This window comes from Bos indicus, chromosome 17 (assembly GCF_029378745.1).
Source record: "Bos indicus isolate NIAB-ARS_2022 breed Sahiwal x Tharparkar chromosome 17, NIAB-ARS_B.indTharparkar_mat_pri_1.0, whole genome shotgun sequence".
NCBI classification, from domain to species: domain Eukaryota; kingdom Metazoa; phylum Chordata; class Mammalia; order Artiodactyla; family Bovidae; genus Bos; species Bos indicus.
Window position 1 is genome coordinate 69,172,948 of NC_091776.1, and position 131,280 is coordinate 69,304,227.

At 57.6% G+C, this 131,280-nt stretch overlaps 7 protein-coding genes and 1 long non-coding RNA gene across 16 annotated transcripts; 2 read left to right on the top strand and 6 right to left on the bottom strand.

The window, feature by feature from the left end:
- Positions 1-1,234: 1,234 nt before the first annotated feature.
- On the bottom strand, positions 1,235-6,271 carry LIF (LIF interleukin 6 family cytokine). Its single transcript, XM_019978081.2, has 3 exons — positions 6,139-6,271; positions 4,249-4,427; positions 1,235-3,467 (listed from the first exon to the last, which is right to left on the bottom strand). Exons 1-3 carry the CDS (start codon positions 6,155-6,157, stop codon positions 3,057-3,059), a joined length of 609 nt encoding a protein of 202 aa, XP_019833640.1. The 5' UTR covers positions 6,158-6,271; the 3' UTR covers positions 1,235-3,056.
- Positions 6,272-21,454: 15,183 nt separating this feature from the next.
- OSM (oncostatin M) lies at positions 21,455-25,456 on the bottom strand. Of its 2 annotated transcripts, none has more exons than XM_019976992.2 (3): positions 25,346-25,456; positions 23,621-23,754; positions 21,455-23,046 (listed from the first exon to the last, which is right to left on the bottom strand). In XM_019976992.2, the coding sequence occupies exons 1-3, from the start codon at positions 25,377-25,379 to the stop codon at positions 22,501-22,503; spliced, it is 714 nt and encodes a 237-aa protein (XP_019832551.2). In that variant the 5' UTR covers positions 25,380-25,456; the 3' UTR covers positions 21,455-22,500. The 2 variants fall into 2 exon arrangements, with proteins under 2 accessions (XP_019832551.2, XP_070625916.1); XM_070769815.1 differs by lacking the exon at positions 25,346-25,456 and adding an exon at positions 24,628-25,336.
- Positions 25,457-39,985: 14,529 nt separating this feature from the next.
- CASTOR1 (cytosolic arginine sensor for mTORC1 subunit 1) lies at positions 39,986-44,419 on the bottom strand. Of its 3 annotated transcripts, none has more exons than XM_019977744.2 (9): positions 44,264-44,419; positions 43,624-43,694; positions 42,224-42,411; positions 41,984-42,116; positions 41,583-41,706; positions 41,026-41,139; positions 40,778-40,860; positions 40,579-40,673; positions 39,986-40,490 (listed from the first exon to the last, which is right to left on the bottom strand). In XM_019977744.2, the coding sequence occupies exons 1-9, from the start codon at positions 44,374-44,376 to the stop codon at positions 40,422-40,424; spliced, it is 990 nt and encodes a 329-aa protein (XP_019833303.2). In that variant the 5' UTR covers positions 44,377-44,419; the 3' UTR covers positions 39,986-40,421. The 3 variants fall into 3 exon arrangements, with proteins under 3 accessions (XP_019833303.2, XP_019833302.2, XP_070625927.1); XM_019977743.2 differs by having other exon boundaries at positions 41,583-41,709; XM_070769826.1 differs by having other exon boundaries at positions 41,583-41,709; positions 43,624-43,722; positions 44,264-44,402.
- A 696-nt stretch (positions 44,420-45,115) lies between these two features.
- On the bottom strand, positions 45,116-75,597 carry TBC1D10A (TBC1 domain family member 10A). Its single transcript, XM_070769821.1, is given in 11 exon segments — positions 45,116-45,538; positions 46,166-47,393; positions 47,395-47,639; positions 48,084-48,238; positions 48,362-48,551; positions 49,118-49,183; positions 49,267-49,381; positions 49,979-50,085; positions 53,377-53,484; positions 57,483-57,582; positions 75,306-75,597. Coding segments are annotated over 10 exon segments (1,518 nt in total). The 5' UTR covers positions 75,515-75,597; the 3' UTR covers positions 45,116-45,538; positions 46,166-47,170.
- On the top strand, positions 75,597-83,844 carry LOC139176776 (uncharacterized). The gene is made up of 2 exons (XR_011561229.1): positions 75,597-75,936; positions 79,190-83,844. It is a non-coding gene; the product is annotated as an uncharacterized lncRNA (long non-coding RNA).
- A 401-nt stretch (positions 83,845-84,245) lies between these two features.
- Positions 84,246-103,568, bottom strand: SF3A1 (splicing factor 3a subunit 1). Of its 2 annotated transcripts, XM_070769816.1 has the most exons (17): positions 103,375-103,568; positions 99,157-99,278; positions 94,690-94,897; positions 93,337-93,594; positions 92,291-92,365; positions 91,135-91,285; positions 90,574-90,767; positions 89,616-89,733; positions 89,175-89,360; positions 88,371-88,492; positions 88,027-88,272; positions 87,294-87,501; positions 86,647-86,801; positions 85,590-85,691; positions 85,405-85,476; positions 84,632-84,750; positions 84,246-84,394 (listed from the first exon to the last, which is right to left on the bottom strand). In XM_070769816.1, the coding sequence occupies exons 1-16, from the start codon at positions 103,435-103,437 to the stop codon at positions 84,649-84,651; spliced, it is 2,382 nt and encodes a 793-aa protein (XP_070625917.1). In that variant the 5' UTR covers positions 103,438-103,568; the 3' UTR covers positions 84,246-84,394; positions 84,632-84,648. The 2 variants fall into 2 exon arrangements, with proteins under 2 accessions (XP_070625917.1, XP_019833200.2); XM_019977641.2 differs by having other exon boundaries at positions 84,246-84,750.
- Positions 103,569-103,612: 44 nt separating this feature from the next.
- CCDC157 (coiled-coil domain containing 157) lies at positions 103,613-115,757 on the top strand. 3 transcript variants are annotated; one of them, XM_070769818.1, is made up of 11 exons: positions 103,613-103,768; positions 107,854-108,112; positions 109,830-110,001; positions 110,889-111,513; positions 112,168-112,245; positions 112,619-112,809; positions 113,165-113,341; positions 113,430-113,598; positions 114,670-114,809; positions 115,230-115,318; positions 115,418-115,757. In XM_070769818.1, exons 2-11 carry the CDS (start codon positions 107,865-107,867, stop codon positions 115,665-115,667), a joined length of 2,139 nt encoding a protein of 712 aa, XP_070625919.1. In that variant the 5' UTR covers positions 103,613-103,768; positions 107,854-107,864; the 3' UTR covers positions 115,668-115,757. The 3 variants fall into 3 exon arrangements, with proteins under 3 accessions (XP_070625919.1, XP_070625920.1, XP_070625921.1); XM_070769819.1 differs by lacking the exons at positions 103,613-103,768; positions 107,854-108,112 and adding an exon at positions 108,496-108,619; XM_070769820.1 differs by lacking the exons at positions 103,613-103,768; positions 107,854-108,112 and adding an exon at positions 108,609-108,721.
- A 1,814-nt stretch (positions 115,758-117,571) lies between these two features.
- Positions 117,572-121,698, bottom strand: RNF215 (ring finger protein 215). Of its 3 annotated transcripts, none has more exons than XM_070769823.1 (9): positions 121,349-121,698; positions 120,964-121,107; positions 120,386-120,457; positions 120,213-120,298; positions 119,618-119,846; positions 119,082-119,201; positions 118,850-118,993; positions 118,491-118,593; positions 117,572-118,401 (listed from the first exon to the last, which is right to left on the bottom strand). In XM_070769823.1, the coding sequence occupies exons 1-9, from the start codon at positions 121,640-121,642 to the stop codon at positions 118,379-118,381; spliced, it is 1,215 nt and encodes a 404-aa protein (XP_070625924.1). In that variant the 5' UTR covers positions 121,643-121,698; the 3' UTR covers positions 117,572-118,378. The 3 variants fall into 3 exon arrangements, with proteins under 3 accessions (XP_070625924.1, XP_070625923.1, XP_070625925.1); XM_070769822.1 differs by having other exon boundaries at positions 119,618-119,849; XM_070769824.1 differs by having other exon boundaries at positions 119,618-119,774; positions 121,349-121,695.
- Positions 121,699-131,280: the final 9,582 nt, after the last annotated feature.

A 131,280-nucleotide genomic window follows, 5' to 3' on the forward strand; every position in this document is an offset into this window, starting at 1 on the left:
CCGTCCAGCCCTGTCTCCCCACAAGAATACAATCCAGAAAGCTTGCCAAGAGCAGATTCTTTATTAATTTCTCTTTTTTTTTCTTAAAAAAAAAGTACTCCTTCAGTATAAAAAATAAATATTTTAAATATGGACATTGAATAAATAAAAATAATCTGTCAGTATGAAACATTCCCACAGGGTACATTCATCAAAGAGGAATTTGTCCCCCAAGGCCAAGTCCTCTCCAGTAGAAAGGAGGGAGGGAAGCAGGGAAGGATGCGCAGAGCTCGCCGTGTGGATGGGAGCGATGCCCAGGTACGGGCGGGGGGCGGTGGGGGAGGGGGTGGGGGAGGTGGGGGGAATCCAGAAGTGAAAGGCATCTGTACCATCTGAAGGGAAGCTAATTTCTCGCTTGGTTCTGGCCTCCAGCCCCACGCGCGATGTCTATTGTGGAGAGCCCCAAGGCAGAGCTGGACTTCTATCTGGGGGCACGTCCCCAGGGAGGGGACAAGACGAGGGGGACAAGGAGGAGGAGAGACAAATAAATAGTGGTGCTTTCTCATTTTAAATTTCTTTTTTAAATAAATAAGGTCCCCAATACCGCTCTTTCAATCAACTGCAAAAAAAAAAAAAAAAAAAAACGACAGTCCCACCTGCTGCCCTCTCCTCCGCGGGCTGGGGTCATGACCCAGGATACAGGTGCAGGTCAAAACCAGCAGATGAAACAAAGGAGGAAATGGACAGCTTCCTGCCCTGCCAAGCTTTTCCCACACAAAGGCTCCAAGATTCAGAGATGCTGTGCAAAGTGGGTGCCCATCTGCCAGACGGGGTCTGCTAAGAGCACTGAGGCTGGGGGAGCGGGTGAGAGGCAGAGCCGGGGCCGGGCCTGGGGAGGGGTGGGAGTGGGGTGAATTGCTGGAACCCCCCGAGCCTCGGAGGCTGCCCAGGTGGGCCCAGCGCCAGGAGTCTGTGTCCAGGGGTGATGAGATGATGGGAGGCCAGGCGGCCCCAGCCTTCCGAGCCACGTTCACGGGATGAGCAGAGTGATGGGGGGCACGGCAGGCTGAGATCCTGGACAAGGCTGGGGGTGAGCCTCGTTAAGACGGTGTCAGAAAGCACATAACCCATCGTGGTCTGCTCTGCCACCCGCCGCAAAAGTCTTGCCAATGGGACGGGCCGTCCCGATGGGCACTGGGCACAAGTAAAGTGCTTAGAGGTGACAGAGAGGTGCAAAGTGAGTGCAAAAGCTCAGGGTTTGAGAAGAAGCCAGAACCCTGATCTTAGCAGCTGCCCCAGCTCCCAGACCGGAGGGCGTTGCTCGGAGCGCCTGGCCCCGGCACAAAGGCACAGGATCGGGTTCCCTGCCTGGGAACCCAGACATGGGCGGGGGGTTTGGGGGAGGTGGGGCAGGAGGGACCACAGCTTCCTGATCCGCGTCCCGGGGCCTCCTCATCCTCCTCCCCGGAGCAGGGGCCTCCTCCCCAGGGCCGCCCTGGCTTCCCGAGACGCAGCCAGGCCCCCTCACCCTCTGCGGGTGTTCGGGCCACCGGAGAAGGCGCCTCCCACTGGGTGCTGGTCAGGATGGTTCCAGGGCCCCTCGACTGCTGGCCTAGAGGCGGCCGGGGCAAAAGAAACAGCGGCAGCTTGCCTTGCCCAGGGTTTTGTCTCCGCCGTGAAGGTCGCCTCCAGCAGCGCAGTCCCAGGGGCACCGAGAACGCAGCATTGAATGAGTCCCTTGGAGCCAAGGAACATGACGGCCCCCAGAGCCGGTCACAGTTGCAGTGGGGGTTGGCGTCAGGTCCCTGCCCCCACCCAGACTGACCAGTGCTCTCAGCTCCTAACCCTTCTCTGAGCTTCACCCGTAAGGCTCACCCTACCTTGTAACATCTTTGACTTCCAGACCAGGTCCTGCGAAGGCCTGGCCCCCAGCTCCCACAGGAGGAGCCATCACATTATTTCCGTTGGAGAAAGGGGAGCAGGGAAAGGGGGGTGAACTTTTGCCATTTGAAGCACCAATAAGTTAATATAAATAGGGCATCAAAATAAATAGACAATCATGCTGAGTCAGGCACACAGCACTCTTGGCTCTCAGGCTTCTGAGACCCTGACCTCAACTCCCACCGTCCCCCTGCTCCAGGAACCAGCGACAGATGGCCTCTGGTGCCCCCGGCGTACCTCTGTGTGACCTCACCGGGCCTCGGTGGGCCTCAGACGGGAGCTGCCACTCTGACCTACTCCATCCGCACACCCTCGCCCACAAGACTCTGGATCCCCTCAGAACCTCCTCACCTGACTTTGCAACCTGCCCGCCCCCACACACCCCGCCTCCAGGTCCAGTCCCTAGACCCCGCGGCCAGCAAGGATGGCAGGACAGACTTTGGGCTCAAGGAAGGGGAGCCCGTCAAGACTTTCAAGGGCCTCTCTTCCTTCCCCGGCCTACATGTGGCCTCTCTCTGCCTCCCCGAGAGCCTGGAGGGCCATGTGGCCTCCTTCTGGAACCTTCCACCTGAGAGCTATAGGCCTGAACTCCCCAGTCTTGCCCAAGCAAGGCAGCATCTCAAACCACAGCTCCCGTTCTAGACTTCCAACTCGCCATACCTGTAGGAGCCAAGGGTCCTTCCGGATCCCAGCCCCTCCAGGCTGCCTGAGCTCCAACCAGACCTTTCAAGGTCAGCCAAGGCACTGATGGTGGTCATTCTGCTGGGGGGTCGCGGGTTAGTGCCCCCGACCCCTGCTGTCTCACCCCGTGGTCAGGGTCGCCAGAGACAACTTTCAGGGTTTGCTCACAAAGACCCTGGCCGAGGGGATGAGTCAGGGGCCAAACTCCAGCCCGACACTGCGTGCCCGGCTGTAGTCTCCCAGAAGAAGGGGCGCCTTCCTTTCTAGTTGGCACCACGTATAGGTTCTGCCTCTGGGAGTTCTGGCTCTGCTCGGCTTCGTGGCGGCCCACCCTGGAGGGGAGTGGACCGGCCAGGAACCCCCTCAGGGGTCTGCCAGCGGCCCCTACTCGGGTCTGGCAGTGCTCTGGGCCACGGCTGCAGTTGGAGAGTCCCCTACTATCTAAGACCTCCCGTCTAGAAGGCCTGGGCCAGCACGGCGATGACCTGCTTGTACTTCCCCAGGAGCTGACAGCCCAGCTTCTTCTTCTGGAAGACGTCCTTGCCCGAGGTGTCGGGGCCGTAGGTCACGTCCACGTGGCTCACGTGGTACTTGCTGCACAAGCGGCAGAGCACGTTGCTGAGCAGACCCCGCAGGACGTCGGCCGTGGTGCTCAGCTTGCTGTGCAGGCCGTGGGCGTAGGGGTTGAGGACCTTCTGGTCTCTCGTGATGTTGCCCAGGGAGGCGCCCAGGTACGCGATGATGCGGTACAGCTCCACCAGCCGGGCCTTCTCTGTGCCGTTGGCGTGGAAGGGCGGGAAGTCAGTCACGTTGGGGCTGCACAGCTTGTCCAGGTTGTTGGGGAAGGGCTCCCCCTGGGCCGTGTACTGAGGAGCAGAGGGGCAGAGGGGTGGTGAAGTGGGAGGCAGGGACGGCTGCTCCAGCCCTGCTGCCCCGCCTGTGGTCAGCCCTTGGGCGTCAGTGCCGCCCCCCCACAATACACACACACACACACACACACACACACACACACACACACACACACACAGGGGCTTGAGAATCCAATCACTTGCCCTGCAGGCATCTCGGGACTGTCCCGAGAGCCAGAAGTAGCAGTGGGCGCGAATGCACTTGCTAAAGCATCCAGCCTCTATCCCACGCAAGGAGGTACCCTCCTCATCACCCGCATCAGGACCACAAGGGAGAGGGGGGGAAACACCCAGTCTCACCTCCAGCCTTGTACACCACACACACTTGCCCTTTCACCCACCGCATTCACCCTCTTCCTGGGCGGCTCCGCACCCCGTCACCCACAGCCCGCTGTCTCTTTCAACAGCACCTCCCCAGTCCCTTCCACCGCCTCCCTCTCTGTCATCTGCCTCCCTCCACCAGGTGGACAAATCCCAATGCTACAAGTGCCAGCCCTGCCTGCCACCTCTTCTCCAGGCGCCTCTGCCCGCCCCCCCCCCCCCGCCCCATCTACCTTGGCACCAAGGGAAAGAGGCCGGGCCTCGGCCGCGGGATGGGGAGGAAGCTGGGGGGATCTGGGTGCAGTGGGACAAAACCGCACACCATTCCCTCCTCTGACCAGCCGCACCAGCCCAGGTCCCTGCTTGCAGACCCCAGCCCTCCCTGCCTGTTCCTCGGCACCCTGAGGGGGAGGCTTACATAGAGGATAAAGAGGCTGTTGGCACTGCTGTTGAGTTGTCCCAGCTGGTTTCTGATCTGGTTCATGAGGTTGCTGGGACAGGGATGGCGGGTGGCACAGGTGGCGTTGACCGGGGTGATGGGAAGGGGGCTCCCGGCCCCGTGTTTCCAGTGGAGAACCAGCAGCAAGGGCACAACTCCTGCAGACAAGCGGTGGGGAGCCATGAGCAGGGGTGGCGGGGTGGGGGGCAGCGGGCAAGCAGCTTAGGGGAGAGGCTGCGACTCTGGTCCTGCAGGGACGTTCCCCTCTCAGGCTCCAGCTCTCTCTTCTCCAGACCTGGCGGTTTCTGATTTTCGCAATGTCCCTGCATCTACCTCCCCAGATGGCTAAATCTCCCTGTTTATCACTCCCTGCTGTCTCCTGGGGGGACCAAGGGGCACAGGACATGAGCTGTTCCTATCAGCTGAGAACCGGATTCAGAGTGATACCAACCCTCCAGGCCTCTGCCAGGAGGGGACGATGCCCCAGGTCTCAAGAAAAAGATCCTTAACTCCCCAGGAAGGTCCAGATTCCTAAGTGTTACTTCATGCTCCTGTCTCACAGAGCGGGCTCCCACCAGGCCCACGGGGAGCGGGGGTTTCTGCTGACCCTCATCTCCCAAACTTGTCTCGGTGATGTGGGCTCACTGGGCCTTTTTCCCCCTGATCCTGTCACCTTCCCCCAGCTTCTCTGTGCTCCTCCTCCTCCAGATGTGGCCAGTCCCCTATCTGGGACCCTGGACTCCACCCCAGGGCTGCAACTCTGCCCCCTTCTCCAGTGCCAGGGCATCCTTCAGAACCTCCCTTCCTGGCTCCTTGCTGCTCCTGGCCTCCGAGCTCCACCCCCCACCCCCCACACTCTTGTTCACTGGTCCTCGTCCCAGGTTGCGGGTTAGGACAAGGAGAATCCTGGGGTTCCACAGACGCCCTCAGAGCCTTCAAGAGGGAGAGGGAATGGTGCAACCAGGAAAGAAAAAAAGGGAAAAGGTTGCAGGCAGCCAGGTGGGCGGGGGAGGGAGGGAAGTGAAAGGTGAGAGGGAGAGGGGAGATCTGTCCAGGCCTGTCCAGGAGCGCCCCTCCCCGCAGGGAGGGCAGGGGGGCCCTGCTTGCCACCCACCCCTCTCTGTGTTCCAGATGACCCTGCAGCAAGGGCTGGGGTCGGGGGACCTGTGAGAGTTGGAGAAGCGAGGAGACTGGAGGAAGGGGAGGCGCTCTGGAGCCCGTTCCTCGGCTGGGACAGTGCAGCCTCGACTTCACTTCTGGGTCCCCTGTGCCTCCCAGCATCTCCAGGCAGGGCTCAGGCCCCAGGATGGCTGGCGGGGGGGCGGGGGGTGCCCCACACCCCGGGCTCACCTAGCACAGACCACAGCTTTCCGGGCTCTAGCAGATGGAGGCGGCACCTGCTCCCGTCCCGGGCCGGAGTTTGCGAGCTGCTCCGGCGGCCGGCGCCCCTCCCAGGGAGCAGCCGGGGACGCGGTTGGAAAAGAAAGCGGAAAGAAAGAAAAAGAAAGAAAAGAGGGAGGGTGAATCCCGGACAAAGCTGAGCGGGAAGAGCAGCGGCGAGAGTTCAGGAGCGAGGAGGAGGAGGAGGAAGGCAGCGGCGCCCCCTGCCTGGCCCGCCAACCTGCGGGGCCCCGGGCGGGCTGGGCGCGAGGTGCGGGGACCATGTGCCCGCGCTCGCCCCCGGCGGCGGCCGCCACCCGGCGCCTCCGGCGGCCCGGGCTCTCGGCTGCGCGGGCGCCCCAAGTGTCCGTGTGTCTGCGGCGGGTGGGTGTCCCGCTCGCGATCGCCAGGGGCCCCAAGTTTGCCGCGGCGCCCGCGGCCGGGGCTCCCGGCGGAAGCCAGCCCGGGGCAGGGGGCGGGTGGATTTACCTGCCGCCAAGACCTTCATTATGGGCTGCACTCCAGAGGGCCTTGAAGGAGACCTTAGATGCCGGCAGTTTTCAGAGGTTCATGCTCAAATGGGGAATTTGCCTGATTTATATACTGGAGCCTGTGTTGTAAGACAGAGAGAGAAACAGCTATATTTAGCAGGGATCCCCGGTCCAGGAAGTTGTTTGAGGTGCATCATAGGAAATTATGAATGGAAGAAAGTGAGAGTGGAGGGGGGGCAGTGAGGGGGGAGGGTGGGGAGAGCAGACTTTTTCCCTCTTCTAAGAATTTGATTGATAAAATTATAATGAACTCTTCAACAAAACACCCTGCGGTTTTCCTGAGCGGCTTGCCCTGGGAGTTGTTTGAAGATGGGGGGGAGGGAGGGTCCCCGAGTCATCAGGGTCCCCCCTCCCCCGGGGAAGTGGGCACCCCAGACAACCCTGACTCACCTGGGTTTGGGGAGGTGGCTTGAAACTAGGCAAGGAGATGGGAGCTGACACCTGCAGCCCCCTGGTCAAGGGGTTTGGAGGGGGGCAGTGGGGAGGAGGCAGGCTGGGGCTTGGCTGAGAAGGAGGTTCCAGGAAGAGGGGCTGGGGCCCTGGCGTGGACTTTAGACGGCAATAAAGCGAAACTGAACATGGGCCCTGGAAGCCACCACAGGGATGGCCTCCTCCATCCTGCCCGCTGCCACCGGGCAAAGCGGGGCTCCCAAGAGGACAGGTTGCCCAGGGTCCCACACGGTCAGGCCTCCTGAGCGCCATCAGCAAGCCGGCACTGCTGACCACCGGTGGGGCCCAGGAGGGGCTGGCAAGATGAAAGCTGAGGGGCTGCTGTGACTGCCTTCGCTGGGGAGGAGCTTCGGGGAAAGTGTGGTGCGTCTGGCGTTTGCCTGATCTCTCGGCTCCCTTCCAGGGAGGGTGGTCCTGCATTTCCATGTTGAAAGGACATTTGAAGCAGAGACTTAGCCAACTGAACCTGGGCTTGCTCCTTGGGATGCGGAGAGATGGTTGGGGAGAACAGAAGCGGCTTGGAGGGCCCTTGGGGCTCAGAGCAGGGTGATGGCCCCCTAAAGGCACTTCCGGAGCCTCTTAGGCAGAGTCACAGATTCTGGTGTCTTTGGCGGCAGGTAGGTTCAGAAATGAATGAGGGGCAGGAAGGAATGGTGAGGACTAGGGAGAATGAGCTTGGCATCCCCTCCCATTAAAAAGCATTCAAAAAAGAAAAAACAGAGGTGGGGGAGTGCCAGCCAGGCACATATCTGAGACCACACTGCCCCTAAAATTGCCAGGGGTACCCCCGTCCCAGGAGATTCTCCTGCCCCTGGGATCCACCACAGCCCTCCCACCTGACCCTGAGCAGCGAGCGAGCGGGGCAGGACAGTTGGTTCTCCAAGGCCGGGGAGCCCTGCAGCCTTTCCTTGGCTTCCAGTTCCCTCAGCCATCCCCCCCCAACCCCCGCCCGGTGCCCCCAGCTCCCGCCTCTTGCCACATCCCGGACCTGCCCAGCCACGCGTTCCTTCCTCCCGCTTCGTGCCAGGACGAGCCCTCCTGCGGCTGCCGTGCCCCCTCCCCTCACACACGCCCTGCCCTCTCCAGGCTGCTTCCTCCCTCTCCCTCTCCCTCTCCCAGCGCAGGGCCTGGATGTGGGGCTGATAAAACTGCCCATCCCAGCGGGCACTTCCCAGCGGGGGAGGAGCCGGCAGGGCCCACACTGGCCTTCCTCCCCTCCCTGTCCTCTCTGCACCTTGCGGCTTCCCTGGGGGCCGCGGGAGGCCCCACCTGGAATTCAACCCCCCTCCAACACCTGCTTTGGGGTGTGTGTACACCCCAGGACATCCCAGGTCACCTCCCTCTCATCAGCCCCCCACCCCAAGTCTCTCCTGCACAGGGGCCTGACCACTCAGGGTCACGTGCACCCCCTACATCTCCCAGACCCGTCGTATGACTCCGCCTGACTCTTTGGATGGGCACCCCCAAATGCATTTGAGGCCCCCATCTCTGGATCCTCTGGTTCCCCGAGTCTCTCACTAGGTGCCCTGAATCTCCCTCCCGCCCCGCTGCCTTCCGGGCCCAGTCCCTCCAATCTCCTTCCCAGCGGACTCTGGCTGCCCAGACCACCCCCCCTCAGCCCTATAAAACACCCCCCCCGAGCGCCATGTCATCTCAGCCCCACCCCGCAGGAAACAGGAAGTGGGGCCGAGTCTGCAAGACACTTCACCACCACCCCCTGCGCCCTGACGGGCCCCCTCCCCTGCCTCAGTTTCCCCTCACACGGTACCTGACTTGGTCCGTGCTCCCCAAGTGTTCCGGGCCCCTCGGCACCCCAGGCCCAGCCTCCCTCTCCTGTCCATGTCCGGCCACCACCTGCACCGGGCCTCTCGGAGACAAAGGCCGAGCGGGGTCTCAGAGCCGCCTGCAACGTGGCCGTGGTCCCTGGGAATCGGCAGCCCAGGCCGCGCTCCAGGCCGGCTTCGGTCTCCTGGAGTTTGTTTTCTTCCCTCCCTCTCCACGCTGCTGTGTGTGTGTGTGCTTCCCCCCCACCCCAACTTCCTCACGGAAGGCAGCCTCCCTTCTTGGCCGCCTGCTCCCAGGGTCGTGACCCCAGGCCCCACCCTGGAGTGGCAGCCCCAGCCAGGCCCCTTCCAGCTGTGACTTCATCCCCAGCCAGTCCTGCTCCTGCACCACTGGGCCTGCTGGGGATCTGACCGGCCTCGGGTGAGGGGGACACTCGGGCCCACGCGGCCGGGGCCAGGGGGTGCTCCTCTGGGCAGCTGTGCCATCCACCTGCTCATCTCCTTTCTCCAGGAACCAAGTCCAGGGCTGGCCTGGGGCCTCCCCGGGCCCCTCAGAGCGATTTCTCTCCCACTTGCTTTAGCCACCAGCCCCTCCTTTTCTGTTGATTCTCACTCACCAGCCACAAGCCTTAGAATGTCACATGTCTTATTTTTCCGACGGGGAAACTGAGGCTCAGAGAGGTGAAGGCACTTGCCCGGAGCAGCACAGAGAGTTAACAATAGAACCGGGCCTGGGCCCCCAGCCTCTGGCCTGAAAGAGGGCCACATGGATGCCGGCAGCCCCTCACATTGAGAGGGGAATGACGAGTGGTGGGCTGCACTCGGGCCACTTCTTCCAGGAAGCCTCCCCTGGCCTCTCACAGCCCAGACCGGCTGAATCTGCTTCATCCTGCCCATTCTCCTTTCAAGTGGGAACAAGACTCATTCCTTGCTGTTTGAGTGCTTGGATAGGGTCTGATCCTCCATGTGGACTCTCGAAGGCACCTGGCTCGGGGTTACATCAGAGTAGATGCTAAGTATTTTTAAAAGCATTTTAGTTTCCAAAAGCTGTCTGTGCCAAGTCTCTTGTGCTGAAAAGAAACGTGAAGTCTGTGGGTTGGAAGCATGGACTTCAGCCTCAGTCACACTCGGGTTAGAGGTTTGGCTCTGCCAGTGTTGAGTTTAGAGACCTTGAGGAAGTGACCACCTCCTGGCCTCAGTTGATTCATCTGTAAAATGGGTACAATGGCATCTATGCTGTGGGTTTGCTCTGTAGGCTCAGGCTGTTCGCAGGTCTGGCCACCCAGCAAGCCCCTTTACCTGTCAGCATCATTCCTCCTTATTGCCTCCCTGTTCTTGTCCCCATTTTACAGATGAGGAAACTCAGGCTTGCTCCAGGGCTAAAGGGGGAATGGGGGACAGGAGAGGAGTCTGTTCATTCTCTCCTGATGGATAACAGAAGCAAAACAACCTTGAGCCTCCAACTTCCGGGATGCCCCAAGAAGATCAGATGGGTTGTTGGGCAAGGGATGGCATGGCGGTGGGCTCTCTCTCCCTATAGCCCATCCTGGCCCCTGACCACCCCCTTCCCAGGCCTGAGCTGAAGAAACAGCAGCTGACCCAGCCTCACCGCCCCCAGGAGCTGATTCACCCCCCGGCCCCATCCGAGAAGGAAGGAGACATAGCTCAGCTCAGAGGGGCTTGAATCACCAGCCGCCCCCTGCAGAGCCCTGCGGGGGGGGGGGGGGGGGCAGAGTTGCGGGGGTGGGGGACAGCACCCTGCCTGTCTGTCTCTTTCCTGGGCCCCGGGGCATTCAGGGGAGAGGGCAACGTGGCAGTGGCCATTGGCAGGGGGTGGTAGGGAGGTACCCTTGCAGCCGGGCATCCTGTGTGGGCAGCCAGCAGCAGTTACTCACCAGGTAAGCAGCTCGCTGGGCATCGGGGAATTCCCCAAGACTAGTGACCCAGAAACTGAGTCCTCCGGGCAACCCCCACTGCCCGGGCCAGCCCCCTCCTCCCTTCCCATATCTCTTCCCTGTCCCCAGCTCAGATCTCAGTTCTCTGAAACCCAGCAGCTGCTGTCACCATCAGCGCACGCCCCGCTCCTCGCCTTGACGCTCCCACCTGGGAAATGAGCACAGGGCAGTCAGATGGGCCCAGGGGAGGAAGTTGGGGGTCAGAGGGAGTGACCCGGGACCAGGGCTGGTGAGGGGCAGCCAAAGGAGACAGGAGAAGCCCAGGAATTCCTGGCACAGCCCTGGCAGTTGGGTTTCCTGTCCCCAAAGGCAAAAGTATCTCGTTATTTGGCACTTGAGAAAGGAGGACGTATTAGTAACTACACCTGCGGGGCCGCCCGCCTCCACCGTCCACAGGCTCTCGCATAAGCTCTCGTGTACTTTCCTGTGGCTTCTGGCTCAGTTTTGCAAGTCACCTTGGGCCCTCCGGGGCCCCGGGTGGTTCTGGTACCCATGGTAAGGGTGTGGCTTAGAGCCAGGCAAGCTTGTATTTGAACCCTGTCCATGCTGCAGGTCACTGTGTGACCTGAGGCGACTGCCTTTCTCTGAGTCTCCCTCCGTTCCCCCCTGGGAGTGGGAATGCTGTAATACCGGGCTCATGGGTCGGTCAGGGGGATGTTAAGTGGGAAACACACGGCGCCTGCCACGTGGCAGCTTTTCTCACCAGAGCTCCGCAGTGGACACAGGAGGGGCTCAAACCCCAGCCTGAGTCAGGGGCTTGGATTGTGCTTGGGTTCGGGGATCAGTGTACCACCTGCGGTCTGAGAGTTAAGCCAAGGAAGGCTCGTGGGACCTCTCAGTACACAGAGCGTGGCGTGGATGCTTGGGGGAACAGGCAACCTCCCAGAGCCTCCGCGGGGGGACAGGAATACTTCCCGCCTTGGGGATAAGCGGTACTTCCCTTCCAGCTGTCTTTGGGGCACTTGAGGTCCAGTGCCAGGGCCTCTAGTCTGCTCTTCTCACCCTCATCCCATCAAATCTCGGTCAGGGGCCAGCCACATACCCTCGGGAGCCGAGCAGGAGCTAGAAACCACCCTGGTCTCCTGCCAACTGCCCCTAGCATCACCCTGACATTTCCTGACTGGTTCTGCGTCAGGAATCACCCCCCTGGAGGTGAATCAGAGTGACTGCATTTTTTTTTTTTCCTTTAATTCTGATAGAAATTGCAAGGGAAGCAGCAGCCCACAGAGCTCTGATCATCAGTGGGGTCAGAGCCTTGCCTCCGGGGTCCATGCCAAGTTGCACGGGGCCTAACTGAACTTGGGGCCCTGTCCTCCTTGCCTCCATCTAGAGAATGGGTGTCTCTCCTCCCAGATTGTTCTTGCATCAGCCCTTCATGGACGTGGTATGCTAGCCTCTGCAAGCACTTTGGCCTCCCCCGGGTTCTCCCTGAGTTTCAAACTAGCTTGAGACCATCACAGGCAGAGAGAAAGAGCAGTATTTTCCCACTGTAGATCTCTGCCTCTTAGTAGATGACGGATTAAATCTACGGAGTTGGCGCCAGCACTTTCAAAAGAAAATGGAATAGCGAAATCACTGGGCATGCCCAGAGCAAGGGCAAGCACTGCTCTGTGAAACTTCTTTTTTCCGTTGCCTGTATGTGTCATCGTGTGCATCACCTCTGGCTGTAAGGTGCAATGTGTTTCTAACTGTGGGTCGCAGTCAAAAAACGTTTGCAAGCCGCTGGTATCGATGATGAAAGCCAGGCCCTGAGGGGCTGAGGAGAGACTTGCCCGTGGTCACTAGGCAGCTGGCAGCATGGGGCCCCGGACTTAGTCCTCCGCAGCAGTCCCTTGAGGACCAGGAGTGGCAGGAGGTGCCACAGGTAGGGTGGGGCTGGGCGGGTGTTCAAGGTGGGGTGGGGAGGTGCGGAGACAAAGGCCCTCTCCTCTCACCGTTCACTCCCTTCCGCAGCCTCAGACCCCCGGGCTCGCTGCCCCGCCCGGGTGGGGCCCCGGAACAGTCACAGGCCCCTCCTTGTCAGCCGCAGAGCCCTTCATCCTTTGCTGCGGGCAGCGGGAGGGGCACGCGGCCAGTCCGAATCCAGGGCAGCCCTCAGGGGCTACCGTCAGCCCTCAAACAGTAAAGAATCTGCCTGCCATGCAGGAGACCAGGGTTTGAACCCTGGGTTGGGAGGATCCCCTGGAGAAGGAAATGACGACCCGCTCCAGTACTCTTGCCTGGAGAATCCCATGGGCAGAGGAGCCTGGCGGGCTACGGTCGATGGGGTCATAAAGGGTCGGATAGGGTGGCCCCCAGCCCCAGAGGCCCAGCCTGTGTCTGGGAGCGCCCGCCGGGCTCCCCGTGGGCCTGTGTCTCCCGGCCTGGGTGGGCATTCGCAGGCACGTGTGTGTGTGTGTTTGGTGAGGCCCCTTGTGCGTCTGCACGTCTGCGACGGGCTGCGTCTGGCCCTGTGTGTGTGAGGGAGGCTGGGAGGGAGCCGGGGTGGACCCACCACCCACCCCTGGCTGAGCCCCTGTGTGATTCCGCTTGTGTGTGTGTCGCCGTGTGCCCGGAGCCTGTATGAGTCTGTGCGGGTCTGTGCGTGGCAGGGGTCTCTGGACACGAGTGGGGCGGCCTGACGCAGCGTGCGTGCGCGCGCCCCTGAGTGCGTCTCCAGCGCCCCGGCTCCGCACCCGCCAGCCCCCGCCCCTGGGAACCGTGCAGCGGCCTCGCGTCACGTCACGGGGCCACCGGCAGCTGTTTCCTCCCCACCCCGCCCCAGCACCGCCCCCCTGCCCTGGCCACCCTGACTCTTGGCTCAGGGACAAAGCTGAGGTCAGAGCTGAGCTGACAGCTTCCTTCTCCCACTGGATTTTCCAAAAGAGAGAGAGAGACCACAGCTCGGCTCCTATTAAATAATCGCGGGGCCGAGGTTAGGGGTTGGGGTGGGGTCGGGGGTGGGGGGTGAGGATGTTTCACTCAATGATTTCCTGAATTCGGAGGCCATAAACAGGACAGGAAGCAGTCCCGCAGACCCACTCGGCCTGAAACGGGCCGCCCTGAGGTGGAGCCCGGCCTCCCTCCCCCAGCCGAGCTCCAGCTCGCTGGGCCACCCTGACCCGACCCCAGAGATGATGTCAGGGAAGCGGCCGGGCCTTCTCCCCGAACCGTCCCTGGGCGCCTGTGGGGACTGAGGAAGTGTCCAGAGGATGGTGGGTGGGAGGTGATGTGAGACTCCGGCGGGTGATAAGATGGAAAGAGCAGAGAAGCCCAGTCCCAGCGGGCGGGGAGGACGGAGGGGACGAGGCCCAGCTGGGGCCGAACTGCTCTCCTGGAGAGAGAACAGGAGATGCGCTCCCTGAAGTCAGGGGAGGTGGGACGGGACCAGGTAGGGCAGGGCCAAGCCGCCTCCTGCATCCTCCGGGAACCGCCAGACAGCACCGTCCCCTACCCCAACCTGCGCCCTTGGGCTACTCTAGCTCTGCTTCCTGTGGCTGGCCCAGCGCAGACCCCATAGGCCTTCATGAGCATCCGTCCCACTGCCTCCCCCAAGCAAGCAAAGCACCCACAAGACTCTCCGGTTATCTGCAGCCCGGACCCCTATTCCCTCGGGAGACCTTTGAACCCTGGTTTTACATACATGGAAACTGAGGCTCAGAGAGGCGAACGATTTGCCTGAGGTCACCCAGGGTGTGATGGAGACAGCTCTCCACCCCAAGACCCCCACAACCTCCCTCCCATTGGAGCAGGAGGCCAGCTGTGGTCTAGGGCTCATGGGCAGCAAGGGGCCAGGGGGTCCCCAGGATGAGTCTCAGCCCCACCCCAACCCCAGGGAGCCCCTCCTTCTGTCTGAACCGGCCGCTCAGCTGCTTATCAGCTGCAGGACTCCATGACACAATCCTGCTCTGATCTCCTGCCCAACCGGGCCTCCTCCACCCCCGCCCCGCCCCAGACCCTGTTTCCGCTTCCTCCCTTTCTGGGTGGGACCAAGCCTGCCCCGGGATCACAGTGAACTGTCTACAGAGCCAGAATCCTACAAGCCCCTCCCTCGGTGGCTGTGGTCTCCCCAGAGTCCACTCTGGCCAGCAGGGTGACAGCAGGGGACCCTCAGAAGGAAGATGGTGGCCTGTAGATCCCCAGCCTTAGGGTCCCCTCCAAGAGCCCACCTGCCTCCTAAAGCGCCGTTAGCCTGGGGAGCTTAAAGACCGTCCTGGCTTCCTCTTCCTCTGCGCCCTGACTTGTAAAGGGAAAAGGTTGGAACGATGAGGCTGCAGGGGTGTGAGGTTGGTGGTCTCTGCGATCAGCCAGGCCAAAAGTGTAGTCCTAGCTCGGCCACTCACGACCTCAGACAGGTGACCTCATTGCTCAGACCCCAGTTCCAAGAGCAAACGGACAAAGTAGGACAAAGTGAAGTCGCTCAGTCGTGTCTGACTCTTTGCGACCCCATGGACTGTAGCCTACCAGGCTCCTCTGTCCACTGGATTTTCCAGGCATAAATCGGGACAATTGTCAACCTGTGAGGTTAGCATTTACCCTCTGGAAAACCCAGGCAGCACCGAGACAGGCCTGAGAGACTGACGTTATTATCTGAGCTGTTAAAGGTGCTTCCCAGGTGGCGCTAGTGGTAAAGAACCCACTGCCAATTCAGGAGACATAAGGGTTGCATCCCAGGATTGGGAAGATCCCCTGCAGGAGGGTCTGGCAACCCACTCCAGTATTCTTGCCTGGAGAATCCCATGGACAGAGGAGTCTGGCGGGCTACAGTCCAGGGGGTCAGGAAGAGCTGAACACAACTAAAACGACTTAGCATGCATGAGTTAAGACGTCACAGGTGGGACCCAGAGAGGGGAAGTGACTTTTTCAAGGCCACACAGCAAGTTAGTGACACATCCCCAACAGCCAGGTGAGCTGCTTGCTTCCCTCGGGTCCCAGACAAGGAGTCCAGAAGCCTGGCTTTTAGTCCTGATTAGCTGTGAGGGTTCCAGAAAGAAGGTTTTAGGAGTCTCAGTTTCCCCATATGTAAAACCAGCCTAAGAAGAAGGCCATCGGTCTCGAAGGAGCTGGAAAGGCTCTCTGAGGCGTGGACTACAAGGTGGGGTGGTGGAGGGTAGAGAAAGCCTCCCAGGAGTCCTGCAAAGCTGGGCCCAGCGCCGGTGAAGGCCAAGTCCCCAGCTCACCGCCCTGAGGTCTCCAGCACTCAGTCGCTGAGCTCAGCTCCAAGCCGCGGGCTGCAGCGCCCCCCACTGACCAGTGGGCAGCAGGCACCATGGCCGAGGCACCATCAGTCCCAGGTCCGCCTGATTGGGTCAGTACCTCCCCGAGGGCTGGGCAGGGCGGGATTTGGGGATTGAGGAAGTGGGCAGAGATGCGGGGGACTGGGAACGGAGGGTAGGCCGAAGAGGCCGTCAGCCCCGGCGCGGGAGGTGGCAGGTGGTGGGGGCGGGGGGCTCCTGGAGGGGCGTGCGCCCTGCTGAGCACCTGGGGTCGGGGCGCGGGCCACAAGGGGGCGCCAAAGACCACATGCAGCTTGGGGAGGAGGCTTGGGGAGGGGGCTTCTGTGCCTCCCTGCAGCTGGAGCTCTGGGGGTGAGGAGGGGAGGTGGCGGGGAGGGGAGGTGGGAGACTGCTGCCCCTTCCCACCCACCTCAGGCCCAGGACCATCTACCCGTACCCAGGACCGTCCGTACCCAGGACGGGCCCGGGGGACAGTGTCCCCAGCCCCCAGCCACCACCCCTGCAAGCCTCTTCCCAGTCCTGGGGAACCGCTGATGGCAAAATTGGGGTCCAGCCCCTTGTCCAATTATTTATGCCAAGGGGCCCTCCCCACATGGTGCCAAGCTCTGTGCAGACTACTTTTCTCCTTCCACCCCTACGTGGCCCCAGGATCTGGGGCCCCCACACCACAGTTAAGCCCATCTTACAGAGTGAGCAAAGCACACAGAGGTCGAGTCCTCTCTGGGTCAAGGTCAAAAGCACAGCGGCCATGACCTTGACAGACCACACACCCCACAGCCTCCCATCAGAGACTTCACTTTAGTAAAGATTTTCTCTCTTCTCCCCAAAGCAGAGGCAGGCAGGGGGCCACCCCGTGACCCACCGCAGCCCCTTCTGGAAGGGACAGGGACCCTCTGCCTGCCAGGTCTCCATCCCAAGGGAAGCTAGGCCATCATGAGCTCAGACCCCTTCCCTGTTCTGGGGAAAAGGGAACTTGAGGGCCCTTTGGGAATCCAGGAATCCACACCCCCACTCCAGAGGGGTGACCCCTTCGGAATGACACAAAGCCAGGGTCCCAGCCTCCCCATCCAGTGCTCCTCTGCCCTTTAACCCCACCATGATCTTTAACCCCCCAGGTGTCTGCATGAATAACACTTTCACATCTGGTCCAAACTCTACCTCCCTGGGCTGACAGAGCTGTGCAGGCATGTCTTACCATGCCCATTGTGCAGATGGGGAGACTGAGGCCTGGAGAGCCAGGTGGGCCACCAGGTACCCCCGACACACAAGGGGACGGGTGACGTCTACCTGCGCTGAGCGTAAATCGGGGGAAGCCTACCGTGGTTCAGGGCACGCTGGACCCTTGGCTGTCTGGTGGGGCGCTGGCTGGGTCTTCAGTGGGGCACCATCGACGTGGGGCTGGGCCCTCTGCTGCTTCCCTCGCCTGCTGAACCTTCTCTGGAGACGTCTCCTCACTCCGCCCCCGACTTGACTTCCCGTCCAGGGCCGGGTGGCCCGGAGGCTCCCCCCACTTCCACCCCCCCACTCCCCCCCCCCCAGCTGAAGGGCTGGGGGCCACGGGGGCCAGGCGGCCCAGGTTCCTGGCCAGACTGCCCCTGACACAGGTGGGCCAGGCTCTTCAGGCCCGCCGAGGAGAGAAGCGCGGCCAGGGCTGGGGAGGGGGCGTCCCTGTGCCCAGGCGGCCCCTGCCCTGTGCTGCGTGGCGAGGCCGCCGGGGCCTGACTCACAGCTGACTGGGCCGCGCCCAGCCCGCCAGGGTGATCCAGGCCGGCATAAGGCGATGACTGGGCAGCCCTCCACATGACCGGCCGGGGTCGGCCTTAGGTGTTTTGACTCAGACCTGCCACGGGCCGTGTGCACCGGGGCCGTGTCCCCTCGTCCCCGTCGCTGGAGGAGTCACAGAGCTGCAGCCAGCCCCCAACCCCGGACACGGTGCCCCTTGAGCCACCTCTCCCTGCCCCGGCACCCACCTCGGCGCCCCGGCCCGCCTGGCCCGCCTTCCTCCATGGGCAAGGGGCCCCACCTGCCCAACCCCACCCGCTCCCGAGACCTTCACCCCTCCCCAAGCCGGCAGAGCCCAGCCCTCAGGGCCGCCCCAGGAAGCCGGCAGCTGCGCCGGCCGAGCATGGGGCCTTCCCACTCTGACTGTGGACTGTGACCCTTTCCTTGGCGTGGAAAAGGCGTTCTGTGGGCACTCCGGGTCCCAGGCCTGGCGTGGGCAGTGGGGAGAGGCGGACGGGGAGCGGGGGGCCACAGGGACAGAAAGAGGAGGAGAGCTACAAAGAAAGAAAAGCAGCGAGGAAAAGGGAAAAAGAGGGAGAGAAAAGAAAGGAGACGTGGCTCGGGCACCTGCCTAATGATAGCCCCGCAGGCCCCGTGTTCCACTGTCTCGGGGAAAACCTCTGCCCCGCCTGGGAGGCAGCCTGGTAACCGAGTCTACCAAGCTGCTGGGGATGCCGGGGCTCAGCCGGAGGGTGCACGGAGCCCGGGGCAGGGGCGTGGGGTCACTCTGCTGACCCTTCACGTCCTCTCCCATCCCTTGAGAGGGACGGACGCGTCGCAGCAGAGATGGCGGGCGGCAAGGGCATGCAGGCGCGAGGCCCAGCTCTGCCCCGAGCACGCAGGGGGTCTTTTCTGGAGGCAGACTAAGTGCCGGGGCCCCTTGCTGCCGTTTCCCAGGGAACTTTCCATCCGTGTGTGTGTGTGTGTGTGTGTGTGTGTGTGTGTGTGTGAGTGACGTGCAGGGTTGACTGAGGGGCTGTGACCGTCACCCTGAAAAGCTTGAGACAGGAAAGAAAACCCAGCTCCCGGTCGATTCCAGCAGCAGAGCTGCCAGAGGCCTCCTCTCTCTCCCTGACCCTGGGCCAGCTGGCCTGTGGATGGCGGCCCCGTCACACGAGCCGCCACTGTGGGGAGCTTGCGCTGTGTGCAGGCCCGCGGGGCGCAGGGAGTCCACGCACACTGAGGTGCAAAAGCTTTCCTAGAGCCGCCGCCCCGAGCCCCAGCCTCACGCAGCTGTGGCCGCAGGGAGCGGGGAGGGGAGCTGAGAGGGCTTCTCCTAACTCCAGGCACAGATGACAGAAATGACCCTCAGACTGAGGCTGCGGGAGGTGCACTGGGCTGCTGGAGCGTCCGTGAGGGCACATGGGGTGAGGTGCAGGCCTGGGGCTGAGCGCGGCCTCGAGGCATCCACGGGGCACCCGGCCGACGTTCTGGCAGCCGGGTCTGCGGCTCTGGGACCGAGCTGGAGATGGTGGCACCTGCAGCTTGGGGCCTCCTCGGGAGACAGCATCATGCAGGTGACACGTCCTCACTGACAGACCCCCGAGGCCCCCACCCCAGCATCTGGGGGCTGCCTGATCTGCTTCCTGCCGGGTGGGTGCCAGGCAGGGCGGAGAGCCACCACCCTGGGCTTGCCAGCTCCCTTGCCAGCTCTTCCTCGCCCAGAACCTCTTTGGCCCTCTCCACAGGCAGCTACAGAGCCGGATCCCCTTCCGCTCAGGGAGACTGTAGGTGCCTGGCTCTCCGGATCTGCCCACCTTCCACCCACAGCTTCCCAGCAGCCTGGTCCGAGGAAAGACCACCCCCAGCAGCACCACCACACTTGAACAGGGCCACAAAGAGCGAGGCCAGCCGTCTGCCGTCGAGGGCACCTGGGGAGCACCAGTCTAGGCTGGGCTCCCCGCCCGGCTCCTCACTGGGCTCCTGCTGCGTGCTGGGACCGGGCAGAGAAGACAGAGGTGGACTCTGTCCTCGGAGGCTCTAGGCTAGCAGGGGAGGCGGACAGGCAGTGCAAATGCCACATGAGCTGAGGCCCCCGCCGCCCCGTTGGACACTTTTGAGAAAAGTTACCACGTTGCTGGACCCAGCCAAGGATGAGCTGACCAGAAGGAGCACAGCACTGCAGACAGAAGAGCACCGGCAGGGGCCTTGTGGGGCGAGGTCCACTGGGATCCAAAAGTGGCTGGTATGGCAGGAAGCCCAAGAGCAAGAGGGAGCCCCACTGGGGCTGGTGGGCAGGGGGCGGGGGGCAGGTAACGGAGAGCCTTTACTAAGTACTTTGTAAACAGCCTGGAATACAGAGGGTACGCCTGGCTGCGAGTAAGAGACCTGGAGCTCTAGCCCCAGCCCTGCACTAACTTGTTCTGTGACCTTGAGCAAGAGGCTGTCCCCCTCTGGGCCCTTTTGATGAATCAGCAATACCCTCACTCACTGCACCAATTCTTGAATGCTCAGACCATTTTTTTGCCCTGGCCCTTTCCGCCACCTAGAGGCTCCACCCCTCCTCCTGTGCGTCGTTCAGGCTGCAGAGTGGACGTCACCTCTTCCAGGTGCACCGCTGACCACTCGCGTCTCCAGACTCTCACTCTCTGTTTCATCACCGCTTTGTTTTTGCCAAGCTCAAGCTCAAGCTCGCACTGCAACCTCAGGTGCTCCTGTCCGTTCTTTTGCTTGTCTGCCGTCTGTCTGACCCCTCTTCTGGGAGCTCTGTGCCCCGGGGGACTTGTGAATTTGTCAGCAGAGTTACAGAGGTTGAAAGGTAATGGGAGGATGCTCCCGCCCTGATGTCCAATGGACCGGAATTCAAAATGTGCCCGCCCCCAGGAAATTGGCTCTGAGGACCTGGGCAGGTCACTCAAATTCTCTGAGCCTCAGTCTTCTCATCAGCGAAGTGGGTCATAGTGGGTGGAGTTCTCTTCCACCCCATGTTAAGTCTTGTTCCCACCAGAAATGGGGGTGGCCAGGGACTGATCTAGGTCAAGTTCATCTAATTCTGTGAGCCCTTCCTTTGTAGCTGCCGCTTCGCATGTCACTGATGTATAGATGACCTTCCGGGGGTGAGGCCCTGAGCATTGGGGGCAGCCAGGTGGAATCCCTACCGGACCTGGGGCCCTTCAGGAAACAGTTTCAAGGCACCTACCAGGTTGCAGGCCATATCTGAGACAAGATCTATTATTATCTTGTCTGTTTCACGAAACATACCAGGGGCTTCCCTGGTGGCTCAGATGATAAAGAAACTGCCTGCAATGCAGGAGACCTGGATTCTATCCCTGGGTCCGGAAGATCCTCTGGAGAAGGAAATGGCTACCCACTCCAGTATTCCTGCTTGGGAAATCCGATGGACAGAGGAGCCTGGCGGGCTACAGTTCATGGGGTCGCAAGAGCTGGACATGACTTAGTGACTCCCTGGTAGCTCAGTTGGTAAAGAATCCGCCTGCAATGCAGGAGACCCCGGGTTGATTCCTGGGTCAGGAAGATCCGCTGGAAAAGGGATAAGCTACCCACTCCAGCGTTGGGCTTCCCTTGTGGCTCAATTGGTAAAGAATCTGCCTACAACGCGGGAGACCTGGGTTTAAACCCTGGGTTGGGAAGATCCCCTGGAGAAGGGAAAGGCTACCCACTCCAGTATTCTGGCCTGGAGAATTCCATGGACTGTATAGTCCATGGGGGTTGCAAAGAGTCGGACACAAATGAGTGACTTTCACTTCACTTCGCTGTTTCACACAACACCCACAGGACACATACCCCCAGCCACTCACCCACGAAGACCGAGAGCAACCCACAGACTCCATCTTTCCCCTGTCCCCTCTGGTTCCCAAACCTCTGGTCCCCAGCTTCTCAAGGGAGACCCACTCTGAGAAAATGGGCACTTTGAGATGCCCCCTCAGTCAGAGCCCACAGCTGACAGGGGTGTGCGGCTTCCCTTCCCGGATAGAGCAAGGACCCCCAGCCCAGCCCTCCATTGGTGGACGCTTATGGCCTTGCCACCTAGGGACCCCCCCATCTCCAAGAGGCTTCCCCAACTACCCCCCCCAACCAATGCAACAGAGACACACAGGGGCTTTAGAAACCATGCAAATTTTAAATATATGTTTGCACAATATTAACATTAAATACACATCATAAATAAGCCTTATAAATAGAAAACAGATTTTTAAAAAACTGATTTTAAAAAAATCTATAAATTAGTCCTGTCCCTCCAAGGAATTGGCCCAGAAGCTTCTGGGACCCCCCCTCCAGGAGGGCGGTGATTTCAGCACGAAAAAATACCATGATGCACCATCAGGGGGCGCAGCCGGCAGCCGAGACCCAAGACCAGGCGCTTCCAGGCACTAGGTCTCCTCCAGAGAGCGGAGCCTGTGCCCAGTGGCCGTCTGCACCGTGTGTCCCTATGAATGGAGAGAATCTGATATCCACCCTGTGTCACAGAGTCCCAGCAACTGACAAGCAGAGAGGGCTGCACGTGGTCCCCAAGCCCTTCGAATCACAAAGAGAAAACTGAGGTCCTAAGAAGCAAGGTGGCCTTGATGAGGTCACACGGCGAGTTAGAGGCCAACCTTGGACCGACCCCCCACCCCCATCAGTGCTCCTTCCAGCGCCCTCTGCTCCATCACAGCTGCCTAAAGTGAGGCCTCCCAGGCATCCAGGGATCTGGCCCCAGACGCGATGAGGCATAGTCGGCCAACTCAGGCCCTGACCCCCACCGCCTTGGAGCCAGGCCACTAGGGTAAGGAGGAAGTATGGGGGCAAGAGCCATGCAAGTCATGAGAAGGACAGTCCGGCCGGTCTCCGGGGAGCAGAGCGGGGGTGGGGGGGGGGCCAGTCTGGCCGTGAGTCAGCCTGTGTCATCCGACCCCTGAATCAATGGAAAGTTGGCCCTGTATGGACCTGGCCCGGCCACCCCCCGAGGGCCGAGGAACCCAGGGCTGGGGGCACTCCACAGCCTGACCGTACCCCTGCAGCCCAGCCTTGGGGGAGCTAGAGGGGGCTGCCCGGCTCACACCCCTTAAAGTGCGCTTCAGAGATGTGGGGAGCAGAGAGGAGATGGGTGGCAGCGGCCTGCCGTCCTGCATGCCACCTGCTGACCTTTCACCTGGCAGGGGCACCCCAAAGGCTACCGGGGCGGCTGGCCCCTGGGCGCGAGTCTCCTGATCTCCGGGAAGGGCCGTGTCCTGCGGGCCCCCCTCTTCAGGGCCCGGCAGGGGCTGTGTCTGCGGCTGCGGCCCTGTCTCTCCCCCCAGCCCCGGAGGACCTGCCCGGCTGTGCGCATGAAGCGGTGGTAGCCTCGCAGGAACCCACAGTTCCTGAGCTTGCGCTGGAAGGTGCTGGAAGGCGGCGTGGGTGGCAGCGGCGTGGGCCCTGGGCCCGGCTGGGTGGGCTCAGCAGCCTTTGGGTCCGAGGAGCCACGCAGCAGCTGGGCCATGCAGTGGATGTTGTTCCCGAACCCGCGGACATTCATCTCCGCCTGTTGGTGGGCTGCTTCCGGGAGGTCCTGCTGCAGGGCACTCAGCATGCGAAGGATGAGGCCCAGTGTGGTGTTGAGGGTCTGCAGGAAGTCCTGCCTGCTGAGCCTCCACAGGGCATCCTCGCTGGGAAAGTCCCCCGGGCGCTCCCTGCAGTGTTCCTGCAGTACGGGACTGTGTAGGCCTTGGAGGCGGATCTGGGGAGAGCGAAAAGGACAGTACAGAGGTGAGCCCTGGAGCCCCAACCACACACACACACACCTGCTCAGCCTTGAGCTGCTGGGCCACATGCACCCCTCCCCCATCCAACCCTCCCATTGTTCAGATCAAGAAACTGAGGCCCAAGAACGGAGAGGACTCCCAGGTCATTGCAGGCAGGGCTGGCGGGGGTGACCACACAAGTGGTGACGGTGGTGTGAGGTGTGTCATTGTGGAAGAGATGGGAGATGACCTGAGCTTAGGAGGGTGGACTGTTCCCTGTGACCACCCGGTGCCTAGAACAAGGCCCGTGGTAGATGTGCAATGAGCACGCTGGGCAAACAGACGAATGAGGTGACGGAGTTGGGGTTCACGCTCCAGGCCCACCCACTGTTTCCTTGACGTCTCAGGGTTAGACCCGCGACAGTCTCACTGCGGCCCTGGAATAACGTGGAGCCTCGGTTCCACCACCAGCCCCAGGCTGAGCAGGTCCTCTCTGGGGATCGCTCCAGCCCCAGCTCCACCCACAGTTCTCTGAGACGCAGGTGCCCCCCGGGGGGGCTGGGCACTCACGTAGGGATCCAGGAGCGTGCTGGGGTCCTGCATGAGGTCCGCCTGGCGCTGAAGCTGCAGGAGAAGCTCGTGGTACTTGCCCGAGCACTTGCCCGTGGCCACTGTGCACAGGAGCAGAAGTCTGAGGACCAGACCTGGGGCAGAGGGAAGACGAGGGACCGGCTTCAGTCTCTGCCGGTGGGCACCCTGCAGAGGGGAGGGTGCTCACGCGGGCCTCAGAGGAGGGCACAGCCCACCCCTCATCCGCGTGGAGGCGGGGGCTGGGCTCTGCGCGTGCCCAGGGACACCCGCGGCGGCCAGCACCACCGTCCAGAGAGCCGCTGCACTGCACCTGACACTGGCTGCGGCTTGCCAAGCGAGCCTTTTGAGAAGACGTGGTGGGGCAGCGGAGTCCAGCCTGCCAACCTCGGGAGCTGACCTGCGGGGGCCCAGGTGGGGCCCACGAGACCTCTGGGCTAAGGATCCGCCATTGCTGCAGGCCCCAATACCCCCAACCCTACAGGGGGCCTCCAGAGGGGTTTGTAGCCCCGGCCCTGAGCTCCATCTGCAGAACCAGGAGGGGCTGCCTTTCCACCTGGAGAGGATGCATGAGATAAGCTCATCCATGCCCCCATCTGACCCACAGGAGAACCAAGGCGCCAAAGCAGAAGGACTTGTTCAGGTCACCCAAGGCCACCCTCTGCCCCCATCTCTCGGGCCTCCCTCCTCTCTCCGGAAACGGCCACTTCTTTCAGGCGCCCCCCGCCAGAGATGTGGTGAGCCAGAGCGCCCCGCGGTGGGCGGGCACCGTCACGGCTCCCCCCTCCACCACCTCCCCCCACCCACCCACCGGCACCGCCAGCCACGTGGTCGGAAGGGCCTGTGGTGCAATGGCCCGGAAGGCAGTGACACCACTTTCCCTTCCTAGGAACCGTGGCCCCTTGGGGAAGACGCCGCAGCCGGGGCCCAGGGGGCTGGGCGCCAGGGGAACGCAGCCACAGGGCACCCCCTGCCACCCCCCCAGGTACCTGCTGCTGGGCTCAGCCGGCGGGGGCTGGGGTGAGCCCCGAGCACGTGGGGCCAGGGAGCCTGTGTGGGCGTGTGTCTGGGTCTGCGCAAGGCCCAAGGGAACGGCCGCCACACACAGCCAGCCGTTGTGACCCATCGGCCGCAGGGGCCCCGGGCTGCGTGCAGGGCTTCCCAGATGGCTGAGACCAAGGGCACCGTATGACGTCACGCGGCTCTGTGTGCCTGTCACCCTGTGGGTGTGGCTATGGGTGCTGTGTGATTGTGTGGGCTCCCGGGCCCCCAGACCCGGCTGAGAGTGCCCATCCATCCCAGGGCCTGCGAATCCGGGCCAAAAAAAGGAGGCACCCCACCGCCTTTCCAGACATCACACCGCGATCCCGCTCAGCTTCCCCGGCCTCCTCCTCTGCCCCAGCACATCTCCCGCCTCACTCCTGCTTCCCTGGCTTCTCCTGCAGTGGTGATCTCCTTCCCTCACTCCCTTGCTCCCAGAGTCCACAAGTCTGCATCACCTCCACCTGGAAGCCCTCCGGGGATACCCTTCTCCTGCTGTGAAGATGCTGTGTTCTCAGTAGATCCCTCTCTTTGCCTGCCCTCTGGCTCTCTCCCCTTCTCAGCATCCTTCTGCCCAGTTCCCAGAGGGCAAAGGGTGGCCCTGCTCCCCGCTGGTGCCCGTGAGCCCGGCAGGCAGTTGCCGGCGGGGAGGAAGGAAGTACTCACTGAGCAGTGTTCTCTGCATACGCTGTGCCCGCATGCTGGGTGACCGAGCTCCGGCCTGTGCCCGCTGGGGGTGACACCTCCCTGCCTGGAGCCCTGAGGGCTGGCAGCCACTTTATGCCCGTCGGGGTGATTGGCCAACACCTCGTGAGGTGGGTGGGGAGGGGGTGGGGGAGGGGAGGCCTTCTGGGAACATGACCCTAAAAAAAACCAAAGTTTCTGCAGGCGGCCAATGGGCGCCCAGTGCGGTGGCATGCCCGCGCCTCCTCCTGTTTTCTTCGAATTCATTCTTCGAGGTCAGCCCCCCACGCCCAAGGATGATGCAAACCACAGCCTCAGCCTTCCTGGGGTGAGCGGGGAAGCAAGGGGGTCTATGCTCGCTGCAGGGGGGCCGCGTCTGGGATAGATGGGAGGGTTTGCCAGCCGGGCCCCTGGAGGGCCCATATCCGGGTCCCTGGCTGGGGGCCATCGGGCTTCAGGCCACTGTGGTTTGGGGGTGAGGGGAGCGAGACATCTTCCTTCTCGGGTGCCCTTCCCGCCCTCCCGCGGGGCTGTTGGGACATCTGTGAGCGGAAACCACGGGGCTCTGGGCACAGAGCCAGACCCAGGCTGGCAGCCCCGAGATTGTGATTCTGGCCCCAAGACCTGCATCCTTTGGTGGGGCTCCCCGCCCTCTCCTCTCCCCGGCGAGGCACCCCTCATATAACCAGTGTTCCCCATCCCAGGCCCATCGAACCAGGCACTTGGGGCAAGGAAAAAGGGAGATCAGAGCTCAAGCCCACTGACATGCTGTGTGACCCAAGGCAAGTTGCTTCGCATCTCTGGGCCGTGGAGGCCCCCACCACCTATAAAATGAGGATTTGAAAAGTATCTCTCAGCTACCTCACTGGGCTGCTGCCATCATGGACATAAAAGGCAAAGGCCCTTGGAAGGAAAAAGGAGCGATGAAACAGTCTGCTTCCAAGTATTGGCTGTCGGGGAGGCGGGGTAGGGGGGCGGAGGAGATGGGGAAGCTGTGAGCTCAGAGGGGAAGCTGGAGGGGGAGTCGCTGGTGACGGGTGGGGGCCAGGTTTCACTTTCTCTGAAAGATAGTGATCTTGAGTAGGTCCTCTGCTTCTCAAAGAAACGAGAGGAGGGGCCCCAGAGACAGCGCCTCCTGAGTCAACCTGCTGCTTCCCCACAGGATGAGAGAGCAGACGGAGGCTGCGCTGGCCTGAACGCCATGCCTGGCCACCTGAGCACCTCCAACAGACTGGCTGGGGGTCCTTGGCCTGCACCCTGAGGAGTGCCGTGGGGAGGAGGGTGTCAAAGGCTGAGGAGTGGGGTGGGGCCGCTAGCGGGGGCGTGGGACCAAAGAAGCCTGAGCTGCTTGGGCCCCGTGGAGCCTGGATCAGGAATGCCAAGGTGGCCGGGAGGAGGAAGGCCGGGCACCCACTCCAGCACCCATCAATACCCCCAAGGCCATTCCCACCAGCCCGCCCCCTGGAGACACGCCCATCTAGCTCATTTACGCAGTCATTACGTTTATTTGGCCCGCTCTTTTCCAAGTGCGGAGGAACTAGCAATGGGCAGCACCAGGGGCACCCCGCCACCCTAAGCCCCGGAGGCTTCTCCTCACCCGCCCCTGCCTACTCCCTGGTCCCCATCACATCCCCGCCACCCGCAAGGCCCAGTTCTGGAGTCTCCTCCTGAGAACGTCACTTCTGCTCGATTCCGCATCCCAGCGCCCACTCCCACAAGGCGGCTTCCTGGGCCCAGGCCAGGCCTGGATCCTTGTTCATTTCACATCTCTGATCTCATCTCGCTGCAGCCCTGGGAGGGATACTGGCCGGGCAGGCGTGCCTCAGCTCCCTTTTTTTAATAGTCGTTTGCTTTTAAAAAAAAAAAAAGTACTTATTTGGCCGCGTTGGGTTTTAGTTGCAGAACGCGGGATGTTTTGTTGTGGTGAGTGGGTTTCGAGTGTGGTGCCTGAGCTTAGTAGCCCTGTGGCTTGTGGGATCTTAGTTCCCCAACCAGGGATCAAGCCTGCATCCCCTGCCTTGGAAGGTGTTTTCTTAACCATTGGACCACCAGGGAAGGTCCCTGGCTCCTGGTAATGGGAGAAAAACCGAAGCTTGGAGAAGCTCAGGGCTGGGCTCCAGGTGGGAGAGCCAGGTCTGGCCAGAGACCCTCATGCCCCTCTCATGGGCTCCTTGCTGAGCAGCCTCCATGCTCAGGGGACAGCCCAGTGTTTTCACCCCTTGGTCCAGAAGCAGTAGGTTCTCCCTGGTTTGAAGAGGCCTCCAAGACCCAGAGAGGTTGCGATCACTCCACCTGCGGTGTGCCTTTTATAAAACATCTGTATGTGAAGAAGGGTGCCTTCACATCTGAAAGAGCTGGCCCTGAGCACGGAGCTTTAAACATGCATATGAGTTTGCTGGAGCTGCCATAACCAGGTACCACAGACAGAAATGATCCAAAGGCGTTTTCTCACAGTCCCAGAGCTGAAAGTCCGAGCTCAAGGTGCTGGCTTCATCCTGAGGCCGCCCTCCTTGGCTTGCAGACGGCCGGCTTCTCACCATCTCCTCCCACAGCTGCCCTGCCGTGTCTGTCTGTGCCCAGATGTCTTCTCCTTTTATGAAAAATTATTTGGGGCCGTGTTGGGTCTTCATTGCCGCATGGGCTTTTCTCTAGTTGCGATCCACGGGCTTCTCTCACTGCGGTGGCTTCTCTTGTTGCAGAGGACCTAGGCTCGTGGGCTTCCGTAGCTGTGGCTTGCGGGCTTTTGAGCACAGGCTCAGTAGCTGTGGTGCACGGGCTTCGCTGCTCCCCGGCACGTGGGGTTCTCCTGGACCAGGGATCAAACTCACGTCCCCTGCACTGGCAGGTGGCTTCGTTACCACTGAGCCACACCAGGGAGGCCCCGATCTCCTCTTCTACGGCGCCTGTCACATTGCAGTGGGGCTCACCCAATGGCCCCACTTTACCCCGATTGCCGCTCTGCGGGCCCTGGCTCTGTGCACACTCACATTCTGAGGTGCTGGGGGTCGTGACCTCGGTGCATACACTTGAGGGACGCAAGTCAATGGCTTCAAGTAGAGGGTGTGGCTGGGGGGCTGCAGGGAGCGGGGACACTGGGGAGAAGCCCGGAGCTGGGCGGGAGGAGGCCGAGGTGAGGCGGCCCCACAGCCCATCCAAGCGAAGTGTAAGGGGAAGGTGCGTCAGCGTTTCTGGTGAGGTCAGCGCCTGGTGACGTCTCTCCTGCCAGCAGGAAAGGCTTGCGACACGGCCCCCGCCAGTATAAATAGGCTCCACGACCACAGGGCCCGGGCTGTGCCCGCTTCCCGGGCCACGTCAGCCAGGTCCGCGTGATCCGGAGGGGAAGAGACGGCCCGCTTGGTTCCTCAGAACTGCTGTTTCCTCGCCTTTCCGATCCACCCTCCAGCTGGGGCGCTCCCCCCCACGCCCCCCCTACCTTTAGACCCAAGGACAGGATTTGGTGTGACCTGAGGGGCAGGTCAACGTGAACGCAGGACGTGCAGAGGCCTGGGAGCAGAGGCCTGCAGGCTATGGGCGGAGACCAACCCAGGTTCCGGTCTCCATCTGCTAGTGGGCCCAGAATTCTTGGCCCAGTCACACCCCCCTTTTCTGAACCTCAGTTTCCCCTCTTGCAACCGCAGCGCCACAGTTTAACATCAGAGAAGACAAACAACCCCATTTTTTTAATTGAAACAAAATTTTTTTTGATGTGGGCCGTTTTTAAGTCTCTATTGAATTTGTTACAATACAGCTTCTGTTTTGTTTCCGTTTTTTGGCTGTGAGGCATGTGGGGTCTTTACCGCCCGACAGGATTTGAACGCACACCCTCTGCACTGGAAGGCGAAGTCTTAACCACTGGACCATCAGGGAAGTGCCTACAACCCAATTTTTAAACGGGCAAGGGATTTAAAAAGACTTTTCTCCAAACCAGACACAAATGGCCAATAAGTACGTGAAAAGAAGTCAGTATCATTAGCCATGAGGAAAATGCATGTCCAAACTACACCGAGATGCCACTGCACCTCCACTAGGGCATCTGCAACCACACACAGACAATAACACGTGTAGGAGAAGACGTGGAGACGTCGGAGCCCGTGTGCACTGCTGGTGGCAATGGAAGAGGGTACATTCAGCCACTTTAGGAAAAAGAATGTCTCTTCCTCGAATGGTGAACGTAGAAATCTCAGACAACCAGCAATGCCACTCCTGGGCATGTACGCAAGAGAACTGAAATCATATAATCACATAAAAACTTGCACACAGATATTCACAGAAGCATTCATTCACAATAGCCCAAATGTAGAAGTAACGCAATAGTCCATCAACAGAAAATGGATTTTAAAATGTGGTCTGTCCATACGATAGAATATTATCCAGCCAGAAAGAGAGATGAAGTACTAACGCGTGCTACAACATGGACGAACCTCAAAATCATTATGCTCCATGCAAGTCAGTCAGAAAAGGCCACGTATGATCCCTTTATATGAAATGTCCAGAAATGGTGAATCCATAGAGACAGAGAGTGGATTAGTGGTTGCCAGGGGCTGGGGGATCTGGGGACAGACAAGAAGTGATAGCTTATGGATAGGGTTTCTTAGGGGGGACGAAAATATTTTTTTAACTATCAAACAGATGATTTCACCCTCTTATAAATATACTTAAACCACTGGATTATGTTTTTTATTATATTTACTTTTTATTTATTTATTATTTTTGGCTGGGCTAGCTCTTCACGGCTGCATGCAGGCTTTTCTCCGGCTGTGGCCAGCAGGGGCTACTCTTCATTTGCGGAGAACAGGTTTCGCACTGTGGTGGCCTATCTTGTTGCAGAGCACGGGCTCTAAGGCACGTAGGCTCCAGCAGTTGGATATAAGTCCATGCATTATATACACTTTAAATGCACTTGATGGGGACTTCCCTAGTGGACGGTGGATAGGAATCGGCCTGCCAACGAGGGGAACGCAGGTTTGGTCTCTGGCTCGGGGAGCATTCCACATGCCTCGGAGCAACTAAGCCCATGTGCCACAGTTACGGAAGCCCTCGTGCCGAGAGCCTGTGCTCCGCAACAAGAGAAGCCACCGTGATGAGAAGCCCACGCACTGCACGAAGAGTGCAGTTCCCGGCTCACAGGGACTGAAGACAGCTTGCACAAAGCAACGAAGACCCACGGCAGCCAAAGATAAATAAATAAAGTAAATTTAAATGCACTTGATGACATGTGAATTGCATCTCGATTGTGAAAGTGCAGGGCCAAATGCTGCCTACTAACTACATGGCCGGTGCCGTAATTCCGTGGACGGGGCGCGCCAATGCCCGGCCCACAGCGAGTGTCCAGTGAGCACTTACCCACCAGCCACTGGGGCAGACGACGGCACACATCTGTTTAGGTCACAGGGTGACTCTGAGGGCGGTTGGGAAACTCACGTTACATAAACGCCGGGTGAGCAAGGATCTTCCAGGGCCCCTGTGAGGTCAGCGAGGTCACCCTTGGCCTGGGGGTCATCTGACTCAAGACCTGCCAGGGTTCTCCTGGGACCTGGTGTGTCTGTGGGGACAGGACTGCATGCCCTCCCCTGCACCCCGTGGTTCCCCCAAATTGGGTGACTGACCCCCGTTTCCAAGAGCCTGAACACCTATTAAGGGAAGTGCAGAGAGAGAGAAGTGGGACTCGCTTCTCTGCACCAACCTCACATTAGCCGTCAGCCGTCAGCTCCCAGACCAGGCCCTGCCATGGGGAACACCCCCACCCAGGCCAAGGCCAAGGCTACTGGGGGCTGCTTCATCTACTCTGAGGTGCGACGAACAGGAGCCGAGCGTGCAGATGACCCCCACCCCCGGGCCACCCTCTTTGAGCCCAGGGTCTCCTCTGTGAGGTGCTGGGACAGGAGAGATGACCACAGAGGGTCCACAACCCTATAAAGCACCATGGGGTCCCGTGGAGGCTCCAAACACTGAGACGTCGCCGTAAATAAAAGCAGTCCTAAACATGCAGCCTCCCGCCAATGCAGGAGACATAAGAGACTTGGGTTCAATCCCTGGGTCGGGAAGATCCCCTGGAGGAGGCCATGGCAACCCACTCCAGCATTTTTGCCTGGGAAATCCCATGGACAGAGGAGCCTGGCAGGCTATAGTCCACGACCTGGCAAACACTCAGCAGGATCAAGGAGTCCAGCGAACGGAGCCCTGGCTTTTCTCATGATGACAACACACGAGACCTATTTTGAAACATCACATTCTTGCCAAAACTGTTTTGGTGCCCCAGGCACGTGCTGTGTGCCCAGTGGTGACAATCGGGCTCATTTCTGCAGCTCTTCTTGGGACCGGGACCAGGACTCCCTCATGGGTCAGCTCCCTGCATCCTCAAAACCCCCTAATGAGGCAGAGCCCATGGTCCCTGCCTTGCAGGTGGGGAAACTGAGGCCTGAGAGGTGGGAGCTTGCGGAAAGGTGCACAGAGGGGAGGAGGCAGAGATGCCACAGAAACAAACGCCAGCGGCTCCCAGAGTGCCCTCACAGGGTTGGCTGCCTGGGGAGGTTGGGGACGGAGGTGGGTATTTCCGCGGGTCTGCACAGACATCGCTGAAATTGTGAATTCCACAGTGAAACCTGTGAAATTCCAGGTTTCATTGGCAGAAAGGCAGAACAGAAACGCTACAAATTCCGGGTCAAGAGAATTGCAAGGGCAAACAGGACCTCATGGAACAGTTTACAGAACGAAGGGTGTGGCTGGAAGTTGAATGGGAAGGTTGGGGTGTGGAGGAACTACCCTGGAGATCCAGGGGTTAAGAATCCCTCTTGCAGTGATGCTTGCAATGCAGGGGACCCAGGTTCGATCTCTGGTCATTGAACTAAGATCCCACCTGCAGCAGGCAACTAAGCCCACAATGAAGATCTTGTGTGCTGCAACCAAGACCCAACACAGCCAAATAAAACATTTTTTTAGAAAAGGGCGGGGGACACCAAGCCACCCTCCGGAGGGGCTTGTACAACACAGCCTGGTCTGATCCTCTTGCTCAAAACACTCCCTGGTTTCCTGTTGCCTCTTGGATAAGGCCAAAGTCATCGCCATGGCCCCCAGTCCCTGCCCACTTCCCCAGCCTCCCCCAACACCTCTCCAGCTTGCCCGCCGCTCTCTCTGACCTTCTTCAGCCCCCACAGGAGTGAGCTCTTATCCCAGGGCCTTGGCACATGCTGTACCCACTACTGAACTGCCATCGGACACCGAGTTTCAGCTCTTCAAGTGGCCTTCCTCTACCCCAGGCTAGTTTACACCCCCGCCCCCGCCCCAGAGTACCACATACCCCTCTCTGTAGCATTCTTCAGAACCATAAACTTTTAAAACTGTGGGGTTGTGTCCCCAGCCAGACTGTAAATTCCAACAGGGTGTGAAATGGTGGTGGTGGTTCCCCATCGCCTGTCTCCAAAGCATAGCAGAGGCCTCGGAAGGTAGAGGTGAAAGTGAAAGTGTTACTCGCTCTGTCGTGTCCAACTCTGCAATGCCATGGACTGTGGCCCACCAGGCTCCTCTGTCCATGGGGATTCTCCAGGCAAGAGTACTGGAGTGGGGTGCCATTTCCTTCTCCAGGGGATCTTCCCAACCCAGGGATCGAACCCAGGTCTTCCTCATTGGCAGGTAGATTCTTCACCATCTAAGCCCCAGCGAAGCCCTGGAATGCAGTAGGCGCTCAATAAATCCTTGATGACTGGATGGATGCATGAGCATGCAGCTGCGGCTATGGGGCCCAGGCGTGTCCCCAGCCGCCATGCAGAGCCCCCTGCAGCCGGGCCTCTACAAGTGCAGGCCCGCTTCACCGCCGGGCGGGACGGGGCCTCTTGGAGACTTTCTAGTGCCCTCATCCGAGGAACGTCAGAATCGCGTTGCTCCTGATACACCAAGGCGTGTGATCCCTCCTTTTCAGGAAGCCTCGATGGTTAAAGTGAAGGACGAAGCAGACAGAATAGGCTCCATCTCGAAAGCAGGACTCCAGCTTGGGCCCGACTGTGGACTTTGACCTATATGCCCAGTATCTATGGAAACGACATACCAACTGGAAAACCAGGCCCGCCCCCCGCCCCCCCCATGGAAGAACCCCAGGGCTCTACTTAGACTCTCCATCGCCTAAAAGAATACCCTCATTATCTGTGTAACCAAATAGAATCATAACTTTTATTATGCTTATTGGGGTATGACCACAGGCCTATTGATAATTGTCCACTGTTAACTACTAACGCACATGAATCGTGGGTTAACTTTGATCATATCTCTCTTTCACCTTGTCCAGACTAGTTTCAAAGAATTTGGGGAGGTGGGTTTGGGCACGTACACAGGGTATATAAGGTGTTCACAAAAACTGGTCGGGGTCCTTGGCTAAGAGCAGACTCTGCCTGGGCCCGCCGGTGTAATAAACCGCGCTCCACCATCTGCAGTCCTTCTGATTGAGCTTGTTTCCCGGAACACGTGGCTACAACAAAAGACGCTGACTTTTTCTTTTATGATGATTTTTCAAAAGCAAATTCAACATCTATTCTTTCAGCTGCTGCAGATTTCAACACTTCCCTGCAAAAACAAACTGAAAAGGAAAAAGGCAAGGCGTTTCTCCCACTTCCTTTCAAGAACGCATTTCAGGACAAATTCTACGTAAGCCTCGTAGAAAGGCGCCGCCAGCCTTCGTTGGAGGGGACAAGCCTACCGTCTCTCGTTCAACCTCTAGGTAATAAAGAACCCGCTGCATGTGTGGGACACCAGGCCAGGTGCAAGGGATAAATCGCCAAGAAAGACAAGGCTTACTCACAGGTGAGTGAAATTACCACGAAGCCTGGAGGGACCTGGAAGACTCATTTGCCAGGCTGCCCGTTTCTTGCCGCAGGAGTGAATGCTGACCCAGCCTGATCTTCATGGTACCCCAGGGTCTAGCAATGAACCTGCATTCTGTCTGCCCCCGCTCCCTGTCGGAGTCCTTCCCGGGACTGATGGCGAGACCCAGGAGACACACCTCCCTGGCGTAGCTGGAGTTTCTGAACCGGGATGTCACAGGTGAGAGTGGGGTCCTGCCGCGTGGGTGAGAATGTGGCTGGTGCAGCCAGAGAGGCCGAGGGATTTTCCTGAGCCCTGGTCCCGGTCCCTGCACGAAGTCAGGTTCCAGCTACACAGGATGTGCCAAGAGGCCAGTTCTGCTAGCTGAGCTGATTTCCCGGCACTTCCGGGGAGTCCTCAGTCCTCAGGGCGGAGGGCGTGGAGGGAGGAAGTGGGATGGCTGAGCCTGCTCTGGGTGCCAGCTGCAGCCCAAGGTCACCAGCTTTGCTTGACAACTCGAAGGAGATGGGGGATCAAGCTGGGGGCCCAGTGTCTACAAAGTGGTAAAGACTTGAGGCAGGATTCGCTTTGCAGAGGTGCCGATTGCGGGCCCTGGAGAAAATGCCCTGGGGTGGGCACTGGGAAGACTTGCTGTCTTCCTCCTCCTGTCCTTGGGGACGCGCTAAGGCATCTCTGAGCGTTCATTTTGATATGGAAACAGAAACACCCTCCAGGTCCGAGGGGAGAAAAGACTTGCTCTGTCCAAGGGCCAACTGGCTCGTGGCCATTCAGCTGGGTGACAGAATGTGTCCATTTGGGACCATCCACAGCCAAGCGCGTGAGGAAGAGGAGAGTAGTCACTGAACACAACTGCTGTGCACCCCACGGTCAAGAAGGAGGGGTTAAACAGGCCAAAGGCGGGGACAGCCCGAATGCCCATCAGCGAGCAATGGACGAGAAAAGCGCTTATGTCATACACACTGCCCGGTATGAAATAGGTAACTGGTGAGAGCTTGTTGCATAGCACAGGGGGCTCCACTCCGTGCTCTGTGGTGACGTAAACAGGAAAAAGTGTTAGTCACTCAGTCATGTCTGACTCTTTGCGACCCCATGGACTGTAGCCCGCCAGGCTCCTCTGTCCATGGGATTCTCCAGTCAAGGATACTGGAGTGGGTTGCATTTGCTTCTCCAGGGGATCTTCCCAACCCAGAGACCGAACCCCGGTTCTCCTGCGTTGCAGGCAGACTCTTTACCGTTTGAGCCACAGGGGAAGCCCAGCCTTAATGGGAAAGAAGTCCAAAAGAGGGGGGATATAGGTATACATACAGCTGATTCACTTTGCCGTAAAGCAGAACCTAACTCAACATTGTAAAGAAACTATACTCCGGTAAAATCTTTAAAAAGTGGTTATGTCCAAAAAACGCAATTATGTCCAAAAAACATGATTCTGTCCAAAAAACGTGATTCTGTCCATGCATTGGAATATTATTCAGCCATTGAAAAGAATGGAGTGCTGACACAGGCGTTCACCTGGATGTGCCTCAAAAGCATCACACTGAGTGAAAAGGCTAGACGTCAGAAGTCACATATGAGATGAGTGCATTTGTGGGAAATGTCCAGAATAGGGAAATCCATAAAGACACTTCAGTGATTGCCAGGGGCTGCGGGAGGAGAATGGGAAGTGACAGCCGAGGGGTACGGGGTTCCCTCTTGGGGTGATGAAAGTGTTCTGGAATTAGATGAGGTGACGGTTGCTCAACACTGTGAACACGCTAAATGGCCGGGAGGTAGCTCTTCACTTTTAAATGGTCAACTTGATATTGTGTGAATTCCGCCTCAATTAGAAAAAAAAAAAATTAAGCAGAGTTAAAAAAAAAAACACCACTCCAGAAAAACAGAGAGTCTGGGAGGCAGGAAGTGGGCTCCAAAGAGGCAGGAGAGAGTCAGGGGGTCTCCACAGCCCCTCCTGTGCGAGTGCCGGAGCAGGGCCTGCACACCGGGCTCGCGTCTGTCAGCTTAGGAAAGGTGCGCATGGGAACCTCCGTGGTGGTCCAGCGGTTAACACTCCACACTTCCAGCGCAGGGGGCGCTGGTTCGATCCGCAATTGGGGAACTAAGATTCCACATGCCACGCAGTCAAAAAAAAGAGAAAGAAAGAAAAGGAACACCTAAATATACGAGGCCAGGGTATGCCAGGAGGAGACCCAGGCAGGGAGACCAGCGGCCGGCCCGGGGCAGCCACGCTGCCGAGGACAACCCTGGGCTGACTCGGGGCAGCGGGGCTGGGGCCCTGTAGAGAGCTCGGGCTGAGGGCCGCACACACTCGGGCCAGGAAGCAGAGCCAGGCTCCCTTGGGGCTGCAGGCAGAAGAGGAGGGAAGGAGATGTGGGCAGAGGGGGACGAGGGGGTCGAGGAGGCTGAGGGCGGAGGCAGGAGGTGGCCAGGCAGAGGGCAGGGCTGAGGAGGGCAGCACAGCCCACGGCTCCCAGGGGACTGCAGGGGGCTGGGCCTTCCGCCTCAGGGAGAGGCAGAGGGGCCCAGAGGGATGTGAGTCCATGGAAGGAGAGTGGACACGAGGGTACACAGGGGCAGATGTGTGCACGCACACATGGACACAGGAAAACGGTCCCAGCCACAGGTAAAAACAGACATGCAGAAACACGTGCCGCAAACGCTCACACACGCCCACAACTGAGCAGCTGCACACACCAGCCACGCATACACGGGACACGTGCCGAGACAGAGCCAGGCACACGGCTGAGGGTTACGAGTGGCTGGGTGCACCTACAGCCGCGGACACCCAGACCTCTGACGCGGGAGCGCAAGTACACAGACACACGGACACTCAGAAGCATGTGCAGACAGACAGACACACGGACACTCTAGCCAAAACAGACTTGCTCGCTTGTTTTGCACAAACAAGGCCTGCACACCACAAGTGCACACACCATCACCCCCCGCCCCGCCGTGCAGCACCATCACCGACCCCTCCCCTTGGGGAAGGGAGCTCTGGGCATCCCCCTTTGAGACGCCCCTGGATTCAGGAACCCCAGCACCAGGGCCCGCCTGGGAAAGGGAGACACAAACCGCAGCCGTTGCCCAACACCCAGCCCGAGGTCAGGGAGGAGCCAGGGCCCGGCCGCGCGTGCCTGCCCACGCACTGGCGGCAGACGCCCAGCCAGCGACGCAGACAGCCGGGATTGCGACGGAGCTTGCAAAATCACCCGGGTCCCTCAGGGGTCAGCCACACTGTCCCTGCCCCCCGCCCCCCACCCCGCCGAGGACCTCCCCAGGCCCCATGGGCACTACTGACCTTCTTGTTAAATTCTGGTTCTGCCATGCCCAGCTGTGAGACCTTGGCTAAGTTGCTTCACTGCTCTGCGCTTCATTTCCCCGGTAAAGGGGACCAGTGGGAGCGCGTGCTGAACACGTGAATTAATGCAGCATGCCACGCCCCTCCCCCACGCGCAGCTGGGACCGCGGCCTGCCTGGGCCTCCGGCTGGCCTGCTGCAGACTGGGTGCCGTTCCTCCTGCCTCCTGCTTGGACCCGTCCCACCCAGTGGGACCAGTAGACCATGCTGGGGGAGTAGGTCTGTCCTCCCCTCTATGTAGGAAAAGAAACCCTCTTTGTGGCAGTTTTGCAAGCACAGGACTGCACGGCCCAGCCTGGCCGAGGCGTGGGTGAGGACCTTAAACCTTGAATTTCTGTTCAAATGCTTGGAGGAGGGCTGACGAGGTCACTTATATACAACCGTGGAGACCAGAAAGCGTGGAAATGCGCCTCGGGTTCTTCCCCCCTGAGGTGTGCTCATCTCCTGTCCCCACCACCCAGAGCCCCCCTCCAACCCCGGCCCAGGCTCACACCCCCCTCCCCCACAACCCCGGAGATGAGGGACGAGGGGCTGAGGGGCCACAGGTGGGGCCCGCCCTCCCCCCCGGGGCACAGGCTGATCTTTGAAGACAAGCGTCGGGCTCTGAGGTCTGGGGCCTCAACCTTGCTCTCAGGAGTGGCCACTCCGAGGCTCCGGGTGTGCCAGTGAGGGCCCCCAGCCTCAGTTATGAATTACCCAAGCCCAGGCCTGGGCTGACCAAACCGAGTTCCTTAGCCCTGGAACTCTCTGGGTCCTGGGAAGCTAAGAAGGTCAGTCCATGAGCCACCCCGCCGCCCACCACCGGCCTGAGACACCGGCCTGGACCCCTCCGTCTGACGGCACGCATAGCATCAGCTCTGCGAGAGGGCCAGAGTCACATTCCCGTCTCCTAGCTGCAGGCGCTACCCAAGCCCTGTGGGTCCCAGTCTCCCCATCTGTAACCTGCCGGAGCCAGCCCAGTGACCCCCAAGGACTCTTAATGCCCTGAGAGCTAACGACCCCCCTCCACACACATGCACGTGTGCAGGAGACACAGGCTGGCGTGCTGGCCTCAAGGCCTGGGCCTGAATCAGGCCGGCCCAGCGGGGCACCTGTGGCTCCTGCCTAGGCCAGTTCTGAGGACAGGCCCCAGAACTAACCGATGTGTTAAAATCCAGCTTGGAGGACCGGGAGAGGCCTGACCCACTTGGAAAGCTGGGGTGGCAGGAACACCCAAATAAGGCAATGACTCACAAACAGAGATAGAAAGACCCCCCCCCCCAGAGCTGGACAGGTGACCAGGAACCCTCCAGATGCAGGTCAGGCAGCCCCGGGAATTCTGGTTCTAAAGCCCCCATCTCAGCCTGGGATATCCCTCCAGCCAAGGCCCAGGGTGGGCCCTCCAGGGAGAGAAGCAAGATTCCCCCCACCCCAAAGACAATCCACAGACAAATGCCCTCTCCCCAGGGCCCAAGGGGTATTGGATCCTGAGTGGGCTGCCTCCCGGGTCTCCAGGCACTGGGGAAACTGAGGCCAGGGGGAGGGGGGAAGGGCTGGCCTGGGCCCCCGACCGCCACTCACCGGGCTGGGCCGTGCTCCCTGCTCCTCTGATCTGCAGCCCCCAGGTTCCCAGGGGCAGGGCGGGCGCGCTGCCAGAGGCCTGGCCCCGCTCTGGCTTTTCTGGGGAGCCACCACGACCTCTGAGTACCCCGAAGTCACACCCTTCTTCCCTTTCTGTGTGCGGGCGGGTCTGGGCTGAGGGCACCCGATAACCTCCCCCGCGCATCTGTAGGGCCCCATCAGGTCACAGCGGAATCCCAGCCCACGGAACGGGGAGGTGGCCCCACAGCGACAGGAAACCCAGGCCCAGGTTTGTGGAGCCTCTGGGCGCAGAGGCTCCTGGGGGCCTCCAGTCCCCCGTCTGGTCTGTGTGGCTGAGCCAAGCCCAAGCCCAGCATGGACTCTCAGCTGCCCACTCTGGCCGGCCCCTCCCAGCACTGCTCCAGGAAAGCCCTGGGGGCAAGGACTGAGTGATCACTCCCACCAGGGATGGCCAGGACTCAGGTGTGATCCAAGAGAAAGCCGACAGCAGGCCAGCCACAGCCAAGGTGGCGGTGGGGTCGGGGGGGATGCGGGACCCCCACCCCAGACAGGAGGGTCTGGGAGCCTCTGCTCTGCTCCGAACCTCCTGGGTTGTTCAGACCCAGAAAGGAATGAAGAGAGAGGCTGAACCTCAGAGCTGGGCAGCCCCGGCAGGGAATCACATGGCCCTGGCTTGGGTCACTCCCCCTGCCGGCGCTCCAGTCACTTTGTCCTGAGATGGGGGCGCTGGCTCTCGAGGTGAGCACAGAGGGAGGCTGAGGTGAACCCGGCCCAGAGCCGGCTGCACAGGATGGGGTGGGAGAGGAGGGTACAGTCCAGGACCTCAGGCGGCAGCCCCGTGGCTGAGGCTCGGACGACCCCAAGGACCACAGCCCGGTCTGCTCGGTATAAGCTCTTTATTAACAAGTTGATTTAAAAAGGAGAGAGAGAGAGGTGTAAAAATACTTTTCTTGGAGGCCCCAGAAAGGGAAGGCACGGTCAGAACTCCTTTGCTGGGTCAGGCAACCCAGCCGGGGGCGGCGTGGAGATGGGGGAGGCTCAGGCCTCAGGCAGGGAATGTGCAAACCCTGAGGCCCCGCAGGGAGGGTTGAGGGCTTCCTGGAAGAAGCCCAGAGCACCACGTCCCCTGCGTTGGGCAGACACGCGGCGGCCACGTTGAGAGCCGGTGTCTGCTTACAGCTTACATACACAGAGCGGAAGGAGGGGGCCCCCCGGCAGGAACGTCCCAGAGCTGGAGCACACAGCTTTGAGAAGTCTCTGGAAGCCAGAGGGCCAGGGGAGACCCCGGAGGCTGCTGTGGCCTGCCCCTGGAGCCTCAAGAGCCCAGGCCGTCCTGCCGGCGCTGGAGGACCTCGATGACGCTGCCGATGCCGTCCTCGGGCACCTGCGGGCCGGCGGGCACAGGGAGGCGTCAGGGTCGCCCTGCCCCCTCCCCCTGCCCCCAGGTCCCCCTCCCCAGCCAGGGGGCTCACCAAGGCATGGTCGAAGTTGAAGGTGCTGATGTAGTAGGCAGAGATGTCGGCTGCAGCCAGGGGGCCCGCGATCTGGGCCACGATCCCACACTCGTCTGAGGGTCGAGGAGGGGCTGTGTGGGTCACCGCAGTCTACCCCCCACCACCCCCCCAGGCCCCAGCCCTTCCGCAGCCCCCGACACAAGGCACGGCCCCTCACCGAAGCCCAGGGGCTGTCCGCCAATGCGCACCATCCTCCACAGCTCGCCCGAGGAGCTGGTCAGCAGCAGGTCACTGGGGAACCTAGGGCAGCAGGAGGGTGGTGGGCGGGGGTACCGCGATCCACCCTTGCCCGCTGTGAGCCCGGGAGGAGGTCAGCCTGCTGACCTCAGCGTTGGACGCTCTAGCTGCCCCCTCCCTGGGGCTGGCCGAGGGCCTGTGTGCCACCTGGGGTCAGGGGTCACTTACTTTTTCTGCGTCTCAGCATCCATGACAATGGAGATGTAGCCCTCGATGAGGGAGAAGGCAAAGAAGGCGATGGAGCTGGATCCTGGACCGCCAGAGGCTGCCTCCCTGGGGGGACTGGGGAGGATGGGAGGCTCAGGTGATCTGCCCGCTCCACCTCCCAGTCAGGCTCCACGCCTGCAAAGGGGCTGGCACAGGGGTCCCTGGGCAGACCCTCCTGGCCCCCTGTCCTCCCCTCTCATCTGAGGGCCCTGACCTGCTGGTATGGCTGGGGACGGGAGAGGATGATGAACCCTGAATGTGACAAAGAGGATTTTACCCCAGGTCCAGAGGGCCTGACCAGGGCATAGCTCAGGTGGCTCTGCCCACACCTGAGGAGGGGGCCCCAGCTGTGGCTTTGGGGCCTTGCCTGGACCTCACTGCAGGGCACAGGGGTGTCACAGACAGCCAGGAACCCCAGCCATGGAACAGGACACAGAACTGCAGATCCCAGGGGTGGGAGGAAGGTGATGGGAAGGAGCCCAGGAACAAGGTGTGTAGACCGATGCCAATGGGCCCACCTATGCGAGTAGAAGAGGACATCGATGAGGGTGGTGGCGATGGCTGGCAGTGTCTCGGGGTCCAGCGTGAGGACGCAGAATCGGTTCTGTGGGCTCTGGATGGGGTGCACCGTGGGGCTGGGCCCTGCTGGGGAGGGACCAGATGGTGGTGGAGGTGAAAGGCCGACTGTGGACGGGGGCGCCCCCTGGTGGCCAGCCAGAGAGAGACGGCCTGGGCTGGGAGTAGGGTCAGGCAGCACCTGCAGGAAGCTGCCTGGGTTCTCCCGGCGCCCTCTGGTGAGGAGGCGGGGGTCCGTGTCAGCTGGTCTCCCCGAACCCACAGCCCCACCTGCACAAGGCAAGGGCCCCCGGTAGGAAGAGGAGCCCCCGCCGAGGCCCGGGTGTCAGAGAGCGACCCTCACCATGCTGGGCACGGGGAAAGCCGTTGCTGGAATCGTCCCTGGCAACAGGCACAGGCTCCCCGCCCACCTCTCGGTAAATGTCGAACTCCCGGGCCAGCGTGTGGATCACCACGGACAGGTCCTGCTCCCGCACCTGGGCCAGGAGAGGCACAACGCATGGGTCCCCAAGCACCCATGGGGCCCGCCCTGCCCCGCACCCCTCCTCCCCCCGCCCCAGCCCAGCACCTGCGGGAGACTCACAAGGATGAAGTCTGTCTGGTAGGTGGACAGCATCAGCACGGACACGTGGTGCTCGGCCAGCGGTGCGATCACTGACCGGGCGATCTTGGTGACCCCGGCGGCCTGCACGGCCGCGCCGCTGGGGGACGACACGTTCAGCACCAGCCACGTGGCCTCGGCCACTTGCAGGAACTCGGATGGGGGCAGCTCTGTGGGGCAGGGGGCACAGGCCCGGTCAGGGCCTACAGGGCAGACCCTGCCCTGTTTCCCTGTCTGAGCCTTACGGGGAGCTCTACCAAGATCGGGTCAGGTCTGGAGACTGGAGCTGTCTTCCTCCCCCAAGTTCTGGTCCTGAGACCTGCATGTCTGCAAGGACTGAGAGGTGCTTCAGGTGTTGGCCTGTCAGGGATTGAAACTTCCCAGTTAGGATCGGAGCTCCGAATTCAGACAGAGCTGGGTTCCAATCCCAGCCTCACCATCTACTTTCTGTTGACCTGGGGCAAATGATTTAACTTCTCTGAGCCTCAGTTTCCTCTTCTGTAAAATGGGATGCCAGTATGGGCCTCAAGACAAATGCTCCGTGGGCGAACAGAAGCCTTATATCACGTGGCACCACCAGGGGGAGCCAGCACACCAAGTTGGCTAGGGGATGCCTTTTACTCTGAGCAGATCCAAACTTTCCTGCTGCACAAATAGGGAAACTAAGGCCTGAAGCAGCGCTATGCCTGCCGATGAAGCCCCAGTGATCTGGCCTGAGACTCCAGGCCTGTCAGCATGGGCCAGGCTGGCAGGAGTAGGGAGGTAGATGTCAGCTCCAGGGATCAGGGACGGGCCAGGCTGGCGTCCAGTCCGGAGCAGGAGCCACGGCCAGGGTGGCTGCTAATTGCCCAAGCACAGCTAGGAGGCCCGCCAGGACCCTGCCCTGGGCTGGCTGCCTGCTCCTCCTGCATTCCTTCCCCAACCCTCTCAGACTCCTGGAGCCGCCAGACCAGTTGGGGAGGGGGTGACACACACCAGAGAAGAGAGGAGTCAGTGGGGGGAATAACGGCGGGGCTGGGGTGGGCTGGTGAAACAGCCGCAGGAACCCGATTCTTGCCCCAGAACTGTAACTGAGGCCCTGCCGGCCGGCCAGGGGCTGCTAACCGCCCTTCACACACAGCCCCGTTTATAAAGCCCTCGAGGGACCCTATTAGATCAGAGCCGTAACTATTCCATTTTACATAAGAGGAAACAGCTCAGAGAGGGGAAGTGACTTGCTTAAGGGCACACAGCCAGTGAGAAGTGGGAATGGATTCGAACCCAGATCCATCCGCCTTCGGCCCCCAGCTCTTGCGACCATGGATCTTAGCATTCGGTGAGAACCTCGCAAAGGGACGAGCGCAGTCTCCTCCCTTAGACCCCCTCCCCAGCCCAGCCCCCACCTTTGAAGCCCTCCTCGTCCACCATGAGCGTGTAATCCTCGGGGGTCTCCGTCAGGCTGAAGAACTTGCACCTGGTTGGGGGCGGGGGGCATCTTCAGCCTGGGTGGGGCGGAGGGAGCGGGTAGACCCCGGCCGGGCGCCTCCCTGCCCCCTCAAGCCTGTTTTCTCCCCAGGACAGTGGGGTGTGTGCCCCGTTTCCAGAACTATGAACTGCTTTCCGCCTCCCCGACCTCCACGCCAGGACACGAGGAGAGGCTCACCCGCGGCTGCAAACTCAGGCCGTCGAACCTTGAGCCCTCTAGACCAGCCCCTCTGACCCGACGGGAGGCAAGTGGAAAAAGTTCTACGCAGTCGCCAGGAAAGAATGCCCCCACCTGACACCACTAGGGTTAAGCATTGACCATCCCAGGCTGTTTGCGCCTTAACCGGCCCTGGGAGGGGGCCTCACGGGGCCGGATAGGCGGCGGTCCCGGGGAGGTTAGGCCCAGGCCGGATGGCGGCCGGGGCGGGGGAGGGAGGAGGCCAGGGAGGGCTCTCCCCGCCGGCTCCCGCTGGCCCCACGACGGCCCTAATCTCCCGACCCCGTCCCAGAGCGACAGTGCAGCCCACCCCCGTCTGTGCCGCGAACCCGGACGCGCACCGGCTTCGGCGGGGCAGGAAGAGCAGCTTGATGAGCGGGTGAGTGTAGAGCCAGAGGCCGGGGCGGGCGAGGCTCAGCACCCGCACCCGGTGCTCTAGGATGTGCAGCTCCATCGCGGCCCGCGCGGCCCCGACCCCGCAGCCCACAGGACCCAGGCGGTGCTGGGGGCGGGTCGCTGGGGGCGGTGCCGGGGGGCTTAAAGGGGCCGCTGCGCGGCCGAGCGCACGCCGCCAGCTACGCCAGCTCCCCGAAGGCCACGCCGCGCGGACCGGGCGGCCAATCCAGGGTGGCCACGCCTCCTTCTAGCGCCGGAGCCTCACTCTGCTCCGTCCGGCCCGCCCTACCCGCCCCTGCTGGCTCCGCCCCACCGGTTTGGGCTCGGCAATCACCCGCTGACCCCACCCGCGTCGAGTCCTCCTGCGGGGGTTGTGGTGGGGGGTGCCCTGCCGCGCCTTGCCCCCTTTCAGGGCTCCGCGCTTTCTGTAGGACGCCCGCTGCGCTGGGGTCCCGAGCCGGCGGAGACTGGGAGTCGTATCTGTCCTTGGGCCTTAGAATTAATTTCGCTGAGCCTTGGAGGCGCGCCTGGGACAGAACACAGCCCCCAAACTCCTGGAACGTGCGAGGGGCGGGGTCCGCTGCCGCAGCCCAGGCAGCCGTGTGATTCTAGGCCCTGAGAGCGTCCTAGGGCCTTGCCCCTCCTTCCTCTCGTGGCTCAGAGCTGGCAGGGCCACCAGAGCTGGCAGGGGTGGCGGGGACAAAAGTCCCCCAGCGAGGGCTGCCCGGGACTAGTATTGACACATACCCTCCCTGCTTCGTGAGCCCCGTGAGTGGACTGACAAGGTGAAGCTTGACTCAGTGGCCTCAACATCTTTTACTATCACCCAGCTTCCAGAGCAGAAGGGAGGGCCCCAGCCATTCTCTGAGCAGCACGTGGTGGGGAGGGGGCTGAAGGCCACCAGGCTGAACACTTGTTTGGGCCAGAAATGCCCAAAGCCCAACCTTTGGGGGAACAGGGCCATGCATCTGGGGCTCACTGGGTCCTCAGGTTCTCCGCCGAGACATAAGGCTGCAGTTGTGAGCAGGACTGACGTGGCCTGAGCACACCTAAACATGCTTCATGCCCGAGGAGGCCCCCAGCACTGGCAGGCGCCCCAGATCCGAGGCTGGTGAGTGCCAACTTGGGCTCGTTTCCACATCAGGGCTGGGCTCTGCTCAGGCGTCCTCAGGCCTGCAAAGACCCCGGCGCGCACAGGCACGAGCACACGGAGGCTGGCCCTGCAGCAGGACAGAACGTGTTCCAGGGGCCCTTGCCTGGCCCAGGCGTCCTCAGGCCCCACTGCCAAGGCTCTGAATCAAACAGGTTAGAGCAGGATTCGGGTCTGATGGACCCAGCAGGTCTGAGCAGGCCTCCTGCCCGCTCGGCAGGCTTTACGGTAGGCGGATGGAAGAGGGGCAGCACCTGCCCTCCCTAGACTCTCTGGCTCAGTGGGTCCCCATGGAACACCGCAGCCACTGATCCTGGCCAGTCCCTTGGAGGGCCGGGGAGGGGAGTGTCCTCTGAGGCCGAGCCCTCAATTCAGGGGCAGGTGGCATAGGAAGCCACAGGGGGGAGCGGCAAGAGGTGAGAAGTAGGTGGTTTGCCCTGAAAAGTTCATGTGACCCTTGATCTCCTCAGCCTCAGTATCCCTGGTTCTACCAGAACAGGGCGTCCCAGGCCAAGGCCGCAGCCCTGCGATGCCTAAACGCTCCCAGGGAGGCTCTGCTCCTCCCTCCCTCTCCCCCCGCACCCCCACCCGGCCCGCCCAGCCTGGTGGCCTGCCAGGAACAGCCACTATTGTTTGACTGGAAAAGCTGCTTCCTCAGCAGAAGGGGGGGCCTCTCCCAGGGACACCCTGTTCTCACCCTTGCTGGTCACCACACTGCCTGCCTGGGTCCTCAATGCGGAGTCAGGTCACCCTAGTCAGGACAGGTAGCGAGGGGCTCTGGGTCCCAATCTGGATCAGCTTCACCTCTCCCAGTCAGCTCCTCTGCTTCCTCCTCTGTAAAACGCGGATAGGGATGAGGCCCACCCAGTCGTCAATCAGCCAGCCCAGCCTGGCATGTGCTCAGCTCGGTAAGTGGCCAGCAGGCACCTCGTATCACAGATTCAGGCTTCGCCCCGCACCCCTCTAACTTGGATGGAGGCCTGCGCTAAGCATGGGAGGGTAGTTCTTCACAACCACCCACCCTTGGCACCAGCACCCGGCCCAGAACGAGTACCTTACTGGGGTCCAAAGTGGCATCCAGGCCAGCCCCTGAAGGAGGAGGACTCCGGAAGGACTTACGGAGCCCCTCACCTCTGTGACGGACAGGGATCAAGGCCTGGGGAGCAGGCCCTGCTCTGCCTTAGCCCTGGTGATCCTCACCCTTGGCAGGCCGTGGCCATGGGCCGGGGGGATGAAGTAGGGGAAATTGGGGCCGGGATGGGGGCCTCTGTAGGGTGTGGAGGAGATGCTGAGCCCTAGAGGTGGGACCCCCTTCCCAGTCCCAAGGTACACACCAGCTCTCTACACAAGCCTGTTTATTTCTGTACAAAACCATGTTTCTATTTTACACAAAGAACCTCCCCACCCCCCACCCCCACCACATCCGTGCCCTGGCCCTGGGGAGCATCCCCCCAGGAGGGGCTGGGTGAGGCCCCACCCATCGGCCCGCACTTCTACCCGCCCCAGCTGGGCCGGCCCGAGCTCCACTCTGGAGAAAATAAATAAGGAGACTCAGGCAGAATCTGTGCTGGGCCAGCCAGACTCTCTGCCGCCCGGGGCCAGGCAGCGGGCCCTCGGAGGGTGCGCGGGCCCTGGAGTGTCAGTCAGTCAGTGAACCGTGTGGTGTGTGGAGACCCCAGCCCAGGGGCCTGAGCTGCCAGGGTTACAAGTAGGTGTCCTCACTCTCCTGGGACGTCAGGCTCTCCCGGGAGCGGTGGTGGGCTGAGTCCCGAGGGGCCGAGCCCTGGGGGTCCTGGGGGGCTGGGTCCTGCACGGGCATATGCTGTGGGGGTGATGCATCTCCTGCGGCAGCCGCTGCCTTGGCTTGACTCGCGGCAGGCGGCTGGTCCCGCTGCCCACTCTCCCCCGCCGGCTCCCGCGGCTCCCTGGCCCTGCTTGGATGCCTTGGACTTGCCTTTGGAGCCAGAGAGGGGGGCGTCCAGGGGCAGGCGGATGGATGGTGAGGGCTGCAGGCTGGGCCGTGGGCCCGGCTCTGCCTCCAGGATGGCCTTGGCGCCGTGCAGCCTGGGTGGGGACGGGCACTGCAGCTCCCCCCGCGTCTCCTGCCAGCGCCGCAGCTGGATGAGGTGCTCGCGCTCGATCTGGCGCTCCGTCACTGGCAGCTCCACCACCTGTGGGGCGGTGAAGGCGGGGGGCGTCAGGAAGAGCTGTCCCCTTCCGCCTCCCAGCCTGGGCCATGCGGGCTGACCACAGGACGGTGGTCACAGGCCCCAGAGTGACTGCCAGGTGAGCCAGGCCCTCGAGGCCCACCGCCTCGGAGGAGAAAGCCACGAGTCCTCCTGACTACCTGTGTATTGCCTCACTCCAGCCCCCCAGAGACAAAGATCCACAAGAGAGAAAAACGGGAAAATAAAGCCAAGGCTTGATGGGTGGGGGCCGCACCTACTCTCATTCCTTCTAGGGGGATCTGGGCCTCTCTGTGCTCCTCTCCTTGTTCAGACAGAAGGACAAGTTCTGTCCACACCGTCTTGGGCTGCTGAGCACAAGGCCGCAGGCCCCCACCAGGCCCTCAGTCTCCCCCTCCCTCCGGGGGTGAGGGGCAGGGGTGGCTGTACCTCCTGGACCAGGAACGCCTCCTGCATGACCTTGGGGTTGAGGCTCCGCAGCCGCTCGATGGTCTCGTACTGGCCTTGGCAGCCTCGGACCTTCTCGGGGGAGCCCAGCGCCTGCTTCAGCAGCACCAAGCCCACCCGGAAGATGATCTTGACTCCTGCAGGGGGGCAGGCAGTGAATGTGGGCGGTGGGGGCTGCTCTGGGGAGTTTCTCTGCAAACAGAGGCCCCCCCGTGAACTGGACTGGTGGCAGGGGTGCTGCCCCGAGCCCAGCCCAGTACCTTCACAGAAGAACATGTCCCAGACACGCAGCACGGAGCTCCAGGGCAAGGTGCGCGAGAAGGCGCACATGAACCACTCGGTCATGTAGAGCAGCGGGTCGATCTTCTGCTGGCTGAGGTGCTTGTGGGCCACGGGAGACACCTTCTGCAGCAGCGAGAAGAGGATCTCCCCGTCCAGCTGGATGGCCTCCTGGGGGGACAGGGAAGCCACCGGGCCGTGACCGAGGGCCCGCAGCAGCCACCCCTGGCTCCTCAGGCGGCTCACGCTGCAGGGTGCCAAGCTCCTGCTGGGTGCTGGGTTGCAATGATAAGCACACCAGACACAGCTAGTCCCCCTCACTGAGCATGTCCTGCAGAGAGGCAGACAGACACAAACCACAGAAGCATCGGGCTGAGGGAGCAGAGGGAGGGAGGGGGCTAAGTGCCCTCTAAGGGCATGGCAGGAACAAGACCCTGGGGGGCATGTGCCAGAGGCCCTGCCTGTCAGGTCAGGGAAAGCTCATGGGCTGAAAGCTGAGAGGAAAGAAGAGTTATCAGAGGAAGGAAGGGGCGGAGGATTAAGCCTACTGGAAGGCCAAGGCAGGAGGAGTGTGGTGCCCTGGAGGAACAGCCATAGGGAGGCAGAGGTGGAGGGAGGGTGGAAGTGGGAGGCCGGGAGGGACTTCCAGGGGCACAGGGAGTTAAGGTCTGGAGAGGCCACAAAGGTGGCAGGTCTGGGGCGGGTCTCAGGCCAGGGCCAGGCTGGCAAGCACTCACCAGCTTCTCACTGTAGTAGCCGGGCAGGTACTTCTCACAGATCTGCACCAGGCACCAAAAGGCTTGCTGTGGGCAAGAGAGATGTGAGGCCTGGCTGCTGGGTGTTCCCCGGCCGCCTGTCTGCCCGCCCGCCCGTGGCCTAGGGGTACCTCGGCGGGCATGTGCATGAGCAGCACGGCGGCGATGGGTGCCTGGGCCTGGCAGTAGCCCTCCTCGGGTCGGTACAGTGTGTAGGCCTTCAGCACCCGGAACAGGTCCTGCTGGCTGCGGAGAGGTGAGCAGGGAAGGGCTGACGGGTGGACTCGGCCACCCACAGGCCTCACCTGTGCCCCACTGGGCCAGACCTGACTCAGAGGCTGCACTTCCCTGCAGACTGGGGTCACCAGGGGTCAGTCCCCCTCTGCAGCCCCTGCACCCTCCTTTGACAGGTGAGGGCAGAGGCTCAAAAAGAAAGCGGGGAGCAGGGCCGGGGCAGGGGGCGTGGCCCCTGGCTTAGCAGCTGTGGCCCCTCGGCCAGGCCAGCCCCGTCCCAGGTCTGTCTCAGTCCCGGCCTGGCCGCCACGTCTCTCCTTTCCTGCATACCTTGTACCCACCCAGCTCTCTCCAGCCTTCTTTCTCCCCACTCGATTTGTGCATCTTCCTGTTTCCAGAGGAAGGCCAGGCCAGGCAAGCCTAACTCTCTGGGAAGTACAGGATGAAGTGCCCCAGACCTAAGAGGACCCATCTTTGGTTTGAACCAAATAGGGAACTAACAGTGCAGTCAGGACCCTCCAGCTTCCGGGACCCCCAACGTGCCGCCAGATTCATTTTACCTCCTCTCTCTGAGGGAAAGGGACAGCCCACAAGGGCCAGCCTGCTCACCCGTGGCCCCCCCGGGACACAAACATCTCGTGGAAAGGGAACTGCCGGTGCAGGTCACGCTCAATCACATCCAGCCACTTGGGGTCCCCAGGGGACATGTCCAGCTCCTGGAAGCAAGGTCAAGAGCATCTCTTAGGAGTTAGGATGGCTGGGAGGATATCACCGTCCCAGGTTGTGGAGGAGGCCCCATCACCAGGGACAATGTTCACCTGATCCCATCCTGACTGGGCCTCCCCGAGGACAAGTCAGGAAGCTTGGGCGGAGCACAAACAAGGGGAGCAGAGTCCTGGAAACCCTGAGGGGCTACCTAGGCTCCAGGAGGAAGACCCACGTGGGTAAGAGTGCCTGACATAGCTGTAGCTTGAGATAACGTCCAGGTACTTCATTCAGGACTCAAACACCTTGTTACCCCCTGAAGATGGAAGGCAACTTGGAAGCAACAACTCCCACCTGGGAGCACCACTTGAGATGGCACACGTGGGCCTTGCCGACTGTTCTCCTCAGCCCCCCAGAGACAGGTCTGTCGTTACACTGTTCACAGGTGAGGGACTGAGGGTCAAAGAAAAGCCACTTGCCTGATGCCTGGTGGCTAGAAAAATGATGCAGCTGGGTCTGGAAGCCAGGCTGACTCAGAGCTGTCAACCCCAACTCCTGTGCTACCCACCTCCCTGTACAAGAGGTGCCACCCATTCAGGAAGCGTGTGTGTGTGTGTGTTCTGCTACCCTGAGCAACGTCATGACATCTGTCACACCATTAGCCTCAGAGCCATCTCTGGGTGCTGGGGTTTCAGCAAATTTTTACTCTTTTCTTTGAACTTTCGTGAACATTTTTGCATGAGTTCCATTTATGAAAACAAAGCTACTACACAAAGAAAGATCCTGTCTCAATTACTTGAAATGTCCTCTATCTTACTTGCTTGTTGGTTACAGGGGTATATATTATTTGTCCAAACTCTCTGAACTGTGTGCTTAAGATCTGTGCACTTTACTTTATGTAAGTTCATAACCTCAGCTTTCAAAAAAGAAAGAAACAACTCAGTGGAAAGGATGCCTGGAGGGCTGAGCAGGGAAGCAGACAGAGCCCTTGTTGTCTACGTGTTGGGCAGTGCAAGGAGGGCCCCAGGAGGAAGGCTGGGTCCACAGCAAACACATCAGTGGGTGTAGGCCCAGGCCCCTGCCTGGCAGGTGACTTCATACAAGTCCCTTTCCCTCTGTGCCTCCTCAGTGGGGGTGTCCCAGGATTGAAATAAGGACCCTAGGGTGTCAGGTAACTTGATACAAGAGGGTAAACACTGAGACAAAGGAGTGTTGGAGGCTGGAGGGTGAAGGGAGGGGCGCAGGGTCTGGACAGTGGGCCCTGGGGCAGGTGCACACGAGACCTGTGCCTGCGCAACCCCCCTCGGCGGGGCCGCTAGTGCCCCAGGCACCTGCAGGTCAGGATGCGGTCCTGATCCGAGACACTGTCTTGAGTACAGTGCAGGTCTGCTTTTGTCAGGAGGGAAAGGAGGGTCCCACAAGTTCTCCTGAAGGTTCCCCTGAGGTGTGGACCTGGGAACCCAAGGTTCCTAGAACACGCTCATTGGGTTCCTCAGCAGCTCACGGCACTCAGCGTCACCACCCCTCAGAAAGGGAAAGGTGCAGCCGAAGGGCCTGCAGGGAGAAAGGGTGCCGAGAGTCCAAGGCAGATAGGGGCCGCTGAGGGTGATGCAGTTACCGCAGCCCCCATGGAGCCTGCAGGTGCTGGCGTTGTCAAGAAGGGAAATCAGAGAAGAAAACCAGGGAAGAAAAAGACTGGAAGGTCCTGTCCTGCCTGAGGAAGGAGGAAGAAGTGGCCAGCGCAGAGGAGGAGGAGCTGCCGGGGTGTGGAGCCTGCGCTGATGGCGGAGGCTGGGGTCAACGTGGGCCTGCGGGGGCAGGATTGCTGCACCACAGCCCCTCGCGGAGCCCCTGCCTGTGGTCTCTTGCCCCAGCAGCCGGAGGCAGCTTCTCTCCCTGTCCACTTCCTCCAGCCCACAGGCAGGCAGAGTCCCTCCTGCTGTGCTCACAAACCACTGTCCTGGCCCCCAGGATAGCTTCGGGGCCCTGCCACTAAGGTTCAAAACATCATGAAGGGCTTTCTGGGCCAATCTACGTCCTCCCGCAAGCAACCTTCAGACCCCACAGAGGCAGCCAACCCCTCTCAGGACGCACCACTCCCCAGACACACACAGCACAGAGAGCTCTGCACTCCGCTGCTCCTCAGAGGCATCACGTGTGCTAACTGGAACCAGGAGGCTGACCGGGCCCCCGAGCTCCCTCGGCTCTCAGGCTGTGCTCTGGTGGCTGAAGGTAACCTAGGGCCTTGGTGACGTTCCCACCCCACCCCTGAGCCTCCCACTCTGCCAGAAGGCAGCCCCCTGACATGGAAGTGATGTAGCCACAGGGAGGAAGACTCTGGAGCCAAGAGGCTGCCTGAGTGGGCATGATGTCGGTGCTCTGTGGGACAGCCTGACCCCTGATTCAGGCCTGCCCTCAGCCAGACACTCCAGCAACCCCCGTCCCCTGGGCCACTCTCCTCACCTCCCGGTCTACAGCAGCAGCTCCAGGAATAGGTTTGGCGGGAGAGGGCTGTTCACTGAAGCATGAATTTTGTCAACAGGGAGCTGCTGACTGACAGCTCTCTCACTGCCTAGCATCAGTCCCAAGAGCCTGAGAGATGCCCTGAGGCCTGAGGCCAAGTCTGGCAGGTGAGCTGGGGCAGCCCCGGGAAAGCCAACTGACTCGCCGAGTTCCCTAGAGAAGCAGGCTGGAGGAGCAGCCCGGGCCAGGGGGGCCCCAAGAAGCCTCATGAATAGAGGGGTGTGCTCCACCTTGGCAATCTGAGGTGGGGAGCAGTGGGAGGGGAAGGCATGGCTGTCAGAGGGTATCCTGTCTGACCCCTGACTGGCTTCTAAACTCTAAGGACACTGGTTTGGCTCTGCCACCCCCGGAACAGACAAGCCCATAAGCAACACGGGTGAACCAAGTTTAGCTGGCTTGGATGAGGCAAGAGAAAGAGTAGAGAACGGGAAGTCAAAAGGTGTTAGGGTCCTGTGACCCTGCTGGGCAGCCCCCGAAGGCCCAGAGCTCAGGCCCCAGGTGGTCAGGGAAGGGCTCTGAGTGTCCCTCCCAATAACCAAGAGCTGAGAGGTAGTCCACCAAGTCCAAGAGAGCAAATCTTGGCGGCTGCCAGTCTGTCCACCCCACGGAGGCCTGCTCAGGGCTGGTGCCTCAGATGAGTGGAGCCCCGAGTCACAGACTGACCAGGCCTGGCAGTCGGCTCTGGAGGCGAGAGGTCCCCTGAGCACAGAGGATCACTGCCCCCTCGGAAGATGTCCAGAGACGAGGAAGGGAGGGCAGGGGAAGGAAAGGCAACTCACGTCGAACTTTCCAGGGTTCTGCTGCAGCTTCACCTTGCCTCCTGACAGGTACTGCCAAGCACGGCCCCGCAGAGAAGGTGGGATGCCCTTCTGGCACCGCAGCCGGATCTGGAAGTCAAAGGGAGGCCATGCCTGTGCATCCAGCCAGGCTGCCCGCTGCCCCCTCCCTAGCCCCCAAGAGGCTGGTGCTCGTCAGGCCTTCAGTGAGCACGGGGGCAAGAGCGGAACGGGGGGAAAGCGGACTCCACCTCTGTTGCTCCAACACCGCACCGGGTCTGCTGCCAGCAGGTGACGGCAGCAGCCCTGTGTTCCCTGGCCCAGTGACAACACAAGGATTCTTCAAGTCCACACAGGGTTATGAATCCCCATCTCAATTTTCTGAATCCAAATGGAACCAGACAAGTTAGAGGAGCCCCTGGGATGTCATCAGGAAGGGATCTGCACGATGTGGAACATGGCTCAGCCACAGGGAAAGCAGCTCACAAGATGACCTGGAATGTGCCCAGAGACGTGTCCTGGGTGCTTTCATGGGAGTGTTTAAGCAGCTGTGTGGCAAGATACATCCAGCCTAGAGAGGAAAGATCTCAGCAGAATTCAGGAAGAAGACAGGAGGTGATCAGAACAGGCCCCCCTTTGTTTGGTCAAGAATCCCCTCTCTTCTGCTCTCCCTGACCCCGAGCTCTCACGATTTCCAGACCAGGGTGGAGGCAACTGGTCTGGGTGTGAGTCCTGATCCCAGGCTAAAGTGACCCCGGCCTTCCCCATCACGGCCTGGGAGAGGGGAGGGAGGAAGTGTCTGGGGATCTCACGACCCAGAGCTAGTGCTCAATGCGTACGCTTGTTCTCTTCAACAGAAAAAAGGCTTCCACTGCCAAACCCAGCTTGAGAAAGCATCATGTTTTACAGATGGAGAAACTGAGGCACAGAGTGGGGACAATATTAAGGTCATTCCATCAGGGACCACGCCAACTTCCAGCCACACCACACAGCCTGGAGAACCGAGCCCTGGGTGCTCACTTCTCAGGCCTCTCCAAGTCACATGGGGAGATGAGCTTCCTCTGGGCTTGAGGGCAGAGTGAGGCTCGAAGGCAGGTGCCCTGATCATGCTCCTTGACCTCAAGGCCAAGGGTCAAAGAGATTGAGGGCAAAGGCAGAGGCACCATTCCCCTGGAAAGAGGGTGGGGAACTGTCAGGTGACACTGCCCTCGGCCCCTGCACCGAGCAGCCTGGCCTGGGGTGGAGATGGGAGCTCAGGGCAGTGGGAAGTGGACGGTGCCTGGATGATGAGTTTGAATCCAGCGCTGACCTCAGCCCATCACCTCTCATCAACTGTAAGATCAAAATGGTAACAACTAGGATTCTATCAGAAGTAGTGCAGAGGGCACATGCCTAGCACGGGGCCTGACACAGTCGGTGTTAATAAATGATGGCTTCCTCTCTGCCCCTCCAATCCCGGGAGGACACCTGACTCAGAGGCCCTGGGCCCCGGGCTCACTCCTAAGTCCCCTCATCTGGAAACCCCCTGAGAGAGTCCCCTGGGAGGCTCTCTGAGGAGGGAGCACAGGAGGCCCGGCTTTCTAATGACCAGCATAAACAAGAGAAAACTTTCCAAGGGTCAGAGGGAGTCAAGAACCAGGAAGGAGACAGGCAGGCAGGCTGAGGGCAGTGGGGGAAGAGCAGAGTGGCTGGTCAGAGGAGCCAAGTTGCGCTTCTGGGACTGCCTGCAAAGCGGGGAGAGGAAGGGAGCAGAAGGGACCGACCTGACTCCATGGACACTTTCCCGCGGCTGTGGGACTGGGGTCTCCTGAAGGAAGCCACGTGGTCTGGCCGGGCTTTGGCAAAGGGGTGCACATGACCTGGAACCACAGGCCCTTCAGGCTCCCCAGGGCCAAGCTCAGCTGAGCTTGCCCCCACATATCATTGCAGCCCCATCACCCTCGGTCTGCTCAGGACCGTGGAGAGTCCAGGAATACCTTCAGTCCACTAAGCTCTCAGAGAGGCCCGGCCTCACCCAGGCCCAAGGTGGGGGAGGTGGGGATGGAGAGCTGGGAATACAACCAGCTTCCTCGGTGGCTCAGTGGTAAAGAATCTGCCTGCAATACAGGAGATTTGGGTTTGATCCCTAGGTCAGGAAGATCTCCTGGAGGAGGAAATGGCAACTACTCCAGTATTCTTGCCTGGGAAATCCCATGGACAGAGGAGCCTGGCGGGCTACAGTCCATGGGGTCGCAGAGTTGGACACGACTGAGCAACTAACCTTCCCCCTCTGGCCTCTGGCATCCTCCTCAGCTCGGGTGCTGGAGATGTTAACCTCTTAGGGAGAGGCAGAGGTGGGGATGAGCAAGGCTAAAGCCAGAGGGATGCTCAGCCAACGGAAAGCACAGGAATCGCCATTATCTGAGGTAAGGCCTTGGGAAAGGAGAGTTCTGATGACAACTGAGAGAAGCCACACCTAGCCTGCTGAGCTCAAGGAGGGCAGAGCCTGACAGGGGAAGACAGCATTCCAGCCAGCACCCTGTCTCTCTGCAGGGCCTGGCGGGTCCCGGGAACTCAGGATCCGTGCAGGGGGTGGGGGTCTGGATCCACTTCTGGGTGCAGGTGTCGTCCTTCCTGTGCCACCACCTCTGACCCAGCTGGCACGGCAAGGCAGTGAGAGCTCCGGAGCCAGAGTGCCAGCAGATAAGCCGTGTGCTAGGGTTCCTGCGAGGGTGGAGTGCAGCCTCCTCTGGTGGCCCCGGCTGGGCGGGTAGCCCTGGTCTCTAACCGCAGTGCCAGGGAAGCAAAGGGGAAGAAGAAGTGATGCTGGAACCCCTCTGGAATCCCCATCTGCGAGGAGGTGGGGGTGAGAATGCCATAGCCATCTTCCTGCCAGCCTCAAGTCACCTCCGCAGATGGTGAGAGGAGCTGAAGCTCAGGGTAAAGGCCTGAGGGCTGAGGAAGCAGGCAAACAGACCCCAGAGTCAGGCAGGAAGCAGCTGGGCAACAACTGCCTTAAAAAAGTATTTTTTTAAGTGAAATTTTTTCTAATAAGCAAAAAATGAAAGCCCCAAAGTCCACATAGAACAGTAAGAAAGAGCCCCGGTCTGGGTGCCTCTCTCCTCCCACAGGCACAGGGCTTTACAGGAGGAGCCTTGCAACAGGACGCGCATTCCCACTTGGGCAGGGAAACTGAGGCTGGGGGAGTGAAGTGATTGCCCAAAGTCACTCTGCTAGCCATGGGCTTGGAGAGTTGGGGCTGTATGGCTGAACCCAAGCCCAAATGTGACCTTTGGCCCTGGTTTCTGCTCAGCCCTGCCGTGGCTGTGCCAGCTTGGCCCAGACCAGCATGTCAGCTGACGATGCAGGCGAGGGGGCCACTGTGCGCTGGCGACTTGTGCAGAGAGACCCCAGCAGTGGGACTGCAGACGGGCTCCACTCAGCCAGGGAGTGAGCAGACCCTGCTAAGGTGAACAAGAGTATCAACATACATGTGGTGGACAAGGATGTGCCTACAGTGTGGCAGAGCTGGCACCTAAATACAGCCCACCAGAAAAGAAACACTGGTATTTTCATTTTTATGAGACCATTAAACTGTGAAGTCACTTTTCCTTCTTTTTGCTTTGGCTAGGGGACAAGAGGGAACTCATCGAATTAATCTAGAGGGTAAAGAAGGCCCCTTATTGTGGTGGCGAAGCGTGCAGGCACTAGTTAGACTCCTGGGTTCAAACTTTGACTCTGCCATCAGTCATAAGTGGGGATACCACCACCACCAACCTCACTGGGGTGCTGTAAGGATGACCCAGCTAAGTGCCCAGCACGCTGCGTCAACATACATTAGCCACTATTAGTATATCAAGTCCGCCCCTAGGTGGTAAGCAGTGGTAAAGACTTGCCCCAGGAGCGCTGCAGGAAAGCTGCCTGAAGGGCCTTCAGCTGAGCGCGGCTCTGCAGTGTGACTCAAGAATCTGCGTCAGTCTGAAGTCATCTGGGAGGACCAGCTTCTATCCCCATTTCCAAGCCGGTGGGGGGACACTGGGTGGCTGGAGACCCTCCTGCTCCTCCAAGTGATGCAGCCCCTGCCTCCCCCACTGCGACTCCCAGCCCCAGGCTAAGGCCAGGCCCCTCACCTTTTTGTGCTTCTTGGCCATCCACTTGTCCCAGTTGTTGAGCATGTCCAGCCACTTGGACTCCCTCTGCCTCAGCACCTCCAGGGGGACTTCCTCCAGCCTGTGGAGCAGAGGGCAGGGCCCGTCAGAGGTGCCGAGAGAAGCAAAGGCCCTGGCTGAGGCCCCAGGTACCAGCCTGGTCAGTCCCCGTCCCTCCCCCTGCCGTCCCCTACGGGGCTAACTCAAGAACCCTCTAACACAGACGCGAGGGACACAACGCCCTCCCTAGAAGGCACAGGCTGAAGAGACACTAGGTTCAAGCACTCACTCCCCCACGTGTCAAGGGACCAGGGGCCCCAGTGCCTGCACCTGTGCACCAAAGCACAGCACTCCCACCCTGGATCTGTGTCGATAAACAAGCCTCTTCAGAGAACCAGCATGCACGGTACAGAGCTGGACGGAAAACTAGTCAAACAAGTACAGGGACACCATGCTCACCTCTGCATTCTAACAAAGCTGTTACTCATGGTTTCCCCAATTACGCCCTGGCCCTGTTCCCCTCTCAGCCTTTGCTCATGCCAGTCCCTTTGCGGAAACACAATCCAAGTTGTCTCTGCCTATCCAAATTCAATTACACTTCAAAGCCCCCTCAGACACCACTCGAATTTGCACATCCACTCATGCAACCACTGTCACAGCTATCCAGGCGGAGCTCTAGGGCCAGGGCGTCTGGGTAAACTGTGGGGTACAGTCGTGTGACTAGAACAAGTCCCAGCCCTCATGGCACTGACATTCTACAGGCTCTGAACGCCCACGAGAGCTGGTGGGGAAACACCTCAGCTTGGAGACCTACCCTGGGCAGCACCGAAGCAGCTGCGGCAGACTGGGCGAGACCCCTGGCTTAGAGGGTGCTTTGAGTGAGTGAGCTCCTTCCGAGGAGGGAGTCCCTGGAAGTTCCTGAGTTCACATACCCACGGGGCAAAGAGAAGAAGACTAGCATCTGAAGGCTACGTCCCCTACACGTGCTTCCTTGTATTCAGCCTACAGAGCAATACTGGTAAGAAAACAGTGAGAATAACGTGTATGTGTCCTTCTCTACACACACATACACACTCTCAGAATTATTTTTAAAGTAGTAGATTATGGATCTTTTAAATTTCTTTCTTGTGCCTCTCCCCCTTTTTTTCCAATTAAAAAATACTGGCATTATTGAGAGGTAAGATACCCAGGAAGGGTATATTGCTTAGAGTCAAACAGCAAATCAGTGGAAAAACCCAGACTCAAATCCAAGTCAGATCATAGCCAAGGGCTTGCACTCAGCACTGCCTGACCTCCCAGAACGCAGCGTGGGGTGGAGGCTCTCAGGAACAGGACACAGCGGGGCCAGGGTTTGGCCCAGGCCTTGAGTCTCTGATTCTCTTTCTACAGGAAGGAAATGCACTGCTAGAACTTTTACTGGTTGGACGAGCAGTGGGAGGGGCCCTGGCAGAGCAGGGCTCCCAGACACAAAAGGGCAGGTCCTCTTCTTCGTTTTTTTATCTGGAGAACTGCACAGACCTGAGAGCAGCCCTGGTGCTGATCAGCCGAGGAGAGACAACAGCCCCTCCACACAGGCCACCCGCCCACCTCTCACTACCTGGAGGCAGAAGTGGGGCACAAGGACCGGCTCCTTCCTATCCCTCCCCTCAGGAGAAAAGCAGAGACCACACCTTTAGATCAGGTAATCTACAAAGAAATGTGTGCACATCTCCAGGCAGCCCCCAAACACCCAGGTCCAGCATCATAGGCCAGGTCGCCTCCCATCACTACAAAGCACTCCCTCACACAAGTCAGGGGATGAGCCTTCTAGTTATCTAAACTAAAGGAGGTAGCCACATGGAGTCAACAGCAAGTTCTGGCAGCTATGAATGTGGATAATATCTGATCCAATCGCCCCACTGAGCAGAAGAGACAATGGAGGCTCATAAGAGGGCAAGGCTTTTGCCTGAGATTACCAGTTTCCAGACAATTCCCATCTGATTAAATACATACCCATCTGACACCCTGACCCTCTAGTCTGTCTCTGTTGATAAGATCTGACAGCAGGGCCACAGAGATACCCAGTCTCCCAACTACAAATACACAGGGGAACACGTTCAAGCTCAGTGTTCTTTTAAATGATGTCAGATAACAGCTTTTGCAGTTTCAAAGACCCAGCATCAAACCTCAAACCGGAATTTCAAATGGGTGCAAAACAAACTACCATATTTCCTGGATTCTAAGGCACTACTGATTTTAAACTGCACCATTGATTTGGTAAGATCGTCTCAGAAACAAACAAAAAATCCACTACTACTTTAAATGTACATGTTCATTGAAAGATCTATTTTTATTTTCAAAACCTCAAATTGGGAAATTTTGGAGGAAAGATGGTCATTTGAGTGGCCTCTCCTCCAACAGCAGAGGAGTTTAACCACCTGCTGGACCCGGCACTCAGCACTTCACCTTCTAACTACAGGTGAACTTCTCTTCACACACAGAATGTGCTCCTGAATGGCTGCACACTACCCATTTTCTGAAAAATCAAAAGGTTCACATCCAGTCTGGTGGGTCAGGATCTCAAAAGGCATCTGATCAGAGTGCTGTCTGATATAGAAATTCCTTCTGCAATAGCCCCTTGCCCTCTCTGAGCCTGTTTGCTATACAGCTGGATGGCCTGCCCTGTGAACTGACCCTCAAAAGATGCCCAGAAAGGAGCTGTGACGTAGACTGGGGTCTGGGCATCTCTACAGATGACACGACGGTGTGGAGGCCCTGAGGTGGCTTCCTCCTAATAATGGGGGGGGGGGTGGGGGGGAGTGTGAGCCAGTTTCCAGTGACAGGGAGGCTAACCAAATAGCCAACTTAAGGGACCAAACGGCCCATGGGGATGCTTCCAGCCTGAGAGTTTCACTCACCCTTGCAGAAAACTCCTCTGTCCTTAAGGTGGCCTGAAGGAGTCTCCGCAACCAAAAGAGTCTAATGAGGACAGTCTCTAGTGGAACTCCTCAGGGCTGGGCCTTCATCATCTCCAGGTGAAGTCACCCTCATTGCTGAAGCCATACTGTTAAGTTTTCTGGTACCTTCTGTCTACTGCAACACCCCCTTCTAAGGCTGCACAATTCTCAGCCAGATCAGCCTCATATTAGACAAATGTAATTATCCCTCATCACTCACCCACCCCTACCTGGAATGCCTTTTCTTCTCCCCTCTCTAAGTCACAGCAACACTTTTGGGGCCCAACATAATAAAAATGACAACTTCAACAATAACAGCAGCAACAGTAGTTACCATTTTTAAATCATTTACTACTTACCAATATCTTTCAAAATATCTATATATTACTTAAAATACTAATATATATATACACATGTATCATTTTCATGTATCTTTCATAATAATCCAACCATAACATTCTCTCCATTTTCCAGAAGTCGAATCCAAGACTTAGTAAAGTTAAGCCCCTTGCTCAAGGCCACGTTGTTGCCGTTTAGTCTCAGTTGTGTCTGACTCTTTCGTGACCCCATGACTGTAGCCTGCCAAATCCTCAAGCCTGGGATTTCCCAGGCAAGAACACTGGAGTGGGTTGCCATTTCCTTCTTCAGGGGATCTTCCTGACCCAGGGATTGCAGGCAGGTTCTTTACCTCTGAGCCACCAGGGAAGCCCCCAAGGCCATGCAGCTGCATTCAAACCTAGGCTTGCCTCACTCCGCAGTGCATGCTCTGAACCCCAAAGTCAAGCCCTTAGCCTCCACACAGCTGCTGTGCCTGCCCAGATCTCGTTAGCTGTCTTCCAACTTGAAGACCTTCATCTTGACTACTTACAACACCATTTCTCCAAGCTTTTAAACTGAAACTCACAGTATGAAATACATTTTGTACTGAGACTATACACACACACACATAACCAAAATACATTTTATGAAAAAATTTACTCCTACATGTACTAAAGCACCTGATATTTTCAGTTCAATTTTTGTATTATTCTATCCTACTTCCTACTTCTTTTTTATTTTTATGCTGGTCACAATCTCCTAATCAATTTCAGCACTAAATCACCAATGAATCAAGACGTGATGTGAAATGAGCAGTTCATTACAACTTGGTCATGCTGCTCAGCCCTGTCACTCCCTAACCGGACTGGGTCTTGAGCTATGTAACGCCCACTGTGTACCTCACGGATACCGACAGACGCCTGCCTGGTTATCTCCATGACATCATTACTTTCATCTATTGCCTTCAGGGCTACAAGCCACTGCTGCCTACAGCAATTGTATCTGTGCCCCTAGTAGCCCAGTGAGAGCCTCACAGATTAATTACTATTTCCACTGGACCCATGAGAAACCTGACCCAATCAGAGAGATTGTATGACTTGGGCAAAGTCACAAAGCTATTAAGTGGAAAACCAGAGCTTCTCTTTGCCACAGTGACTCCTGTGCTGCTTCTCCCTCCCCTGGGAAGACTGGGAGGAAATCAGGCCGCTCTCCAGATGCCACCGTGGGGCTCTATCTCTGGCCCTCAACCCCCTAGAGACAGTCTAAGCCTTCCTCCAGTGCTCTGACTGTCCCAGACCCTGCCCAAACCTAGCAAAGCTCAGCAAGGCCAATACGCTGGATGGGCAAAGCTCACAAGCACACCCTTGACCACCCCCTCCTGGGGAAGGAGCCACAGAGGAGACAGAAACATGCAGCTAGAGGGTGACTGAGCCCAGATTCTGCTGGGCTCTCAGCTAAGCTAAGCTTAGCCGTGCCGTGCCATGCCGTGGCCCAAGGCAGCAGTGACAGCCCACTGACACCAGCCTCCCCACCTTCTCCCCAAACCCAGAAGCTGAAGACTTCCAAGAGATGAGACGGACAAGACCAGCTCCCAAGGCTACCTGAGACCCAGGCTCTCTCCGCCTTGTCCTTCCAGCCATGCACTTTCCACCCAAGAGCGCCTCAGCCCCTCTGGCTGGCAGACTCAGCCAGGTGTGGCGCCTGTGCCCATGACCCCTTTATTCAAAGGTGTCAGATAAAACCTGGTCCCAGGGAACCAATGTAACCCCCCTCTGCTAAGCCTCCCTCTCCAAACCAGCCCAAACAAAAAGAAACACAGCCCAAGCATAAGGCCCAAGGTTGAGACCCCGGGATGAATTCTCCTCATCTCAACCGTCAGGAAGGCCATGTGGACTATGGGAGACAGTAAAAAGAGTAGGGACCTTGAAGCCAACCGACTGAGGTTCCATTCCAGCTCCTCCACCTGGGAGATAGACCGTGAAGTCTCCACTTCATCTTCAAGTGGGACCACACACATAAGGTCTAAATGAAGAATACACGTGTGTAAGGACCCAGCCTGGCAGGTGGCCAGCTAATGGCAGCTCTGAGGGGACCAGCATCTGCAGCTTGCCTAGCACTTTCCCATCCCTCTTCTCATCTGACTGGTCTGCACACACGCAGCAGGGCAGGACTATCCCCATTTTACCCACGAAGCAACTGAGACCCCAAGAGATTAAGCCGTTTACTCAATGATACACGGACTGTGACTGTCAGCTTCTGATCCAGCTCTGCCACTCTGAGCTTCCAGTTCACCACCTGTAACATGCGGGCAAGGCCACCCCTTTGGAGGGCAGCAGGAAAGACCACATGAGACAGGAGGAACTGACACACTTTCAGCACCCATTCTGCACCATTCCCGCCAAGCACTACATAGGCACACAATTCCCCAAGGAAGCAGCTTTTATTATCTCTGCTTAACAGACACGAAAACTAAAGTTTAGCACAGCTGAGTAATCTGTCCAAGGTTACACAGCCTGGAAGCAGAGATGCCAACTGAGCACTAAGCCATCCAATAAATATAAGGTGATCCCCATGTAACAGGGCCTCAGTATCTGTTACATTCCCTTCCTCTTCCTTTACCACCCAGTAGACAACCACTGCTCTCTGTGCCGAGACGGCAAGAGTGAGCAAGATGCAAGTGTGGAAAATTGGGAAATGGATGTGCAATCACAGATCCAGGGACAACAAGGGTGGGGGAACTCCCCTCTCCCACCCAGAGCTGGAAAAAGGAGTGAGGCTAAACAAAAAGGCTGACCTACTTTGCACGCTGAGTAACAACCTCTGGAGTTCATTAATCTAAGCGGTGGTAATGACTAAAAGTATAAATAGCCTTTATGCCAGCTCCATAATCACCCATGATAGGAAACGAGAAGGCAGGAGAGGGTGGGCTGGTGATCTACAAATGGCCGACGATCAGGGCTGGAAGGCCTGTGAGGTTCTGGAGTGAGTCCCCAGGCAGCTAGAGAGGCCTAGGGACCAAAGTGTACGTGATCTGCCTGAGGTGGAGCTGTGAGTCAGTGCAGGGAAGCAGGATGGTCTGCAGCAGCCTGGTGCTCCCTCCTGAGGCCTGGCAGCCCCCGCTTGGAGGCAGGGCAGTGTTCGGGCTCCCTGTCTAGGTGAAAGAGTCCCGCTTGCTTCAATCTTCCCCGACGCCCCGTGCAAGCTAGGTCTGGGCCTGCCTCCCTTTCCCACAAGGAATTCCCTGGCTTTGCTCCTTGCAGCCCCGGGTCAGCGCACAATGGTAAACAGGTTCTCTCCACCCTTCTCTGGCCTCGGTGCCCTGGGCCTCTGCCCAACTCTCCACTCGGCACAGCCCCACCCCCTTGACGTCAGAGGCAAGAAAGGTTCCTTTAAGCACCAGCCTTGCTGGTTCCAAAAAGCAAGGAATCCCCCCCGCCCCCGACTCCCACTCAGCTAGGGAAAGGCACAGACCAGAGCAAAAACCCCCAGGGCAGCTCTCTCTGACCAGTGCAGAGAGGTATGGAGACTATTGGGGTCTTCCCTGGTGGCTCAGCGGTAAAGAATCCACCTGCCAGTGCAGGAGATGCGGGTTTCATCCCCAGGTCAGGAAGCTCTCCTGGAGAAGGAAGCGGCAACCCACTCCAGTATTCCTGCTTGGGAAATCCCATGGACAGAGGAGCCTGGTGGGCTACAGTCCATGGGGTCGCAAAGAGTCAGACACAACTGAGCAATGAAACAACAACAAAAATGGAGACTATTCTCAACTGGAGACATGCCTTCTCCAAGCCCCCACCCCTACCGGGCAGAGTATTACTTGAAACTCCCCACTGGCAACTGGGTCCTCAGGTCACAATCTCACTGTGGGCACCATGACTCATGTACAGCCCCTTACCCATCCTTACAAAACTGCTGAATTTGATTGATAGATCTTATCAATTTAGTCTTGACTCACGGTTTATCTCTGCCAAGACTCCTGCAAGGATCCCTACTGCCCATCTTGTTCAATAGAACTTCAGGCCCTGGCTCCCAGGCCTTCCTAGTCCCTCTGCACATACCCCAGCCCTATTTCTAGACGTCCCTCTCTCTAAGCTGCCCCCCCTCACCCCTACCCCGACTCTAATTCAGTCCCACTTGTTTCCTGAGGCCTCATTCAGAACAGCCTCTCATCTCCACAAAGTCCTTCCTAGCCACTGAAGGAACAGAACACAATCAGCGCCTCATTACATTCCATGCACATCTCTCCAGAGCCTGCATTCCAGGCCCTGACTCTACAAAGTTGAATAAAACGTAGGTCCTGCCCTTGGGGTCAATCTGGCAGAGGAGACAGATTGGGGAGTAAATAACTAGCTCATACAGAGGTGCTATCACAGAAGCGAGGAGGGCGGAAGGCGCTACGAGACTGCAAGAAGGCCCCAGGGTGGGGGTGCAGGTGTTCAGGGAAAACCTTAAAGGGAGCTGACTTGTTGGGATGATCCTTGAAGGGTGACAGGAAGTAGCCAGGGTGAGAAAGGGGAAACAGCACATCAGGCAGAAGACCCAGGATGAGAAAGCACACATTAATGGAAAAGAGCCTGGTGTGTTTGGGGAATGTGAGCAGTCCAGTGGAGCGAGTCTGGCTTCTCTGCCTGACTGTCCCGTCCGCTCGCTGAGGCAGCATTCCACGAGGTGTGCTCTTGGGGGCAGGGACTCTGCCAACCACTCTCCCCAGTGTGTCCCGACCCTAGAACAGAGCCTGGGGGCCTGTGTTAGTCGCTCAGTCATGTCCGGCTCTTTGCGACCCCAAGCCCTATAGCCCACCAGGCTCCTCTGTCCATGGGATTCTCCAGGCAAGAGTACTGGAGTGGGTTGCCGTTCCCTTCTCCAGGCCTGGTTGGTGCCTAGCTGGTGCTCAATAAACGTATGTTGACAGGTTCAGTGGCTCTGTGACCTTGGGCGCTCTAAGTTTCAGCTTTCTCCCCAGTGAGATGGGAATAGTATCCTCTGCCTTGAAATCAGAGGGAAAAGCAGGAGCACGGAGAGCTTGATGAAGGGCACTCCCTCCCCAGCCTGAGTCCAGCGATGGATCTTCCTTGAAGCCCAGCACAGGGCTGAGCCCAGATGTGTTTGATGATGGCCTTTTGCAATGTTTTAATTCTATATTCAATTAACGTAATTGAATGTCTGTTATAACCCTTACCAGGCAATTGCTATGGACCAGACATGGTGCTCAGCACTTAGATTATTTCATTTAATCCTGACAACAAGCATATGAAATAGGTCCTCTAATTATTACCTCCACCCCGCCCTTGGGCAGATGTAGAAACTCAGGTTTTTCAGCAAGCCAGTAACTATGCACCATCCAAGGGGAGCAGAGGACACCTGGGAGGTGTACCCAGGCCCTTCTGCTCTGTCACTCAGCTCTGGCACTGACTGAGTGATGCCATACGCTGTGTGATGCTTGGCAAGTCACTTCACCACTCTGGGATCTGGGAACTACCTCTGTTAAATGGAGATTATGATGATAATAACTATATCTCACGGAGTTAAATACGGTGGTCTTGGTGAAAGCCTGGTCCACCATGCTGGCGCTTCTGCGAAGTGGCATGATCAAGTGACTGTGCTAGGGGGATGGAGGGGGTCACTCAGAGGCAGGACAGGGAGCCCAGGGTGAAAGTCCACGAGGAACACAGGAGGGTGGTGGCAATTATGAAGCAAACTCCGATTTCTTCCCCAAGTCACTATCTCTACCCAAGAGGGCAGAGGCCCCAGGCAGCCCTATGACTGCATGCTTTGAATTGAATCTTTCAGGAGACCCACCTCTGTTCTCACTTCCGCTTTATCTTCATGCCAAAGAGAAGATGAGGCCCTCGCATCAGGGCCCTCAGAGTCAGGGTCACCTGCAGCCCTGTTCCAGATGACTCAATGAGGAACTAACTGGGGGATTCCCAACCTGCCCTGGCAGGTCAGAAAGCTCCAGACCACAAGCTGAGTGGGACTGGCTCCCGTCTCGCCCCCAGGGTCCAAGGGTATATACGCAGAGCACAAGGAGGGGTGTGATCTTCAAACCCAGGGTGCCTGTTCTCTCACCATGAGGCCAAAGGCCTGAAGTAACCCTTAGAGGATAATCACACTCAAATTGTGAGAGCCACCGTGCACCACAGAACCCTCACTTGGTGGGAGACACTGCTGGGCACTTTACCAACATCATCTCCTTATACTCACAACCATAGCACACATGGGGCCAGTTCCCACTCCCAACGCCACCATCTGGCCCATTTACAGACTCAGAGAGGTCAATGGCTAGAAAGTGACGGAGCCAGGGCTTGAAGCCAGTCTGCTGGTGTCCTGAACCCAGGATCTCCCAAATTTAGGTTCTCCTTTTTTGAAATCAAGACAGAGAGGGAAGCATCCTCCAAATGTGGCTGGCTAAGAAGGACCGCTTCTGGACACACAGAATCCAGGGCCCAGAGGGCAGAGAGGAGGAACAAGAGTTCTCCATTCTATGTTCCTGGGCTCCCTTAGCATCCAGCTGCTCCTGCCTCATCTTGCATGAGGTGCTGTGTGTGGAGGGCCTGGGATAGGAAGTGTGCCATCCATTGTAACAACTCAACAACAAAAACAGGACTTCCCTGGTGGCCCAGTGGCTGGAACTCCGTGCTCCCAATACAGGGGGCCCAGGTCTGATCCCTACTCAGGGAACTAGATCCAGCACGCCACAATTAAGACTCAGCACAGTCAAATAAATTTTTTTTTTTTTAAGAAAGAAAGAAAAAAGCCAATAAAAACAACTTGAGAAACTCGCTAGGAGAAGTATAGACATTTGGAGCTGGACTGAAAGTCCTAAGGCTAGGACAGGAAGAGGGAGGAGCGGCCACACAGAGGCAACCAGCTTTGGTAAGATGGAAAAAATTGGAAAGGCAGAACCCTGGCTTCCAGGCACAGTTTCCTTGCTTGTTCAGCTTAGGTTTCCCTGTCTGTAAACAGGGCAAAATAAAACTTACCCTCCTGAGTTCCCACTGCTCCTGTTAGGATCACTGCAAGGCAATGAGAAAGAAAGCACTGCACAGACCAAAGAGCCAGACAGACCAACGCATTCTTTGAGTTGACCGCACTCCCAAAGACATGAGGGCCATTGGTCTGACAGACAAAGAGAGGTCCTCTCATAAGAAAAACAGAGCATGCTGCAGGCTTTGGCCTCTGTGGGCTGTGCCCTGACGACCCCTTGCACTTATGAGGTACCTGACATAAGTGAGAAAGAAAGTGAAGTCGCTTAGTCATGTCCGATTCTTTGCGACCCCATGTACTATAGCCTAGTAGGCTCCTCCATCCATGGGATCTTCCAGGCAAGAGTACTGGAGTCGGTTGCCATTTCCTTCTCCAGGGGGTCTTCCCAACGCAGGGGGAATAAACTTCCCAAAGCCCTTTTCGTATACTCCAAGGGCAGTCTCAGTATGTTAGAAGCAGAAGAGCTCTTCAACTTCATTCATTAAGGCTGCCTTAGTTTATATGTAAGGGAAACTGAGGCTTAGAAAGATTCAGCAAATTTCTCAAGGTCACAGGGTTAGTTAGGGGCCCAGTGAAGCCCAGGACTTGGGTTTCCTGATCCCTGGTCAGCAGTGTTTGTTTACACATGCTCCTAATCCAGTCATCTTATTTGATCCTCATCATCAGACCACACCTGTGTCTCCTGCCCACTATGCTCCAGGTCCTGGGAAGGCAGGACCAAGTCTGCACCCCCAGAGCCTAGCACACAGCTGCACACGCAGCACGTGCTAGGTGAAAGCAAGGAGCATTAGCCCTACGGCCAATGAGAGGACATGCTTACTCATAGACCACCAGGGTCAGTGGCGGAGCCAGCCCTGGCACCTTAGTCCCTGGGTTCAGAACCCTTTCCCATACTAGCATAAATCCACATGTCCTGCCAGAATCATCTCTGAGAAGTGCATGGTGGTGCCCATAAGGGCTGAGGGGTTCATGTTCTCATAGGCACTGGACTTGCTTCCACTTCCCAGCTGAGGCACCAGCTCCAGGAACATAATAAAGACTGGAAGTGAGAGGAAGTCAGCCCTCCACTGCCAGGCTGCCTCCTCTTGATCAGCTTTTATTGTTGTTTAGTTGCCAAGTTGTGTTGGACTCTTTGCGACCCCATGGACTACAGCCTAAGAAGCTCCTCTGTCCACGGGGTTTCCCAAGCAAGAATACTGCAGTGGGTTGTCATTTCCTTCTCCAGGGGATCTTTCCGACACAGGGATCAAACTAGCATCTCCTGCACTGGTAGGTGGATTCTTTACCACTGAACCAGGTGAGAAACCCCTAATGAGCTTATGCTGTGCCTGAAAGCCTTATAAACATCCCCCCCACCCCCGCTCCACCCCCCCCCCACAGCTACACACTGCCCTAAGGGAGGTTTTCCATGCCCTCAGGACTTCCTCCTCTCTGCACAGAGAGGTGGCTAGCTCTCCCGATAGCCTTCCTTTCCATCCAATACGTCTAGCAGGAGAGACCACAAAGCTCAGCTCCACTCACCCACCCCCTCCCAACCAGGCCAGCTAATCTGCTCTCTTACTGAAGAGATACAAAGAACCCTTTGATGGGCCCTGAGCGTGCCAGCCATGCCAGGCACCTTGGGGAGCCCAGGGCTGTGACAAAGCAGTCACCAGCAGGCCACTGTCTGCTTCAAAGGAAGGTCGCAGATGGCCTTCCTTCCCTGTGGTCAGAGGCCCTGGGATGGCGAGGGCCACTTCAGTTTGGCCAAAGTATTAGTATTAGTCGCTCAGTCGTGTCTGACTTTTTGCGACCCCATGGACTGTAGCCCGCCAGGCTCCTCTGTCCATGGGATTCTCTAGGCAAAAATACTGGAGTGGGTTGCCATTTCCTCCTCCAGGAGACCTTCCCAACTGTACATAAAGGAGACTTCAGCCTGGCCAAAGCCTTCGCCAAGTCCCTGCAGGTCCACACAGCTGATCAGGTACCATGCCCTACTCGCTGACTCTTCATCCTCTCGGCTCCATAACCTTCCAGACCTCTCTGCAGCCCTTCTGGGCTGTCCCAAACTCTCCCAACTGCTTTCACTGCCTGTGGTCCAGCTCCTATTCATACCATCTTCCATGCCCGCACCAGACTGACCTTAATGAAACACAGGAGGCCTCAGTGTGACACTCAAGGCCAGTCACTTCTGCCAAATCCACTTCCCTCCCCTCCCCATGCTTCACCTCATCCTCCCACCTCCCATTCTTCCTGTCACCTCCTGGCACACATTTCTCAAACAGCTGGCTTTTCTTCACACACTTCCCCTCCCATACCATGGATTGCCCTTCCTTGCTCCTTCCAAAGCCTGAATCAAGTGCCACTTCTTCTTTCTGAGCTCCTATGGGTGGAGCTGGCTGCTTCTTCCTATATATGTCCATATTAACCACAGGCTTCCTGCCCTGGGTGTGGGGCCTCAGGGATGGTGAGCACCTGGCACCCTACCTGCTACACCTTAGCAAGGCTTAGTCACTGGATTCAGTATCAAGAAAAAAGGTTCTAGTCCTAGTTCTGCCATTTACCAGCTGGCAAACCTTGAACGCTTTCTTCTCAGAACTTCAGTGTACTCATCTACAAAATGGGATAACCACGCTTATCCGGGGAAAGTGAGGGTTCATCATGGGTTAGTGTTCACTCCTGCTCACAGGGGATGGATCTCACTGATGCTCAACCAGAGATGCAAAGTAGAAAATGAAAAGACAGGACCACCAGGTACTCCAATCTCTATGAGGAGGCAGAACATTCACTGAGCAGCTACAGTGCTGTCAGGCTCTTTGCAAGCATTAGTTCTTTTAACCCCCACAACAATCCTTCAAAGTCAGTGTTATCATAAGCGTTTCACAGTGAAAAACTGAGGCTCAGAAGAGTGAAGCAATATGTCAAAGGTCACACGGACATCTGGGCTCAAAGGGTTAGGTGTGAGGCTGAACAGAGCACCTTCTTTCCCCTCCCTCAGTGTAAACAGACTGGGGGGCTGGACCAGAGCCAGGCCTCACTGGCCCCACGAAGGTCCTGTTTCAAACCTAGATGCTGGGAATACAAAATATCAAGCAGGTCCCACTGTTTTCTCTCTTTCCCACAGCTTAGAGTTTCCTAGCAGGCGGCACACAGGCACCTTCCCAGGGCAGCAGCTGGTGATCTGGCCCCCTCCTTCGCCAAGTCAAGTCTTGTCTGAGGCCCTAGAACACCCACAGGGCTACCAAGCTGGATTTTCCTTTGAAGCTGGGGCAAGAGGAGGAGGAGAGAAAATGAAGGACGTGTGGCCCCGAGTCATAGACCAGGGCCCCACATGTGCAGTAGTCTCTTTCCAGATGGGCCACCCAGGGACCACTCCACGCCCAGCTCTAGGCTCTCCTGGGAACTGTAACAGCTCAAGAAAAGAGGATGTCCTGAACTTACAAACTGGAGAAGGTGGTGGGAAAGCAGGGAGGCAGGACCTGGCCTGTTAGGAGGGCCCTGGCCCAACAATAACTGGCAGAGACCAAACTACAGGGATGTCAACTGAGCCAGTTATATGATCTCCAAAGTCACAGTCGACTAGGAATAGTGGAGGACTCAGGGGACAGGGGAATTGCTCTTCCAGATGTTTCTCCCTGCGCCCAGTTCAGATCCATTTCTCCCCTAACAGGAAGCCAACAACCACGGGATCCCAGACAGCACAGCTCCTCACCTCATCTAGCTTGCAGCACTGCACACAGTGAAGCTGGGTGGGAAACTCCAGCTTCAAGAGGCCAGTCTTGGCAATCACATAGGAAAAGGAGGGGGAGGCCAGGGACCCACCCCTCTCAGGCCATCTTCCTCAGGCCAGAGACCTGGTATCCACTGAAATCCTTCTTTCCTTTCTTGACCAACTCCAAAAGGGACCCCTTCCCCACAAACAGGTCTGCTCCTCCTGTCCCCAGAGTCCTCTGGCCACCCGTCCCTGCTGAAGATCCTTCTTTCTTCTCCTCTGGTCCATCTTGGACTTCAACAACCAGCTCAGCTGCCAGCCACACCGAAGGGGCCAATGCTATCAGCACTTGGTCTGCGCTCACACCACCACAGGGCCCTTCACTGGCGGGCTGCTTTCTTGCCTCTCCCCATCACTGGCTACTGCTCCACGGCAGGCAGGGACCATCTCAGGCCCCACAGAGGTTCCCTGCAGAGTAGACTCAAAAGACAGACAAGGTGAAGTAAAGAGGGCCTAGGGCTGGGAATCAGGAGTTCTGGGTTTACTTCCTGGCTTTGCTCCCAACTGACTGAACAGGTGAGATTAATCATTTATTTCAGGCCTCAGTTTACCTATCCATAGGATGAAGGCCATCTCTAAGGTGGCTTTCAGCTTCCTGACTTGAAATGTGTGTCAGAAAATGTTAACTGATCATTTACTTCTCTGCAGGCCTGAGAACAAAGTGAATAAGCCTGGTCCCAGGGAATCCCCTGGTGGTCCACTGGTTAGGACTCTGCTTTCACTGCCAAACTGCCAAGGGTCTGTGTTCAATCTCTGGTCAATCCCAACTCAAGATCCCACAAGCTGCAGCCAAATAAAAAAGGCCTGGTCCTAGTTCTGATGCTCATCAGTCTAATGAGTGTAACAAAGTGGTAATGACAACACAGTCTTATCCTTGCTGGACCATCTCTGTGGACCTCTCACACTGCTTAGGGAGTCAAAGTACTGAGCTAAGCCAGGGAAGGTAAGGGCACACAGGTTCCTGTTAGGGACCTTCTGTTCTACCTGTCCAGGACTTGGTTTACTGCTGGGGCCACCACACCATATTACCGGGTGGGAAAGGCAATGGAAACGGTCCTGACTTGGGAGTCAGAACCTCTGATTTCAAGACCTGGCTCTGCCACTGGTGTACTGTGTGAGCTTAAGCAAGTTCCTCTCTTCTCTGTGACTTGAGTTTCCTCATCGTATAAGAAGTTAGGGTTACACTGGTCAAATTCTTAAGATCCCTTCTATAGGAGAGATATAAGTCTATGATTTCATGATCTACTCACAACAGGCACCAAGCAGTCACCTGAGGAGGAAGCTTCTGATCTACTTTCCTCCCCTACCCCATTAGCCCCTGGCAATTGCCAAAACTGTCTTAAGACAACCTTGGGCCCAAGATGGCTGAAACAGACCTTTAATCTGGAGCCAGAGTCCTGGCCATCTCCACTGCAGCCATCAGGGCTAATGTTTCACTTCTCTGGGCTAGCACATGGACTCCTAGCCCTCAACCACGAGACTGGGTTCAGGGCGGTCACTCTGAAACTTCCCATAACTTCCTCTCTTATGGCCTTGGGCAGGAACTTACTTTTGGCTATTTTTTTTGAACCACAATATTGACTCTACAGGGTACATCCAAGTTTTCAGACACCAGAGATTTTAGGGTGGCCAACAGGGTCAAGAAAGTGAGGCAGGGAGAGAGGAAGAGACCTGGAATCCCACCTCAGCCCCAGCCCTATAGACACCAATGATGCAGAGGGCATCTGCAAAGCCCGGGTTTGTGGTTGGAGGGTGGGAAAGACAGATGTCTGGCTGTTTGGTTGGGGACTACAGCCAAAGGGAGGTGCTCCCACTGGGGCCTCTCTCTGTTCACAAATACCAGAGGTATGCCCTCATTTTCTCCTCAATTTTCAGACCCTTAGAAGGCAAAGAAAGGAAACTAACATTTTCCTAGGCCACTACTTGCACCAGGCACTGTGCTAGGCACTTTTGAATACTTAATCTCTACAGTAATCCTGGGAATAGGTGTTACTGTTGCCCTTTACAGTGAGTAAACAGGCTCAGAGATTCAAGCTCTTGCCCAAGGTCACACAGCCAGCAAGTGTGATTTCTTCCTAAATCTGGCCTTTTCCCACTATTTCACACTGCTTTGTACCCTGAGATCTAGTTAACTTCCTGATAAGCATGTAGTAGGAATTTTTATCTCCCAGAATTCACCAGCAAATCTGAACTCTTTCCTTCCAAGCACCCACAAATGCAACTGGTAACTCCTTTCCCACTTTTGACCTCATCCCTCCCAGGACCCTAATCTCTGGTGTTTGCTCTTCAATTCAAAAATATACCCTAAGTCCTCTTTGGGTTCTCACAAGCTACTCCCTGGGGAACTGTGACAAAGCTTCAAGTCAGAGTGAAGGATCAGAATAAGGGGTGTTCTCTGAGTTCTGGACTGGACTAGGCTTGGCTTGCTCTGAGCAAGTGGGAAGAGGCTGGAGGAGAGAGATCCAGTGGGTAAAAGAGAACTCTCCTTAGGGGAGGGGCCTGCATTTCTCTCCAACTTTCCAAAGGAGAAGGAGGTCTGGTGAATACGAGGCTTTGGGACCGTGGAAAATCCCAGAAGTGAACTTTATGGGGTTGCTTGTGTAGGGTGGGTATCTTAAAGATGGTCAAGCCTCTTCCATAAGTCATAAGAGAGGCTGAAGAAGCCTTAGACGATCACAGCTGGTCAGAGAAGGGGAGGAAGGACCCTCTGGAATAGGGTCATGGCTGAGTCCTGTAGGCTCTCCCAGGTGATTGTGTGGTGCTCTCTATTGAAGGGGAGGCACATCTCAAGGGAGGCTTGTCAGTTCCGGGCAGAACACTGGTCTCAAGTGACAGGACAGCTGGGATGTGAGTGGGCTCTGGAGTCCATCTTTCCTAAAGGGATCACCAACCCATACATATGATCCCTGTGAGGACTGGACTCAGGGAGTACTCTGGGGGCAGAATATGGCTGCTCAGCTCACCAGGCTTGGAGGGAAGGTGCTGCTCCACTGACTCACACTGCTCTGCCTGCCAGCTGGGGGCTCCTGGGTGTGGGAGATCTAGGTGTGCAATGAGCGGGGCCCCTGCTGTCTCCTTGCCTGCACTCTGGTCTGCGTTTGAAGAGGAAGCGTCGACAGTCTGTCCTGGAGGTGAGGTACCGTCCCCCTGCGGGTACTGGGAAGGGGCAGTGCCTGCCCACCTGTTGCTGGTGACAGGGAGAAACTTGCCTCTGAGGGGGAGGCGGGCATTCTCTGTCCCTTCCATGAGGGGAAGTGACTCTCTATCCCAAGGTGGGAGGGAGGTGACCAATGTCAGTCTATCTAGAGGTCCCTGTGCCTTGAGATGAGGGTCAGTCTGTGCCTGAGCGCGGTGGGGGCAGGGCAGCCCGTCCCTCTGAAGTCGGCCTAAGGTGTCCCCTTGATGTGGCGGTGGCGGCTGCTGAGACAAGGACGTCAGTGGGTCTGGTAGGGGGCGGGATACGGAGAATACCGCGCTGTTGGGGAAGGGGAGACCACCTATGAGCCTGTCAGGAGCTGGCCGAACCAACCAGCCCTAAGGCGAGGGTGGCAGCGCTGGGGTTGGGAAAGGTAGCAGTCGATCTGTGTGCTCCGGTGAGGAGAGCACTCTAGGCCCTTCCTAGGGGCGGGTCAGTCCGCCGGGGGTGGGGGTGGGGGGGAAGGTGCGGGTGGGGCAAAGGAGATAAGGGATTGTTGTTCCTGGTTGGAAGGGAGACGTGTCTGTCCTTCCTGAGAGCGGCTCTGTCGGCGTCGAGGCACCGCCGCGGGTCCTGCCCCGGCCCCTGGTCCCCTGGCTCCGAGCCCCAGTGATACTCACGGGCTCTCGGCGCCCTGCGAGCCCACGATGAAGCCGAACTTGTCGATGCGGCGCTCGGCGAAGCCGTTGGTCTCTGAGTCGGAGCCCAGAGAGCTCAGCTCGTCGGCGGCTGCGGCGTCGGGGCCCGGGGCCAAGCTCTCCCGGGTCCCCGACAGGCTCCCCTGAGCTGCGGGCGCGCGCGGCCCGTTCTCTTCGAAGCTCTTCGCCATCCTGGCCGCGCCCGCCGCCTCAGCTTCAGCGGCCACCTCAGCCGCCTCAGCCTCCCGACCTCCGCCGACGCCGCCGACGCCCCGCCCACGCGCCGCGCCCATTGGTCGCCGCAAAGCCGGGGGCGGGGCCCTAGGACTTCCCGGGCGCTTCCTCCCCGCAACGCCCAATGGGTGCCGCGGACCCCAGGGCCCGCCCACCTCCCCCAGGCTGGCGCCAACAGGCCCGACGTGAGGGGGCGGGGCAGCCGTCACCCGAAGCCCTCCCCTCCGAACTGCCAATCACCGAGGGCTCACCTGAAAGAGCTTTAGGGCTTTTCCGGATTAGCCCCTGCCTGGCGGATACCTGCAGCACCGCGAAGGCAGAGACCGAGGGCGCCCTCTGGGAGTACTCGCCCTCTCCTCGCGAGACCTTAAGGACGTGGGTGAGGATTGTTTTCCCATTCATTTATGAGTAGCTCTGAGGAGACTCGGGATGGGTTCGGGGACTCGCCCTGGGACATGGCAGCTTGAAGAGGTAGGCTGAGACAGAAATTCAGCAGCCCTTTCCTTCCCCTGCTCACTGCTTCTGGGGCCTATTCAGTTCAGGTCAGTCGCTCAGTCGTGTCCGACTCTTTGCGACCCCATGAATCGCAGCACGCCAGGCCTCCCTGTCCATCACCAACTCCCGGAGTTCACTCAGACTCATGTCCATCGAGTCAGTGATGCCATCCAGCCATCTCATCCTCTGTCGTCCCCTTCTCCTCCTGCCCCCAATCCCTCCCAGCATCAGTCTTTTCCAATGAGTCAACTCTTCGCGTGAGGTGGCCAAAGTACTGGAGTTTCAGCTTTATTGCTGCTGCTGCTGCTAAGTCGCTTCAGTCGTGTCAGACTCTGTGCGACCCCATAGACTGCAGCCCACCAGGCTCCCCCATCCCTGGGATTCTCCAGGCAAGAACACTGGAGTGGGTTGCCATTTCCTTCTCCAATGCGTGAAAGTGAAAAGTGAAAGTGAAGTCACTCAGTCGTGTCTGATTCAGCTTTATTAGGGAGACCTAATTAATAAGAACGACTTCCCTGGTGGCTCAGACGGTAAAGCGTCTGCCTACAATGCGGGAGACCCGGGTTCGACCCCTGGGTCAGGAAGATCTGGAGAAGGAAATGGCAACCCACTCCAGTATTCTTGCCTGGAAAATTCCACGGACGGAGGAGCCTGGTAGGCTACAGTCCATGGGGTAGCAAAGTGTCGGATACGACTGAGCAACTTCAATGTCAATGTCAATAAGAATAATGATCAAGGACTGTTGAGCCACTCACTGCCCTGAATGACTTCTACCTACTTTCTCTTATTTTTCCAAGAGCCTTATTGAGATATATAATTGGGTTTTAAGTATATAATTGTGTTTTAAGTATATTTGTATTGTTGTGCAGCCATCACTGTAACCTAATTTTAGAACGTTTTCATCACTCCAAAAAGAAATTCATTCCTATCCTTACCAGTCACTCCCCATCCTTCCTCCCCCAGTCCCTGGCAACAACTAATCTGTCTCCATAGTTCTGCTTTTCCTGGACATTTCATATAAATGGCATCATACAGTGTGTGGCCTTGTGTCTGGCTTCTTTCACCTCAGATGTTTTCAAGGTTCATCCGTTTTCATGTCTCTTGGGTAGATAGCTAGGAGTGGGAATTGCTGGGTCTTTAACCTTTTGAGGAACTGGCAAACTGTTTTCCAAACTGGTCACACCATCACACCGTCTCTTGCAATCTTTCAGCAAGGAGGTAGATAACTATTTTTAGGTTTCACTGGTGGCTCAGTGGTAAAGAATCTGCCTGCTAATGCAGGAGACTCAAGTTCAATCCCTGGGTCTTGAAAATTCCCTGGAGAAATAAATGGCAACCCACTCCAGTATTCTTGCCTGGGAAATTCCATGGACGGGCTACAGTCCATGGGGTCACAAGAGAGTCCAGCATGACTTAGCGACTAAACACCAGAGACTACTTAGTCCCATTTTACAATTAAAGAAACTGAGGTGCAGGGAAGTGCTGTCAGCTGCCTGAAGTCTCAGGGCTAGCTTGTGGCAGAGCCAGGATTTGAATCTAGCTCTTACCAACAGCATTCTTGGCAACAGATACTCTTGCCTGGAGAATCCCACGGACAGAGGAGCCTGGCGGGCCGGAGTCCGTGGGGTCACAAAGAGTCGGACACGACTGAGCGACTAACACTATTACCACTACTACTTACCAACAGCTTCTACTGGGAAGCACAGGCTAACAGTATTTATATAGACTTAGCTCCTGGCAGCCAACTTCTTACCCCAGGGTTTATCAACTCATAGAATCTAATGGTAACTCCTCACCTCAGTCCAGTACTTTATGGCTCATAAGTCACAACCATATTGTCATGACACTTGCCTGCAGACCTATTGGGAGACAGGCTTAGAGAGGAGAAGGGACCAGAAGACCCAAGCCTGAGTTGCAGAACCTGGGATAGGCTGCTAAGGGGCCCAAAGCAGCCCCAAGAAGGAAGGTCTTAAGCCGTGACTTCACCAGCCATTCCTTAATGCCATGTGGCTCAGACATTCTTGAAGACTTCACTGTGCAGTCTTGACATTCCATAGGCTTCTGGTTTTCCATAAACAGGGCAATAACAGATACAAGGGTGAGCACATGCTATTTTGGTCTTAAACTCTGTCTGGGAGGATGTGTTCCACCTCTCTAGCAGCTCCAGAGTGGTGGGCTCTTAGTCCTTGCTCCCAGGAAGGGCAGAGTATACCTGGCCAGAGGAGGAGGGCCTATCCCAAGGGAGGGAGAAAGAGTCACATGCCTGGATCAAATGTCCAGGTCTGGCAAAGTATCCACAGCCCTTTGACTGCAGTTCTGGTTCTACACTCATATCCCAAACATGCTCAGCTCTATGAGGCGCCTGTACAGTTCACTTCAGGGGCATTTGGGGTGGGGGTGGGGGTGGGCAGATTAGAAGCATCCAGTGTCCTTCCTTAGGAGACTGGATAGATGTTGATCTCAAGTTAAGGCCTTGAGGCTCCAGCTTTTACTTTTCTTACATAAGACCATCCAGGGGAGCTCCCTGGTGTTCCAGTGGTTATGATGGCACTTTCACTGCCGAGGGCACGGGTTCCATCCCTGGACAGGGAACTGGGATCCCGCAAGCCACAAGGGGATGGCAAAAGAAAAAAAAGGACCACCCTTGATGTGAATCTCTGCTGTCACTGTGTGACCTTGAGCAAATTACTTCTGTCTGAGCCCATGTCCTTACCTGTAAAATGAAAATAAATGAAAAAATGTCTCCTTGTTGTCCCTGAGACTTTTACTGTGATCTGTGTGGTAAGCATCTGGCACGTGGAAATACCCAGTCAATGGGAGCCAGGAGTGGTGGCATCTGTAGTTTGCCAAACATTTGCAAATTCATTATTGTCTTGAGTATCTCCCACCACAGTCTGAGGCTGCAGCAGGGGAGTTTTCCCAGTTTTTGGCTTGGGAGACTTCACTTCATGGCTGTGCCCCTCAGTAACTGGATGTTCTCATGCAAAATTGCTTAGCTTGGGACTTGGCTGGTGGTCCAATGGTTAAGACTGAACTTCCATTGCAGGGGGCGGGTGAGTTCGATCCCTGGTCAGGGAACTAAGATCCCACATGCCCTGCATTGTGGCCAAAATTAAAAAAAAAAAAAATTTGCTTAGCTTCTCAGATCCTGTTTCCTCTTCTAAAAAATAAGAATGTCAGTCATTACTTGGTGAAGAATTGGTGGACCATCTCTGAAGCCTTCAGCATACAGTGGATAATAAATAAATGTTACAGTTCTTTACTTCCGACTCGAGCTCTTTAACTTATCTGATGTTACTCTAGTAACTCTGGGGGAGGGCTGGGCAGAAGTGGAGGCAGAAGGAAATGAGGAAGGCTCTCTGCAGTGCTCTGGAAGAACAGTGTGCAGCAAGCACAAAGGCCCTGAAAGGGAAGCAGGTTCAGAAGACAGTGTAGCTGAGTGAGTAGGAAAGCAGAAGTGAATGAATGGATGGTTCAGAAGAATGCCCTGCACAATCACGTGGTTCACTGGAACACAAAATACAGGCCTTTGGCAACACTGTGAAACACCCTGGTAGACCGGCTGCAGTATTCTTTAAAGGATAAGAGGTGCATGGCCAGACCTACAGGAATGTGTTGAAAACCTGCGAGTCTTATCTTACTGGCATCATAAGTAGGAGTGTATGAGGCCCTGACACAGGCCTCTGGCCAGCACCCTGACCTGGATCCTAGAATATGCTCAGGAAATGCCAGTGTTCGCCAGGAACAAACAGATGTCCAGATATCATAGTCTTTATCTATAATGACAGCAGAGCTGACGTTCATAAAGTAGATAGCTGGTGCCCAGGAGCCTATGAAGAGCAAACAAACTATAAAGCTTCTTTATCCCTTTGGTTCAGTTCAGTTGCTCAGTCGTGCCGACTCTTTGCGACCCATGGACTGCAGCACGCCAGGTTTCCCTGTCCATCACCAACTCCGGGAGCTTACTCAAACTTATGTCCATAGAGTTGGTGATGCCATCCAATGATTTCATCCTCTGTTGTCCCCTTCTCCTGCCTTTGATCTTTCCCAGCATCAGCGTCTTTTCCAATGAGTCAGTTCTTTCCATCAGTTGGTCAAAGTATTGGGAGTTTCAGCTCCAGAATCAGTCCTTCCAATGAATATTCAGGACTGATTTCCTTTAGGATGGACTGGTTGGATCTCCTTGCAGTCCAAGGGACTCTCAAGTCTTCTCCAACACCACAGTTCAAAAGCATCAGTTCTTCAGAGCTCAGCTTTCTTTATAGTCCAACTTTCACATCCATACATGACCACTGGAAAAACCATAGCTTTTTAGTTAATAAAGTCTCTCACTGTTTCCATTGTTTCCCCATCTATTTGCCATAAAGTGATGGGACTGGATGCCATGATCTTAGTTTTCTGAATGTTGAGTTTTAAGCCAACTTTTCCTCTCTCCTCTTTCCCTTTCATCAAGAGGCTCTTTATCCCTACACTGAGGATAACAGTTAAGACTGTTTTGGCAGACAACACAAATGGGGTTAGCACAAAAGTGCAGTTAGAAGGTCCCACAGCTTAAAAACATTCACTTTTTTGTATATAAGCTTCAGGAGCAGTTTGATTCAAAGGTTGTCACCAAGGATGTCAGCCTTGTTACCCCCTTTTCTCTTTGTCCTCCTTCCTCTGGTCACTTCATCCTCAAGCTAGAATTCATGGTAGCAGCTCCAGGCTCACATGCTTCCTCCATCTATCCATCCAGTGGATGACTCTTCTGGTAGCTTCTGTTCAATGATGGGAAAGGAGTACGACAAGGCTGTATATTGTCACCCTGCTTATTTAACTTATATGCAGAGTACATCATGCAAAATGCCGGGCTGGACGAAGCACAAGCTGGAATCAAGGTTGCCAGGAGAAATAATCAATAACCTCAGATACACAGATGACACCACCCTTATGGCAGAAAGCAAAGAGGAACTAAAGAGCCTCTTAATGAAAGTGAAAGAGGTCCCAACATTTCATGGCAAATAGATGGGGAAACAATTGAAATAGTGAGACTGTATTTTCTTGGACTCCAAAACCACTGTAGATGGTGACTGCAGCCACAAAATTAAGACACTTACGCCCTCGAAGAAAAGCTATGACCAACTTAGACAGCATATTAAAAAGCAGAGACATTACTTTGCCAATAAAGGTCCATCTAGTCAAAGATATGGTTTTTCCAGTAGTCATGTATGGATGTGAGGGTTGGACCATAAAGAAGGCTGAGCAATGAAGAACTGATGCTTTTGCACTGTGGTGCTGGAGAAGACTCTTGAGATTCCCTTGGACTGCAAGATCAAACCAGTCAACCCTAAAGGAAATCAGTCCTGAATATTCATTGGAAGGACTGATGCTGAAGCAGAAGCTCCAATACTTTGGCCACCTGATGTGAAGAACTGAGTCCTTAGAAAAGACTCTGATGCTGGGAAAGATTGAAGGCAGGAGAAGGGGACGACAGAGGATGAGATGGTTGGATGGCATCACTGACTCAATGGATGAGTTTGAGCAAGCTCCAGGAGTTGGTGATGGATAGAGAACCCTGGCGTGCTGCAGTCCACAGGGTTGCAGAGTCGGACACGACTGAGCAACTGAATTGACTGACGTTCAGTGGTGAGGAGGCTGTTTTCCTTCACTCTGTACTAGGACACAGGTCTATCTCTAATTTAATCATCACCACGGCTCAGAGATACGGAGCACCAACTTGTTTAGTTGACCTCAGCCTAAGACAAGGCAGATGTCACCACCCTTATGGCAGAAAGCAAAGAGGAACTAAAGAGCCTCTTAATGAAAGTCAAAGAGGAGAACGAAATAGCTAGCTTAAAACTCAACATTCAAAAAACTAAGACCATGGCATCCGGTCCCAACACTTCATGGCAAATAGATGGGCAAACAATGGAAACAGTGATTTCGGAGTCCAAGAAAATAAAGTCTATTTCCATTGTTTCCCCTTTGCATTATAGGAATAAATGAAATATTACCTATAAGGATGGCTGTAATTACAGTGTACTGCATATTTCAAGTACTCTGATACAATTTTTGTATACATTCTCTTAATATATAATTTTAGAACGTGAAATGGTTTTAATCATTAGTGGCCTCCAATGGGCTACATGGTTTTCATTTCAAGCAGCTGGTGGAACTGAAATTCCTTAGTGTCTACTACTTGAAGAACCCTCTTCGTCCAAGTCTTCAAAATCAGTGAGCCTGAAAGCACTGCGCCAGGCCGTTTTCCCAGAAATCTCACAGCAGGAGCATTTCTCCCCATTTCACAGTCTGGCAAGGTGTGAGGATGCTGTGGTCACCAGGAATACAAGAGCAGCTTTAGCCTTCCAGAGCCCTTGCTGGCCTCGGGGTATCCATCTTATCTAGAAAATTGGCCAGATAATCCCCAGAGGAATGCAAGTGAGGTCAGAAAAGCTGTGCAAGCAAGGGGCTGCCTACACGCTGTAGGCTCTAAACAAGAAGTGCAGAGAGCTGGGCTGCACGCCGGGCCTGCAGCCACTGGCAACCACAGGGCCGCCTGGTCAATGGGCCTTCTGCAACTGAGTGAGCCAGAACAGATGTTCATTCAGGAGCTCCGGGAAGCTGAGTTCAGGCCCTGGACGGCGGCTCAAAGGACCCATTCACTGACATTCCGCCAGCAGCATTCCCAACATCTAGGCACAGCCTCAGTCACGGAAGGCCTGTGAGATCTGCCCATCTGTGGAGGACAGGCTGGTCCCAGAGCCATACCGGGAAGAGAAGAGAGCTTGGAGTGTGGGACTCCCCCAGCTCTACTAACCCCCTTCCCCCTGGAACAAGACCCAGGGGCTGTCCAGGGGGATTTCTGGTGTTGGTCACGGAGAAGCAACCAACAGCTGGCTTACTTCTGGCACCCAAACCTTGGAACTTCAGGAAGCCAAATTTCAGTCCTGGCCCCTGGGGGAAATTTCTAGTTACCAGGCGGGAAGCAAATGTCAGAGTGAGGAATAACATCCCACTAACCAAGTTGCAAACGTGAGCAGTTTGTAATGGAGCCACATAACTGGCAGTCGAAGGGCCACTTGAGCCCAAGGTCTAGAGCTGGAAACTGAGTTTGGCGAGGCAGTGGAGGGAATGGTGACTAGAACACTGTGACTTCGGGGATGGCCTCACCCCTCTGGGCCCGGGAAATGACTTCTCAGGATGAAATGGAAGCAATGAAAGAAAAGGCACTGGGAACTCTCAGGGGGGAAACACACAAGATCTTCAGAATGAAATCAACATTAGGTTTAAAACCAGGAAATGGTTATCAACAGGCTCTCAACTTCCTCCCTGTGAACACCCACGCACAGCAGCACCTACCTCCCTGTGACAGCACAACTCTGAAAATAACCGCCTGAGCCTGGCCCCCACGAGGGGGCGAGGACTGTGGCAAGTGTTTTGCACACATTCTCTTTTTATCTTCTCACTGTGCGACTGTGGGCATGTGATTCAGCCTCTGTGCCCAGTTCACTCACGTGTTAAACAGGAACGCCCACATCAGGATCACATGACTCAGGGAGTTCCCTGGTGGCCTAGTGGTTAGGGTTCTGGGCTCTCACTGCCTTGGCCCTGGTTCAATCCCTGGCCAGGAGCCAGGGTCCTGCAAGCCGCACAGCACTTACCTCATTAAAATTGATCAAGTGCTTGAAACAGTAAGTAGTTGGATAATTTTATAAAGTTTAACAAAAACAGTTTATGGCCTTGGAACAATGAAGTAGTTTTAAAATAAATACATTTTTGGAAAAAAAAAAAAAAAACACCTCATCATACACTTGTGCTCACTCCGCATAAGCCACCTGCTCAAGGTCACTTATCAGGTGATGAGTGAGCCCTGGCCTGGCAAACTGCCACCCTCTGGTCTCATCTGCGTGCTGCCCACTGACCCAGGAACTGCAGCCCAGCGCTCTGTGTTCTTCTGGGGTCCTGGCATGTTGAAGGTGTTCCGTGTTAGTCTGTTATACACACAGGGCTATGCCTTTTGAAGATCCATGTGCTTCAAAAAGGCAATAAAAACATACCTAAGAAAGAGTCATAGAAGACTGGATGGAGGCAAGAATTCAGTTAGAAGCCCAGCATTTCTCAGAGCAGAAGAGGAGCCACAGGCACCGTGCCATACTCCATAGTCCTAGGTCCAGACAGGGCAAGGTGGCCAGGAGACAAGTCTCATGACACTGATTTCACAAGAAGGGTTGAAGAGGTTTATTAGCCCGTGGCAAAATACCAAATGATCAACGATGATGACGACAGCCACTCTCTACGAGCCACTTGGCGCTGTGATCGCATCCTACAGGGCATTCCTGGTTTCACGTCTCCTAACAGGCTGCCTGAAGAAACGAATGCCCTCAAACCAAGACCCGAGCACAAAGGGATTCCAGGGACCACTGGGGAGGAGAGAGCCTGAGAAAGCCCTCTGCGATCAATGTTGGGGGTGGGGGTGGGGAACTCTGCCGGCCAATTTGAATTTCCAAACTCAGCAAGAGGGACACAAATGTGCAAGTCAGGGTCTCCTGGCTCGGGGCCAGGGAGTGGGGGCAGGAGAGGCAGAGCAACAGTGGCAGGACCTGAGAGCAGGCTTCTCCTACTTCTTCCTCCCGCCTCTCTCCTTGAGCGCCAGGTGGATGACGGCACCGTTGGCCATGTTGTAGTAAGCCAGCGAGTTGGAATCCTTGATGAAAATGCCCTAGGAAACAGAAGGAGTGCCTCAGCCCAGGGCAGTGTGAGCACAATGAGCTGCTTCACAGCTCCCAACACTCTTAGCAAACACAGGGGCTTGAAGGCACGAGGGGCAGGAACGGGAGTGGCGCTGGGCGGGAGTGCAACACTCCCAAGAATCTGGCCCTCATCAACCCATGAATGTTGACTCTCAAATCGTAAGATTGAGAGACCAGCTAGTCCAAGAGCCTCATTTTACAGAGAAGGAAACTGAGGCCTGGAGTAGGGATCAGAGTCAAAGTCCAAAAAGGGTGAACGCAGCAGCCCCTCATCTGGCCGTGCCAGGGTGGCTGGGCCGCCACCTGTGTCTGAGCACAAAGCCGGGCTGCCTGAGGCCACACTCGCTGGGGTGGCTCCACCCCCGGGGCAGGAACCTACCAGAGCACCCCCAAGTCTTGTCCCCAGATGTCACTGAGACGTCCAGACCCCACACAAGACTGTGCTGTGACCCTGCCAGAGCCTCTCACCCTGTCAGACTAACCTGCCCCAGCACCCGCCACCAGCATCATGGCTTCTAGGATGGACTTACATGGCCACAACGAGGCATCTCCCCACTCCTGATCCCACAAATGACTTAGCTTCTGGGACAACAGAGGACAAGGGCGGCTGACACCCAACTCACCTCGTACTGCAGCTTCTGTTTCCCTGCTGGCATGCCTGTGGCTTCATGAATCTTCACCTTGATGACGGAGACCTGTGGGATGGAGGAGCGGTCAGCCACCCCTCGCTAAGGTCAGCTGGAGGAAGCGTCCCCCTGAGGCCTTGGTGCCCCTGTGCCTGAGGCCAGTTGGGGGCAGCAACTCTTACCTGGTCTGTGAGGGGGAGGGTGAAGACCAGCACCTGTCCATTCAGTTTCCATTCTGTCTTATCCTGCATGTTGGGCACCTGGACTTTGATGGACACTGGACCCTGCAAATCAGGAGTGGCCATTATGCCGGGGAAGTCCTGGGCCAAACAGGAACTACGATCTCTAGTCCCGGGCCCTTGAGACAATGTCACCTGTCCATCAGGACTCCTGGACTCTGGCCTGATTTACTACTGACACCACCTGTGACATGGAACAACTCACTCCCCTTTTTCAAGAACTGATCTCTCTTCTTTAGAACGATCCCTAACCTGCCTAATGGTTAGGCTGAAGCTGAAGAGGGGACATGAAAGTGCTCTGCAAGCCTCAGGAAGTACCACAGGGGAAAGAACATGAACTGTGAGGTCAGAAGACCTGGGTTCCCAACTCAGTGAAGCAGCTGATCACAACTGCTGGCTGGTGAGGCTGCAAGCCTTCAGTAAAAGGCGTGGTTCTATCCCAGCACTTGAGTAGGTACTCAAGAAATGGAAACTACTGTCAGAAAGGAAAAAAAAAAAGGATCTGCTCAAATGCCCTGGGGCAGTGGGGCTGGGACTGTTTCTGCCTCCTCACTAGAGCCTGCCAGCTTCCCCAGGCCCCGGAAGTGCCAAGGTTCCCAGCCCTTGTTCCTAATATCCCAACAGGATCCCTACAAGACTCCTGAGGGCGGCAACTGGAGGCAAAGTTCACAGAGAAACGAAGAACTGTCCCCAGGATTTCCTCCTGTGTCCTGAACCCCCTTCATACTGGAGCCCGGCTGCCTGTGCAGCTGGGCCTCCCTGCTGGCCTCTACGACCGTTCACACCAGGGGGACCGCTGACAGCTGGCGGCTGACCCCACATCAGGCATGTTGGGCACTTGGAAGCCTCAGAAGCCTCCTGGGCCTCCAGCAGCTGACCTAGGTCCCAGAAGCCAAAACCAGGGGAGCAGCACAGGGTGGGCCAAGGCGTGTAATGGGGGCAGGACGGTCCCCCCGACTTGTCTAGACACTGCACGTGTGGGCAACTCTGGGTCACATGCCTTGTTTCTGCGCAGAAACTCCTCCTCGGGCATGAGGCTGTCCTCGGTCTTCAGTTTCTTAGAGGCAGGCTCGTCTTCCATGGGAGGCGGGGGGTGTACAGGCGGCATGGGGGCTGGAGCAGGGACAGGTGCCACGGGCGGGGCGGGCACAAAAGCTGCAGGGCAGGAGCGAGCAGCCACGTGAGTGGGAGGAAGGCGCCCAGGACCCCGGCGGCTGACGGTGAGGGGAGACTGCACAGGTTTCCGACTTCTCCCAGGCAGAAGCATGAAAGACCACTCCTGGCTGAGTCTGGCAGCCAGTGAGCTCCCCAGCAGGGGACCTGGGCGCCTGCCCAGACCGGGTACCAGGAAACTGGAGGAAGGGCGGGGCCGACGGAAGGAGCAGGAGCCGCCAACAGGCCTCAGCGCCCGTTCAGGCCTGACCCCACTGGGTGCACATACCCCAGGTCTGCCTCATCAGCCTATCTCCCCCAAGAGCCAGGAGCCCAACCTCCTCCACCCCAGGAATCTCTCACAGAGCTAAGTCGAGGCTCTCCTCTGGGCTGGAGCCACAGCTCGAACAGCTCGCGCTCCCCTCAGCCACTGCTCTGCTCCGGGCCTGGTCTGTAGCACTGACCCAGTGGCCTGGAAAACGACATGACACTGACCTGTCGGCACAATCATGGGTGGTGGGCGAGGCGCCATGATAGGAGGGGCCGAGGGAGGCATGGGCACCACGTTGATCCTGGGCGCGTGGATGATCGGCGGCATGGGGGCGATCACTGAGCCTGGGGGCAGCCGGACCACGGATGCCATCGGGGGCCGGGGCATGACAGGTACTGCGGACACAACTGTGGTGCGGACGGGAGGCGGCATCTGCGGGCGGGAGGGACCCGCGGGTCACGGGAAGCCGAGGCTGCACCCCAGGGCACACCAGCCGGCAGCCGACCCCCTGCAGCCTCTGGGGACAGCATTGGATAGCCTGGGGCTAAGAGCGCAGCCTCACACGGGGCCCTGACAGAACCACAAACCACACGGAGAGAGACCCAGGGCGACATTCTTGCCGCTTGGGACTCCACCCACTGAGAGAGAAACTGAGGGGACTGCCCTTGACTCAGTCCACCGGAGTCAGGCCAGCGGTCCTCCAAGGCCCCTTAAGTCCTCCCGGCCCCCTGACCCAAGCCTGCTTCTCACATTCGCCACCCGCCTCCCTCCCGGTTCCAGCCCTTCCACACAAATGGAAGGCCAGCCTGGAGGTTCCCACTTCTAACTAAAGGGTTCTTTTCTCTTGATTTGACCCATTCTGCCCTCAGGCTCCTGTGAGACCGCTGCCCTGAGCCGGCACTGTCCAACCCGGGGAACCCAGCTCCAGGGACCCGTCCGGGGTGGCTGCGGGCTAACCGCGGGCGGCCGGGGCACCGATGTAATGGGCGGGGCCGAGCTGGGGATGTTGGTGGCTGAGGACGGCGGCGGCGGCTGCTGGGGGATCTCGTTGGGCTTGCTCGGGCCGATCTTCTCTTTGGTGTCATCCTCCGGCACCAGGCCCTTCGCCTTGTGGATGGCCTCAATCTGCTCCTGGAGGGTGATGTTGGCCTGGGCGGCCTGCTGGGTCCGGGCCATGCTGCCAGAGTGGCCGTCCCAGGTCACCTGCATGGGAGGCGAAGCCACACTGGTCAGGGCTCCCGGAACTAAGCGCAAGTGGGGTGCTGGCAACAGGAAAGGTGGTGGCAGTCACCGAGCCGCACCTTCTCTTCCGGCTTCTGGATCTCCTCCTCGCCGATCTTCTTACCGATGGCCGTTTCCTCCACACCAAAGATGTCTGTACGCCGCTCGGCCAGCTGCTTCAAGCTGCTCTCGATATCCAGACCTGGACAGAGCCAGACAACAGAGGCGGGCAACAGAGAGGAAAACTAAACCCGGTGCCCGGCCGACAGGACGGCGGCTCAGTCGGTGCAGGTGGAGGCTGTTCTTACGGGACACAGCTGTCTGTGGGTCCCAGTGCCTCGTGCCAGCCCTCTGAGCCTGGGGAAGGCCGCCTGATGAGCACTAGGCCTGGAAACTGGAGCGTGTCCAACCCCGACTTAACGAAAGGCATCTGAGAGGACAGAGCCACATGAGCAGCGTGGCAAGCAGAAGAGCCCGGACTCTAGAAGAGGGGTCTCCAGCCTCCGGGACAGTCTGCTCCCTCCCTGTAGGGCTGCTTCTCACAATCAAGGGACCAACAGCGCCCTCCAGCCACCACAGCCTCCACTCCAAGATGGCCTGGGAGTGAGCACCCCTCCCGGCTGCAGTCAGATCCTGCTCCAGGATGCCGACGGGCACACGCCACCCACCTCAGGTGCCCGCCTCTGCAGGGTTTCTAGAAAACAGGCGGTTCTTTTGTAGCTTCCTAGACCACACCTATCCTCAAAAGCTCCTGCTGACCTCAAAGCTTTCTGCATTTGATTAAAGCAAGTTGACTATTAACTTAAGAGATCCCAATGGGCCAAAGTGAATTAGGGCTGAGTCAAAGGAGGGGTGTGGTCCGAGTGGGGAACACCCCACCTCACCTGGCGCGTACACCTCGTCATCGCTCTGCTTCTCACGGATGGAGCGATCCCGCTGCTCCAGCCAACGGGGGTCGAGAAGCCCAATGCGCATGTGCTCCTGCATCTTGCTGGCAGGGATCTTCTCCCCAGTAATGGGGGACACAAGATACTCATCGGGAGCGGGGGCTGGAGGCAGAGGCTTGGAAGCTGAAAGGCAACAGAGGGCCGAGTGAGAACCTGGGTGGCAGCCTGGGTTAAGAGGGTGCTGCTTCATTCTTGCACTGCCCACGCAGTGCCATGCTTTCCCAGGCCCTGTGCGCTGAGCCAGGGCACCACAGACGACCAAGTCCCACGCCCTGCTGTGGGGCCCACGACACAGGGGCTCCCAATGCCTTATGACAAGCCCCCATCCTGGAAACAAACACAGGTCTGAGAAACACGAGGCAGAAAAACGGAACCCACCTTTTGGGTCATAGTCCTTCCGGACAATAACCTGGTCTGGAGTTGGGGGCAGAGGAGGTGGCATGGGTGTCTCCGGGGGTGGCGGCACTTTCTGCCCTTCTTCTTCATCATCCGAACCCTGAAAAGCAAGGCAGTGGCGTGACTCAGAGCAGGAATGAGAAGCCACCTCCCTGCAGCCGAGCCCGGCAGCTCGCAGGGTGGCAAGCAGCCGAGGCCCCTGCCAGCCAGCATCCCCATGCTAAGCTCCCTGGGCAGCCGGGGCCAGCCGGCAGCAGGCCAGGCAGCTTCCTCACAGCTTGAATGGCAGCGCTGGGGGCTGTGTGGTGCTGACACTCTGCCCAGGCATTTCCAGCAGCTGGCACCAGGCAGTCCCAGGAGGCCAACGGCACTTAACGTGCTGGGGAGGGCCATGGGGGGCAAGTCAGCGCTCAATGGGAGCCACGCACAGAGCAATGCTGGGAGGGAGAGAAAAAGTCAATTCCCACAGACACGTGGGCCTTTCTTCTCAGGCTGCACACAAATTCTTTCCGAGGGGAGGAAAGTGGCTTGGCTCTGGAGACTCTAAGCCTGCGGGGAGGCCTGGCTCGAAGGGGCAGAGGCGCCCAGAGGAAGCACAAGCTACAGTCAGAAAAGCTCTGGAAACTGCTGATCGTTTGGGCCTAGGCTCAAAAGCATCCAAATATCCGGCACAGAGGGTTCCCTAAGGAGAGCCAGCCTGGGGGCGGTAGTAAGCGGGGCCTCTGGGCAGAGGAGGACGGTCACCAAACAAGCCGGCACGGCTCACGGAGCCTCGCCTACGAAGGGACCTTTGTTGCCTGAGCTGGAAAAAGGGACGCCTTACTCAGGACCCAGGCCTCCTCTCAGGCGTCAAGAGGGGGCTGGCACACTCACTCAGAGGAGCGCACCCCCTTGCCCTTGGCTCCAGGAAAGAGTCACCCCAGGCCCCCCAGGAGCGCACCTCGTCCATGTCTTGTACTTGAGTGTCCTGGTCCAGCTGGGACGGAGGCTCCTCCGCCTTCTCCTGTTTCTCGTCCTCCTCATCGGACTCAACCTCCATCTCGACCTCCTCGCTCTCCCCAAACTTCTCGTAGCGCTCCTGAATAAGGATCCGGGCCCCCAGCTCCTCCGGGGTGGTGGGCGGGGGGAAGTTCCCTGGCAGAGGGCGAGCAGGAGTCAAGGGAGGGCTCCGCAGACACTCCCATCAGAGGCCTGTCGGGCGGCCCGCCCCATGCCGTCGGCTCTCAGGGCTGGGGCCGCCTGGTCTCTCTCCCACCCCCAGAGGCCCACCCAGGGCCGCGCACAATGCTATCTGTTGAACTGCATGTAACTGGGGCAGCAGAAGGACCGAAGTCTTCTGGAAACAGGGAGGAGACAGAAGACTCCCCGGGATCCTCCTGCTCCCTGGGGACAGCCTGGCCCACTCCCCGGGATCCTCCCGATCCCCGGGGACAGCTTGGCCCGCTCTCCCAGGACGATGGCGCCAAGCTCCTGGCTCTGCCAACAGGAGTCACAGACCAACCTTGCTCGTTGGGTTGGAAGTCCACTGTTTCCACCACCACGAAGTCATGCCAGTCGATCTGAGCGTAGGCAACCCGCTCCTTCTCCTTCTCCTCCTCCTCCTTCTTCCTCTCACGCTCCTGGAACTTGGCCCACTCCACGCGATAACACACCTGAAGGGAGGGGAACGGCACAGTGCTGAGCGGAATCAGGGTCAGCTCCCAAGGAGGCTGTCAGCTCCAGGGCCTTCACCAGAGCCAGCGTCTCCTTCAGAACAGGAGGCTGCTCTGCCCACCAGAGGGACTTCCTGGAGCAGACTATGGAATCTGCATCTGGTTTCAGCCAGGCCCAGAGGCTGGACAGGATGAAAATCTGAATGCCAGAGACCTCTGTCTGGGCCCCAAGGGCAGCTCTCTGTTAGAACCTCAAAGTTTTCTGCTTGAGTTGGCGGGTGGCGAGCAAACTCCTCCCTCCCAGGAAGTCTGTGTGACAACCACGTGCCCACAGGAGCCGCGGCTGCCTGACAGCCTGCAAAACCGAAGGCTTCAAGCAGCCTCCCAGAACAGCCAGATCAACATGCCTGGTCTCCTGACTCTGTAAACCAGACTTCAAAAGGCAATTGTTGCCCAAGAACCCATTCAAAAGCTGGCTTCTAGCAAAAGAAGAAAACCGGAGACAGAGAAGAGAAGAGAAGAGTGGCAAGTTAGGGACCAGAGAACCCAGGTTTCTTTGCTCTTTGCAGCCTCAATGCCCTTCTTCCCACCACGACTGTGCCTGGAGCATAACAAGGGGCCGATTCAGAGACCATTTCCAAACACACAGCAGAACCCACACACTGTAACTTGTGCGGTCAGTAACTGGTTGTAAGAAACTCAGTTTAGGACTTCCCTGGTGGCACACCTGCCAATGCAGGGGACATGGATTGGAACCCTGATCTGGGAGGATTCCACATGCCTCAGAGCAGCTAAGCCCGAGCACTCGAGGGCCCGTGTGCTCTATCTCCTGAAGCCCACGTGTCCAGAGCCTGTGCTCCGCAACACGAGAAGCCCACACGCCGCACTGAAGAGCAGCCCCCACTCACCACAACCAGCGGAAGCCCGCACAAAGCAACAAAGACCCAGCACAGCCACAAATAAGCAAAACTATTAAAAAGGAAGAAAGGAAGAAATTCAGTTTACCTGGTCCAAAACTTCCCGGGGGTTCTCTGCCTCCTTCTTGAGTTTGGTAAATAAGCCTTTGGGTGGAATCAAGATCTGAAACACAGAAGAGTTAAAGCACCTGTTAGTGCAGCACAACACGGGACAGAGCGGCCTGCGGAGGAGAGAGGAGAGCACGGGATGACAGGGCCAACCTCAGCTGCACTTGACTGGGCGACCCTAGGCAAGGTACTTAACCCCCATACCTTGGTTTGCTTCTACAAAACGGTGACGCCGCCACTTAAAGGTGGCGTTATCAACGTAAAAGGCTGCGAGGATTAGCAGGGAGTAAGTAAAAGCATCAGCAGATCGCCATGCACACCGTCAGCATGCAGTGACTACCCCGGGGCGGATCTGCCCTTACGCTTCTGCACAGGCCCCAGGATCCCCAGTGACCACGCTGAAGACTGCAGCCCACAGGTTCCCCTCCCAGGACTTCCACGCCCTGCTTTCTCTGCAGCGTTTTATCCACGGTGTTTATCACCACCTGACACACACTAACGGTGCGCTTAGTTGTCGCCCCCTCGCTAGACCAGTCTCCACAAAGACAAGAGATTTTTGTCTTCAGTTCACTGCTGCATACCCAGAGCTTGGAACAGCGCCTGGCACTCAAAGCTTATTTGCTAAGAGAGCAAATGGTGGCCTCGTGTAAAAGAGCCACTCTTTCCAACCGGCCCAACCGTACCCACCCTCACTGGCAAAGCGGCTCAGCCCCACTCCACCCTCCCTGTCCCCCTTCCCCAAGAACAGATCTGTTCCTGGAATTCCCAAGTCCAGAGACACACCAGCGCCCTCAGGTTAGAGTGCTAAATGTCCATACCCAGGTTCTGAGGGAGAAGGAACAGGAAGCAGTTAACCCTGGAAGCAGCCCGCTAGGGGAAGTTAACCCAGGGCTCACTTAAACTTGATACTGTAATAACCCTCAGGTCTGGTGACTTGAATGGCTGTCCAAGGCCATTCAAGTCCAAGGATGGAGGAGAGCCGTCACTGGCGACAGCGTGCTCTCCCCCGGGGCCCCGCCCAGGCACCTTGGTGTACTGCTCCACCAGCTTCGTGAAGTAGTTGAAGAGGCTGTGCTGCGGGCGCAGGAAGTCAAACTGGTAGTTGCGCTGCTCTTTCTGCATCAGCTGGGTCAGAAACTGGCGCCCATTCCTGGCCACAAACTGAGCTGTCAGCTTCACCACGTCCAGGTCGAAGGCTGAGATGGAAGGGGGGTCTGCGATGAACTCAAACTCGGGAGGGGGCTCTTTGGGCACAATGGTTTCTTGTATCACTTGGGCTTGAACCTAAGATGCAAAGGGAATGTGAGGCGAGAGGCAAGAGGTGGACTGGCTCCAGAGACAGGGCAGGCTCGCACCACCAGAGGACGGCATGGCTCTCTACTCCTCTGTTAATCACACGCATGCCCCAGCACGTGGAGGGAGAGAAGCCCAACTCAAAGAGCATCGATGTCTCGGCCAAGGGTGGCCTCAGCTCCTGAGTGGCTTTCTGAGTGAGAACCGTGTCTCTCTGCATGTCCCCTGCTGCCCTGAAACTGAGGACCAAAACTGGGTGGCAGAAGATCCAACAGGGATAGTTTATTAAATCCCACCCAAGGGGGACAGAGGATGTAGGAAGCCCTACACATGTGCAGAGGACCCCTCATCTGACCTCCACACGAACCATGAGTGGACACAAGTACTGGGAATTCTTTCTACAGATGAGGAAACTGAGGTTGCCTGAGGCACCAGGAGTAATCAATTGCAATGCAAGGTCTCAGAACCTTCTCCAACCTTTATTTCCCACAGTAACACAAGGGGTAGCCTTTGTCACCATGGCTCGGGAGGGAGCAAAGAGAAAAGTCAGTCCAGGTCCACACAACAGGCAAAACGTGTCCTCACTGACAGCCCGAGTCCTCCACAGTGCTACGAGGGTATGAGGACAGGCCACACAGAGGGGCCCCGGGAAGGTGAGACAGGAGAGAGGGACACACAAGAAGGGGTCCACAAGCCACACCGTGGCACTGCCCCGATGCCACGGTCAGGCAAGGAGCAGGCACTGGGAGCCTGGACTTTAGGGTCCTGACTCCGTGGCCATGGGTGGACTGTGCTTCCCTGAGCCTCAGAGTCCTCGTCTGAAAAAGGGTCATTTTACTGGCCTCCTCACGCAGCCCGTGAGGCACCAGTGAGACAAGGCTGCCAAAGCTCTGAGCACAGAGCTGGACAGGCATTCAGCCAACGCCAACTGTCAGCAACCCTCTGCTGTGTGAGGCTCAGCATCCACCTCTGTAAGATGCGGACAGAGGCCTCACGTTCCTGCCCGTGTGGCTGCGGGGTGTGGACAGCAGTTCATTGTCTCCCTCCCCCAGCCCCAGGGCAGTGAGGTGCAGGGCGGGCTCCCACCTTCTGGGGCAGCTGCTGCTGGGAGGCCTGCTGCTGCTGCTGCATGACCTTGGGGATGGCGGCCGAGGGCTCCTGAGCCTTGCCCTCCTTGAACTCGCTGACCTTGTGCCGGTAGTAGGCATGGTAAGGGTCGTTGGGGTTCAGGAAGTTGAACTTGGGGTTGTTGATCTCGTTCTGTCGTATCCTCGCTTCAAATTCAGGTCCATTTCTAGAAAAAGGGAAAAAAGAGAAGCATCGATACCCCAGCGCTTTCAAGTGCTTGGACCAGAATACGGCTCACTCAAGTCCCATTCTTGCCACCACCCACCACTCGAACGGGCCCCTCCCTTGGCACAGCAGGTCACCTCCCCGAGACTCCTGGCGTCAGCGGCCGGCGCCCCTGCCTCCTGCAGCCCACGCAGGCCTCAGCGACCCCAGGGCCTCAGACCTCCGTCATTCCTGCAGCACCTCTGCCAGTCTCGCCAGCTCTAAAACCAGCTCACTAGCGCCCTTCTAATAAAATGTATTCACTTCGAAGAAAATACTTTCAAAGGAAGGCATGAGAATCCCCCGGCGTCTAGGGGTTAGGACTCCACGCGCTCTCACTGCACTGCAGAGGGCTCTGGGGGGGGTGGGCAGTGGGGGTGCTGCGGGGGGAAGGGGGCAACAGGGGGAGGAAGGCATATGTTACTACTTCAAATAGAAGTCACTATGGCTTTGCTAACAAAAGGCATCATACGAGTCAATACAATGAAATCAAAGCAGCATGGCACGGTTCAAGTTCAGTTCAAAGTTTGCTGAGACTGAAAGCAGTTCTTAGTCGAAAAGCAGGATGACTGAGTGCTTGTGAGGCATCAAGGATGTGTTAACACTAAACTGAGATGCTGGCCTCTAGCCAGCAAGGATGGAAAAAAAAAGAAAACGTGAACAGGGTTTAACACCTTGTCCAAGTAACGGCTATAATCACCTCCTTTACTACTGGGTGGACTCATACAGGAAACACTGCTCTCCAGGGCCCGGGGTCCAAGCTGCTGCGTAAAGCACACTCAGGACAGTGACGTGATGTCAGGGAGGCCCGTCTCTCTGTATCTGGAGGAGTTTCCCACACACACCCTATGTCCCCAGTGTGTATGCCTTTAAACCCTCAGAATGAAAAACGTCCCTCTCGTGATGTATAGGGAACCCTGATTTTTTAATAGAGTCCCAACAGTAACATTTCAAGGTGTCACACATCCACAATACCCGTTATCAGTCAGAAAGTGCACTCACCTTAAAGACACAAGATATGGATGTGTTCAAGTTTGGGGTTCACTACTGGCTTACCAAGTTACTGAACATCTCTTTGACTCAATTTCCCACGGTAAAATATGGCTAAATACCACCTTCTCTCTCTACTCTGAAGTATTGAGAAAACTGATGAGTGAACGAGAAGCCAAAGTCTATTGAACCACACAGGCCTGAACACCCCAGGGCCTGTTACTGCTCTGAAGGCTGGAAGGGGCTGCCCTACGAACAGGAGAGGTGACTTGGGAGCCAGGAGACGGCTGTGGGGCCTCCCTTACTCCTCCGGCCAGAGCCCTGCTCTCAAGAGCGCCCCAGACACACCAAGGGGCGGCTCCAGAGGCTGGGGGCAGCCAGTCCGCCCCCCGTCCTCAGACTTCCACGCCCCGGCCCGGTCACCTGAAGAGGAGGCGGGGTGCAGGCAACGCTGTGCCCCACCTTAGCAACCTCGGCGGCCGCGGTCATCAACACCCCGGCTAGCTCCTCCGCAAGTTCTGGTCACACTCGGCGGTGTGACTAACACCGCGAGGTCTGGGTGTGACAGTGTGCTAGCCCAGCTGAAGCCCATGCTCGAGGACGAAGGGTTCCCCCCACCGTAAAATAATGTGAACCACACAAGGTCGATGTCCACTTAAATACGGCTAAACAACGCTGCCACCCAAAGGGCTGCTAAAAAAGGGGCTCTGGGTGTCTTCTCTACCACCAACTCCTAAGCCATAACCTCACATCTGGTAACGATCTGAAATATAAAATGACGAGAGGACAGACATGCTTATTCCAAGCTACTCTGTTGCTTTAAATTAGCTTCCCTGGTGGCTAAGAGGTTAAAGCGTCTGCCTGCAATGCAGGAGACCTGGGTTCGATCCCTGGGTTGGGAAGATCCCCTGGAGAAGGAAATGGCAACCCACTCCAGTATTCTTGCCTGGTGGGCTACAGTCCACAGGGTCGCAAAGAGTTGGACCCGACTGAGTGACTTCACTCACTTATGTTTAGAATTATATTCTCTAACATAAGGAATAGATTTCAGCAGGAAAAAAAAAACATGAGTCTGACTCAACCCAGCTGGTGGGACTTTTTAAGGGTAATTTCCACTTCAGTTTCTTGACAGGAAAATGCAGGGAAGGGAAAACCAAACCTAGAGAGAAAAAACTCCTTTTGGAAAACCACACTGGCCTGGTGAATTTTACTCACTCAATACACGTGAACCCCACACAAGTAAAGCAGAGGGTCCTGCACGTTTGCTTGAATCCAGCCCGAGAAGCTGACCTGTCCCTTCACGGCAACACTAACGAAAGCAAGTCCACAGACTTCAGAAACGCCTCCGAGGCAATTGGGGCTTCCCACGTGGCATAGCGGTAAAGAATCCATCTGCAACGTAGGAGGCAGGGCCGGAGCCACAGGCTCAACCCCTGGTTCGGGAAGCTCCCCTGGAGTAGGGCATGGCAACCTGCTCCAGTATTCTTGCCTGGAAAATCCCGTGGACAGAGGAGCCTGGTGGGCTACAGTCCAGGGGGTCGCCAAGAGTCAGACAGGAGTCAAAGTCAAGATCTAGAGATGCGGACGTACAAATTTATTATTAAGGGAACTTGGAAAAAATTCTTATTTCTGTGGTTGGCACAAAATGACTGGAAAGCCGTTTGGCAAAATGTTTAAGAAATATTTTAAAATGCTCTTTCGGCCAGCAATGTGCCACACAGAGTTTTCTTCTAGGAAAAGACTTCCTCCCAGCTTTATGTGCCAAACTGAAATGCTCGAACAACCTCCAAGGAAGACACAGAGGAGTGGGCCAGGTCAAGGAAGGCCAACGCCGCACACGGCGCGTCTTCTCCGGAGAGGAGCAGGCGGCAGACTAGGGGCGACCCAGGAGAACGCTCAGCACCGGCGGATGGGAGAAAGCAGGGTGTGAGAGTACCTCCACCAGTACAAGGACCTAAAAAAGGACGCCAAGACCCAGGAGGACAGGAGAAAGCGAAAACAGCTGGTAGAAACTATTCTGGCTGTGAGACCGGTAATTCGTCCTCTAACATCTTCTTGCTGTTTATTGTCTTCAGAATACCCGGGGAAAAGGGGAAGAATGAGTGTTACTATGATATATTAAAGTTATGCGTGCAATACCTGCTGCCCTAAGTCAGACATGGCCCCATAATGTTTAATCAGGTACAGAGCCGTTTCAGCCCAGTATCCAGGTTAATCAAAGCCTTGGAAATGTGGAAGGTTAATTTACACGGAGCCTGACACAGTGAAAGACACCAGAGGAGCCTCTTTCTATGTTTCATTTCATAAGGAGGCTGAGAAAGGAAGGACCCGTCTACTCAATGATGTTTTTGCCTTAAACCAAAGCTAGCCCACTCCTAGACGGGGACACTGTCCCAGGGTCAAGGTGTGGTTCCCTGGAAAGCGCGGGCCTGACTGCGGGCAGCGCTCTGCTCGAGGCTGGCTACCGTTTCCATGCAAGCAACCGTCCAATTTAGCAGCAGCCAGAAATCCAGACTTATGGTGCAATCTCATTTCTAAGCAGTGACAACCAATTCAAAAGTTAGAGAAATCACTGAGAACGAACAAAAGATCTGAAGGCTGGACGTGGCCTGCTGGCTGCCAAAGGAATACTCGAAGTGCACTACACCAGGGATGGCTGACCTTTGGAGTCAAGTGGCCATCAAGGAGACTCCATCTGAGGAAGCGTGGGTGTGCTCAAGTATAATGGGGAGGGACAAGAGGAAATCCAGCTGACTTCCACGCCATCTGGGCTGACAGCTACACGACGCACCCAAACTGCACCCGGTCCCCTCTCTCCGGCCTCACAGTAACTCTGTGGGGGGCATGCTATTCCATTCTGCAGCTGGGTCAGGAATGCAGTCCTTGCTCCGTGAGACTGTCTACTCCCTGTTCTGTCTTCCTCAGGCCAGCAGCTCAGAACGGACACACATCTCTGACAAAACAGTCTTCCAGGCACTTCTTCAGGCCTGGTTAGGAAGCACAGGTTCTTGGTGACGCTGGAGCTGGGTGGGCCTGTCCTCTGCCACCGCCAGACCATGTTAGAGATGCCAGTCCTGCCCACAGCCGACCTCACACCATACTGTGCTCTCCGATGAGCTGACAGGCCTAAGCCTACAATGCCACTCTAAAAACCCAGCTGTTACCTCGTGAGAATTCAGTTCTGTGCTAAAACCCACCTGTGACCCACGCGAGCAGGAGCAGCTACGTTACCTGGCCACGAAGCTGGCAGTCTTGTCAACGATGTTCCTGACCTCCGGAGGAGGGTAAATAATACCCACCACAGGCTTGGATGGGGTAGAATCCTCCTTTGAAGATGCTTCTTCTTCTGTGGGCTGTGAAAACAGGAAAAGGAAGGCCTTTAAGTCTCTGGCTTAGTGTCGAATGCCAACCGTTAAACTCCTCTAGGATATTACTGAGAACACAGACTCTCTCCCATTCAATTCATCACGACTTCCTCAAGTTCGGAACCTCTGCTCCCGAAGAACCACTTCTCTCAACAGCTCTGGGCGTGCACGGGACTCTCCCAGGGACCAATGAGAAGAGCGGCCTCCCTGGCTCCCCTCGCTGGACCACCTCTGCAACACTGGGAGTCTGCATTTTCACCAAGCGTCCAGGTGACTCAGATGTGTGGCGGGGGGAACGATGGGACATCGATCTGACCACATTCTGAGAAACCAGAATCCAGAAGGCCGTGTGTGTATCCCCACACCCTTGGATGTGCCTAATACAGGATATTTCACCACCGTCTGCTGAATAAAGAAATGGGAAACTCCTTGCTGGCCACTCCTGCCTCGAATGCCGTTTCCCTCGACACCCATTCTACGGTCTAAACCACCATTTAACGTTCAAGAGGTCTGTGAAACCACTGGAATGCTCAGCATTAACTGCCCTATAAGTTCCAACACTCTCTCCTCACCAGCTTCTTCCTCTAACAAAGGGCCAAGCCTCCCATGTTAGAAAGCTTCTCCGCCACCCTCACCTTCCCGACTGCTACCACCTTCCCCCAGCCCTCCCCTGGTAGCTCAACAGCCCGTGTGCCCTCAGGCTTGTCGCCCCCACTTCCTCACCTCCCACCTGATCCCCATTCCTATCAGGGCTCTTGTCAAAGTCAAGAAAGATAGCCTACGGCCAGCTACTGTGGTTATCTGGCCATGCGACCAGTGACCACCCCGTCACAAGAGCCTCACCTCCCGGGCCCTATTCTCACCTGTCTCTCTTGCCCACCGTCCGACCCAGGTCTCCCTCCTGGCTCCCGTTTCACCCCCTGCCCTATAATGTGAGTGTCCCCCAAATTCTGTCCTCTTTTCAGACTCACACTGTCCTCAGTAGGCACTGACAGCGCATCCCCCACTTTCCCAGCACCGCTAGGCCGCACCACCCTGCCCACACCAATGCCCCCCGTCACTCTCACGTGGCCACAGAGCCGTAAGAGCCACGGTCCCAGGCACTTTCATCTCCAACCACCTTCCTCGTGGACAGCCAACCGTGCCTCCAGTCACCCAGGGCAGAAACATGGGTCTCTTCTCCTTTCCTCAAGCTCCACATTCAGCGGTAAGGAACACTTCTCAAGCACAGAGTAGGTTCCACATACTTCTCTGAGCACTTTAAGCATATTACATCTATAAGCCTTACAGAGCCCTGTGATGTTAAGGATTCTTACTACTGGCATTCTACAGATGACAAACTGAGGAATGGAGACTTCTCCCTGCAGAGGCCCACGTGGCAGAACCGGGATTCCAACGCATTGGTTTAGAGGAGAGCCTGCACCATCAGCATCTCATCTTTCGTGATGTCAGTGCCCTCTGCCCCACACCCCAGCCACAGTGTAGGCCAGGTCCTCGTCTTTCAAATAACATGACCAATCGTTCCTCTGAGCAATTCTCCACATCACTGTCTACCTCCATTTCTGCAACACAAACATGTCAATTTCCAGCTTACATCCGTTCTTCTTCTCCCAAAAGCCTGCTAGGAAAAGTTCAAATCCCCAGTAATACAGCTCTTAAGTACCACTTTCCCAACTCCATGCTTTAACCTTCTTTACCCTTGACCAGAGGCACTGTTTGATTCCGACCTCAGTATCTCTGCACTTAAGTGGCTTTACCTGGCTTATTTTTCCCCAAATACTGGGAAAATGCCAGGGTTACAGAGGTACTTGCAGTGGTCAACAGATAGGATATGCTCAATAAATAAATTTGCTGAATGAATACAGAATGGTATTTGCCTGCCCCATCACCTACCTGGTGAACTACTGATTCATCCTTCTGAACACAACTTAGCTTACACTCCCATGGGCTTCGCCTACCTTAAGCTCTCCTCTAGCCCATCAAAGCAATGTTGATTAGAATCGCTGCCTCCACTGTTTAAAATAGCCAAGCATGGAAGGGCTTCCCTGAGAGCTCAGCTGGTAAGGAATCTGCCTGCAGTGCAGGAGATCCCAGTTTGATTCCTGGGTTGGGAAGATCCCCTGGAGAAAGGACAGGCTACCCACTGCAGTATTCCTGGGCTTCCCTGGTGGCTCAGACAGTAAAGAATCCACCTGCAATGCAAAAGACCTGGGTTCGGTCCCTTAGTTGGGAAGACCCCTGGAGGAGGGCATGGCAACCCACTTCAGTATTTGCGTGGAGAATCCCCATGGACAAAGAAGCCTGGACTACAGTGCATGGGGTTGCAAAGTCAGATACAACTAAGCAACTAAGCACAGCAGGCAGCACAGGACACGGAAGCAAATACCATTCAAACATCCATCGACAGATGAACGGAAGAAGAAGATGTGGTACACATGTATGATAGAATATTATTCAGCCACTAAAAAGAATGAAATAATGCCATTCACAGCAACATGGATGGACTCACAGTGGCATACTGAGGGAAGTAAGTCAGAGAAGGAGAAGTACCGTTTGGCATCCCTTAGATCAGATCGGATCAGTCGCTCAGTCGTGTCCGACTCTTTGCGACCCCATGAATCGCAGCACGCCAGGCCTCCCTGTCCATCACCAACTCCCAGAGTTCACTCAGACTCACGTCCATCGAGTCAGTCATGCCATCCAGCCATCTCATCCTCTGTCGTCCCCTTCTCCTCTTGCCCCCAATCCCTCCCAAAATGAAATGATATAAATGAACTTACAAAACAAAAAGAGACTAACAGACTTCGAAAACAAATTTATGGTTACCAGGGGGGAGGAATAGTTAGGGAGTTTGGGAAGGTCATGTATACACCACTATATTCCAAATGGATAACCAACAAGGACTTATTGTATATCACAAGTGGTAGCCTGCATGGGAGTGGAGTTTGGGGAAGAACAGATACGTGTATATGCATGGCTGAGTCCTTTGCTTTTCACCTGAAATTACCACAACACTGATAATCAGCTATCAGATCAGATCAGATCAGATCAGTCGCTCAGTCGTGTCCGACTCTTTGCGACCCCATGAATCGCAACACGCCAGGCCTCCCTGTCCATCACCAACTCCCGGAGTTCACTCAGACTCATGTCCATCGAGTCAGTGATGCCATGCAGCCATCTCATCCTCTGTCGTCCCCTTCTCCTCCTGCCCCCAATCCCTCCCAGCATCAGAGTCTTTTCCAATGAGTCAACTCTTCGCATGAGGTGGCCAAAGTACTGGAGTTTCAGCTTTAGCATCATTCCTTCCATAGAAATCCCAGGGCTGATCTCCTTTAGAATGGACTGATAATCAGCTATACTCCGATACAAAATAAATAGTTGTTCAAAAAGAATTCCTGCCTCATTCCTACTACCCGTACTTTATCACTCTGCAATTACTGACCCCCGTCTTCCTCCTTAGCTGATTGAAATCTTTTTAAGGGCTGTCTGAAACTACATCATTTACGGTGACTGAGACGATAAATATATTTACTAAGTATTCTCTCTTATCTGTCTCCCCACTAGTCCGTGACCTTCCTAAGTCACGAACTGTGCTTCACTCATTTGGCTAACATCGTAGCCCGGCACGGTGCTGGGCTTACAGTAAGCACAAAACAAACGCTGAGAGTTAACATTCAAAGATGTACCGTGCAGGCTGGGTAATTAGGGACTCCAGGGCAAAGGCCCAATTAACCACACAAGACTGGAGGATGCGCTAAACAGGGCTTCTCAAACGTTAATGAATCACCGTGGGATCTTATTAAAAACGCAAATTCTGATTTCAGAAGTCTGGGGTGGGAAATCAGCATTTCTAATCTACCCAAGTGCCGCTGGTCCGCGGACCTCAAGGTTGAGAACCACGGTTCTAACAAGGCTTCTTCCGCTAGCCGAAGGCAGGCGGGAAGCGCGCTGCCTCTTGGGACTTGGAGTCCCCCGAAATCCTCCTAAGCGGCAGCTCCTTCCTGCACGAGTTAGGAGCGCCCGCGTCGGAGGGGAGGGCCTAGGCCTGCTCAAGCGGCCGGTGGAGGTGCAGACCTCGCCGTACCTGTTTGGGCTCGGTGGCCGCGGGCGGCGGCGGGGGCACCGCCTGCACGGGTCCGGCCGGCATGACTGCGACGCTCAGGGCTGCCAGTCCGCCTCGGTGTAGGTGAGCGGTGCGGCGTCAAAGCGCCTTCCCCGCACCAACAGTACGACAAGCTCTCAAGATGGCGGCAGCCGACCGAATTGTCGCCGAGGGGGCGATGCTGACGCACGTCCGGACCCTCCCCTTCTCCGTGACGTCACTTCCCGCCCTTCCCGCGAGCGAGACGCCGTTGCCATGGCAGCGGTCAAGGAGCCGGGCTAGGTTTTGCACTGGATCACCGGAGCTGCAGGAGCGCCTGGGGGCGGTTCCAAGAACCCGCCAGACACAGGGGCTGAGGCTGCGACGCCGGAGACTGGTGAGACTTTTTACATCTCCCGCCCCAACGCCCGGACCCGCCTCCTTTACTCTGCCAGGCCATTTCCCCTCTCCCTCCGACCCCGCCTTCTAAGTCCCGGGTTCTCTCCCATTGGCCTCCCACTTTGGCCAAATCTCCGCCTGCCTATTCTTCCAAGCTCCTCTTTGCTTCAGGTCCACGTACTCCAGACCCCTTCCCGAGTCTCAGTCCCTAATTCCCACTGGTCCCTTTTCCCGAGGTCCTGTCTTTTCCAGTTCCACCCCCGCCTTCCATAGTCCCGCCCTCGAACCGGGTGGACCAACTCAGATCTAGGTTTCTCCTTTAGGCTCCACCCCTCACGTCTGCAGGTTGGTCCCTGCGGGCCACTTCCCCGCCCCTAGCACACCCCGACCCCCCTCTTTTCGCTTCTCCTCCTGGGGGCTTCTCCTCCCTTTCCCCTCTCCCCTCCCTCCTAACTCCAGAATGTGTCTGGCTCTGAAGCCTTGCCTGGACTTCAATTTCTTCACCGATGAAATGGGGGTGTGGCGGGGGGAGTGACAGGAAAAGATGCCCTCCCAAGTCTCCTCCCGTGTCTCTTTCTCACACCATAGCTGGTTGATGTTAGTGTTACTGTTAACGTAGAATTATAACGAAAGTTAGGATTTATTGAACATGTACCATGAGCTAGATAGACTCTGTGCCAAACACTACATCTATTCCATCATTTATTTCCCAGAGCAACTCATTTACAGATCCTCAATTTACATGGTGGAGTGGGAATCCAAACCCAGGCCTTTCTTACTGTTCCCTAGTGCAGTTACTTGCTTTGTCTTCACTGAATTCCTTCAGTATCCCCCGGGGTATCCAGGCAGTTAGCAATCCTGAGTCAGAGACTGACGCTGCTATATAGATGGGTTTAGAGTTTCCAAAGCATTTCCATGGGTTCACTGGTCAGGATTTGTGAAAACACTCAATTGTGTCTGACTCTTTGCAACCCCATGGACTGTAGCATACCAGGCTCCTCTGCCCATGGAATTTTCCAGGCAAGAGTACTGGAGTGGGTTGCCATTTCCTTCTCCAGGGGATCTTCCTGACCCGGGGATCGAACCCAGGTCTCCCTCATTTCAGGCAGATGTCTGAGCCACCAGGGAAGCCCACTGGTCAGGAGGTAGGCATAATCTTTACCTGAGGGGTAGGGTCCCAGGGCTTAAGACAAAGAAGGGATCTGAATGTTGAACAGGAGTGAAGGAAAGGTTCCTTCACTCTCTGTGGGTTAAAATCCACCTTGGGCTGAGGGACCTATGGAGAGGCAAGGTTACCAGCTGCTCCCACCCCAGGGTAGTGGTGGCTCAGTTAGTGCCATCATTTGTGTGACCTCAGAAGCAGTGCAGGGAAGCTTCAGGCTGAGGGTTCTCCTCAAGACCCAGGAATGATGGAGAAAGCTTGTGTCCAGTGCTCCTTCACTTCACACACACACACGTGGTTCTCAAACCAGGCTTATATGTGCAAATTGCCGCTGTTCGGAAGAAATGATGTAGGGTAACCTCGGATGTTTTTTCAGTGTTGTGTTCTCCTCTTGTATATTCTGCTGCTTTGGCATTTGCTCCTGCTCATCAGGATCAGAATCTGGGGCCTTCCCTGGTGGTCCAGTGGTTAAGAATCCACCTTCCAGTTCAAGGGTTGCAGGTTTAATCCCTGATGGGGGAACTAAGACTCCACATACCAAGGGGCTAACTAAGCCCACCCGCCACAGCTACCGAGCCCATATGCCACAAATAGAGAGTCAAAAATAAATAAATATTTTTAGAAAAGAACCATGATCTAACATCTGGCCCCAGAGGGACACTGTAGTTATTTGAGGGCGAACAGGTTACTGTGTCTTTGTGTCTACACAAGCAAGCTCCTGAGTTCCAGGTCCTTTACCTCCTGAGAACCCCTCCTCCCACGGTGGGATTTCTTGCTTGCTTTATTTATTTCCTTCTTGCAGTTCCAGGAAGGGAAACCGGAATGTTTCAGTCGGTTTTTCCATTTGTTTCTGCCTCATCCTTTGGGGACATAACATCTCATGGGTGATATCTCGTGAGACGTCATCACTGGGGCAACATATGTACGTGGGACGTTGACCTGTGTGTGTGTGACCTGTGTGTATTTCCACCTATATCACCCCACCTGTGGGTGGAACTGCTGTACTGTCACACCCATGACTTACTCCCTGCAGAGACCCTCAGCCATAGGTGGCTGTTGCTGGTGGACTGGGCTGTGTGCCCTGCTCTGTCCCTATTCTTTAAAGACAGTGCCCAGCACATAGAAGGTACTCAATCACCATTTTTTTTGTCCACTTACTGAACACTGGATCTGACCCCCTACCCTGCTCTGTCCAATGCAGTAGCCACCAACCCATGTGGTGCTGTATTTGAAAATGGTGGCTGGTCCAAACTGGGATGTGCTGTCCATGTCACATACACTTTGGATTTTTGAGACAATATCTTTATACTGATTTCACATTGAAGAGATATTTTCGGTACATTAAGTTAAATAATGTATGTTATTAAAATTAATTTACCTCTTTTTACTTTTTTTTTTAATGTGGCGAGTATAGAATTTTCAGTCCTGTATGTGGCTTGCATTGTATTTCTTTTAGACAGTGCTTTAGACATTATTTCTTTTAGACTCCTAGAGCAGCACTGCCTGAAGTCAGAGCAGAGATGTTGGACGCAAGAATGCCAGCTCCCTGAGTGACCTCGGCCTAGCCCCCTAACTTCCCAGAGCCTCAGTTCCCTCATCTGTTTAAAGGAGGTGGATTTGGGGAGTGACACCCAGCAGGTCCCGTGGTCAGAGCCAGCAGTGCCCTGAGCTCAAGGCCAGCAGCCCTCACTGCTTCTCCCGCTTGGGGCAGCCCGCTTCTTCCACGGCAACCTCCTCCCAGGAAGCCCTCCCAGAGTGCACACTCCCTCACTCTCCCTTAATCTACTCCCAGGGACTGAAGGGCTGGACACGGGAAGCCAGGCCACTAACTGAGCATCTGACCTTGAGCCCCAGAGCCGGCAGGCAGGTCCAAGAGCCGGGCACACTCAGACGTCCAGCTCCACGGACAGACACCTGTAGAGACGTGAGGACAGGGCCAGTCCTCTGGGAGGCTGGCTGGCCCTCAGGAACTACCCTGGGGCCCTCTGGGTTTCCCTGCCCCTGTGGGTACAGGCAGGCCCTAGGGTCCCCGCCCAGGTGGCCAGGTCACACTGCAGTGGGAGAGGTGTGACTCAGAGGAAACAGATGGGCACAGGTTCAGAAATGAGTGCCTGCATGGGAACTGCCGCTTGTAGCCAATGGTGTGCTGAGTGGAGGGGACGGGAGCGGAGAGAGGACAAGGGGAGGGGTGTACCCAGGGGCGGCCTTTCTCCCCAGAGCCAGAGAGAGTCCCGGGGGGCAGCCAGCCAGTGTAATGTGGTCAGGTAGGCTTGGCCCAGATCTCCATAGCAGAAGTGGATCAGATTCCAGCGGGTAGGCCCGTGGCCCAGCTGGCAGCTGCAGGAGCAGCCCAAGCAGGAGACAGTGGCCAGGGGTGGCCCAGCACTCCCCGTCATGCTATAGCTACGGCTCTCTCTCAGTTGTCAGCAGCTTGTCCAGGGTTTTGCTCAGAGAGGGGTGGCCAGCAGGTACATCCTCCTGCACAGCTGTATAAATAAATAAAAATAAATGGGCTTCCCCGGTGGATCAGAGGTAAAGAATCCATCTGTGATGCAGGAGACACAAGAGACTCGGGCTCGATCTCTGGGTTGGGGAGATCCCCTGGAGGAGGAAATGACAACCCACTCCAGTATTCTTGCCTGGGAACACAGCTGTTAGGCACCCAGCATTTAGCAGGGGCCTGGCACACAGGTCCTCAGAGGAGCTGTGGACCGATGGACTCGGCCGTATGGGCATGAGGTGGGGCGGATGAGAGGGAGGCTTGTGAGGTCACCCACAAGCAGGTCCCGAGGGGGCCAGGCATCAGACTTCTCCCCGCTGTTGAGGTTGGATTTCAGCAGGTTTTCTGGGGCTTCCAGAAGCTTCCTCCAGCAGCAGCCATGCAGCTCTGGCTCGGGGGGGCCCTCTCTGCCCCACCTCAGGAGCCACGAGGATGGCGCACCTGCTGGGCAGCCCGGCCTGCATGGACAGCCTGCGCAAGGACCTTACCGACCTGCAGGGCGCCATCGTCGACGTGTTCTCCCGCGCCGGGCCCGTGCGCTTCCCCTCCTGGAAGTTCCCCGACCGTGCGGCCTGTGACCTGGACATGGTGGCCCTGCTGGAGCACTACGACCACGTGCCGGGTGACCCCGAGTTCACGCAGCTGGCCCACGCTGTGCTGCTGGAGCTGGTCATCGACAGGTGAGGGCCTCGCCGGAACCTGCTCACCGCAGGATGCCGGCCCCCGCCCCTCAAAGCCCAGCAGCAGCCCGGGAGCCCCCTCCAGCACCGGCGGTGACAGCCATCACCTTTGAGTGCGTGCCATCCAGGGACAGGTCAGCTCAGGCCCTCACGGCACCCGCTCCACCCGCGACATGCCGCGTCGCGCCGTGTCTCACCATCCATCTTCAGGGAGTTGCCAGCCACCCCGTCGGTCCATGTGGCACCGCGGCTCCGCCACCTGCTTCTCCAGCTGCCTCTTAGGGTTTCTGCACGCCGAGGATGCTACGTCTGCTGCTCAGAGTCTCCACCACAGGCTCTATCCTGTCCCTTCTCTGTGTCACGGCACCAGACACGGGGTGCACTTGTCCACACCCTGGCCCTGCTGGGAAGAGGTCACTGGACTCCCCCCCGCAGCACCATGGCTTCTACAGCGTCGTTCACGTTAGCAGGGTCATCGGCCTCCACTCCCTGGCGACCGCAGCCCAGGTTCCACGTGCTCCAAACCTTGCATGCTAACGAGGTCACGGGCCGACAGGCGGGGACCCCAGTGGCTTGGGGATGACCTGCCTGGGGACAAAGAGCCCCAGGGTAACCACTCAGAGGCCTAGAGGAGCTGTGGGCGGGAAAGCACTTCTGGGACCCTATGAGGGGCTGAAGGGGTGTGAGCCCAGAACACACCCCCCTTCCTCCGCTGCTGCACCCTCTCCCAGGAAGGCCCCACCCACTCCTTTCTGGACAGGTCAAGCCCTACCTGCCAGGCACAGCCTAGTCTACCCATGGCCTTCTGGGAAGCTGGTGCTGACATGTCTTCCCAGCCCTCACCTGGCCGCTCTGTCCAGGCCACCCTCTGCCTGCCCCACCCCACCCCCAGGCTGCTCATTCATTGTCACAATTCACAGAGGAGGACACCTCGGCCAGAGAGGGGCATGGCTGGGAGGCGCTCAGCACCCCCTCCCCCAGTCCCTGCCTGCCCAAGGCCCCGGGGGGTTTGGACAGCCCTCCTATATCTGCAGCAACCGAAAGTCACTTTTCTGCCCGGTCTGTCTTGTAAACACAGTTCCTTCGTCTTCTTTTAAAACAGCCAGGTTCCCATGCAAATACCTGCGTCTCTCCCCAACACCCTTTACCTTAAAATTAGCCCCTCACTCAGGGTAGGAGAGGGACCTACCTCTCTCCCTCCAGCCTCTGCTGTCACAGAAGCAGCTCGTCACACAGGAGAAGCCCCCCCACCCCCCGCAACACACACACACACCTAGAATCAGGAGACCACAGGGCGTGCTGCCCCGCGCCCTAACCCTGAGGCATGTGCAGCCTCCCCCATGAGGGGCTTCAGCACTGTCCTCTGTGAGGTAAAGGCTCTGAGCCCCATGACGTACGGTGGCCACTCAGCCAGCACTTCCTGAGCACCGAGGACACAGTTGAGGCAAAGCCCAGCCTCCCAGAGTCTCCCAGTCCAGTGGGGAGCAGCCGGGCAGAAGTGCTGCCACCCAGGTGGCCCCAAAGAGGCCCCAAGCTTGGCCTTCAGGGAGGGCTTCCTGGAGGAAGTGGCTCTTGGGTTGTGCAGAGCATACTGTGAGATGCTCCGAGCCCCTTAGGCCCAGGCCAGTCTCCAGAGCTGGAGGCCACTGGTCATGTGGTGCCAGGGCGTGTTGGCACCAGGGTCTGCCCCAGTCGACCCTACCGTCTCCGCCCACAGGCTCCTGCTGCTGCTTCAGAGCTGCGCGAGCTACCTGGAGAACCTGACCTTGGAGCAGATAGTGCCCCCGGCCCGGGCTGCAGGGCCCTGCATGTCTGTGGGACTCACAGTACGACGCTTCTGGAACAGTCTGCTGAGGCTGGGCATGCTCAGCCAGCAGGCAGCCCTCCAGGTGCGTCCACCACTCCCCTTCCCCAACTGCGGTCACCCTCACGCCAGCCCATCAGCCCCAGCTGCCTTGTCCACCAGGTGAGCAGTGTGCCCGCTGCTGGCTCCACTCTGGAAGGTAGCAGTGCAGGCCTTGAGGGTCACATTTGGGCCGCCCAGCTCTGTAGTTTACACTGTGGGACTTTGGAAAACTCCTACCCACTCTGAACTTAAGTTTGTTCATCTGTGCAGTGGGAGTGCTGACAGTCCTTACCTCCCAGGGCATGTTTGAGTAATGGGGATTATGAAAGTGCTAGTCACTCAGTCATTTCTGGCTCTCTGTGACCCCATAGACTGTAGCCCGCCAGGCTCCTCTCTCCATGGGAATTCTGTAGGCAAGAATACTGGAGTGGGTAGCCATTCCCTTCTCCAGGGGAAGTTTCCAGACCCAGGGATGGAACCTGGGTCTCCCACATTGCAGGCAGATTCTTTACCATCCGAGTCCCCGGGGAAGCCCCGATGGGGTTTACAACGAGCCCCATTTGTCTTGGGTCACCCCATAACCCTCACAACCACCCGTGGGCAGGACCACTGTCGCCATAACGGGAAGGAGACCAAAACCGAAAGTGGCTTCAGTGACACGCAAGCAGATGGGTCCACCCAGCAAGGGCCCCGCGCCCGGCAGCTGTGTCTGTCACCGTGTCACTCTCCCAGTGCCAGGCAGGTACCCGCATCGACCTGGGCTTAGTAACGGAGGCAGCAGAGAGGAGAAGGCGCGCTCCCATTCACGCTGCTGCCAGATACCGTCTGAGGGTCTGAGCATTGGGCGAGGCTGCTGTCACAGAAATCCCCGGGGGTCACCACCCAGGCCTGTCTCCCTTACCTGCCTTCCCTTTCTTTCCCTGACCACAGAAAAGGGCAAACCAAGGAGAAACCCTCACCTCCAAGCCCACAGCCAAGGGCGAGCCAGCCGGGAGCCGGGAACTGGGGACCGCCCAGCTCGTCAAGCCACCCTCCCCAGTGCCAGGCCTGCCCCAGGCCTGCCCAGAGCGGGACAGCCTCCCCGTCAGCGTCTCGCTGCGGCGTCCAGGCGGGACGGCCGAGAACACCAGGAGTGTCCACTCCCAGACCATAGAGACGGCCCTGGTGCCCTGTGACGCGTGCACCAGCGTCCAGAGCAGCCTGCGGGAGGTGGGCAAGGTGGTCATCAACCTGTGTCAGAGCCAGAACCTGCCCTCGTCGCTGGGCCGCTTCCAGCAGCTGGTGCGGGACAGCATGGGGCACAGGCCGCTGCCGGCCGCCACCGTGGGCCTCTGGGCGGCCGAGCAGAGCAAAGACCTGGCATGCCTCGGCAAGCTCGTGGGGCTCCTCAGGGCCCAGCTGGAGGAGGCCGAGGGCCAGAAGGATAGGCTGAGGATGCAGGTGGGCGAGCTGGAGCAGGCCCTGCAGGAGGAGCAGGCGGCGCGGCAGCGGCAGGCCCAGGAAGCCGAGCAGCACCGGGCCCAGTGGGAGCGCGAGAGGCAGCAGCTGCTCGCAGGTCAGCCCCCGAGGCCGGGCCCCCAGCGCTGGGCCCTGCCGCCCTCAGAGCGTGGGCTCCCCCAGGAGCCGACCCTGCAACAAGGGTGTGGAAGAAACCTAGGCTGGGAGTGGGCTGGAGACGCAGGGTATGGAAGGCAGGGAAAGGGATGCACTCCCCAGGCCGGTTACCCTGCCGGCAGCCTGATCCCCATCCCGCTGGGGAACGCAGAAGCTCCTGGAGAACAGGAGTCATCCCACCAGAGGGGCTAGGGAGCTGGGGGATTCATACACTCCTGTGGGTCACTGAAGGGAACTCCTGGTACCCCCAGCCAGCAGAGGCGCCCCTCCGGCCTCCGCAGAAGCCGTCAAGAGACACGGCCTTGGGCCTCACAGCGGGCCAGTCCCCATGGAGGTCGTGAAGCCTGAGGGAGCTAGGACGAGCTGCCGCCCTTTCTGAGCCACTCTGTCAACCCCCCGGGAGGACACGGAGGGCCAGAGAGGTGCAGACACATGGCAGCCGCCCAAGAGAAAGCAGGGTGGAGGGGCCAGGCCTGCCAGCACCTCCCCAGAGCCCCTCCCAAGTGTCCCACCATGGCGTCGGGCACACTAGGCATGAAGCCCCCACCGAGTCCCAGGGAGCCTCTGAAGGGCCTCTCTCTCGCGGCTGCCACAGAAACAAGTGACCTCAAGACGAAGGTGGCCACTCTGGAGGGGGAGCTGAAGCAGCAGCGCGAGTCCACGCAGGCCGTGGGTGAGGAGTCCCGCCATGGAGCCTGGCACCACGAGCCCTGCCCTCGGTGGCCGGACCACCAGCCCCCCATCTCTGTCTCCCGGGCTTCGGGGGCAAAGCCAAGGGAACCACAGAGGAGGCTGGGACTGACCGGCCACACCGCTGCGTGATGCCACCTCCCACCCAGAGAGGGCCTTCTGTTTTCAGTACCCACCTTCGGGCAGGGCTCGGAGCCCCACTCTGTGGCTGAGGACAAACACCGAGGCCCAGAGATGTGCTGTGACAGTTCCCCCCCAGGTCCCAGGTCCCAGGTCCCATCCTGAGGCAGAGGCCGTGCAGGGAGTCCCCAGCGCTCCCGGGCCCTGCCCCTTCCTACACGCGCTCCTTCCTGCAGAGAGCAAGGCCCAGCAGCTGCAGGCAGAGGCCGAGCACCGGTTGGAGGCCGAGCGGCAGGTGCGGCAGCTGGAGCAGCAGGTGGAGCTGCTGGCGGGGCGGCTGGACGGGGCCAGCCAGCAGATCCGTTGGGCCAGCACGGAGCTGGACAAGGAGAAGGCCCGCGTGGACAGCATGGTCCGCCACCAGGAGGTGAGGCTGGGGCCTCCTCCGCGCCTGGGCTCCCACAACAAAGGGTCTGGGGAGACAAAACTCCACCGAGGGGCGACATGCTGGAGACCTCAGAATTCCTGAGTGGAGATCCTGACCCGAAAGAAGTGGGCGGAGCCAGGCTGATGGGAGTCGGCCAACTGTTGTCCAGGGGGCGGGGTCTGCAAGCCTGGGGGCCTGGCCTTGCCCGGGGCTGCGGTCGGTCGGGCTCCCCTCGGCCCTCCACAACTCGCACTGCACCCCGGTGCACAGACGGGATGCAGCACAAGTGGGTGGGCTTGGGCACGGTCGCCTCCTGTGTCCCTTACGGCCTGCCTCTCGCCCACCCCTGGCTCAGTCCCTGCAGGCCAAACAGCGAGCCCTGCTGCAGCAGCTGGATAGCCTGGACCAGGAGCGCGAGGAGCTGCGGGGCAGCCTGGACGAGGCCGAGGCCCAGCGGGCCCACGTGGAGGAGCAGCTGCAGAGCGTGCAGGGCGAGAGAGAGCAGGGGCAGTGCCAGCTCCGGGCCCAGCAGGTGCGGGGCGGGGCGGAGGGCGGGGCCGGCTCCTCCCGGGGGTAGGGCTGCGAGCCGGTTCTCAGCTCGGAGCCTGCCCCGCCCCCAGGAACTGCTGCAGAGCCTGCAGCGGGAGAAGCAAGGCCTGGAGCAGGCGACCACGGACCTGCGGCTGACCATCTCCGAGCTGGAGCGGGAGCTCGTGGAGCTGAGGGAGCGGGAAAGGCTGCTGGTGGCTTTCCCGGACCTGCACAGGCCCGCAGAGGCCCAGATCCAAAGTAGGGACCCCGGCTTGGTGCAGAGGACCTGGGGCCTGGGGCGGGCCGGCGGCTGGGGGCTTGTCTGGCCAGGACACTGGGGCCTGCAGCGAGGGTGGTGGGGGGTGCAGTCGTGTGGCCTCCAGAGGCCCCGTGACACGTGGGTGCTTTGTGTTGCCCACTCCTGGTGTGGACAGGGACACAGAGGCCCAGCAGTGAGGTGACCGCTCAGAGTCACACAGCCAAGTCCAGATGCCGGCTGGCTGCCTCTGTAGCCTGTGCCCTGTCACATGCCAGCCCTGGCTCAGCTTCCATGTCCCCCGTCCCGGCATCTCCCCAAACCACACCACAGGGCCAGCTCCAAGGGCGCAGTGACCCCAACTGTCCAGTGTCTGGGACCCCATGGCATGGGAGTGCTAGGGACTCAGCTCGGAAGACCGGCTGCCAGGCCACCTGGGTTCTCGTCCCAACCCCTCCAGCCCCTAGAGCTTCGGGTGAATCCGGTGCAGAGCTGGCAGGATGATCCACTGCGATCTAGCTGGTCACGTAGGTCATCAGTTCTGAGTGCTGGGCCTCGTGATGCCCTGTCGACCGCCCCACAGGCAGGTGACGAACCAGGAAACAGATAACAAGCGGCAGCAGCTTGCCTGGTTCACAGTCAGTGGGGAGTACCCATCCCCCAGCAGTGGGAAAGAACATCCTCGCTGAATTCCTGGCCCTCAAACCCAGGAGCTGGCCATGCCTTTGGGCGAGTCACTGTCTCTCGGGCCCTCCAAACACGGGTAGCCTTGGAAGAGCTTCACTTCCTTACCTATTTGCTAAATCTTCAGTGAGTTCCAGTTCCCCCACCCCAACCCCAGCTCTCAAATTCTGCAAGGCTGCGGTCATCTCCCACAGGCAGGGGGCTACGGAGCAGAGGCAAGGCCTCAGGAGAAGGAAGGTGTGGGGGCCCGGAGCACTGACCCCACCCACTTCCCCGTGCCTGTGGGGCCACGGGCCCAAGGCACGGTGCGTCTGCCCTCGGAACTGCTGTCCCGCTGGGCACGAGAGGCCGACCTGCTGGGGTGCGGTGCCAGGTGTGCGTCCCCACAGGCTCTGGCAACGTCACGGACGACATGGAGAGGCAGGTGCAGGCCAACGACATCCGCATCCGGGTCCTGCAGGAGGAGAACGGGCGGCTGCGGTCCATGCTGTCCAAGATCCGGGAGGTGGCCCAGCAGGGGGGCCTCAAGGTGGGCAGCGTGGCTCCCCCGCCCGAGAGGGGCCGGCCCTGGGGACTCGGAAGGCCTTGGGCTTCCCCGGGGAACCCGCCGCCAGCCCTGCTCCCAGCACCTGGGGCCCTCCCGGCAGGTGGCTTTAGCTGTGCCTGCTGTGAAGCCTCCCACGATTCAGCCAAGCATGAGTGTGTCTATGCGTCCTCCCGCTCCAAGCCCCCTCCAGCCCTTTGAGCCTTTATTTTAAGTGCACCAGGAGCCTCGTCCAAAAGCAAACCTTCCCATGCTTAAGAGCTGACAGGCCCCAGGAGGCTCCCAAACCTGCGCCTCAGAGGAAGCGGTGGGCCACAGGTGCAAGCCACCCCCCACCCTCCGTGGCACCCTCTCTGGTGGGTGCAGAGTGGGCCTGGGTCTTGCTGAGCTTGGTTTTCTTTGCAGCTGATCCCGGAGGACCAGCTCTGGGCCCCTCGCAGCAAGGGAATCCAGGGAGCAGAGCCCCCACTGCAGACAGCAAGGACGTCCCCGGGGTGAGTGAGGCTTTGTCAGAGGCCGGGCGCATGGCAGGTGGCGGGCGTGCGGGGAGCCCACTCACTCACGGGGGATCTTGCCGTCTGGTCTTCCCTCAGGGTCCCGGGCAGGCGGCACCTGCCGGGCAGCAGGCCAGCCAGTGCAGGCAGGACCCTGCTGGGCCAGCCCCAGGCATCCCCGCCCCTGCGGCCTCACAGACAGCCCGGCGAGTCCTCCCCAGAGGACGCAACCTACCTGACCAACTGCGCCCAGAGCCCCATCCGCGCCTTGGCCAGGCTGAGGAGGAGACTGTCACCAAGCAGTGGCCGGGCTAGCCCTGCACACCAGCCCCAGGAACGGCCCACGTAACCTGCCAGTTGGGGGGCAGGCTGCAGGGCAGGCAGCTAGCAACCCACCAGGTGTAATAAAGCCCAGGCCACCTGCCCACGGCAACCTTGGCCTTACTGCCTTCCTCTCTGTTCCTGAGTCCCCAGCCCTGTGGGTCACTGGCTGGCAGAGGCCTGGCACACCGCATGCCCTCTGTGGACAGGAACCTCCCGCCTTCCTCCTGACGGGCAACAGGGGACAAGGACATGCTGAGGGCACAAGGAAGCTTCTAGCACCTGGGCTACCTGAAAGGCAGTCTTTTGATTCCCCCACTGCCACCAGAGCAAAGGCTAAGGGATAATGTAGACACACGGGCCCCCGCCAACGAAGAGCAGGGTCAGAGTCACAGGTGTGCGGGCGAAGGGGGATGGCCCGCTGAGGACCCTGAGGCAAGGAAGGGGTCAGAGGCAGGCGGGGCCACCCAGCTGTGCACCCAGGGGTGGGGACACTAAGAACCCCAGAGTCAGCCTTCCTTTCACTGAGGAATGCCTCACCTTCAGGACACACGAGTGACAAAGGCTTTCTCTAAATCCAGGAGGTTGGTTCCCCACGAAGCCACTGGAGGCAGGGCAAGGCTTTACCTAGCCAGAGAGGGGACACCCCCGCCAGACTGGCTGTCCCAGGCCTGTCCCGTGGGGCCCCAGCACCGAGGCGTCCAGGCTCGCCAGCCCTCAGTCGTCCGATTTTCCTCATGAAGCCTCTGGCCTGTCCTGAGCCCCCTCACCTGTGAAGGACAGGCGCTAAGACCTTGCTGAGGACTTCTAGGGGTGTGAAGGGGTGCTCTTGGCTTTCTGGGAGTTTTCCCTGGTCAGGATGCCAACAGATAGAGCACCTCAGTTTACAGGGAAAGGTCAAGAGAGGGCATGTGTGGTTGGGGTGAACCCAAGTCCTGCTTCTGTGGAGCCTGGGGGGCTCGCTGAACTAGGCCCTTCACAGGGCGGCTCCCTGAAGCAGGGGCCCGAGAGCCAGGGGTGAACCTGTCAGCCCGGCTCCGCTCTGCACCCATTCAGCAGTTCACAGGTCCGTAGGTCAGATGTCCAGGCCCTGCATGGCTGGGTTCTCTGCTCAGGGCCTGAGAATCAGGCCGAAATGAAAACATCTGCCAGGCTGCATTCCTTTTGCAAGGGACTGGGGCAGATTCCAGGCTCCTTCTGACTGCTGGCCACATTCCAGCTCCTGCAGCTGCCGAACGGAGGTCCATTTCCTCGCTGGCCGCCACCAGGGCCGCTTTTGGCTCCAAGAGGCTGTCCAACTTCTCGCTACGTGGCTCCTCCATCTTCGAGTCAGCAACAGAGAATATCTCAGGCTCCAATCCCCTCTACGTTTCAAATTCCTGACTTCCTCTTCCTCCACCAGCTGGAGGAAACGCTCTGCTTTTAATGGGCTCACCTGGTTAGGTCAGGCCTCCCTGGACACCTTCCCACACGTTAAGGTCAGCCGTGCCACACCACACAACCTAATCACGGGAGTAGACCCCATCAGAGTCCCAGTTCCAGGGTCACACACGGTGTGTTCATGGGGGCTGGGGGCATCCTAGGGGCTGTTTTATTTTTTGGCTGCACTGGGTCTTCCTTGCCGCGTGTGGGCTTTCTCCAGTTGTGGCGAGCGGGGGCGACTCCAGTTGCAACGCAAGGGCTTCTCACTGTGGTGGCTTCTCTTGTTGCAGAGCGTGGTCTCTAGGGCGCGCCACCTTAGTCATCCCCGAGGCATGTGGAATCTTCCCGGACCAGGGATTGAACCTGTGTCCCCTGCACTGGCAGGCAGGTTTTAACCACTGGGTTACCAGGGAAGTCCCCTTCGGAGGCATTTTAGAGTCCTCCACCTCCTACAGGCAGTAGACACCCAAGGTGACTTGTTTATCTTAAAACATCCACAAGTTTTACATCTTATATTAAAATATATCCATGTTTATTTTAATATTAAACCTCTTTGACCCCCAATTATTTTTTTAATAAAAACAGATGACCCTGGAAAATGTACCACATTTACCCTGTGGCTTCAAGTATCCTGGTCAGCAACCTGTAGCCCCACGGAGAAGCACAGGGCTAGATGGTTTCTAAGGCCTCTGGTCCCAGCCAGGCCCCAGATGCAAGCCCAGCCGGACAGGCCATGGGACCCACGGCCCCCAGGGCCCAAAGGCCGAATGCCAGCAGACAGCGGGGGCCTCTAGGTTCAACATCATAGCCTTGACCAAGGTGTGTCCACAAGATGGTCAGGCTAGGGTGCCTCCAAGGCCAGATGGCGCCTCCCCAACCCACCCCCCAATAAATACGCACAGAACCTAGCCTCTACAGCCTCAGCCCTCGAGGATGCCCTGCCAGCCAGGCCAGGGAGCTCCCAGAGCTCTGGGAACAGGGGCACTACCCACACCCTCTTCCCCAGACGCCTGGCAGGGGTCCTGGGAACTGCCTGGGAGGAGGCAGACAGAGACACCCCAGGATGGCAGACAAGGCCCCCAAAGCCGCCTCTCTTCCTGCCAGGTCCGCGCCGTGCATCCTCGGGCTGGGGACGGTGGTCCCTCCCTCCTGGTGTGGATGTGGGTGGGGGATGCCTTGCCCCTGAGCAGGGGGGGCCCCATCCCTCCCCCCACCCCAGGGCTTTCTGTTCTGCCCCCGGCTGTTGTCCTGTTCCAGGCGCCCAGGGCGCAGGCAGGCGGGGTCCCTTCCCCCCGTGCAGAGACCCCGCCGGGGCAGCTAATCATCGGAGTAGCGGTTCCCTGCAGGAGAGGAAGAGAAACGACAGGGAGCGAGGCGTCACGTGGGAACCAGGTGGAGCCGGCCAAGAGCCCCCACCCTCGGTGCTCACCCAGGACGTTGAATTTGCACAGCGGGCAGGTCTGCTGGAGCATCAGCCAGGGGTCCACGCAGTCTCGGTGGAACTCATGCTTACAGGGCAGCACCCGGAGCCACTGCGGGGGTCGGGGGGGCGTGAGCTCAGGCCACAGGGAAGGCCTCCGGTGGGGGTGCCAGGCCCCGTGCCCTCACCTGAGCTGGGAACCGAAACCCCTGTGGCCCGCCACACCTCCCCCCCTCCCCCTGCCACAACCTGTTCTGCTTCTCAGATCTCTGGTGGGGCGGGAAGAAGGCCGGTGGGGGCTCTTCCCAGGTGTGTCGGGAGCAGGGCAGGCATCATAGCCCCGGCTGCCCTCTGCCCAGGGCACTAACCTGCTTGTTGCAGAAGTAGTCCAGACACACAGCGCAGGTCTCAGCACCAGGCTCCGGGGGGCTCTGCGCTGCCCGGCCCAGCCGGCACCTCCGGGTCTTGAGGGATGCCAGCCTCTGCACCACCCGGCGCTTGAGTAGCTCCACCTTGCGGGGGGCGGGGAAAGGCAGCACAGTTCCCAGCACTGGGGACACGGGCCCCCCGCCCATGGGCCCCCCAAGGGCTGGCTCCCACCTGGCCTCCAGGCTCCCGCCGGCTCTGCCGGGATGCCTGCCGCTGAGCCTGCACCACGAGGCCCGTGCACAGGAGCATGGCCACCAGCAGGATGGCATTCCACAGCTGCTGCAGCGGCTTCTGGGGAGGGAGCCGGGCGTCAGGGCCCCTGGGGCCACCCCACCCCACCTCATCCCCCAGTAAATCCACCCTGAGGACAGGCAGGTGAGGTCCACAGGCGTCATGACCCTGGAGGCTCCTGGCTTCATCTTCTGAAGCCTCTGTCCTTCCCGGCTTTCACAGGAGAAACTGTGAAACCCAGGTAAGGAGTCCGAAGGGGAGTCAAGGCTTCCGAGAGGCAAATGGACGTGACAACAGCAGCAGCTAACGCTGACTGTGTGTGACCCTGGGTCAGGCACCCACACAAAGCACCCACCCGGCCCCCGAACCCTCAGAGCAGCCCTGGGAGGTGCAAGAGGTGGTCTCCCTACCCGGGGAGGAGGGGGCCACAGGACTTGAGACAAGGCATGTGTGTACCCGGCCCCCCAAGTACCCACCTGCTCCTGGGCCCGACTGCCTCCCAGGCACACCAAGTCCTGCCATCCTCCGTAGCCATCCTTAGAGAGGCCACAGGTGGTCCACAGAGTTAGCTTCCACTCGATGTTGGCCGACAGGGACTCTCCGCTGGTGATCTCAGCTGTGGCCTGGGTCCTCCTGGGAGGGGAAGCCAGAGGCGCCAGACGGAAGGGCTCTTGGGAGGAGAGGCTCAGGCCCACCTGCCCCAGCCTTCTGGGAAGAGGATCCCCTGAGTACCACCCCATAATAGCCCTTCTGCTTTGGCCCCCAGGCCTGTCACAGCCACTGGTTTCTCCAGGTCTCATAACAGGCGGCCAAGGAGGCCCATAAGCACAGGAAGGATCCCATGAAGAGCTGGCTTCCTCCATGTAGAGACCAATCCCCTCTGCGGAGAAAGTAGCTTCCTCGCTCCACACCCTGGCACCTCCCTCCAGTCTCTTCACCCATTCCTCAGGCCAAGAAACTACAGGCTCAGGTGAACAGGGAAGGGCCCGGTCCTAAGACCCCTGAGCTCACGGCAAAGCCAGGGAGCCTAGCGCCCAAGCCCCGTCCTTTGGAGCCCACGCCCCAACTCACTGCAGCAGCGCCTCCAACAGCTTGGTGACGTTGGAGGAATAATGCAGGACGATCACTGGCCTGAGCAGAAGCTGGGAAATGTCCAGCTAGAGGCGGGACAGGGAGGTCAGGCGGCCTGGGTCACCATCCCCTCCAACCCCGCCCCCCCCCCCCCCCAGCCTGACTCGATTTACCTCTCGGACCACATTGTGGTTTAGGACGAGGAGCAGCAGGGCTGAGGCTCCCAGGAAGAGCGCCCTCCGCATCTGCAGGGCAGAGCCAGAGGTCAGCACACAGCCTGCCCACACGCCCGCCCCACCACCAGCAGCCACAGTTGTTCTCGGCTCCTGGTGAGCACTTCCCCTGGACAGACTAGCAGTAAGCAACTCGAGGTCAAGGACAGAAACCCTTATTTCTCCCACCCCCACCTCCAGATGCGCTGTGGGACCCAAACAGCACTGTGCCTTCCCTGCTCCAAGCAGAGTAAGCCTACCTACCCATCGGCTCCCCCGCAAAAACTTCCCATTGGATACTCTCAGAGCCTGGTCAAGCTTCTGGACTCTCTCTGGTCTCCTGCCACCTCCCTGCTGCCAAACACCGTGACCCGAGTCTACACCTGGGGGTCCCTTGTCCCACGCAGGCCCAGGGCTTCTCTGGAAGGTCCTTAGAGGCCCATCGGGTCGTCTGGCCCTAGCAATTGCCTTGAAAACCCTTCCTCCAGCCCCTCTTCCACATACCACCACCCCCGCCACTTCCCCTGCCCACCCCGCACCTGCTGAACCAGAGCCTTGGGATAGGCCTGTGGGCCGGCGCCCTGACTCTCCTGGTGAATCTGGGCCTCCTGCTCTTTGCCCACGTATGCCACTGCAATCCAGCCTTCTACGGGCGCGTCCTGCTCAGCATCCACGATGTCCATCTGTGGGGCGAGGGGCCGTGGGTAGAGGGAGGGCAGGGAGGAAGGGGATCGGACGCAGAGCGGAGGCAAGGCCAGGGTTCGGGAACGAGTTTGCAGGAGAAAGCACCCGATCTCAGGTTCTGGAAACGGGAGGGCTGGGAGCCTGGGCAGCCTGGGGGAAGGGGCGCTGGGCTGCCAGGGCTTGGTCCAGGATGAAGACCGGATGTGGGTGCAGGGTCTACGGCGGCTCAGCGGCGCTCACCAGCAGCAAGCGGCCGCCCAGCGGGGGCGCCGGGTCGGCCTCGGGGCCGATCCTCACCCCCTGCAGCACCAGCGCGTCCTGCCGCGGCAGCCTCACGTCCACCCGCACGGCGCGGGCCCCGCCCCGCCCCGCCCCGGCCGCGGGCTCGCCGCCGTCCGCCGCGGCCCCCGGCCCCGCCAGGCCCAGCCAGAGCGGCAGTAAGGGCAGCAGCAGCAGCAGTGGCGACGGCGGCGGCGGAGGAGGAGGCGGCGGCGGCGGCGGCGACCTCAGCGCGGGGCGAGCGGCGGGGCCCATGGCGGGACCCGGGGAACAGACGACGCAGGGGCGCCGGAGGGGGGGGGGGGGGTGGTCCCGGGCGTGGGGGGGGAGGGGGGAGCGGCGGGAGCGAGGGCGCAGCCGGACAGGGCGGGGCTCTGAGGGGCGGGGGCGTGACTGCAGCCGGACGGGGCGGGGCGCTGAGGGGCGGGGGCGGGGCTGCAGCCGGACGGGGCGGGGCGCCGGGAGGCAGGGCGGGCCCTCGGCGCCGCCAACACCCAGGCTGGACCTCGCGCGCCCCCTGGTGGCCGCGGAGAACGCGGAGCGACGGCAGCCACGCGGAGGTGGGAAGTCAGAGAGGCTGTGCTCGCAGTTTTCCTTTGTACGATGGCAGAGACCAGAGGAAAGGACACCGACAGAAACAGGTGAAAAATAGTTGGTGACTCGGGGAGGCCGAGGCACGCCGAGGGGCCCAGAAGGTTATCAGCAAGGAACTTCTGGGGGTCTGGACACTGATCCTTGCTCTTGAGCGGCCTGGCCTGAGGGTCACAAGGTCGGCCTGGTTCTCCGGTTCTCTACCAGACTGAACTCCAGGAGACGGACCAAAGACTGGTCTGGCAGGAGGGTGGGTGATGGGGAGGGGGTGATTGAGACAAGAGTCCTGGAGGGGCAGAGAGAGGTGCCAGGCGTTCCCGCCCCAGGGGCCCAGAGCCTCAGAGGGGCCCTGAGGCTGGGTCTTCAGGACAGTCACTTTCCTGGGCTTTGAAACGGGCAGGTTGAAGACCAGCACCGTCAAACCCCTGACAAGTTATCTCTTGATGCCCGCAGCAATCTGAAGATTATGCGAGTGGTCCCCAACGTGTCCTTTACTCCCAGGGGTTGCTGCTGCTGGGAGCTGGCTCAGTCTGAAAACTGAGCCTTTAGAAAAACTGCATCGTGATAAAAGAACAGAGCTCTAAGGAGGCGTACATTCTTTTCCCCAGTATTTTATTATGGAAGATTTCAAGCATGCAGAAAAATGGAAAGAATATTGCAGGGGACACCTGTGTAACCACCAACATTGAACCACCAAGATGCTCCTGAAGAATTAGTTGGAGATTTTGATATCTGGCAAAACTAATACAACATTGTAAAGTTTAAAAATAAAATTGAAAAAAAAAAAAAAGAATTAGTTGGAGAGAATAAGACATACAATAAAGGTGCAGTAATCAAAAACAGTATGGGAAAGACAGACATATAGACATGCGGAATAGAATTGGGAGTCCAGAAGTAAACCCAGAGGTCCACAGCCAGTTGATTTTCAACAAGGGCACCGAGACCATTCAGTGAGAGCAAGAACATTCTCTTCAACAAATGGTGCTGGGACAACTGGCTATCACATGCAAAAGAATGGGACTCCTACCTCACACTGTATACAAAAATTAACTCAAAATGGACTAACAGTGGAAATGCAAAATGGTGTCGCTGCTGTGGAAATCAGGATGGCGGTTCCTCAAAAAACAAACAAATACAGAATTACCCTCTGATCCACTTCTTGGTATATCCAGAAGAATTGAAAGCAAGAACTCAAACAGATGTTGGGACACCAGCGTTCACAGTGGCATTATTCACAACGGCCAAATGGGACACCAGCGTTCACAGCGGCATTATTCACAACGGCCAAATGGGACACCAGCGTTCACAGCGGCATTATTCACAACGGCCAAATGGGACACCAGCGTTCACAGCGGCATTATTCACAACGGCCAAATGGGACACCAGCGTTCACAGCGGCATTATTCACAACGGCCAAATGGGACACCAGCGTTCACAGCGGCATTATTCACAACGGCCAAAAGATGGAGACAGCTTTGTTTTGTTTGTTGCATAAGGTGAACGCTGAGACACTGAGGTTTGCAGCAAAGAGAGGGTCTATTTGTAAGACAGCCAGGCGAGGAAATAGGAGAACAAGTCTTGAGTCTGCCTCCCTGAAGGCCAAGGGCTCCGGGTATTTATGGCATGAAAATCAAGCAGCAGGGTGGTCTGCGGGTGGGGAGCCCAGGGAAAGGTGGGGGAAAGTGCAGCAGTCTTCATTCTGCGCAGGCGCAACTAAGCTACAAGCCCCTGCAGGTTCATCGCATAATCTGAGGGAGGAATTATCGGCTCTCTGAAATCAAAAGGTTTCGAAGCACAAACCCAGCACGTGCCCAGGTGGAGGGTCAGTGGTCCTATCCAGTCTTAACCGGCTCAGCTCAAACTCGACACAGCTGACTCCATTTCTAGAAAACAACTCGGATGAACATCTTATTGTTTACACTATGTGCTGCTTAGAAGACATGCATCTTAAAATGACCTTGGTTAGTGAGGCTGGTGAAATGGGTTGACTCATCACCCTCAGTTTCACAACTGAAATGTCCATCAGTGGATAAATGGGTAAACCTCAGATATGCAGATGACACCACCCTTATGGCAGAAAGCGAAGAGGAACTAAAGAGCCTCTTGATGAAAGTGAAAGAGGAGAGTGAAAAAGTTGGCTTAAAGCTCAACATTGAGAAAACTAAGATCATGGCATTCAGTCCCATCACTTCATGGCAAATAGATGGGGAAACAGTGGAAATAGTAACAGACTTATTTTTCTGGGCTCCAAAATCACTGCAGATGGTGACTGCTGTCATGAAATTAAAAGATGTTTGCTCCTTGGAAGAAAAGCTATGACCAACCTAGATAGCATATTGAAAAGCAGAGACATTACTTTGCCAACAAAGGTCTGTCTAGTCAAAGCCTTGGTTTTTTCAGTAGTCATGTATGGTTGTGAAAGTTGGACGATAAAGAAAGCTGAGCACCGAAGAATTGATGCTTTTGAACTGTTGTGTTGGAGACTCTTGAGAGTCCCTTGGACAGCAAGGAGATCCAACCAATCAATCCTAAGGGAGAATATTCATTGGAAGGACTGATGCTGAAGCTGAAACTCCAATACTTTGGCCACCTGATGCCAAGAACTGACTCATTTGAAAAGACCCTGATGCTGGGAAAGATTGAGGGTGGGAGAAGGGGGCAACAGAGGATGAGATGGTTGGATGGCATCACTGACTCAATGGACATGAGTCTGAGTAAACTCTGGGAGTTGGTGATGGACAGGGAGGCCTGGTGTGCTGCAGTCCATGGAGTCACAAAGAGTCAGACACAGCTGAGCGACTGAACTGAACTGAGTTTTGATACAGCCGTATCATGGAATATTCAGTTCAGTTCAGTCGCTCAGTCGTGTCCGACTCTTTGTGACCCCATGAATCACAGCACGCCAGGCCTCCCTGTCCATCACCAACTCCCGGAGTTCACTCAGACTCACGTCCATCGAGTCAGTGATGCCATCCAGCCATCTCATCCTCTGTCATCCCCTTCTCCTCCTGCCCTCAATCCCTCCCAGCATCATGAGTCAACTCTTCGCATGAGGTGGCCAAAGTACTGGAGTTTCAGCTTTAGCATCATTCCTTCCAAAGAAATCCCAGGGCTGATCTCCTTCAGAATGGACTGGTTGGATCTCCTTGCAGTCCAAGGGACTCTTAAGAGTCTTCTCCAACACCACAGTTCAAAAGCATCAATTCTTCGGCACTCAGCTTTCTTCACAGTCCAACTCTCATATCCATACATGACCACTGGAAAAACCATAGCCTTGACTAGAAGGACCTTCGTTGGCAAAGTAATGTCTCTGCTTTTCAATATGCTGTCTAGGTTGGTCATAACTTTCCTTCCAAGGAGTAAGCGTCTTTTAATTTCATGGCTGCAGTCACCATCTGCAGTGATTTTTGAGCCCAAAAAAATAAAGTCTATTTAATCACAAATAGGAATGGGGCTTCCTGGGTGGCGCAGTGATAAAGAATCCACCTGCCAGTGCAGGAGATGCAAGAGGCTCGGGTTCAATCCCTGGGATGGGAAAATCCCCTAAAGTAGGAAATGACAGCTTGCTCCAGTATTCTTGCTTGGAAAACCCCATGGACACAGGAGCCTGGTGGGCTACAGTCTGCGGGGTCAAAAAGAGTTGTACACAACTCGCAGTCATGAGCCAGTGAGCACAGCACGAATAGGAATGAGGTGCTCACATCCGTGACAACATGAATGACTTGTGACAACGTTATGCTAAGGGAGAGAAGCCGGACACGAGAGGCCATGTGTTAATATTATTGTATGATGTGTCCAGAATAGGGAAATCACATGGGAAGCAGATGAATGGCTGCGGGGGTGGGGGTGGGGGGAATGACATGTGACTGCTTCATGGTTCAGGGCTTCCCTCTGGGGTGACAGAAAGGTTTTGAAACTGAACAGAGAAGCTGGTTGCCCACCATGGTGAATATACTCAATACCACTGAAGTTTTTACTTTTTTGATTTTTTTAAAGATGTCAGTTATTATGCCATTAATCTTTTTTTCAATATTATTTATTTACTTCCTTTAATTTTTGGCCTCACCGTGGGGCATGCAGGATCTTAGTTCCTTGACCAGGATCGAGCCCAGGCCCCCTGCATTGGGAATGCGAAGTCTGAGCCACTGGATCACTGGGGAAATCCCTGAATTTCTTTTTTCACTTTAAAGTGAATTTAGGTTAATTTAAGGTTGTGTGAATTTCAGTTCAATGAAAAAAAAAATAACGCAGGCCTGGCTGTATAGTAACAAAACTCTAAAAATCAAGCAAATGGGAAACACGAAGTTCGGGTCAGCAGTGTGGGGTTTTATCGTGAAGGGGCACCCTGGGCCCCCGCAGTCTCAGTGCTGTGCTTTTAAGTCACCTGATTGTTATATCATCCTGCTTTGCATGGGTTACTAACCTTCTTTTGTAAGGTATCATTCTTCCTAAGTTGCGCCATGCCCTGGGGAGGCCCTGTGGGGTCCATGGAGAGTCTTGCTTCTCTAATTCTGTGAATGTCGCAGCCTGTCTGTCAGCCCCAGTGACAAGGTTGCAAGGACAGAGCCTGCAGTCAGCCAGGCTGTTGGCTCCAATGCCTCCCTGTTCCCACCACTGACTCCCTGTTCCCACACTTCTTCCCAAGGCGGGAGGTCCTCGCGGCCCTCCAACACACACACAGCTCCCAGATGCAGATCTTAGCTCACACCCGTCCCCCGCCTGGAACACACCTCTGCTTCCCTACCAGAGTCCACATCCTAGCCTTCCATCTGAGGGAGCCTTAGGGCTGCTGTAAGCATGGCGAGCCGTCACTGCCTGCGGTCTGTCCTCCCGCGGGCGACCCTGGCGATCCTGGAAGAGACAGAGGCTTGAGGATACAGCCTTAATGTGGGAGAGTGTAGCCCAGGCCAGCCCAGTCGAGGTCCTTCTGCTGCTGGGGGGGGTGGAGCTGGGGGCTGTCGGCGGGGAGCAGTCGAGATCAGCTTTCTTGCCCTGGGTCCCCAAATGGAAGTTGGACTAAACAGTTGTTGGCCGGTAGGGGAGTTCCTTTCACCAGGTGTACTGTGATCCCAAACGGCTTGTGTCTTGCTGTACAAGGTTTCCTGGCCCTGGGCTGGACTGAACTGTGTGGAAGAAGCCCCCGTGTCCCTCCTCTTTCCTCACCCCTGCTAAAGTTGCAAGGGGACAGAGGAAGAAATGAAGCTGTTAATGAAACTGTGAGGCGCGTAGGGTGTTTTGCCCCATGCACTAATGGGGTGGGGGCCGGGAAACGATTTAGACTTGGTACCAGGAATAGGGTATGTAGGGGGGCGGTGGCTGGCACGGGCTGCTCTTCCTCTGCTGTGAAATGAATTCTTCAGTGTGATTCCAGGCTGTGAATATAATGGGCAAGCATCCCACGAGTCCAGGGATGGTAGTGCTGGCAGGATATGGAGAGGGCAAATCCATATTCAGAATACAAGCTGGCCCCAGTGAGCGGGAACCTTGGCCCCTGTGATGGAGACGCGGCAATGTGCCGAAGCTACCACTAGGTGGCAGGCTCGTCCCCACAGAGCGCTTCTGGGGGTGGGGGGTGGGGGGTGGGGCACACTGGGCCAGGTGTTGGTCTCTGCTGTGTTTAGAAAGGGGGCCTTCAGAAGGGCTTCCGCGGGCGGCACAGTGTAAAGACTCCACCTGCCAATGCAGGAGACGCGGGTTGGATCCCTGGGTCGGGACGATGCCCTGGAGGAGGAAATGGCAACCTACTCCAGTATTCTTGCCTGGGAAATCCCGTGGACAGAGGAGCCTGGCGGGCTACAGTTTAGGGGATGGCAAACGAGTTGGACACGACCTAGTGACTGAGCCCTCCAGGAGGGCAAAGCCTTGCTCTCAGGAACTCATCACCCGCGGATGAGGACCCACAGGCTGCTGGCCCCAGATCGTTGAGGCGCAGATCAAAGGAATGATTCCAGATCAAAGGAATGATTCCAGCGAGCCCAGACTCTTGCATCTTCCCAGACACAGAAAAGTGCTAAGTCCCTTAACTCGAGGTATCCAGTTTCTTTTATTAACAGTAATCTTCTGATGTTCCGACTACCTGGGCTTTGTCACAAAAGCTCCTATCCCTCTTGGCTCCCCACTGCTTCTTCTTTGAACAGTTTCTCAGAATTATCTGAGATGCTGTGTTCTGGGCTTAAGTCCTTAGATTTGACCACCAAATTAAACATAACTTTTAGGTTATGCTTTTTTTTCCCCCTCCCCTAGTTGACAGGGGCTTTAAAGCCAGTTGCAACAAGAGAAGGCTAGACGGTGGCAGGGAGGGCTGTATTTTCAGAACTCAGAGGTCCTTGAGGTCTCCACATTATAGGCACGAGCCCCAGAACACACACCAAATCGTCTCAGCAAAATCTTAGGCTGTCCCTCAGTTGCCTAGTGTCCTTGCCACCTCCCTCCACTCATCCAGATGCCTAGTGAGGGGTGATGCCTCACCTGAGGTCACACCAGGCGGGTGAAGAGTGGCTGTGTAAGCGTGAGGTGGCGAGGGGAGGGGCTGCAGCATGGGGGGGTCAGCATGGTCAGGGTCCAGCCCTCAGGGGACAGAGTGTTGGGTCATGCCCACAAATGGATGGCCACCCCAGTGGGGTTCGAGGCACTGGGCGTGTAGCTGTGACCATGACCAGCCATGGCTCCTGCCCTCAAGAAGAGATGATCAAACATAACCATTTATTTCAGACCATGGTAAGTGCCACAGAAGGAGAGAAAATGGCATTAGAGAGTGCCTGGGGCTGGGGGCCACTTCAGCTTCAGTGCCAGGGAAAGAGGCCTCTCCAAGAGACAGGTGGTGAGGGTTAAGACCTGAATGGCAGGGGCTTCCCTGCTGATCGGTGGCTAAGACCCCCCTTTCCCAATGCAAGGGGCCTGGGGTTCAGTCCCTGGTCAAGAAACTAGGTCCCACACGCCGCAACTAAAAGTCTCGCATGCCACAGGGAAGATCAAGGCTCCCACATGCCGCAACTGAGGCCTGGTGCAGCTAAATAAACGTGTAAAAAACTTTTTAAAGGCCCGAATGGCAAAAAATATCTGGGAGAAGCAGCAGGAAGTTCAAGTAAAACAACCAATACATTTCCTATGTTCCAGGCACTGTTCAAGAGAATTGCATGAACTCGCTCTAATCTCATCGGCACCACATGGGTAGGAAAATTGTCACTGCCATCTGACAGAGGGAAACTGAGTCACCAAGGTCAAGTAACCCCAGTCGGTGATGGACCCTACCAGAACCCAGGTAGTCTGGCTGCAGAACAGGCTGCTCCGCTTCTCAAAAGCATTGGCAGGGAGTGAACGAGCCTTGTGGTGGAACCTGGGTGCAGGGGTGTGGGCAGAAATGGCAGGCCGCTCCTCCCAAGGGAAGCCTCCAGGCCCACGCCAGCCGGTGCCAGAGCCGGGCCAGGGTCTCCAGGACCCCCTTCTGCCCTCCCCTCCTCACGCCTCCCCTCTGGGAGCCCTGGAATGCCTGCTCCCTGCCCCCAGCCTCTCGGTTCACAGCTAACTGGGCCACCTCCTTCTAAAGGGATTTGACTCCTGAGAAAACAGGAGACTGGTGAGAACGGGTTTAGGGATTAGACAGCGATACCCAGGAAGGTAAGGGACTTAATTGGGGGCTCGGGTGTGGGAAGTGGGGCAGGGAGAGGATTTGTGTCTTCGCAAAGCCCGGGTGGACTACGGAAGTGAGGAGGAAGGGGGTTCCTGGGAAGGACGGGCCAGGTTTCTCCGGTTCTGTGTGCCTTCAGGAATAATACAGGAGAGATCAGAGCACTGAGAAGCCCTCCCCTGCATGCACCCACCACTGTTCCAGCCATTATTTCACTCGGAATTCTCTCAGCAGCCCTGGGAGTGAGGTGAGGATTAGCTTTCTCCCCAGGTGACTGGCACCCAGAGAGGGCCGGTGACCTTGCCACCAGGGGAGCTGGGTTTGGCCACTGGACTCCTCGCTGCTGCTCCCGGTCTGCTGCCTCTGCTCTCGCAGCATCAGTGCAGGGTGGGAGGCAGCGAGGCATGTCCAGGGGGAAAGCAGGGGGGTGGAGAGCAAACCGTGAGGGAATTGACGTTGCCATCCTGTACTCTGGGCTGGACCCTGGGGGCTCCTTAGCCCCCTCCCACCTCCCTGATATGTACCCCTCCCCCCAAGGGAAATCCTGTGTGGCCCTCTGACCTTCGAAGGCACTCTTGTCCACAGTCTGAACTCACCCTGTCAGATATTCCACTGTCGTCCAACCTCCAGGATACCCCAGGTCTGAGATGGAGAAAGACCAGCCACCACCCCCCCCCAGCTCAAGGATTTCAGAATAGCCCCTTCCCCCCAACTCAGAGATGGGCAACAGAGGATGAGATGGTTGGATGGCATCACTGATGCGATGGACATGAACTTGGGCAAACTCTGGGAGATGGTGAGGGACAGGGAGATGGTGAGGGACAGGGAAGCCTGGCATGCTGTAGTCCATGGGGTTGCAAAGAGTCGGATACAACTTGGAGACTGAACAACAACACCGCTCAAGGGTCCTTCCTAACAGCCAGCAGCCAGCCCTCCAACCGCCACGCCCCCCAAGCCCCGACTCTTTATGTGGCCCCCATGCCCTACACACTTCTCCACAGCCTGATCTCAGTCTGGGTGTGCCCCTCTCCAACACTGTAAGTTGCCCGAAGGCATCTTTTTACTGCACGATTAGCACCGTGCTCAGTTAAACAGGTACCAGATGCGTGAATGAACGGGGCTTCCCAGGTGGCACAGTGGTAGAGAATCCACCTGCCAAAGCAGGAGACGCAGGTTTGATCCCTGGGTCCGGAAGATCCCCTGGAGAAGGAAGTGGTGACCCACTCCATATTCTTCCCAAGATACTCCCATGGACAGAGGAGCCTGGTGGGCTACAGTTCATGGGGTCACAAAAGAGTCGGACGCGACTGAGCACACACACGTGAGTGAGTGTATGAATGAATGAAAGAATGGCCTCCAGACCTCCTCTGTTCCCTCCTGTCTGGCCGACTCCTGCTCAGCCACGGGAGCTCTGGGGAATCTAGGATGGCCCTACCCCCTGACAGGGCAGGGACCCTCCTGTCTGTACCTGCTAAGGCGGCACCGACCACTCTGTACTGAGTGGCCTGTTGCCTTGGCCATCTCCCTGTGGACCAGGAACTCCCCGGGGGGCAGGACCTGACGCGTCCCCCCCTCCTGGCCCCACTCCTGCTGCCTATGTGCTTGTGGAGCTGAGGTGTGACAGGTGCTCAGGCTCTGCGCTCCACTTGGGAGCCTGGGCCGCCTGGATGGGGCG

What these genes read in the sequence shown, in the direction of transcription:
- LIF (XM_019978081.2), bottom strand. An exon ending in ACAGCCTCTTTATCCTCTAT is followed by an intron (nt 3,468 to 4,248) that starts GTAAGCCTCCCC and finishes TCTGCTCCTCAG; the next exon opens with TACACGGCCCAGGGGGAGCC.
- OSM (XM_019976992.2), bottom strand. Translation starts at nt 25,379, where the DNA reads ATGCGGGCACAGCGTATGCAGAGAACACTGCTCA. An exon ending in TATGCAGAGAACACTGCTCA is followed by an intron (nt 23,755 to 25,345) that starts GTGAGTACTTCC and finishes CCTCTGCCCCAG; the next exon opens with GTCTGGTCCTCAGACTTCTG. An exon ending in GCACGCTCCTGGATCCCTAC is followed by an intron (nt 23,047 to 23,620) that starts GTGAGTGCCCAG and finishes CGCTCTCCCCAG; the next exon opens with ATCCGCCTCCAAGGCCTACA.
- CASTOR1 (XM_019977743.2), bottom strand. Translation starts at nt 44,376, where the DNA reads ATGGAGCTGCACATCCTAGAGCACCGGGTGCGGGTGCTGAGCCTCGCC. An exon ending in ACCAGACAGACTTCATCCTT is followed by an intron (nt 42,117 to 42,223) that starts GTGAGTCTCCCG and finishes CTCCTGGCCCAG; the next exon opens with GTGCGGGAGCAGGACCTGTC. An exon ending in GATGCTGAGACGCAGAAAAA is followed by an intron (nt 40,861 to 41,025) that starts GTAAGTGACCCC and finishes CTGCTGCCCTAG; the next exon opens with GTTCCCCAGTGACCTGCTGC.
- SF3A1 (XM_070769816.1), bottom strand. Translation starts at nt 103,437, where the DNA reads ATGCCGGCCGGACCCGTGCAGGCGGTGCCCCCGCCGCCGCCCGCGGCC. An exon ending in AAGTACAAGACATGGACGAG is followed by an intron (nt 89,734 to 90,573) that starts GTGCGCTCCTGG and finishes CTTGCTTTTCAG; the next exon opens with GGTTCGGATGATGAAGAAGA. An exon ending in ACCCATGATTGTGCCGACAG is followed by an intron (nt 86,802 to 87,293) that starts GTCAGTGTCATG and finishes CCTGCCCTGCAG; the next exon opens with CTTTTGTGCCCGCCCCGCCC.
- CCDC157 (XM_070769818.1), top strand. Translation starts at nt 107,865, where the DNA reads ATGGCGCACCTGCTGGGCAGCCCGGCCTGCATGGACAGCCTGCGCAAG. An exon ending in GCCAGCAGGCAGCCCTCCAG is followed by an intron (nt 110,002 to 110,888) that starts GTGCGTCCACCA and finishes CCCTGACCACAG; the next exon opens with AAAAGGGCAAACCAAGGAGA. An exon ending in CGCAGAGGCCCAGATCCAAA is followed by an intron (nt 113,599 to 114,669) that starts GTAGGGACCCCG and finishes GCGTCCCCACAG; the next exon opens with GCTCTGGCAACGTCACGGAC.
- RNF215 (XM_070769822.1), bottom strand. Translation starts at nt 121,642, where the DNA reads ATGGGCCCCGCCGCTCGCCCCGCGCTGAGGTCGCCGCCGCCGCCGCCG. An exon ending in TGGGCGGCCGCTTGCTGCTG is followed by an intron (nt 121,108 to 121,348) that starts GTGAGCGCCGCT and finishes CTCGCCCCACAG; the next exon opens with ATGGACATCGTGGATGCTGA. An exon ending in GTGCAAATTCAACGTCCTGG is followed by an intron (nt 118,402 to 118,490) that starts GTGAGCACCGAG and finishes CCTCTCCTGCAG; the next exon opens with GGAACCGCTACTCCGATGAT.